This window comes from Callionymus lyra, chromosome 3, assembly GCF_982586985.1.
Source record: "Callionymus lyra chromosome 3, fCalLyr1.hap1.1, whole genome shotgun sequence".
Taxonomy (NCBI): Eukaryota; Metazoa; Chordata; class Actinopteri; order Syngnathiformes; family Callionymidae; genus Callionymus; species Callionymus lyra.
The window spans coordinates 12,050,683-12,194,861 of record NC_141820.1 but is presented as its reverse complement, the minus strand read 5'-3'; the positions used below and the strand labels follow the sequence as shown (position 1 = coordinate 12,194,861).

Here is a 144,179-nt window from a genome sequence, read left to right as displayed (position 1 = left end):
ATCCAACAATTTTAAACTTTAATCAAACCCTTTTCAACTGTTATCAACAATTTTCAACTTTAATCCAACAGTTCTCAACTTTATTCAAACAATTTTCAACTGTAATCAAACAATTTTAAACTTTAATCAAACCCTTTTCAACTGTTATCAACAATTTTCAACTTTAATCCAACAGTTCTCAACTTTATTCAAACAATTCTCAACTTTAATCAAACAATTTTCAACTGTTATCAACAGTTTTAAACTTTAATCCAACAATTTTCAACTATAATCAGACAATTTTCAACTATAATCAAACAATTTAATCTATAATCAAACAATTTAATCTATAATCAAACAATTTAATCTATAATCAAACAATTTTCAACTATAATCAAACAATTTTCAACTGTAATCAAACAATTTAATCTATAATCAAACAATTTTCAACTAAAATCAAACAATTTTCAACTATAATCAAACAATTTTCAACTAATCAAACAATTTTCAACTATAATCATACAATTTTCAACTATAATCAAACAATTTTCAACTTTAATCAAACAATTTTCAACTAATCAAACAATTTTCAACTATAATCAAACAATTTTCAACTATAATCAAACAATTTTCAACTAATCAAACAATTTTCAACTATAATCAAACAATTTTCAACTATAATCCAACAATTTTCAACTAAAATCAAACAATTTTCATCCATAATCAAACAATTTTCATCTATAATCAAACAATTTTCAACTAAAATCAAACAATTTTCAATTACAATCTTATCTAACACATGAAAATAACAAGTTCAAGTCAAACTCTTCTTCTAAAAGTTGTTGGATTGTATTACATTTTTATTTTTTTTAATGTAGCTCAAACAGTCTCTAACAACAAACTCACCACCATTAATTAGATTCAGCACCAACAACACTTTACCAAAAAACAAACATCACTTTTCAACTCCATCCTTGAACAGAAAGTTCCCAAACAATCAGAAGCGAGTTCGGCGAATATGTGACGCAGTGAAGTGACTCACGTCTAAAATTGCCTCCGATGAATGTGCTCTTGCTCGAGTGTAAATTAGCTGTTTGGTCTCACTTTCTCTCAGACACCTACAGTGTTGAGTGACGTGTGTGTGTGTGTGTGTGTGTGTGTGGGGGTGTGGGGGTGTGGGGGTGTGTGGGTGTGTGTGTGTGTGTGTGTGTGTGTGGGGGTGTGGGGGTGTGTGTGTGTGTGTGTGTGTGTGTGTGTGTGTGTGTGTGTGTGTGTGTGTGTGTGTGGGGGGGGGTGTGTGGGGGTGTGTGTGTGTGTGTGTGTGTGTGATTCAGTTGTGTGTTGACAGCCACAGATGTCTGAGGATCCAGCAGACGTCATGACGTGGTGAGGATGCATTTAAGACAAAGATCTGCCCACGAGTTTCTCATTCATCTTCAAATACTGACACAAACGGGATCCGGTCGTCTTCTGAGGTCTTCACGGTGTCGTTGTGTTGGTTCAGAATTTGTTTCTGGGTCAAGCTCGTGTTGACTTTTTTTTTCTCTTGTGTGTTTACTCACGAGTTTGACTGCAGGACTCGTGAGGGTTTTATGCTGAAGTCATTTGATCTTAAAGAGCAGGAAACACACACTTAAGATGACGGCATGTTATAGATGATCCTGTTCACATCCTGGTGTTATTGAAAAATCAATCATAAGAGAATCAAACGTTCACTCCTGACTCCAACTTTTAACGACTTTAAAAATAGCTCCGTTGAGCGTCTCACCTGCGGTGGTTGTGAATCTTGCCGCTGAAAGTCGACGTCTGTACCTGATGATTCACCTGCAGTGAGATACGAATAACTCTCACGTTTGCGTCATCCAAGGGAAAGAAAGACATGCAGTTGCGCTATATAACCACTGAAGGTTCTATCTCAATTCAAACACCTCCTGATCCGATTTCAACAAAGCCCTTCCAGTAGTTATCAGACACAAATCTTCCTCTCTCTTTGCGCTTGATCTACTGACTCCTTTAAGAAACATCTTAAGACGATTCTATTTGTTCAGGCTTTTCCTTGATTTTCTGGAACTCCTGTGTTGTTCTCAGTATTATCTTGATCTTTAAAGTATATACTTTTTTGAGTATTGTTTTGATTGTTAAAGCGCTTTGTGACCCTGGTCTAGAAAAGCGCTGTATAAATAAATATTACTTACTTACTTACTTACTTACTTACAAATCTTTATTCTTGTAGACCCACTTCAAATTGGAATTAAATTATAGCCATCATAACAGAAAAATCAAAGAACTTCATTTACTGTATTTTTTGGAAACCATGAGGCAAAAAACGAGTTAGGTTCGCATTATACACCTAATTTATTAACTATGGTTTTACTTACCGATTGTTAAATGTCCCTCAAAACTCTGTCAAAATGTTAGTTAACTACAAAACTGAACATCGAGTCAACGTAGTATTACTCTGTGACTCTCGTAGTAATAATCAATGAGTCACCGTAGTATTTCTCTGCGAGTGAACGCAGTATTACTCTGCGATCATTGTAGTATTACTCCGGAAGTCAATATAGTATTACTCTGAATTTCTTATAGTATTACTCTGTGATTCTTGGAGTATTACACCGAGAGGCAACATGGTAATACTCTGCAATTCTTGTAGTATTACTCTGATTGTTGTAGTATTACTCTGCGACACAACATGGTATTACTCTGCGAGTCCAGATGGTATTACTCTGCGACACAACATGGTATTACTCTGCGAGTCCAGATGGTATTACTCTGCGAGTCCAGAGAGTATTACTCCGAGAGTCAACATGGTATTACTCCGTGAGTCAACCTAGTACAACTCCGAGAGTTATCATGATATTACTCTGTGAGTCAACATGGTATTACTCTGTGAGTCAACATAGTATTACTCCAAGAGTTAACATGTTATCCGTGTAACCGTTAACATGTGTAGATGTTGAAACCTATACAAGGAACAATTCAGAAATACAATAATTAAAGAGTCAAAAGCAACGTTCAAAAACATTTAATTAAATAAAAAAACTATTATTTGCTGCAGTTTGTTGTATTTTTTGAAACTAATGCTAGTTCTTGGCCACGAACAGTCAATTTTTTTTATATATATATTTAACAGAAAATCCCTTTTTTCCAGTAAACTGACATGATTGATGGATGGGAAGGTTGACAGGATGCTGTTTTGCTGAGGATCAGTAGTGACACTTGTGATCCTTCCCAGTCTTTTCCACTAGAGAAAATAAAAAAGGGCTCAAAAAACAAATTCCAGGAAGTTTGTTTTCTTAATGGCAAAACCTCTTAAAATGAAAACGATGAATATTTTCAGCAAAGTACATAAACAATTTCCTACCCTCCCTTTAATAAGCCAACTCTAGTTTAAAATATACTTATTTGCTCGATTAATTGGGTCATTTGGGTATTTGTTTACTCTTTTTTTACTTTTTTTTTCCAGTCTACTTGAGACTGGTGCAGATCCACCTCCAGGCTCCGAGCTCCCTTTTGCTTATTCAAATCCTATTCCGCGAGTTGATTCTCACTCTGAGACAATCCAAGCTAATTCCAGCTCAGTCCTACAGCCCGCGGGCGACATCGACATCCCAGAAAGAAACCTTTTATAAGATATTTCGTTTCCTCCGATGACGCATCCTCCTCGCGCAGCTGACGCCTGGTGTTGAAGCGATTCTATAACAAGTGGACAAACTCCATCAGTAACACGATGCGTGTCAGACTTCACAAAAATATCTCTTGCGCAGCATAAAACTCACCAGCGGAGGCACTTTTTTTCACTTTGAATTAGCAGCCCTGCAGTATCACACGGGAGGTGATGGTGAGAAAACTTGGAGACTCGGATGAGAGGAAGAGGTGGTGATGGAGGCGGGAGCAGGGGGTCTTGGATCTCCTGCCGAAGCTTCTGTTCTGCCCCAGATCTGTCTGCTATGTTTTCCTTTAGGGGGTTTGAGCTATTCAAGTGTAGTGTGAGTCCTGGCTGTCTGGCTGACAAGTTTTCTTGTATTTATCTCTGATGTTTCTTATGGTAGCATCTGAATCTTTTAAACGTTGATCCCGGTGTTTATCCCTCATTATCTTCACACGCTTCTTGGTTCCTGGAGACGCCGGTTTTTTGCTCTTTTTTTTGTCTGTTTGACCAAACTTTTTAAAGCAGCGGCAAATTGTATTATATTCTCGACATCTTTATGTTGTCTCGACCACTTTATAAATTGACGGCTAAAATCGCTTGAGAACTGAAAAGAAAAAGGAGACCCAAAGAATTGACTAAAAATACACCGCTCTACTTACCAGGACGAAAGATGACGAGCCTGGTTGCTGGGGTTTTCTCGAGGTGCTTTGTAGTCATGGCAGTACATCTGAATATTGTCATTGGTCCATATCTATCAGCTATCAGCAGATAGATAGGTAGATAGGTAGATAGGTAGATGGGTAGATAGGTAGATGGGTAGATAGATAGATAGATAGATAGATAGATAGATAGATAGATAGATAGATAGATAGATAGATAGATAGATAGATAGATAGATAGATAGATAGATAGATAGATAGATAGATAGATAGATAGATAGATAGATAGATAGATAGATAGATAGATAGATAGATAGATAGATAGATAGATAGATAGATAGATAGATAGATAGATAGATAGATGGATAGGTAGATAGATGGGTAGATACATAGGTAGATGGGTAGATACATAGGTAGATGGGTAGATACATAGGTAGATGGGTAGATACATAGGTAGATGGGTAGATACATAGGTAGATGGGTAGATACATAGGTAGATGGGTAGATACATAGGTAGATGGGTAGATACATAGGTAGATGGGTAGATAGATGGGTAGGTAGATGGGTAGGTAGATAGATAGGTAGATAGATATATAGATAGATAGATGGGTAGATGGGTAGGTATATAGGTAGGTAGATAGGTAGCTAGATGGGTATGTAGATAGGTAGATAGATAGGTAGATAGAAGATGGTGTTTGTAGACACTACTGCCTTCCTAAGCAATTCCTTATCTCCTGATACCTTCTCCCAGAGAAAGTGTATCAAAAACAATTGGACCTCAAATCGTGCCCTGAGGAACACCCCTAAACTAAATTAAATAGAACCAGGGTCCACCTACAAAGCAGGCCCGGATGCCTGATTACGGGCGGACCTTCATCTTGATCCTTAAGTCCAACTATGAGCTTTATAACTGCAGCAACATTATGATATACTATTGGAGCTGGAAATACCGCTAGTAAATGCACTGAGTGGACCCTGAACGTCTCCTTACCACGGTTCTCTTGAACCCCAAAAAGACTTAAGGAAGAGTCTCAACATTTCTTAATGTCGCTGTGAGACTGGGATTGGTATGACTACTGTGTAACACGGTGGCACTGGGAATAAAGTGTACTTACCAGACAGAAACAAGCATAAAATATTGGCTTATTTTATACAGATTTTGATTAGGGACAGATTTTGCATGTTTTCTGTTTTTCAAGCTTCGGCGCCGTTTCAAAAGAAACTGGTTTGGCAGCGATATCTGTTGAAACCTAAACGATATGCATCCCTGGCTGAGTCTTTCAACTGTGGAATTATCTGGGCATTAGTTCCAGGCCTTTGATGTCGCGCTCAAACCAGACTCTTAGCTCCTCAAAACATTATTCTTTGGAGAAGAAATTGTGCTCAGATTCAGTGGAGATTCTTAATCATTGTGGACAACATCATAGCAAAGCTATTGCTATTGTTCTCGCCGCTTTATATTATTCATCCTTCCGTTTTTGGCAATTTTCATGCCCCGCACAGTTCAAAATACATCAAAACGTGCGGCTTGATCAGACATGCACTGCTATTATTTTTCTCATTATAATATAATTTTGTTTTGCGATGTAAGTCGTGAAAAATGGTGATACATTTCCCGTAAGGAATGAATGGGACGAGGTCAAAAAAAAGTCGCAAATCTGCAACGTTTTTTTCAAACATCTCCTGCTCTGGCATACGTTCACGTAGAAGCACCATTCAAACTTTAAAATGTAGATAAAAGTCAAAGTAATCAACGTGGGATTTGACTCTTTTCGTAGCTTTCATAGTTTTTTAATCATTGGGCAAAGCGCACAGCCCACTCTCGCGATTTCAACGGACGGGAATTGTCTCGTATATCGTATGTATTGTAAGTATATTGTTGTCATTTACATCTAGATTATTTTATTTTTTTTCTCCACAGTAGTAGACGTCTGATTATAAGAATTTTCACATAGCTCCTTATAAAGGAAAAAAACACTTAGAGATGCTAGAATTAGATAAAAAATATCTCAAATTGTTATTAACACTATCAGCCCTCACAACAGTTCAAGTGTATCACATGTGTGGTCTGATGATTGTGGTTGAGTTATTATTGGATTTTTTGTCTCCATAAATGCTGTTTACTTGCGATTTATTTTTCAGTTCCATTGATGAGTTGTGACCTCGAAACATTCCTGAGCCAGAATAGGCTCTTGAACTTGAAAAAAAGAAAACACCTTTTGATGATCACTATCAGTAAATGTTTGATATTAATATCCCTCTGTCATTGACACGGATTCCAAACTCACTGCACTGGTGTCGAGTGTTGACCGGCTTGATCAGATTAGTGCGTCACAGAAGTGCAAACTCTCGGAGGTCAGTGGGTTTCAGTGTCAAGTTCGAGTCTCGCCCGGCAGCGGGGGGACAGCTGGTTTCAGGGTTTCACTCATCGTGTTCAAGGTCGACCAGGGAGGTCGCGGAATTTTTGGGGCGGGACCACGTGAGACCCCAACCCCTGTCAGAGCTACACCTGAAAGAGTTAAAATGTTTGGCGGCTTTAGGTGATTATCGGTTTTAATTCTCTACAGCTTTATAATCTCGACAACAATTCAACAGGATGTTTTTCCTGCACGTGCCTGTTCGACCACAGTCGGGGGAGTTTCTACTTAATCCGGCATCTTAAGGTGACCAGCATGTGTTTATTTCTTATGAGTCAAGAATATGACTCAAAGAACTTGAAAAATTTGGTTAAAACCCTTAAATTCCAATTATTATATTGTTCCAAAAATGACTAGTTGAAAGTCATGAGTCTGAACTTTGGAAAACAAAAGGAAAAAGTAGTTTGGGAAATGTTAAGAATTTAAAAGTAATAAACATTATCTATATCTTAAGTAGATACTGAAAATGATTGAGTAAATTATTTGAGTACTTTGTTTCTACTCACCACCGTGAGTCATTCTTTCATCACCAATAAGAGAGCAATATCAGGTCACATCCTTGCCGTTAAACTGTGTGTTTGTGTCTAAACAAGAAGGATCTGTCTCGCCTGCAGTTTATACAAATCTCTCCAGCAATAATTCAGACCTGCTCTAGTAGAAGAACTCACATTTCCCCGATCCTTAAAACTCCTCATTGGCTGCCAGTTTCTTTCAGGATCGAATTTGAAATGATGGTTCTTACTTTCAGATCTATTCATGGTCAGGCTCCTCCTTAACATCAGTGATCTGATACAGCCTTACACCCCAGCTCGGGCTCTGAGGTCTGTGGATCAGAATCTACTGATGGTTCCTAAACACACTTCCGGACCAGAGAGAAATCCGTAGTGGCTGTTGCTCTTAAGCTTTGGAATGATCTTCCTCTGTATTTGATGATCTACCGAATCCTTCAAGAAACATTTGAATACCTTTTATTTTTACAAGCTTTTTCCTAATCTTCTGTGTTTGTTTCTATGTTTTTTTGGCCTTTTAGAGTTTTTAGATGTTTAGGTATTTTTAATTGTGTATTGCTTTTGATTGTTCAAGCACTTTGTGACCCTGGTCTAGAAAGGCTCTTTACAAATAACTATTACTAACAGACTTACTTACATTATAGAAGGAAACAAAAAATGAGACCATGATACGACCAATGGGGTTCATGGAAGCAGTAGAAGAGGGTGTAAAGTATGTGACTGGTGACGTCCCAATGAACCAAAATAACTGCAATCTCAAAAATACATCTCCCCTATTATGCAACTGCTTTTCCAAAAGTAAACTTCTGTCTTTGAATATCATTTGGGAAAATATGAGACAACAAAGATTGGTCGCGTTGCCAAAGTCTGACAACAGTTGCCAAGTCGCCCTGTGTCTGAGGCAGCCAGACGCTTCTCTTTGTCTGCGCATTCAAAGCCATTCCCAATTAGCCGCTTGGCAAACGTCGATCTGCGTCTGTCGGTGAAGAGGAGGAACATTTATCTTCTCGGGAGGTAGAAGGATGCATTAGAAGGGGTCCTCGTGAGCCCGGGCGGGAGCCGTGTTGTGGGTCCGCTTGTGTTTACCGGCTGACTGGATTCGCCCGAAGGTTCTGAAGGAAGCGGCGGCTTCACGGTGGAGCAGCTGGACGCTGAGAATCCCAGCTGTCTGTAGTGGGATCATTTGATCCGAGAACATCACTATCACTTTGAGCTCATAACAAGAACCGGAGAAGTGAAGAAGTCGTCGAATGTGCCGAGGTGACGGAATATCTCAATTAATTAATGTAGATCTCTCCTTAGGGGAGCGTAGCGCCTACTAGAGGGCGATAGTGTAAAGAACCATCCATTGGTCTTAGACCGAGCTGGGAATAAAATGGGGCCCTTTGAATGAATTTATGTGGCCTTCATGGGGTCAAGCTATGATCATGAACGTATTCCTCAATTTTATTTTGTATTTATTTTTATTATTCACTTCAACATACACATACCATAACAAAACATGATTTTTTGGGGGGGGGTTTGGACTTTTTTCTCTACTTTTATGGGTATTTATTTTTCCTAAAATTAATTCTGAAATGCATTTAAGAAATGTTTATTAACCCTTAAGTTATCTCTGGGTCAAGGTGACCTGAAGGCCCGAAAATAAATGTGTTTGACGTATCCCATGTGTTATCTCAGGGTCAAGAAGACCTAGAGGCCCAAAAAACAAATGTGTTTGTGGTATCCCATGTGTTATCTCAGGGTCAAGAAGACCTGGAGGCCCAAAAAACAAATGTGTTTGTGGTATCCCATGTGTTATCTCAGGGTCAAGAAGACCTGGAGGCCCGAAAACAAATGTGTTTGTGGTATCCCATGTGTTATCTCAGGGTCAAGAAGACCTGGAGGCCTGAAAACAAATGTGTTTGTGGTATCCCATGTGTTATGTCAGGGTCAAGAAGACCTAGAGGCCCAAAAAACAAATGTGTTTGTGGTATCCCATGTGTTATCTCAGGTTCAAGAAGACCTGGAGGCCTGAAAACAAATGTGTTTGTGGTATCCCATGTGTTATCTCAGGCTCAAGAAGACCTGGAGGCCTGAAAACAAATGTGTTTGTGGTATCCCATGTGTTTTCTCTGGGTCAAGGTGAAAGACCTTCTTGGCTTCCAAAAATGCATAGGGATTTCCACTAAAAAAAATTGTTTTCGGGCCTTTGGGTCACCTTGACCCAGAGCTAGCACATGGGGTATCACAAACATATTTGTTTTCCGGCCTTAGGTCACCTTGACCCAGAGCTAACACAAGGGTTAAATACAGTTTTATGGTATTTTATTATTTAAAAAAATGGTAGCTTAATTTTCTTATCTAAATTGTATATTTTTCTTACAGTGTCCGAAAGTCGCCGTTCCACGTGAAGGTTTGCGGTCACGGTGTTCAGCTCAACATGCGAGGGAAACCCAGGAAAGTCACCGTGGAGACCAAGCCTGGTCTAACCGGTGCCGACTTCAAAAAGACTAAAGAGGGTTTTGTGATGCTGATCCCTGCCAGCTGAAGAAAGCTCTTTATCCATCCAGCGTTTACCCAAAGATGGTGTCAGCATTTGATACATATGACTCATTACAGATTGTACATGGATTTTGGCAAAAATGATATTTTTGTTTACTATATATACATATTAAATTCTAAATCAGAACGTATTGAATTGAACTTTTATTATACACGTATAAAACACATTTAAATTAATAAATGAAACATGTATTTAAGGTAAGAGATGACTGTTGTGTGTTGTTCTGTCCTCAGTTGTGTTGTGTAATTGGTTTTGTGACTCATTTTCTGCAACACACCTGTTGTAATCCATTCTCCTAGTCATCGAACAGACTAGGCTCCCCGTAAGTCTGTATGTTCCTCCCAGTTTCTCATGACTGCTGGCCTGAAAACTGCCTGGAAAATATTTTAGAGATCACAAGAACATTCGAGAGATATACTTGATCCCCCATTTTTTTTTTTACCTAAAAAAAAACAACCCACCCATTTATTTCATTGTAAATTTGTGTTCCTGATAAAATCAATTTGTGCACTTGTTGTTGTTATTGATGTTTTTCGCTTCATTTATAATAATAATAATAATAATAATAATGTGTAAACAGTATATGTAGCCAGTGACAGGCATACAGTATTTACAAAATGCTTTACATAATAGTATTTAAATAATTATTTTAAAATGGAAAACATCCCAAAAATAATATGAGGAAGAAGCAAAGATTGATTCTCTGAAGTATTAAAATAACAAGTAAAATGTATAGTTAAATGGATCGATGGATAGATGGGTGGATGGATGGAAGGATGGAAAAATTCAAGGATAGATGGATGAATATATGGATGGATGGATTGAAGGATAGATGGATGGATGGATGGATGGATGGATGGATGGATGAAAATATAACTGGTTAGATGATGGAAAGATGGTTGAATGCATAGTTGGATGTATAGATGGATGAGTGGATAGTTGGATGTATAGATGGATGGATGGAAAGATGGATGAATGGATAGTTGGATGTCTAGATGGATGGATGGAAAGATGGCTAGATGGGTGGAAAGATGGCTAGATGGATGGAAAGATGGATGGATTGAAGGATGGATGGATAGAGGGATGGATAGAGGGATGGAAAGATTGATGGATGGATGGATGGATGGATGGATGGATGGATGGATGGATGGATGGATAGATAGGTGGAAAGATAGATAGGTGGAAAGATAGATAGGTGGAAAGATGAATGAATTGATGGATAGATGGATGGATCATCGTCATTTATGTTTCTTATATTATTTATATTGCGGTTAAACTGGTTTTAATTGTCTCTGTGTTGTTTGTTGTTGGTTTATATGTATATAAACTGGTGGTTTTTGCTGAAGGTCACAGGTTCGAATCCAGTTTAAGGTTTCGGGTCCAGTTTTGTGTTTCCTTTTTTTGACCACGGTCTAGAAACATGTGTATTGATCGTCGATTGTCCAGATGTACCTTACGATGGTCCTGTCCTTGTTGCTATTAAGGCGTCAATAAGTGAATAACTGGCAGGATGAAGGTCTCTCAATAATACCTTTTTTAATTTGTATTTTGTTGTTTCTTCTTCACATTTTTTACCTTTTCATCCACTGAGAAGACTCGTCTGGTTGAACAACTGAACCACACCATCATCCACATATTGTCTTTGTTTATTTCCCGTAACTTAGACTGAGAATTACCTCGTTCTCTCCAATCTCTCTGAAGGAACCGAGCAAATCAAAAGTCGCCTCCAGCCCATGATGTCGCTATAATCTCCCACGTGCGACCTCCCCCTTCCCTCGGGCTGATAACGGAGCGATGCAGGAAAACCCTATGGTGCTGACCCGACCGCCGGTGGCTGGTCTGAGAGGATTTGGAGGGAAAAAAAAAAACACGTCTCTGGGAAGCATATTATATTCCCACTGCTAAATCCTCTCCAACACATCACCAAATCCTTACAGCGGGTCGTTAATCTCTAAAGAGGAACAGAGCAGGTGCCGCTCGGACTGTAATGGAATTGCATTTGGTTTTAAGTAAATGAATCCCGTTTACATTCCTGACCAATGGAATTTAAAAGCAGACATAATGGAGGATTCTGGATTCAACAGACAGATGTGATGCTCTTTATTTTATAGTATACAACTCATAATGTGGCCACAGTGTTAGGATGTGTGGGGGTCTCTTGTTCATGAGGTAGCTCTGGTGTTTGATCCTAGACAAAAAGAAAGACGGGTCTTGTGATCCTCGCCACTCCAGACCTCGTCATAAGTCAAGAAAAAAAGGGGACGTTGAAGTCAAGCATGTTCTAGTTGGATCCGCTTCAGATAAGAGTTTCTTAAGTTTTGGCCTTGAATGAGAACGTGATTAGTGAGTGAACCATCTGTTTCCCTTGGGCAGGAACTTGCCAGGAGGCTTCAGGGATCAGAGCCCTGAGTTTTTGGATCCACTAGGCTAAGTGTGGCTGCTGTTTATTTGTAGCAGGAAAATATTATTGTTGTTGTTTTTTTTTTTTTATTGAATAATTTAGCCAAAATTCAAATTTGATTTTCTACTCACCCTCATGTCGACTAAGGATTGGGATTATTTTCAGAGTAATCTGTTCCTTTTTAGAGTTATAGACAAATGTGTTTGTTCATTTTAATGTAGCGACTGGAGCTCAGTTTTCTTCATTTTCGTCCAAAAAAACATTAAAAACATCCAAATACCTCCATACTGCTCGTTTGTTACATTCATCTTGTATTGAAGCCTTGACATCAGGAATTGTTCCAAAAAAAATTAAAAATTCTATATTTTAAGCTTGTTTGAGCAGATGTTGCCAGGCTAGCTGCTAGGCTAGCTTCCTCTTCGTCCAAAAAGACTCCAAAAAGTCCCTCTTGTATTGAAGCCTCGAAAAGAGAAATAGTTCAAAATAAAATTACACAAGTCTATATTTTAAACTGGTTTGTAACTGTTCCCTTTTAAAACAAATTTCAAGTGTCAGTGTTGATGCTGATAGACTGGGATCTTCTGCTTAAAACAATCTTAAAATATAGATTTATTTCATGTTTTTCTTTAGGTTTTCTAATGTTGAGGCTTCAATACGATAGATACTTTACAGACGAGCAGTATGGATGGATGGGTGGATGGATATGGAGGAACAGATTACTCTGAAAATAATCTCAACCCTTAGTGGACATGAGGGCGAGTAGAACATGAGTGAAGTTTGAATTAGGCGTGAACTATCACTTTACGATTAATTTAACTGTTATTTTATGAATAAACAAAAATAAAAATCCTTGCAACTGCATGGTTAGTATATTGTTGTGCTGGCAACCCTCGAATTCCGTGGTGGAACACCTCAACGTTTGACCAATCACAGCTGAGTGGGCGTGGTTATAGCAAACAAGACTTGACAAAAACAGTGTTTTCAGTGGGCGGGGCTTAAGATCATTTTCTAATGTCAATATTTCAATGACAAGAGAGTTTTATAAAAACAGACACATACTGGTGATACATTAGAGGTCCAAGATATATTCAAGACTTAAATCAAGACATTAGTTTACCTTTAAGAGTTTGTGAAATTGAAAATCGCGCTTAAAAAAATCCAGGACCATCATTCAAGGGAGGATGGAGGGAAATTCCATGTCAATTCAAAACTGTCTACAGTGGAGAACTCTTAACCTCAACCACGGACATCGTTGGAAAGTGAAGGGATTCTTTGAGGACCTCCTAAATCCGACCAACACGTATCCTCAAAGATGTATTTGTTGTTGATCGGTTGAGAATCCCACAACGTGTTGAATCCCAGAGGGCAGATAAAAACCATTGAATAGACGTTTAGGTCTTTTCAGGGAAGGATCCTATTGACTTGTGACACGGGGAGGAAAGTTGAGTTGATTTGTGTCGCTGAAACACTCCGGAGTCGAGCTGGACCAGCAGTCGACCATCTGTAGATCTCCTCCTCCCATCATTGCCTGGTGACCTCCACGATGTGTCCACCATCAATGACCCCCCCCTCTCTTCGACCGCGACCATATGCTTCCTCCAGTGTGTCGGATACAGTTTTTAACACACCTGAAAAAACCTGGCAGGAGGTTGTTTTTTTTCTACCCCCTGAGCTCTTGAACACCTGCATGTTTCTTGTCAACTGTCGGTAACAGTGGGAACGTTTTAAAAAATCTATTTACTCTTGAAAGGAAAAAAGAGAAAGCGAAACAATTTTTGCAGGTAACACAGAAAAAAAAAAGAATCGTTTTAATTTATAAGGCGCCTTTCAAAACACAAGGATACAGATTATAAAACAAAGGTAAAAAAAAAAAACAACAACAGGAAAAGAGAGGTTTTAAAAGTTAAGAGAAAAAGTTGGAAATTACAAAACAAAACGGTAAATGAGTCAGTTTAATCCTTTAAGTAATACATAATAAAAGATGAATAAATACCAGACCAGTACCAGTACATGAGGCCACACTGAACAGAAAAATAAATATATATAAATATATAGAATAATGTATATAATGTCGGTTCTATTTACTATCAATGTTTTAAGGACGTTTAATTTTGATAAAAGATGGTATTTTTTCTACGATTCTTGACACGTCAAGACACTCATTTCAGTCCAGTTTCCTCAACAAATAAACCTTCAAACCAGGGCCGGGTCTAAGCATGGGCAAGAGGGGGCCTGGCCCCCTCAAATAAATGTTGTGCCCCCTCAAACTTACATGTAAGTAAGTAACAGCACAATGCCCCCTCAAGATTTGTGGCTGCCCCCTCATACATGCCTGTCTAGACCTGGCCCTGCTTCAAACTATCATTTTTCACCGATTTTTCATAATTTGAAGGTCATTCTATAATGCTGGCGTTAAACTCGGTTCAAAGAAGGGTCTGTTGTCTCAACAGCAAGTCGATGTTTGAATAGATCAGAACGGTTTAGGCAGCAAATGCTAAACGTGGGCTCTGTAAAGCCTTCGTGCAATCTAAGTGGAATGATACTGAAAAGCGGTGAAGCCTCTCGACAGTTGGCAAAAGAACCATCTGCCCGTGTGCAACTGCTTCGAGCCATTTTTACGTTCACCATTAAATCATCTTCCTTCGACACAAAGCAGCGGGAGAGCGTGATGAAGACACAATCCAACACAAAATATCTGCTTTACACTTTTTTTTTTTATTAAATAAACAACATCATCATGAAAAACAAGACTTCAAGTTTCAACAACATGGGTTTGTTTTTGTGCTTCACACTTCACAAAAAAAACAAAAAGCAGTTCACATTTTTTTCATTTGATATTTTAAAGTGTAGACGTACACTGATAACATCCAGTTAGATAAAAAATAGTACATTTGTTACAGTTCCCGACTGGCGACAGAACAGCGAGTGTTCATGTTTTTTTTCGTTATTGTGTGGTTCTTTGTGTGTTCGTGAGAAACACCAGCATACAGTATATATATATATACACAAGCTTTGCCGGAGTGAAACACTTCCTGTGGTTGAGGGTATTTTGTGTTGGTCATTTTAGATCCTTTTCCTCATGATAAATACTTAATAGTGTTTCACAATAAAAATATTCAATTTTTGATTTATTTGCCAAATAATGAAAGTTTTAATTAAAGTAAAACAAAATAGTCAGATGGGCCTCCTTAGGCCCTTTTCTCTTTTTTTTTAGCAGCAAAAATATCTCAACACAACTCACAGAGTTGCATCTAACTTAACACACTGGTAACACACTTTAAGTTATCTTATCTCAACAAAATGTCATAGGTTTGAAACCGTATAGTGAAGCTTGAGAGTTGTCCACGCTTGCAAAAGCAGAAGTGAGTCCACAAACATCATCAGTCCTCGAGAAATATATATATATATTTTTAAACTTAGACCAACAGAGAGAACCATACTTTCAGAAACGCTTAAACTGCGTAACTGGTAAAAGTCCAAGTGTTTAACTAATGCTTTTAACTACTGGGCAACGACAATACAACTCTGGCATTAATCCAGAAGAATTTAGATGACTGAGGATTTGACCGGTTAAAGAAAATTGAAGCAGCAAATTTATTTGAGGTATAATTTGTTGCCAAATCCTTTTGTCAACTTAACAGTCTTTTGCTGCTTAAACATGAACCTATTGAAACCCTTTATATTGTCTAGTGTGTAGTTGTTATCATAATTTATCCTGTCCTTGGTATCCTCTTCTTATCCTGGTTCAGTAAAGAAAGAAACAATAAAGATTGTATCAGTTTTTGAAGCAACATGAAACTTGAGATCTTATTGTACGTCATGAAAATTCCGATAGAAGGTTTATCTTTTGTTAAGTAGCTGCTTTACAAGTCTTTCGCTGACATTCCTCCAATTGATTTTAACCAAAAAAAATGTGTCCTATTTCTACAAGATAATAGCGAGTATTCAATGTTGGTATTAGGTCAAAGTTTGGTACTGGAAGGCAATAAACGTATAATGATAGAGGGTCACAGGAGGTTTTTTTCAAGTCATACGTAAAATATATTTTGTTTAGAACAGGTGGAGGAATTCAAGAGTCCATTTGCAAAATTGCAAAATCTAAGGACCCAAATAGATTTGTGCTACAAAACCCTCGTACTGACAATGGCCGTGGGGTGTGGCTTGTCAAATTTAATGAAACAGTCATAGTACAACAGCTGAGTGTGCGTAGAAATGGGGACGGAAAGGGGGGATGGGAGGGGATAGTGTGAGTCAAGACACAAGTGTCCTTGTCAGAGCTCTCTTTGGCCGAGCCGGGGCAGGGAAGCTGCACTGACCTCAACAATGAGCAGCTAAATGGCCGCTGGTCAGGGCTGAAGAAAAGAGTGACTGTGAATCTCCTCTCTGGTTTGTTGGCTCATGTGAGATCCCTCAGGCCGAGAGGAGGGACAGGCGTGACTCAAGAGATGCCTTTAAAAGGGTCTATACTATAGAAACCAAAACCGTTTCAAAACACCTCTTCTGGTTGTTCACGGTAAACTCTCTGCTTTATTATTATTTTGTATTGGATATTGAAGATATTGGATACTTTGTCGAGACAATTGTGGGTTTGGATGTGATGTTTAACTTTTTAAAAATGCTTCCGTGCACGTGCACATCAACAATGCCTCGTTCATGAGCAATTAAAGAGTCGGACGTAAGGGAAATAACTGAGTCTACAATCCAGCACACGGCCTGGATTAGCCACCAATCTCTGCCGAATGGACAAGAAGGGGCAGTGGTGGACGGCGAGGGAGGGGCTGCAGTAATCTGGTAATCTCATTAATAGCGCGGCTGTGTGCGCCTTGTCAACAAGACGGCGGGGAACAAAAGGACGGGTCGAACAGCTGATGAACCTGGACGCGTGCAAGACTATTCAAGTGAAATCTGAACAGAGACGTGGAAACAGTTCTCTGGACGGTTTAGACAAAAGGGCCAACTGTCCCTGTTGACCCTGAAATAACTTTGTTTCACTCATTACAAACGGCAGGCTTTTGCACTTCTCAGCTGTGCCCATCAGTCTGAAGCCTTGTAAGGGGGTTTAGCGTGTCTCTTGTACCGTCCAAACATTGACCCTTAAGGTAGATCAAACCCGTTCAGCCGTTTTGTTATGGTGAATCCCAAAATAGGTCGATTAATCTAAAATAGAACAGGGGGATGTTCGCAGGCTTCGCTTGTAGTAGAGATCCAGATGGGCAGCTGGGACAACAGCAGTCAGGGGGGCTTGATAAGACAGGTGAGCCCAATGTCGAACCCAAACAAAAAGTGCAGAGTTGTTGTTAGCTCACTTAAAATGGCAACAAATGCGCAGGGTACTGTTGGAAGGTTTGAACAAGAGAGCTGGACTTCATTTGAGCTTCTTAAATTCTTATTCTGGGTAGGATCTGTCACATAGGCTTACTGTTTTAGATGTACAAAGATGTGGGATTAAGAGAAATACCTTTCATCAGATTCTGAGTGTAGAAACAACAAGTCAGCCTCCCTTGTTTAAACCTTCCACCAGAAGAAACGTACACAAACTTAGCTAACAGTTGTTAAACAGTCCTCAAACATATAGAAAAGGCACGAGTGCTCAGAAGTCACCGGTCCAGCACTCGACCATAGTCATGAGGACTACAGACTCCTTCGCTCTTGAGTTCAGCAAATACTTGTGTGAAATAGTGCGGGTCCGCGTTGATCCGCAACATCTTCGCACTCGTGGCGTTGATGATGGCGAGGCAGCGGTCCCAAAAGGCGTCCTTACCCGCTTCGACCAGGAAAGGCTTCAGCGGGTACGAGATCTCGTTGCCCATGTAAGAGTAGGACAGGTAGAGGCATGTCAGCAGAATGGCTTGAAGTTCATGCTCCGAGGCAACAAGGTCACCGTCCACAACGTCGCGGCACAGCATGTAGACGAAGACGACGTTCGCCGGCGTGACGAAGGCTTGGTCTTGCCAACCCTGCAGCAGCAACGAGCGGTCCACGGCCCGGAGCCAGAGCACCGGATCGGCCGGGGACAGATGCTTCAGACGGTAACAGCGACAACACAAGAATTCGCCCAAGCATCGGAGGAGTTCACTAGTCGATGCTTGCACGATGACCCGCTTCGGGGATGTCGGTAGGGTCCCCTGCTGTATTTTTTTCACAGAAGAAAGTTGCTTCGTGTAGCCATATCCAAGACCCTGATTCAACCCAAGGCCATAGCCATGACCCAGACCTGCTGGGCAATCATAACTAGACAGGTTGGCACACGATAAAGACTTTTTCACATTTTCACGGTTAAGGTGCAACACAGGGTCTTTGTGATATATGTGATTATTGTTTAGAGGGTCAGCCAGAAGCACTGGGCCTGGAGGGCCTTTCTTGGATTGGCCCTTTTTCTTAGTAGAGGCCACGATCTTCTTCCATGTGAGTGCGGGAAGGAAGATGGACTGTCCCCTCTTCAGGCCACGGTCCTTCTGGGTGTTCAGAGAACGACTGCTGTAGCTCGGGTAGTGGCTTAGCGATCCTGGCCTAGGGTCGTAGTAGCCTGACTTTCTAGAGTCAGGCGATAGAGACAAAACCGTCCCCATGTCAGCTTCTCAAAGTTGACCTGAAGATTGGATGGTCAAGCTGTAGATTATTGTCAGGGAACCAGACAGCAGACTCAAAACCTGAAACAAAGACAAAAAAAAAGTGGTTAGATATCACATCCCAGCAGTGTCATGTTTACTGTTAGACTGTTAGAAAGTGATGTGTTGATGAGGCTTCATGAAACAGCTGATGAGGCCTCATGATACAGGGTCTTCATTTTGAAGGGCCACTGTTTGGCACTCAAAATAATGCTAGGTTCCATTGGATCAGTAGATCAAAGTCAAAGATTATATATTGGAGAGTGTCACCTAGTGGTCTTTCTAAATGAAGTCCCTGTATCATGATACCTCATCAGCTGTTTCATGAAGCCTCATAAACACATCAGTACTGTTATGGATGTTGGAATACATAATTTAATAAAATAATAGCTGAAATAGCTCTTAACTTATTTAGCATTATTAGGTTCAAAAAAAAAAAGAAAAAAGGGAGATTTCCACCAAAGTGATAAAAAACAATTCCATTAGTAATCAATTGTATCAAGTCACAACAAAAAAGGGTGTTGTGTGACCAGAAAACCACATTTCTTTATAATTAGAACACATTGATAGTATTCACGTGTTGTTTAAACTGTAACCGTGTCGTCAAGCAGTATATTATTGAATGAAAAATAACAAGGTATGTTGTCACTACGATGAAAAATAACAATATATGTTGTCACTACAGTCTTGTCTTAAGATGGAAAATTCGATTTCAACTCAGTTTTACTCTTATTGGAAGTCTCTGTGTAACTCTTGACATCCATGATCTCTGTTCCTTATCTAAGCGTCAGGCCTGCATCTTCATAGGTCACCATATCAACATGATTAGTAAACCACTTTGATTTTTAGCAAATCATCCGGTGGGCCACATAAAATAACCCGGCTGACCGGATTTGGCCCCCAGGGCCATCAAAATGTCTTTGACTGAAGAGCGTTGGCTCCTGGCGAGTCATGCTTTCTGAGCTACTGCGAAAAACCAGTGAGGTCACTCCTCTGCTCGTGCAACATAGCTACTGGTCTTTTATGACCTCATATCGTGCTACGATCTCCCCGGCAGCATAAATAAAACTGTGACTGTGTCACGCGACAACTCAACATACACACTGTAGTATGAGATGTTGTGACAAAATAACATTGTTAAGATAATCATTAAATACACTTTATAGGTATCATGTGTCTGTTAGTGAGGGTGGTTAAAGTATCACTTTAGTTGATATCTATATCAAAGATATTATAGTCAGAAAAGGTACGTTACGATTATAAACACTGGTTTTAATATGGAATTCTTTAAAAAACAATAAGTGCAATTGCCATTTCCATATTTATCAGTTAATACGTTTTAAGATCAACAAGAAAGAAACTGGTTAAATAGATTTAAATACATTTTATGATAAAGGAAAGTGTTTGCCCATCACAAAAACAAATGTTTTATCACCTTCTCTTGATTATTATGGGAAAACTTATGTATATTTATATTATTTATTTGTGTATTTTGTGCGCAAATCAAGGGGATTCCTAAATCTATATCCAGAAAAAAACAACTGTTTAAACATGATTTACTGTCTGCATAAACATGTCTAAAATACACACCTGCGTTTGGAGACGAGCGTCCAAAGAATTCTAAGAACTGGACTTTTCCACGGAGAACCAGGCGAAGAAGGATCTGTGGTCGCAGGTCGGATGAGAGGTTCATCCTCAGCTGACGCTGGAAGTCATCACTCCATCCAAACGTTACTCAAAAAGTGCCATCAGTCTTCTCCATCTCCTCCTTGAGGCGGGTGTTCGATCCGTGCGTAAAAACACGCGCCAGCTTCCTCCAGACTGGAGCTCCAGATTCGGACTGCGGGAGGATTTCTTTTCCCCCCGGGGTGAGACGCTCTCTCAAGGCCGACCAGTGAGCGCTGAGCTCGGCGGGAGGAGCTCCGCCTCCTGCCGGTGAAGACTCCGCCTCCCCCGGGCGCACATTCACACATCAAACCAGATGAAGACCTTCATCCATCATCATTACGCTCGCGCACTAATAAAGTTTTCACACCATCGATCAACGAGGAGATGAATCAGGAGCTTCAAAGTCAGGGTTTTTAATAGAAAATACTGGAGAAGGAAATTCTGTCTACTCCACTTTATTTCAGGCATGAGAATTTGTGCTTGACATCCTTTATTTTCTTTGTGTTTTGATCACTGTTTTAGTCTCAAGAACGTTTATTCATCATGCATTTTATGCTGAATAATGACATTAAAGAACATCTTGAATCAACAATTCAACATTTGACAGTGATATCACAATCATAGGTTGTTCAAGAAAGCAGAGGAATTATAACATTTTAACAAAAGTGGACAAATCACTAGTCGGAGTCGACTTTAGAGTCACAACATCTTAAGACGTTTCTATTTGTTCAGGCTTTTCCTTGAATTTCTCGAACTCCTGTGTTGTTCTCGGTGTTGTCTTTGATCTTTGAAGTATGTACTGTTTTGAGTATTGTTTTGATTGTTTAAGCGCTTTGTGACCCTGGTCTCGAAAAGCGCTATATAAATAAATATTACTTACTTACTTACTTACTTACAAGTAACTCGTAGGAGACGACTCTCGAGTCACAACTCACTATTCCAGGTCAAGTCTCGATTCACAAATAACTTGTCTGAGTCAACTCTCTAGTCACAAATGACTCATTCGGGGCAAGATTCGAATTACAAATCACCAGTTCGAGGCAAGTCTTGTGTCACAGATCACGATTCTGAGTCAAGTTTAGAGTTACAAGTCTGAGTCAAGTCTCGAGTCACAGATCACGATTCTGAGTCAAGTTTAGTTACTAGTCTGAGTCAAGTCTCGAGTCACAGATCACGATTCTGAGTCAAGTTTAGAGTTACTACTCTGAGTCTCGAGTCTCAAATTAAAGTCAATTCTCATATCAACTCACAAGTCACAAAAATCGAGTCCCAGTCAATACTAAAGTCACAAATAACTAGTCCGAGTCAAGTCTCAAGTAACAAATCCAGGACCTGAGTTGACTCTAAAGCCCCAAATCACAAAGACGATTCAGATCCCGAGTCACAAATCACTAGTTTGAGTCGATTCTTAAGTCACAAATCACAAGTCCGAGTCGATTTAGACTCACACATCAGTAGTCCTAGTCGACACTTGAGTCACAAATAACTAGTCTAGAGTTTTCTCTTGAGCCGCAAATCACAATTTTCTAGTTGAGTCATTATTAATAAGTCCCAGTTGACTCGAGTCACAAATAACGAGTCTCAGTCATGAGTCAAATAAGTGTAAAGTTTTACTGTAATAAAAACGTTGTCATTTTAATTCTCTCTCTTGTGTGTAAGGTGGTGGTTTTTAAGCACAATCAAAATAGAAACTAATACACATCAAATAGTCTAGGTATTTGCCAAGGGTTTGATTCATCTGCTGTCTTTACGGAGAAAAACAGTGTCTTTGTAATAACCAGGACGTAAAAGTTTTGTAGAAATGGGAGAAGCATAAAATGTTATTATACTTTTTATTTATTTAAATATATATAAATTGCCTTTATGACTTGTAGTATTAAAGGTTGAATTTCAATAATTAAATTAATAGACTTTTGAAACATTTCAAACAAAGCAGAAAATGATGGACTGGAATTAAACTCCTACATTTAGTAATATTGTTATGATTATTATTTTATTGAACAGGATGTTGTGTTTCTTTTTCACCACCTTCTGATGTACTGTGAACTCATTTAGAACCTGCCAGAGAACATCCACAGGAGTATCTTCCCGTAGACCGTCTGGTGGACTCACTGTGATCTCCACGAACAAAGCGACAGGATCTTGTTCCTCAGATGTTTCCTCTCCTCACCTCGTGATGAATATTGACACAGAGGTGTCTCCATCGAACAGATTAAAGCAGAACAGCATTAAAAATCGTTGCTCACGTGGATGACGTCCAGGTTCGTTATGCAACTTCATAAGTCTGACCAGTATTGTGGGTCATGGAGCTGCTGAGCGGTCCACTGGAACAGAGGATCACATTAATCCCACGGAAGGATGAGAGTAATGAAAACAATAAACAAATTAGTGTCCCGACAACTCCATTATGATTAAAGTTAAAACTACACGGGTTGGTTTAGTAGTTACACGTCATAGCAATAGCAGGTGATGTGTTGATGAGGCTTCATGAAGCAGATGATGATGTATCATGATACAGTCAGAGGTTCGGGGTAAAAGTTTAAAAAGAAAAGAAGTGGTAGTACTAGAGAATATGCAATTTGAATTTCTGTTTTAACACTGCTTTTACTGTGAGCCTAGCTTTGATGTAAGTGATGTGACAAAAACCTTCCTTAACAAGAAAGTGTTGTTTACTGGCAAGAATCAATATATCGTGATACTGTAATAACAAGGATGTATTTGTAGTATTGTCGAGTACTTGACTCTGGTGTTGCAGAATTTACAGACCACATGACGTAACTGATTTAATTGGTTTTCAAACCAAAATATGTCCAAACATCAGCTTTAAAAGTGGACTGTATCCTCTCATCCTCAGTCATCGCCATCATTTAAATTTAACGACTGCTACCATGTAGCGAAATATGTTGAAACATCAGCTAAAAAACGAGTGACCGTATCCTCTCGCCCTCAGTCATCACCGGATTTGATTGTTACTTTAGCAAACTGTCTTACTATAGAAAAAGATTAAAGATTAGAATTTATGATAACTGTTGTAGTTAATAGTACTAATAATGTAGTATAATAATAATCAGATATTTTATTGCCAGTGTTGTTTGTAAATGCAACACAAGATTGTTTTTTTTGTGGCAACATTACAAATTAAAAAAATTAAAGAATATGAATGAAATAACATGAGATTAATAAAATACAATACATTTAAATAAAATAAGAGACATCACCATACAATGGCCAGTATATAAATAGTTAATACAAAGATATTACATTTAAATAATTATTAATGATCTGAATAATCCGATAATAATAATATGTCAAGAGTTTTGGGAGCAAATTGCGGTTGAAGTGTAAATGAAGAAAGTAAAAAAAAAAAGCTGTAAAACTACAGGTAAAATTACTGTTTAGAAGTTGAGATAGTGGTATCAAAAGTAGTACTTGTTCCAATGTTCATGCTAGTGGGTGCAACAGAAATGGTAATACAATTTCTTTATAATATTAGATCTACTTTTAGAAGTAATATTTCTGGTAGTATTAGTATTAAACGTTTCACATTTGTAGCAGGTGCAGGTGCAGGATCAGCAGTTGTATTAATAAAATAAAGTAATAATAATATAAAAATATATATAGTACACTGTGGCTTTGACATGGAACTTGGTATCATTTTCTTTCCGAAAAAAACATTATATGAGTGTATTCAAAATGGATTTTCGATAATTGTATAAATTATAGTATTTATATGACCTTTCATAAGTAGAAGTAATACCTAGATATGTGTTGATGAGGTATCATGATAAAGTGTCTTCATTTTGGCCACTAGATGTCGCTCTATGCTTTATAATCTTTGGCTCTGATCTACTTATTCAATGAAGCCTGCAATTATTTCAAACTGAGACTAAATAAAGACACTGTATCATGACACCTCATCATCTGTTTCATGAAGCCTCATCAACACATCACGGCCAGAGTCCATAGTACCTGATAAATAGTGTTAGCAGCTAGCAGTACGAGTAGTTGTCTGAGTAGTAGAAGTAGCATCAATATCAGTGGTAGTAGTAGAAATGTTACAGCAGTTAAAAAAATCAGCAGTCATGTTGCCAAGAAGGCAGACCATGTTTAGATTGAACTTGTTGACGTGTGTCTGCGTGGGTGGTTTTATTTTGGGAGGCAGAGACTTGCTGATTAACCTCTTGGTAGAGCGACGGGAATCTGGGATTAGTTGACCCAGTGTCCAGAGTCTCTTTCTACTCTTCGGGGAAGAAGAGTAAGTCCATTCACCAGGTCAAGATTAGGTTTTAAATATAGCTTTGTACTATTAATACTTCTCATCAGTTATTCTGTTATTTTGTTTATTCGACTGCAGTTATTTTTGCTTTGTGATGATTAATGACTTTTATGTTCTCATATGAGCTGAATATTTGTAGTCATATTCGCTCTAATGTCTAATTATTGTTGCAGAAAAAGAGCTATAATAAAACAAAAAAAAAGACCTGTCAATTGTAATAATAGGGCGATGTCGGCATGTGATTAGACAGGTCTTGACAAATCCTCAGTCGCCGAACAGCCAGACACAATCCTCCACTGGCACAATCCCATCTTTGTTTATCTGCTGCCGGGGCCAGCTGTATCAGGGAGATCGCCTTCTTTCACTCCCGCTCTCGCTGGTACTGCTCGACTGAATCAGTGGTATAATAAATATCAGTTCATTTTTCCATTACTCAAACAAACTTGTTATGAGGACAATGTCATGGCCGATACCACTAGTAACTTTTATATTATATATTCATAAAATCACATTTGATGGATTAATATCTTCGTTCACTTCAAGCAAAAAAGGTCCAGGCGTCCCTCACCTTAGCAAAAATAAGTATATTCAAGTGTACCACAAGTATACTCATTTTATACTAAAATGAAATTACATTCTTGAAGTTTAGCATAAAGAAGTATATTCAAGTGTGCTGTGAGTTTACTTATTTTATACTAAAATTAAATTATATTCTTGAAGTATACCTTTGACATCCTTAGACAAAAAGAAGTATGTTCAAGTGTACTGTGAGTATACTTATTTTATACTAAAATGAAATTATATTCTTGAAGTTTAGCATAAAGAAGTATATTCAAGTGTACTGTGAGTGTACTTATGTTATACTTGATTAAGTTATATTCTTGAAGTTTACCCTTGACATCCTTTAGCAAAAAGAAGTATATTCAAGTGTACTGTGAGTATACTTATGTTATACTAAAATTAAGTTATATTCTTGAAGTTTACCCTTGACATCCTTTAGCAAAAAGAAGTATATTCAAGTGTACTGTGAGTATACTTATGTTATACTAAAATGAAGTTATATTCTTGAAGTTTACTTTTGACATCTGTTAGTAGGTGAACAAACACTTTTAAATATTAAATCTTGTGTGATTATGATGGAATAACAATTGTGCAATTTAATTCTTAGTTATTTTTTAACTCTTACTTCCGTTTGTATCAAAATACACACAGGGTAGTATCACTGGTGTGTATCATGTCCTCACAACAACTTCTCTCTATTCCTTTGCTGTTCTCTTTCGACAGCTGCAGGATTTTCCTGCACAGCTGACCTGGATCGCCATGAAAGAGGTGTTGTTGTTCAGCGGTTTCACACAAACACTAGACAGCACAGACCTTGTTGTCATCTCACTTTCCCCCTGTGTGGCTATTTTCGTGTCTCAAAGCGGAAAACCAAATGTAGCAAGAATGCCTCAGTTATTGTGATGGAATGAGACGGACAGGAATACTTCATTGGAATTACCTATTTAATTTTATTTTTATATAAACTTAAATCTGCTATAATAATATATTTATTATTACCAAGGTAATTTATTATTACCTGATATTAGTAGATATAGTTATCTTATTTAATTAATTAATTAATTTTACACAAATAACAACGATATTAATATAATATTATTTCGCTCATTGTAGAAAACTTGTCAATTGAATGTGTGTCAATAAAGTTTTGAATGCTACCTTCTAGGTAGCAGTGTGTTTGTTTTTTAAATAATGATTTTTTTATTCATTAAGTTCAAACTCTTTTATTTTAAAACCATAATCGAGACGGATTTAACGTAATATTTTTACACATTAAGGCATTAAGTTATTTCCAATTAGGTGCGCGTTTGGGTCGATGACGTCACTTCAGGTGCGACAATGAAGGTGGAAGTTGACAAGAGAATGGCGTTTGTTTTGGTAAGTTATGCATAATGTAAAGATTTTAAGTCGTCTGTCATGTGTTTCTTCCCTAAGAAGGACGTATTTATTGTCGAGAAGTTGTTGACAAAGTATTCTGGTGTGTTTTTAAAGCTTCCATTCGTCACAGATATATTTGTCATGTTCACATTACACGCTTATTTTTGTCTGTTGTTTGTGTAGTATTTGTTTAAAAAAATGTGACTGTACTTGCGGAAACTCCTGAGTGGTTTATAATTAATACTTCCATTTCTGAAACGAACTCTATATTGTTATGAGGACAATGTCATGTCTGATACCACTAGTAACGTTTATATTATATATTCATAAAATCACATTTGATGGATTAATATATTCGTTCACTTTAAGCAAAAAGGTCCAGACGTCCCTCCCCTTAGATAAGTATATTCAAGTGTACCACAAGTGTACTTATTTGATACATAAATGAAGTTATATTCTTGAAGTTTACCTTTGACATCCTTAGGCCAAAAGAAGTATATTCAAGTGTACTGTGAGTATACTTATTTTTTTAATAAAAGGAAGTTGTATTCTTGAAGTTTGCCTTTTACGTCCTTTAGCAAAAATAAGTGTTTTTAAGTGTACTGTAAGTATACTTATTTTATACCAAAATGAAGTTATATCCTTGAAGTTTACCTTTGACATCCTTTAGCAAAAAGAAGTATTAATTAAGATTATTAATTGATAGATAATATACAATACATTAGAATAAAATAAGAGACATTACCAATAAATGGCATATAAAAATACAGTGAATAATCAATAAAAAAAATACTTTCGATTTATTTAAAAAACAGCTTAATGTCCAAAAATCCTGCGATTGGAGTCAGAAATACTGTAAATAAAAGTTCTAGTACTAGTTAATTCATAAGCTCGACACAGAAATATGACCCACAATAAATCGTATTAACACACAAAAGGCAAAATAAAAATGAAATCAACCACCAGGGCAGCCATCAGCTGTGTAAGTGCATCTTATCATTTGATTTTGTGCAGTTTTTTCTACACCCTGTTGACTCTTGGGGATGGAAATCAAAGCCAGCGCGAGAGAAATCAGGTCAAGGATAAAAATGTCGAGGGGGAGAAAGAAAAGTTTTGGTTCATCAGAAAACCAGGGCGGAGGATAAATAGGTGGGCATGAAAAGAGGACACAGTGAAGAGAATAATGGAGGATGAATAAAGAGGGCACGGACCGGCTGACACAGACAACAACTGGGTGGCAGACAGATTCACCTGATAACACATCTGTCTGTCTGACTCTAATCTGCCTCCAGAGCTCATGACGAAGCACTTGCGACACAGTGGAGTCAAATCCTGTTTTTCTGTCCACTAAGCTTGACTCTGGAGCTTTTTTTTATGATACATTAGAAATAAAATGTTTCTGACAAAAAGCTATTGGAAAATATTCAAATATAGTCTTAATCAAAAGTTACTTTTTGTGGTAAAATAATGTAGCATTTTTCTTTTTCTAAATGGAAATCCAGACATTCATTCTTTTAAAAACAGGTTTGTCATAGTAGATGGAGTTTTAATGTGGCGCTTCGTTTACTAACTGTGACTCCCCTCTAGTGGCCAAATAGGTTACTGCTAGAACAGTTTGGATTTTCTCTTGAGTCTTTTATAGTAAGTAAGTAATTTATATTTATAGAGCGCTTTTCCAGACCAGGGTCACAAAGCGCTTAATCAGTCAAAACAATACTCAATAAAATATATACTTAAAAGGTCACGATAACACCGAGAACAACACAGGAGTTCCAGAAAATCAAGGAAAAGCCTGCAAGAATAAAAATGTCTTAGCACTGGTTTAATCGTTTATTTTACTGCCCATTAAGTGACAACAGTAACGATCATATATTGAACTAAGAATGTTTAACTTTGCTGATGATGTGTTACTATAACCTGTTAATCCGACTGTTGGTGGATTAATAAATAGAGCAGGAGAAAAGCCAATAGCTTTACCTTCTCCTTTTAGATCATTTAAAGCAGATGAAAAGAGAATTGGTAAGATATATTGTTTATTTTCTTCTTATGGACTAAGAATAAAGGTTCATCATGGTTGTAAGTAAGTAAGATTTTAGATAGTCGTCTGAGAAGTTGTCATTATTTTTACAGTTGCAAATCGTGTGTTGAATTCTATTCTCTGTGTGCATCATCATCCTGATATTTGAATAATAAGTGTAGACGCTCGGTCATGCTTACAACACAATGACATGATGGGTGCAGTAAATTGATTGACGGCTCTGCTATTAAATCATCCTTCAAGTCATGAGTTATATAACCATTATATTGCTTTTTTATACACACTTAATCAACATAACGTTATTGTCACCCAGTAACGAATATGACAGTTTTAGAGGCTGCTATGATCCCTGTCACTTAGTATTCATCTCGAATAGATTGAAATAGAGAAGCCATTTTTCTCAGTACGTAGTGAACTGTTAGGTATAAAAAATTATCCCAAAAATGTTTAAATGGTAAATCCATCTTGCATTATTAAGCCATCAAGACTTTTCATTTTAACTTTTAAGTCAACTTCTTTAAAGTTGTATTGAAACAATAACCCATGATGAATATTGTTTCCATCAGTATTTACTCAGCTGTTCTAGTTTTTGTAGGTCAGATTTATAATTGTCTCGACTACATGGAAATGTTGTCACATCGACCTAACTTGCTTCATCGAGTTATCAATTAAATGAAGCTCTGATAGATAAACAATACCTGCTCCTGCACCTTAAATTAAAACACTTAATTAGGCCTCTGTTTATTTACAAAGAAGGTTGGCATCTTACAACATCTATTAAATGACTGACTTTGTCTACTTTGCTGGATTGAAGGCAGGGAACGTCATTATTTCTTGAGCTCCCCACATTATAATTTTCTGTTACCGGACCTCCCTGAAAAATGGGAAACTTCCGGGTAATAAAGGACGTATCGTCAACCCAATTTTAATAAAGTTTTGCAAGTTACAATGAAGCAAACATGTGTCTTTATTCAGCAGATATTGCACTGATGATTCATGTATGGAGTAAATAAATCAAGTTAAGTTGTAAAACATTAAATCAACTTTGGCAACTCTAAATATTCGGTTCTGTCAACTAAAATAATATAGTACAATCAATTTTAAAGTAATATTTCTGAGATGAAAGAAAGACAAATCCACTTGAGTTAACATGTGTTATTTTAAGGCAGCCGTTTAGCTTGACTGACAAGTTGACGGACTTAAAATGTTTTACAGTGTAACTGAATAACCTAGCATGGATTAAAAAAATAAAAAATAAAAAGTAAATAACCCAAAATCTCTAAAGATAGTGGAAGGAGAGAAGCTAATACATCCAGGCAGATTTGGGGTCTTTCGGTTATTTCCTCATCTATTCTCTTTATATTTGCACTTTGTTATCCCTTTTCATTTTTTTAAATGTATTTAAAATTTGTTCTTGCTTTTATGAAACTTCCGTTGCCTTCCATCATCTGCTGTGAACTGGAAATCTGATTTCCCGAAGGAGATCTCCAGAGGGATTAATAAAGTCAATCTAATCTAAAATTGTCAAAAGGATCTGACATTCTGGGAATAATTGTTTTAAAAAATGAATTTAACACGGTATAAGTTTAATGACAATTTGACCTATTTCAATTTCAAATAGTGGTTTCTCTCCCCATTTTCCCACCAGGTCGACCTCTTAATGCAACGAAATGTTCTGTCACTAGATGGCGTTACAGGCGCACAATTGTATTGGGTTTTGATTTTGATTTTTTTTTTTTAAACAGACTTGGCAGCTGCTTCATTGCCGTCACTAGCTTGTTCTTCAACGCTACATGTCCTTGTTATTCATACCTGTTCGATGACTTCGTCTTTGAATATCATTAACAGGAATGACTGGAATGTTAACGACTAGTACACTGGAATCCCACAGGCGGCACCTGAAAGTATATTTAATTACTCTTGCCTGACAAATAAGTCCATGAATGGAACAAGTAGATGATGAAGAGTGTGAACCTGGTAATGAAAGTTTAAAGTCCTGCATTTAATGGTTTAATCAAAGGGCATCTTAGATTACATTTTTCTTTCAAAAAACATTTGAAATGTATTGGGTTGGCTTTGAAAATATCAGATTGTTTTAAGGGTATATTAGTTGATGCAAAATTGCATGTGTTCATTTTGTTTTAAATGTAGTTTTGTATGTATATGAGTGAGGAAATGTGTTCAGTGTTTCAAAATCAAAACATAGGAAGTCTTTAACCCTGGATTGTCACGTCTCGCCTCCTTCGCCCCGACTTCCTGTGTCGCCGTTAAGCCGTCAGTGTCGGGGATGCTCGGGGGTCAAACCTGTTAACCCCGTCCATTGAAGGGAACATCAACTTTTTTCAATGATCTGCTGCCCCCCCCACCCCTCCATCTCCAGGCCAGCGTCCAGGCACGCACCGACTCACACTCACAAAAACCTCGCACACATGCACACACCTTAGGTGGATTATGGCTTTCAGCACAGAGCAAACATCTAAGCTGACAGAGCTTGTGTATGCTCACCCCCCCATTAACCTGACACGACTCGCAACCGATAAATCTGGACCGACGCGGATGGTGTCGTCACATTAATGTTCTGAAAGTAAACGCGACAGTTTTTATTGAGTCTTAAAGCCAGTTTGCCTCTTGCAATTAAAGTAAAAATGACAGTTTCAACCTCTTTGGGGACGGTTTACCAAAGGTATAAACTAAAAATACTAAAATATGTTCAAAGTCGTTTGTCTAGTCTCGGAAACGGACAAAAAAAGCTTGCGTAGTTAAAGGGATAAAAGGCCATGTGTGTCTATGTTGGAACTTTTGGCGCAATTAATATATATAGTCTGGGGAGGTAATATGCAATTTACTGTTTTCCAGAATGGAGAAATGCAAGTTGATATACCACAGTCATTCAAACTTTTAAATTAGTAAACAGCGTAACAAATTCTGATGGGTCTCATTTCCTTCTTTTCTTCAAAATGCAACTTTGTTTATTGTATTTTATTGTTGTTAATAATTGAACAATTATTTGTATTAGTATTTTATTAGTATAATTGTATTTGTACAATTATAACAATTGTAGAATGTTGTTTATATTTGTATCTTCTTCATTCTACACCATATGTTCGACAATTTAGTTCATCAAATAAGCATTTCTTGAGGCGCAGAATTCATGGGTACCTCACGGCCCATACCTTAGGAACTCCTGGGGTTCTCTAGGGGTACTTAAAATTCAGGTTGTATGAAGGGAGACCCGGGGAACATCATAGAACTCAAGGACGGTTGGTTTTTGACAATTTTGAGCACACGAAATGCACAGAACAAACTACAGGACATGGTGAACATATGCTGTAGATTGAAAGGTTTCAAAACTCTCATGTTTTGATATCCTGTTAAAAACATAATAGTCTCACTATAACAAAAGTTCCATCCAATTCCTAAAGGAAATCATTTTTCGGGACACATTTTTGGCAGCAGGAGTCATGACTTCAATTCTTTAACTTGTGTATGTTTTTATCTTCTGCAGTTTTCATGACTCTTCAAAATTCCCCTCTCAGCTCAGAGGATCTGGCAGGTATGTTAATTTCTTCTCACCCTGCTGTGAACTACACAGCTGATGTGGTGTCGTGCACAGTGTGTGTTCTGCATTGTGTTGAATCTCTAAACACAGAGTGTATAATTAAAACACTTACAGTTTCATTTTGTACGAAGACGGGATAAGATTAAGTCTTTACTAAGATGGTTCTAAGTGAATCAAACAAAAGTTGTGGCCGCACCTCAGCATAAATATGCAGTATTATGTGGTATATTCTAGGGATCGTGATGACTCTTGAAACTGTACTTACCATTAGTTTGACTGTTATGCTAACCTTACCTTTGCTAGTGGGTTGTTTTACTGCGCACTGTACTGGTGACATGTTATACTGAACTCTAAGTTAGGCAAGAATACTATACGCATCATGATACAGTGGCAAGCATATAATATATCGTGATATATTTTGCAATATTTCAGATACAAGGGTATACTTGTAGTATTGCTGAGTACTTGACTGTGGTGTTGCGAAATTTACAGACCATTTGACTCTTGATGAAGTCGTAACTGCTTTCATTTGTTTTGAAACCAACATACAGTATGTCCAAACATCGGCTTTAAAAGCTGCTGCATCCTCTCATCCTCAGTCATAGCTCGGATCTTGAGAGATTCAGTTGTTCCTTTAGCTGCGGAGGACATAATGGCCGCTGCCATCAAACACCTTGAATATTTATATGGCAATTTTAAATGAAAAAACCCTCAAAATAATTGTTATAACTAGTTCTTAAAGCTGAAATGTATCCTTGCAACTCATGGTTTTTGGCTTTACGGACAATTTCCGTGTTGTTGAATCACAACCTCTGGTGTTAACCTCCGACCTGAGCGGCTCGCCAGGCTTAAGAAGAGCTTTGCCATGTGTAAGGTCCTCACTGAGGAGGCCGGGGTCTCTAAATGTGTAAGTTGGTTAAGATCTTTGCGTTGGTGGTAAAGTGAATGGATTAGCTGCAGCTAGATCCATAGATCAGGGTTTACCTGTTGTCTCGAGTTTTACTAAAGTCTCACTCAATCATCAGAAACAACTGCTGCTGTCACTCATGAAATAGATCAGGAATACTCAACGTGGAAAAAACTCATTCACTACTTGGACCACGGAAGATTGATCTTGAAATGTTTTTTTTACAGTTGACGTTATCAGTGTAGCTTCGAGGTTAGTCATGTTTCGTCGCAGGTGTCGTCTTTTCCGCCGCCTCGCCGCCGTGACCAAACATGGGAAGAAAAAGTGATGATGGTGGCGTTTTTTTTTTTACTCTCGCCTGGAAAACATCACCGTCGTCACAGAGGAATGTGGAGGTGAGGGACCACAAACAGTGCAGTATCGTACCGGGTTATCATCAAAGCCTGCCCCCTGTGCACCGCATGTGACATGACTCAGTGCTTTATAAAAAAAAAAGAAAAAAGAAAAGGGCAGACATCTTGCATTCCTGAGCCCATTCCACTACGTACAATAACTTCCTGGAATTCTTCGACCGTCGACAGCGGAGCCAGGGTACATCCTGTTGTCAGCGCAGTACTTCCTGCTCATGCGTCGCAGTCAACCTTCCGCGGTGTTGCCAAGGTTGCTGGGAAAAAAACACGGATGGCCGCTGGCACACGAGCGTGTAACGCCAGGGCCGTCAATGAGTAACGGGAATTGGAATGATAATCGTGGCGAAGGTTCGGCGAAGAACTGACTGATTTTAAATCGTCTGTCACCATCTAAGGGTGCAGATCCAGGTTGTCAAGATTTATTTTTTTTAACAATCCTAGTATATAATTATCTTTTGCGAGCTTCTCTGTCATTAACTCCCTGATATAGACTTCAATATCGTAGTTAGAATAACTTAACCAGATTCAAGTTGAATCAGGTTAATTTAATTATTGTAAATGAATAATCATAAAACCCAATTACTTAAAGAAAAAAAACGGTTGTTTTCCTTTAAGTTGATTGTTCAGTATATGTTACTTTTGGTTTTGTCGTTTAAAAAATATACCGTCCAATTGTAAAAATCCGGTGAAATCTTGATAATATGCTACTTTAAAAGAAAAGCATGATTGATTACATCAAGATATTGATGCATAAAGCTTACATGTTATTTTTATTTAGGTAACATCATCAAAAGCAGATGATATACCTCAAAACTTTGCAGGAGCCAAGGTCTAAACCACACAATTCAAACTGTATTTAAAAAAAAAAGTTTTTTCAGTTTTTAAATTGTGTCTGTAAAGCGTGACCTTAGCACCCAGCAACACAAAATCAACACTGAAGAAAATGTATGCCTTACATGGACATTTTTTTGAAGGGAGTATTTATCTTGCATATCTTTAATAAATGCAACCAAACTCAACTGTAAAAAAACAAGCGGACAACGTAGTTATTTTTCTTTTTCTGCACTTGAATGTTTCAGCTTTCATTCGCTTCTCCTTTGACTTCTAGAACTTTATCTGCAAGTCTAGAATGTCTAGACATCGCTTTTGTAGTACGAAAAGGACAGTTATCTGAATGGATTTTTCACAAAAAAGGGAAGAGTGCTTCTCCATTTTGTTGAAACCTTGGTGTCAGAAGTAGGATGGTAACTTTAAAAAGAAATTGGAAGTAATCAGACGCAAAGTTATCCTTTTCTCTCCTGATGTTAATGTATCAACCATAAAACGGGTTAAACCGGTTTCTCGGATTGAAGACACTCTCACCAACAAAGTTCTTATCACCCGTGTGGTTAAACATTAAGTAACAAAGTTGAGGTCTTGGAACAGCAGCTGAAACTTTCTGCTCCTGCAAATTTCATTTTGGTTTGATTACGAACATCTGGACATTGCATCTGCAAATTTCCAGGTTGCCTTCGATTTGTGTTGAATCTCTTCTACATAAATGGCGTATTTTCCATCACTTCCCATTTTCTGTCATTCTATTTCAGTTTCAACTTGCTTTTATTATGCAGGAAAAAACATTTTACATTTTTTGAAAAAATGTGTCCATTTCATTTTTTTTTTCTTTTTTTTTTAAGCACTGACTCCAGACATCGGACTTTAAGAATCAACACAACTGTGTCGTCCGTTGAGGGAGTGTATAGCCAGTTACAATTATATGTAACAACATTATAAGTTAACATGTCGCATTGTTCCCCAAAAACCTGTTTGTTTGTTATGTAAAAAACAAATGTAGGTGAACACTCCTGTTTCATAACCGCATGTGTTGTTGCCAGCTTGTTGTTTACTCACTAGCTTCCATCGAGGAATTTCGCTGCCAAACTTTCATCCATTGTCAGATGGAGCGAGACAGAAAATAAGCAGGCTCTCCCTTGTATACATCAACCCCGGGAGGGAGGCATTCAATTCTGCTTCCTGCTCTGCCGTGTCCCCTCTAGAGTCCTGGACCTGGGACTTAACTGGAAGCCTTTTAAAAAAAATCGATGTTTGGCAGCCGAAAATATGTCCGCTATTTTAATGATGTGGCAACTACAATGATGGCTTTTTAACACTTCCTTCCTACGTGCGTTGATATTGGAGCCGCGATGTATTTTTCTCTCTCGTTCCCGTAATGTCCTTAAAACAAAACACAAGTCGACTGGGGAACACCTGGCATTTTTAGCATAATTGAGGGATTATTCACAATAATTTAGTCCGCCTTTATATATATATATATATATATATATACATATATTACGGTTCTAACTTAATCGTGCTGGTTGTGGTAAAAACAAAGTTAAAGTTTACATAACGCATATAATATTTCATTCTCCACAATCTGATTCATTACCCCATCGGTATCCATCCTTCATTCAGCCAATTGAAGTCTGCAAACAGAAAATTCGTCCAACTTCTGCAAACTGGGACATGGCAACTTGTGTGATGTTTAATGAGCGCTCATGGGAAATGTGGTTTCCCGTCAGGCTAAACACTACCACTTTAGTCCACCGGCGTCGCTCGACTTCAAATCGCCTAGAATCGCTTTAAAGTCAAGAGAGAGCTAGAAAAAGTAGGGCGATAATATTGAGTAAAAAATACTTTATTTCAGTTTCTAGTTTTTGAATAAAAAAAAAAGTCCAAAATAACACATTCTTGGGCACCGACAGTAAAAGCATCCTTTCTGCAAGTTGGCTCGGTTGTATAAAGAACTATTTTGAAGCGGATCAGCTCCAGTTCAAGAGTGAATACTTCAGATGCCATGTCCATATCCAGCTGAGCTGACCCAGATCTTCATTATGCCTAAATACTCCTTCAACACCATCGGAACCAACACCCACATAAGCAAAAAGGACTAGAGATGGATGCATTATAAAGGTTAAGATTTCATTTCGATGCGTTTCAAACGCTCGGGATTCTCGTGCGATGACGCCGAGCGGACACTTAAAGAAGAGAGATGGCAGAACGCCGGTGGTGGTCCATGACATCATGCAGCAGGAAGGTGATACCACCGCGTCTCCAGCGAGGCTTGACGCTCCTGCTGGCGCCGGTAAACAAAGCGTCCGACACGAATTCTTCCTCCATTAGCAGAGGAATGTTGTTTAGTTTCAACTAATCATTTATAACGGCAATGACCAGACATGGCAAGAATTGTCCAAAAATATTTCCTTGTGTTCACATTGTTTCCCCTGAGTCATTGTTATCTTTTTTTTTTTTTTACATAACTGGCACTCGTCATATTGACTGGCTACAGCTGAAGGATACGGGCATTCTTGACTGTGATGTTTTCAGTTTCCCCTATCTTGTCATGCATTAGTTTCGATATGGGCGTATATATATATTGTTTTGCATTTTTTAAGCTCTTGTGTTGCCTAATCCCCCCTATACAACCGAGCGCAAACACAGAATCAACACGCCTGTGACGTAGTGTCTATTCTGGTTGAGTAGTTGTTTGGACATTCTCCGTTGATGAGTTTGACCCAGGGATGTAGGTTACAGTAAAAATCACCAGCTTATCTTAAGTAAATATTATTGTGACATTAACCGTTTTAGTTCAGGAAACGATGTGATATTTACTGTATCTTTAGTGAACCATGGAATTTATCTGAGTTTGAAATCTCTGATTTCGAAATGACACACACAAGGTTTCTTTCCCGGTCCAATGTCAGTCTTAAAAGTAGCAGCAACCTTTTTTTTTTTTTTTTTTTTTACATCTTGGTGACTGTGTTTTTAATAACACAATCCATATTTCATGTACAGTACAGACAAAATATTTGGACACACCTAAAAGGCTCATTCAAAGTTTTAGCAATTCCCCGGTCTGGCTGACTTTTGTTCTTTATAGTAATGAAGGTCACTGGTTTCTCCTAATTTAGATGATTGTTTCTTGTCACAATATGAATTCTAACAGTCGTCGAATAAGGCTGTCGGTTGTGTTTCAACCTGACTTCTCCACAACACAACCGATGGCCCCAACTCCATTAAAAATTCCAAAAATTCCAAAAGTGAACCCAGACAAGAGACACCTGTAAAGTGAAAACCATGTCGGGTCACTTGAATTTGTGAATTTAAAAAGCTAAAAGTCTTCAAAAGGACACTACTTAAAAGAGTTTAAGTTATACATTATTTTGAATTAGTTTGTTGAGTACATAATTCAACATATATTCATTCATAGTTTTGATGCCTTCAGTGATAATCTACGATCTAAATAAAAATAAAGAAAACGCATTCAATCCTTTGACATCAGAATCTACTGATTGATCGTGAGATGAAGTGTACGATGTTTAAACTCCAGTCGTCAAAACAAAGTTGACACTTGAATTTAAAAGGCTTTTCATTTTTTAATATTGAATTTAAAAGGCTTAAAACTTTTAATATTGATTTTAAAAAGGCTTTGGATTTTCAATATTGAACTTAAAAGGCTTCACATTCTTTAATATTGAATTTAAAAGGCTTTGAATATTTTAATATTGAATTTAAAAGGCTTCGGGTTTTTTAATATTGAATTTAAAAGGCTTTGAAATTTTTAATGTTGAATTTAAAAGGCTTCAAATTTCCTAATATTGAATTTGAAAGGCTTTGAATTTTTATTTATATTGAATTTAAAAGGCTTCGAATTTTCTTAATATTGAATTTGAAAGGCTTTGATTTTGGTTTTATATCGAATTTAAAATCATCCTTTCAATATTTGAAATACTAAATTCAACTATTCAATGTTCTGATGCCTTTTACTCTCCGGATGCTACCTGGGAAAAGAACGGGGACGAACCTAGAAGGTGTTCATTCAGATATCTTTGGTAACTACAATTAGTACTAGTACTAATTTTGGTATATTTTCTGGCTTTCAACACATGCATTTTAACTTAGGTTCTTCTCCTTAATATTGCATTGTAATTTTAACCTATTCTGTATACAGTCTTGTACCCATTAGATAGATACATAGACAAACCTTATTAAACCCTCTAGGGATCTCCTTCGGATTACAGAATCATCTACGGAAAATATTCAATAATTGTCTCGTCTGCATAGTTTTGTGTGTCGCTGTCTGTGCGGGTGACACGTTGACAGCTCGTTCACTGAGCCGTGAAATGATTTGAACTTCTGTTCCAAAGTCACGGACGCCGGCGTGTTGTAACAGACACCATTAGCCACTGACTGAAGTCGGCACTACTCCTGGACTCGTTCTAAACTGCCGAGATCCTCCGTGAATCTCCGCCCCCCCCCCCCGCCGTCCCGAGCCCCCTAGTCAAGCTTCAGTCAAATATGTCGTGATCTTCTAACTGCTACATGGAATGCTGCTCAATGTCAGCGGCTGTCAGTACCACTTACCGCCGGTCGCTCTCCGACGCCGCGAACACGTTAAACACTGTGATGTCATGGCGTGAGAGTCGGGGGGGAAAAAAAGGGAAAACGCCGGCACGCAATGTTATTAATATCTGATACGCTTGTATAGGATGTAACGTGAGCCGTGTCTGGAGTTGAAATAGGAACAGGCTTGGAGGACCACATTGATCCAATCAGAAAACCCCAGAGGTACGTTAAGCAGCGGATGTGTGTAGAGATCACCTCTGATTAACGGCCATTTAAATGGAGGAAGAAAAAAAAATGGTTTTGTAGGAAATACAGCCATCGGTCCTTTGAACATTAAAACGCCTCATGGTCACGGCGTTCACACGGAAATTTCCCATATTGACTCTGGCGAGGCAGGTAGATTTGTTTTGTGTTGTAATTACCTGTTTTGCACGACTGTTATTTTTGATTTGCCTCCCACTTTGGGGAGGTATTTGAGCCTATTGTGCTGCACAGAAGCACCAGGAAGCTCTCACCGCTGTATTATGTTCAAAACAAACACACAATTTAATAATATGTGTGCAGGCTCACAACAGTGATACACTGAGGCTCCCTGTAGAAGAGATGCTTTGTGCAACTTTTTGGAAGGGGACTGATCTTCGTTACTCTTCGAGCGCAGACCTCTGCCAAGCAGCTCATTTCTACCCCAGTGTCATTAAAGGCCAAGTAGGCGCAGGTGGACAGCAGGTGGCAGTATTTATCCGGGCATTTCTCCGAACATCCCACTAAGGAAAAGGTAGAACTTAAGAGTGTGCCAGACACTCTGTCCGAACACCACCAAGGTTAAATCATAGGTCCTTTGTTCCACGATCAACATTTCCTTAAGAAGTGATTCACATATAATTTTGTTAATAAATAACCTCCTTGGCAGAGGTAATATCCATATTTGTTCAGGCTTTTCCTTGATTTTCTGGAACTCCTGTTGTGTTATCAGTTTTATCTTGACCTTTAAAGTATATACTTTATTGAATATTGTTTTGATTGTTTAAGCGCTTTGTGACCCTGGTCTAGAAAAGCGCTATACAAACAAAAATTACTTACTTACTTACTTACTTACAAGACACAATAGATACAAATGCATTAGTTGACCACTTGGAAAAATAGGATGTTTTTTCAAAGGGTTGAAAACTGTATCACACATAGGGCCAAAGGAGAGAACAAAATGTACATTAATTAAAGATTCAATAAATAACCCTACTTTCAAAAACGCATGATTCTAAACAAAAGCAAGATTTTTTATTTCACACAAGACGCTTTTTGTTCACCTTTTTTTTTGTTGTCAAAAATGCATACCGTATATACTCCTCGTTTACCACCAACTCTGACTCGAAACACATTTTTTATTTACACAAAATTTAATCTGCTGTCATGAATGAACACAACATCATCAAATTAGCTTGAAGAAGTTTCTGGATACTGAAAAGTTAAGCTCTGCTAGTTAAGTTGATATCTTAGCTCCCTTATTGCTCCAAGAAAAATGTATTTGATGGTATCTTTACTACATTCTTAAGAGTTGTTTTTAAAGGCTTATTCCAAGTAGTAGTATCTGATGCCAGGTGGTTTGGACATGGTTTGGTTAAGTCGTAGTTGATGGTACCTCATAAATGATTAGCCACATTACACAAGTATTTATTATATTGAGGACAAGATTTATCACTCGGATCAGCAAACATCAAAAGGCTTGAGCAGAACCAGAACGAGATCAAGAGATGAGTCCCGTTTATTTTATATATTTGATAGATGGAATCCAGGACAGAATTGTGAGTTTAATTTGTCGCTTGGAAAATGTTTTACACAGCAGAACAAACAGGCCACAAGTTCATTGTCAAAGTGGTAGTTGCAGGTACTAGTACTTCAATTATCGATGGTATCCTCACAAGATAAAGGTTTATTTAAAGTATTAGTATCTGATGCCATGTGGTTTGGACATGTTGGGAAGTGGTTACGTTGTAGCTGAAAGTACCTTGTAAAAGAAGAGGAAGACAACAAAGTAGGTTCATGAAATTGAATAAAAATACATTTGGTATAGAGACCATGTACTTGATCAATTGTTATTAAACACATTGAAACACCCAGAGAAACTACAAAACAAAGTTCAAGTTCAAAAGTGCTAGAGGAGAAATGTCTCAGTTATCATTGTTACCCCCTGAGTGGGGGTAAACATTATGTCACTATGATCTAAAATGAGTTTGTTGGTACACAGAAATGTTAATCATGCTGACAGTTCAACTAATTATTTAATATTTTCAAAAGGTTTCATTATAACTTAATTACAAGATTGTAGTAAATCGTTATGGGATGCCAGAGTCCTATCAGTTCATCATATCCCCTGCGGTCCTGTTCCAGGATTCCTTTGCCAAATTACTGTCACATTATTGTTAAATCACGATGAAAACTGTTCCTTTCTGAGAAAAAACAACATTGGTGCCCTTTAATTATTTATATTTTATTTGTTTCTTTATGCATACCTCTGGTGATGCATACGTGATGTTGCCCAATTCTGTAATAAAACAACTTGTATTGTGATAACAGGTTTATGTGTTTAAGGGAATGTTTATCAACCATGAAGCTTTTAAACCACCTTCCTTTTTATAGCTGCGCAAATACATGAATGCTGTCAACATAACTCAGAATTATTGCCGAGACAAATTGACTGAGCCGACCTTGTACCAACTTTAGCGTAGACATAGGAATTCATTTTTAATCAGATTGCTGTTATTAGTTTGTCAAATACTAATTTGGCAAAGTCTCAATCCAGTACAAATAGTGCTAAAGACTTTAAGTACCTTTTTTTTTTAAATAATTTGCCACATTAGAATTATGTATTGTAACTAGGATCACTCAGACGTGTTAAAGACTTTTACCAGACAAGATCAGCAAAAGGTTTTGAGCAAAACCAGAACAAGATCAAGAGACATGAGGCTTGTTTATTTGATATATTTTAATATCTGATTGATGCAATCCAGGTCAGAACTGTCAGTTTTGTAAAGTTAATTTGTCTCTTGCAAAATGTTTTACCCAGAGGTCAGAAAAAACTGGACTTAAGTTAATTGCCAAATGTAATACAATAACTTGCATTAGTAGTAGTTGCAGGTACTAGTACTACAATTACAGAAAACTATTTTTGTTGTCCACTGAGGTCACAGTCAGAAGGAAAAGGAAAGGAGAATATTAAAATAAAGAGATGTTCTTCGTGAATCAGATACTCATTGCGTACAAAAATCCATCTCTAAGTCAATTATAAAAGAGCCTCGAAGTTACACTTTGATCTGAGAAACATTTTAAGTTAATTTTCCCCCAGTGCAGATACGGATCCAGTCAAGAAAGATAATTGTTTTTGCCGGAACCTTCCAGATAATTCACTGTGATTTATTTGAGATTTCAATCAAACACCTTTGTGTACTCAAGTGACACTTGGACATTTTTTTGGACGGATCCGTCTTCCAATGAAGTTGTTGTTTCCTTCACTGGCTTGTGTCGAAAGCGTGACTAGAATGAATCAAAGTTTGAAAGATCAGTGACTTGGCTACACACCATTAGAGAGGGAGTGTTTTGTTGTGAGAAGCTTTCGCCCATAGCAACATATTTTTTTTGTGCAACCTCAATAAGAAATTCAGTAGCAGTCGGATCAGAGTCCATGAAACCACAAATGCCAATCAAAAACAAAGTTTACCTTTCAGTTGTCATTTCCTGTTTTTGCTGTCCTGACTTTAGTTTGTGATGAGTTCAAGTTCAAGAAACCACATAAGTCCTCTCACGGGGGCTTTGTTTTCTCTTTTCAATTTTGTGTCCAGTCCAGCAGACTTAAAGAAAATGTTTGAAGACCTGTTAATTTGGCCGTCATCCTGTTATTTCACACGTTTTTTCTGTTTAATTTGGGAACTCCTCCTGAGGAGTGGTGAGAATGTACTCTTGTTGCCGTGCCAAAGACCTCGGGGCATCCGTAATTCACAAAGGTTAAATGCTTAGACATGTGAATGGCTGCCTTAGCGGGGATTAAAACAGGACTTTTGTGGGATTTCACTTAAAGTACTTGTCGCACTCTTTTGTTATTATGTCATGTCACGAAATGTTATTAGAATGTGGCCGTCAGTTATCAGCATCATTGTTTCATGTATTGTACAAGTTGGTGCAAAGAAATTGTTTAATATCTTCACGTCCAAATTTGATCTAAAGACCTAATGAGGTGAACGTGAAAATGTTAGCTGCCAGACAACAACACCACTGGGTGTAGCTGAGAATGGGTTCTTTTAATTACACCTAATGAGACATCAGACACTGCTGACGTGTGACACTGACACGTATGATCTGTCAAAACAATATCACGTGTTGAGAACTGATAGTCCCAAAATCGTTGCCTTTAATGTATTTTCAATTCCATCAGCACAAGAAGCGTGTATTGGCAAAGATCTGGTGATTCGTACCGTATCACGCTGCAGGGGTGATTGATACGATATATTTCGACAAGTATTGTGATACTGTAGTAACGAGTGTATATTTATAGTATTGTCGAGTACTTGACTCTGGTGTTGCAGAATTTACAGACCACATGACTCTTGATGTAACTGCTTTCATTTGTTATGAAACCAAAATATGTCCAAGCATTATATCAGGAAATACTTAAGGTGACCAACAAGCAGAAGACAATAAGCAGCAGACAGGAGAAAAGTTACAAAATAGCAATTTAATAAAAGACAAGAACACCAGAATGGTGGGCAACAATCCTGTCCAGAGTCCTTTCTCTCAAATAACAGTCCAACGAAAACACAGGGGGTAGATTCCGATAGGGCAGCAAGATGCGCAATCCACTGATCAAACACTCACCAAAAACGGAGTAACAAAAAGCGCTGACTAGAAAAACGCCAGGAACAACACTGTTATGAAATCAATGTCATGGAACAGCAAGCAGGTAGAAGTGAGTGGAGTCAAAAATGTACCAGGTAGGACTGGAAACGAGCTGACAACTGCTGGCAGGAGATCAGCCCCTTAAATCTTTCAGGGCTGATTGATTGATCACCAGCAGCCGTGTGACTCTGCCAACCGCTGTTGGGAACTGTGCCCGTCAACTGCCAAAGAAAAGTAAACTGGCGAAGCAAGAACTATCGTGACATAATAAAACGAAACAGAAGTGGATCGTGACACATAAGCTATAAAAGCTGCTGGAGTCAACTGTATCCTCTGAATGGAGACATACCCGAAGAGGAAGACGAAAGGGAGTTGTGGGCATACTCCACCCAGGGTAGCTGCAGGCTCCAGGCTCAAGGTCTTGGTTTTCCCTCTCTGACTGGCCATTATATTGAGGATGGTATCCGGACTCGATCTGACACAACGTCCGTAGGTATGCCATGAAGACGGAAAACCTGGCCCACCATGATGTCAGCAGTTTCTAAGGTGGACGGAAGTTTGGCAAGAGGAATAAAGTGAGCCATCTTTGAGAAGCGGTCGACGATAGTCAAGGTGGTTGTCTTGCCGTTGGATGGGGGAAGACCAGTGATAAAGTCAATAGAGATATGGGACCTAGGTCGACTCGGAATAGGGAGAGGTTGAAGGAGACCAGCTGGAAGACGGTGAGACGACTTGTTTCTGGAGCAGACGGTGCTTGCAGCGACAAACTCCTTAACGTCTTGAGTACTACCTGGCCACCAGAAGCGCTGCCTGACTGCGCTTGATTGTCCAATCGCTTCCGGGCTTTTAACATGCCACCTTAGACAATTAAAATGCCATTAAAATGTCAACAATTAGTTGTAGGGACACAAAGTATCACGTCACAGGCATTAATTGATACATCCTCTTGCTGGATTTAAAAAATATATATTTCTGCATGTTTTGAGATTTGTGCTGAAATGCCAAACGTTTTCTACCACAGAGTTAGAAATCTTGACTTTGCAGTTGTTTTGCTTTTAAAATCCAACAACCCTTCTGCTTTTACATACTTTAAACTCCAAGGTTTTCTTCTTTAATGTGATAAACAATTTGTTGTTGAACGTACAATTACACCTCACTAAGGCTTTAATGATGAAACTGTGACATCACAAACTAGAATGTAGAGTTGATTCGCTTTTGAACCACTTGGATAACCATGACCTGGATGAATGAAAACCTTCGTAAACACACAAACTAGAATAGGGCCATATTTTACAGTATTCTTTACCGCCACTTTGATGCTATTTTCTCATGCCACACCTTGAGCAGGCTTGCAAGTGCCTTTATCTCTTGTATCTCTTTTCGTTATTATTAATTTAAGTGCGTAATGATTACCAGGACCTGAGCTGCATGTTGCTGCAAAACACTTTGTTGTTTATGACGAGCATTTTCGATAATAATCACTTAGAGTGGGATCTGCATACCAATCTGCATTGTGTAGCAAACAAAACATTAAATATGTTCATTACAAATTGCACATTTTCCATAGGTTGTTTTCTTATGATAAAGGATGATAAATAGTTTTGTTTTTTAAATAGTATCAAAATATCTTTACATTGATGGGCCAACAAACGGTACATTTTAGATTTGGGGGAATTGAGTTGTTTTTTTTTCAATCTTTTTTTCAGATACAGATTAAGTGTTATAAGGATGACAACAAAAGTTTACCAGAGATCTTTTAATTCTTCTGATTGACACGTACAATTCTGGGTTTGCGGTCCAGAAAGTGTGAAGATAATGTGCTAGATTTGTATCTTCAACCTACAGTATTAACCACCATCTAAGAATGCTTCCTTATTTTGCATTAAGCTCCTTGTTCTTATTTTGTATTGATTTATTTGTATGAAAAATTGCTGTATTTTCTGTTGCTATTGGAAAAAAACAATTTCCCGAAGAAGACCTCCTGAGGGATCAATAAAGTTTTACCTTACCTTACCTTACCTTACCTTACCTTACTATTCTAAACCACAAACTGTGTTAAACATCAAAGCCCATTTACTATACATGCGAATATACCTGTATATTATTCCTCATTTTTAAAGATGAATCGAAACTTTCCATTCACTTGTGGGTCCTCCTGTTTTTCAATGCACTTCTTTTAGGATTATGGCACTTGTCTTGTGAGGAAAGTTCTGTCCCTGTCTAATGGGATCCAATAGTGTTTTGAAAAAAGCTGATATTAGCATAATATTGGCCCCTGAAGTATGCCTTTTGTAAAATAATTATCTTTTTTTCATTAAGGTAACTGTGATAGTTTAAATTATTATCTACATCAATATTCTGTAGATACAGCTTCTCAGATCAAAAGATATGGCTTTTTTAAACGCAGCATACAATCAAATATAATAATCTACAATATACCCTATTTCCAAAGGATTAGTTCACCCCAAATTCAAATTTTAATCATGTTCTACTCACCCTAATGTAAACTAAGGGTTTAGATTTTTTCCAGAGTAATCCGTCTCTTTTGAAATTACAGGCAGAAATGGATATCCATTTCGTGCTCACTTTTCATCGTGGAAAAAGAAACACCGAAAAACATCCAAATACCCCCATACTGCCCGTCCGACGAGAGAAATTGTTCCGAAAAAGATTTAACAGGTTCATGTTTTAAGCTTGTTTTTAGCAGAAGCTAAAATGCTAACATGTTACACAGACAGGATACACTTGGGTAAATATCGTGCAAGCTCCCAGTGGCTACTGCCTACGCTAGGAGCTCTACTGTCTACATTATGGGTGAACTATCACTTTAAAGTCTGAAAAAATACAGTACTCTAGTTTAAACTAGTATAAAGACCTACAAAAAGAGCGGAAGCTGTTCCGCTACTCACCTCCAGGGAAGCTGTGGACGAGACGAGACCCACTGCAGTATCTTCAGCTCTACAAAAGCAAAGGCTCAACACCTGGATGCAAACATTCAATCATTCTTTGATTTATTGTCAATGAATTCCAAACCTCAATGCATTCATATCACCTAAGGTTCGCCACAGCTGCAGACAAAGAGATGGAAATGATTCCACCTCTCGGAGTGATAAATAGCTTGTGAGATACGGAGGCGTATTAGTGAAAGAGATCTTCGGAGGGCAACATTCCAGGAGTTTATTTTCAGTTTCCATTGCATCATTGATATTTAGAGCAGAAAGAAAGGATGACAATTAGAAGGAAGAGAACTTTCTCATAATGTCGATGACAACACTGTAGTTGTGTTGTAAATATTTATGGGTTGTGTCTTGTGAGGATCCAAGCAAAGAACATGGTTACGCGTCGTTAAATATCATCCAGTTATTAATTCCTGGAACATTTTATGAGGCCGCTCTCACAGCCTCGGGTTCTCATTCAGCGCGGCTCTTATCTTCGGCGCTACAGAAGCAAATCTGTGTTCCTGTTATTGCCGCCGAGCCCTCTGCAGGCAGAAACTTGCACCCGCTCCGGCTGCAGACCTTTCCAGCGTCTGACCGCTCGGATTGTATCGACCTCTGTGGAAGAAAAAAAAAAGAGGATTGTTTGTTATTACAATGCCCGTCCACGCTGGCTGGAGTGTGTGTTGTTTTGACTCTCGGAACAATCAGCCGCCGCAATAAAAAAAAAAAAAGCCTCTCGGAGACAAAGCCAGACGTTAACTTACGCCCCGAAGCAAAGGGGCGTCTAGAGGCATTATTTTGGCAGATTTATCTTTGATAAATGGACTATTTTTATGACTTTGAAGCCGCTGAAATGTGGGAAATCAACGTGGAAATACTTTTCTGGGAGATTTTGATCGTTGGTGCTATTTAAGAACCAATTGTTCCAGAAGTTTCTAAAATCAGAACCACGGTTGTTGATGACTGATGTTACTGCTAAAAGTACTGCTTTAATGGCAAGGGCTGTTTCTTTAATGTCCATTTTTATTCTTCTTTGTTGTGGTTAATTTAGAAGTGACCTTGTTTTGGTTGCATAACTTGCTGCTGCATAATACTGGCCAAGTTACATCTTTTAGAACACGTGTCAAACGGGGGCGAAATCGGCCCAGCGAGCCCTTTTATGCGGCCCGCCAGATAGTAAGTAAGTAAGTAATATTTGTAGAGCGCTTTTCTAGACCAGGGTCACAAAGCGCTTAAACAATCAAAACAATACCCTATAAAATATATGCTTAAAAGGTCAAGACACCACTGAGACAAACACAGTGTCAGAGAATCAAGGAAAAGTAAAAAGCACAAATAAAGGTTTCTTAAGATGTTTCTTGAAGGAGTCCGTAGATCATCAAACACAGAGGGAGAGGAAGATCGTTCCAAAGCTTAGGAGCAACAGCCTGGAAGGATTTCTCGCCTCTGGTCCTGAACCATTTGCGAGGAACCAACAGTAGATTCTGATCCACAGACCTCAGAGCCCCAACTGGGGTGTAAGTTTGGATCAGATCACTGATGTAAGGAGGAGCCTGACCATGAATAGCTCTGAAAGTATAACCAGATATTAAGGATAATATAACCATAAAGGACCCAGAACAGAACCTTGAGGGTCTCCGATTCAGACCTCATTTGATTGGCAGATAGGTTGCTCAAAGTAGATAATATTGATTTTGTGACCAATTAAGATGTTTAAATAATAATAATAATAATCTCTATTTATATAGCGCCTTTCTAGACCAGGGTCAAAAAGCGCTTTGACAGCCATTCACACATACTGATGGGAGTAGGCTGCACACACACGCCAAGTCTGCCATCAGGAGCAATCAGGGTAAAGTGTCTACGATACCATTCAATATGACATATTTAGCCCATGATATGATTTGATACAATATATTCAGCTCATGGTGCGACAATATATTTGCCTCGTGATACAATTCGATGCGATATATTAGGCTCAAGATATGATAGTATATGTTCAACCTACGATACGATACGTTCAGCTCGCGATACAATGCGATAGATTGGGCTCATGATACGATATATTTCGGTACACTTACATCATTTTTCAATTGGTTTTAGGGGGGACGGAATTTGAGTGACTTCTTGTGATTGATCCACTCTTTTTTGAGCTAAAGGCCTAAAATATGTCCAAACATAAGCTTTAAAAGCGGTTGGAGTCAGCTGTATACTAGCCTCTCATCCTCAGTCATTCCTGGGCATTCGGGGGATTTTATTGTACCTTTAGCCGTGTTTAATGACTGCTGCCATCTAGTGTCCAGATGTTTAATTGCAACACCAAAATGAATGAAAAACAAAATTATTCTGTTCTTAACTTTATTAAAATATAAGCCATAAAATAACTATGTATCTTTCGCAGTACAGATTGGAATCCTACTAGTACAGATTGGAATTCCAATCTTAAGAGATTGGAATTGGGACTTGAACTGGGATCTTAATATTGGAATTCCAATCTGTCCTAGGAGGATTCCAGATTCTACTCGTGAATTTTCATCTCTACAAGGAGAGACTGGAATCCTACTACTGTATTGGGATCTGAATTTTGGAATTCCAATCTGTCCTAGAACAAATGGGAATTCTACCAGCACAACCTCCAATTCTTATAGGAGAAATTCAAATTACATCAAAATGTTTAGGAAAACAGACAGAATCATTGAATTCCAACTGTACTAGTACAGATTGGAACTTACATTGTTCAAATATTTTGTCTCCTTGTATAATTGAGTTTGACACCTCATTTGTAGACGCACCGCAACTACAGATGTAGATCAAATGTACAAAGAGTAGAATCCTCTCCTACAATTATGGGTCGCTGTCGTCCTCTCCTTCAGGCAACGATCCTGGTATCATATTATTACCCAGGTGTCACTTTTATTCACCTCTCAGAATGACTGACTTAATATTACAGTTGAAGAAAATTATTGTATTTTCAATTTATGTGGAGGCGACCCTTGAGCAAGACACGTCTTAAATGCATTTACTTGCTAGTGTGTTGTTATGGATCCACTTGATGAGCCATGGCCCTCAGGCTACATCCGGCCTGTGATTTAATTATATATGGCCCACACCATAATGACAGAAGATCTTTCTTTAATTTCCTACCTGTAAAAACCGCCCGCAACAAGTGGCACCTGGACAACAAAGTGCATCGGAGTGCTGTCTCCTCCTTTGTCTCTTTAAAAAGGTGATTAAAAATCAATATTTTCCTTTGAAACGATGCAAAATGAAACATGATCTACAAAGTATACAGGTATTTTAGGGGGATCCTGTTATATTGCGAGCTCAGTGAAGCAACTTCGCAGAAAAGATTCATCCAACAATTCAGTCCAGAAATGTTTTGCCTCCTGGTTAGTGCCCTTTCACCGACCCTAGCTGGGTGTGTCTTTAATAGAGGACGACATGTGGCGCCGTTGTCATTGACAATGTTGGTGACAAACGCCTGTGTTATGTTGCTTCGTGTACAATTATCCACATTTACTTGTCAAAGAAGAAATAATAAGTAGTTTTTAGACAAGCCCTTTTTCCAAGACATAACATTTCATAGGACACACACTAACACTTTTATATACTGTGAATAATCATCTTTTTTTCAAAAATTTAAAAAAGAAAATGGGAGTGTAACTCAGAAAGTGAAATTATAAAATGTATCTTTTTGATTCAACAATATTTGATGTACCTATTGTGGGGCTTGGGACCAGGTTTCTATTAATATATATATATATATATATATATATATAAGATAATATACTCCTTTATTTGTCCCACAATGGGGAAATTTGTCTTATCACAGCAACAAGTGCACACAATAAAAATACACTGCACATATTGGAAAAATGGATTTAACAAAACAATAAAAACAATGACAATTATATAAAAAAATTATTAAAAAAAGAAACAACGGTGCAAAAAAATCTCTCCTTCCTGTAGCGCAGATGAATGAGCCCGTCCAATGCACGTTATTATGAACGTATTATCTCTATCTCTTCCTCTCTACTAGACATCAACACCAGTTCCTTCTTTGTGATCATGTTATTAGATCTGGAAAGGAGTTTAAAATAACAACTCATTAGATCATTGTTATATAATTTCACGTAGCTTTATTTTCTCACCTCTCAGACTTCCATGTCCGTGGAAGGTTTGGGAAAAACAGGAAGTCTCCGTTGTTTATGGAACAGGTGGAGGACCGATAAGACGTTTTTAGCTGAGAATTCAAGATTCAAGGAACGTTCCACGAGCAGAGTTAACCGAGTTTATACCCATGTCTGTTATGTGTGTTTTTGGGGGGAGCTAGTGGAATGATGTGTGTGGCGGAAAGAAAGGTGTCTCCTCTTTCAAACTTTGAAAACCATCCCCTTGTTTTGGCTCGTGGGCGACACAAGTGTTTGGAATTTTGAGGAGTTGAATTCCTTTTGTTTTGTTAGTGATTGTTGCTCAGGTCGCAGCACGCACACACGTAAACATTTCCATGCATACAAACATACACCCCAGTATGGAGGGGAATGCACGGCATGACAAGATAAGCAGAGGCATGAAAAGCGTGACCCCCCCCCCCCCCCGTGACTGTTGTGAGCAGCTAACGCTGAATAGACACAATACTTGCAGAGTCGGCTCAGTGACCTTGGTTGTATATCATGTTCTAAATGGGTCAAAGAGTCGCTCATTTTGGCTAGCAAGCTAATAGCATCACGGCTTGTAAAGACACACTGCGGTTCCGATAATGATTCTTGTCGAGTCGAATGAATAAATAGATTTTGATTTACTACTGTTTGTTTTTTTAAAACCTTAAATTATTTCTCGATGATGAATGTTTTTGTTTTTTTGTTGTAAAATAATGGACGTTCTTGTGTTGTCTGACATGAAGTGAACCTCCCTAACTGATGCTTTCCTGTAGCTGTCGTCCTTTCATTCGAGCCTTCATGATAAACTGGCCGCGAAGATGCCTGTCTAAATATCAAACGCTTCCTAATATTGTGTAAAACAATCGGGCAACACTGAGGTTAAAGTTAAATGGAGTTGAAAACAAAGCGTTGGGCTGGAATTACATCTTAATTCATCTGCTGCCAGGTCAAGTGGCATCAGTTTCACCACCAGTTCAAGGCCAGTGTAAATGAAAGTCTGTGTCGAGGAATTATGCTAACCTCTCTTGTTCTTCTTGTCTTAACAAGAAGGATCTGTCTCGCCTGCAGTTAATACAAAACTCTGCAGCGAAAAATTGTAATCCGCTCTAGTAGAAGAACTCACATTTCTCCGATCCTTAAAACTCTTCTTTCAGGATCAACTTTAAAATTATGGTTCTTAATTTCAGATCTATTCATGGTCAGGCTCCTCCTTCCGTCAGTGATCTGATCCAGCCTTACACCCCAGCTCGGGCTCTGAGGTCTGTGGATCAGAATCTACTGATGGTTCATCGCACACGGTTCAGGACCAGAGGAGAGAAATCCTTCCAGGCTGTTGATCCTAAGCTTTGGAACGATCTTCCTCTCTCTTTGCTCTTGATGATCTACTGACTCCTTCAAGAAACATCTTAAAACATTTTTATTTGTTCAGGCTTTTCCTTGATTTTCTGGAACTCCTATTGTGTTATCAGTTTTATCTTGATCTTTAAAATATATACTTTATTGAATATTGTTTTGATTGTTTAAGTGACCCTGGTCTGGAAAAGCGCTATATAAATAAAAATTACTTACTTACTTACTCTCAGTACCTTACTAAGGATTTAACGACAAACACTTCACACTTGATATATCAATGTTTGCGCTCTACTTGTGTTGATTTACCAATTTGTTGGATGTACATGTAAGTTTCTTCCCTATAAATAAAGTTTGCCACATATAAAGACTATGTGGAAAAAAGATAGATAGATAGATAGATCCTCAGGAACTACAGTCTACTCTGGACTTTCTTATACACATGGTCTGTGTTGCAGGACCAGTTTACTGTCCAGCCACACACTGAGGTACTTATATTTGTCGAATAATGAGTTATTACCCCCCTCAAGGTCGTTAAACTATGAAGTATGTGTACTATAGGTTGATGAGGCTTCATGAAACAGTTGATGAGGTATCATGATACACTGTCTTCATTTTGAAAGACCACTAGATGGCACTCTCAGTTTCAAAATGATGCCTAATCTAAATCCGTTTTATGAAGCCTCATCCACACATTATCAATGTAAGGTGATGGTGTCTATACTTTTTAAACGAGTGTAACCTAGAATTCTATTCACTTTCGATATCAAAGAGGGAAAAAAATGTATTATATTATTATATTCACTTTACTTATATTACACATTTAACACACAAGTGTTCATAATGAATGAGCATTTTCTTTAGATCATTTTACTTCAGAAGCACAAATTAATCTTTTATTTAAATACATATATAATTCATTAAAGCTATGATCGAGGAATGGTTTCATCCAATGCCTTGCTCAGGGGTAATTTAATCTATGAATATATTCTCTGAAATTATCATGTTTTGTTTAAATAACCCATTAGTATCAATCATTGAAAGAGTATTAATATATTCCTTTACACATGCAACCTTTTTACTTTGAATTGAAAAACCATTTCAAGAGTTACCCTCATGTGTTTACCGGGTCAGACATTTGCATTGTAACGGTAATACGAGAAGGAAAAAGCCACTTTTTCCCCTTTTCCTGTGAACAACGTTTCTCTCATTACCTGGCATGTTATTGTTTACACATACATGTTGTCACTCAATGCCAATGGCATTGACCCCTGACCCCCGCACAAGTACTTGCAGGTGGGGCCACTCTGGTGTCACCGACACTCTTAAGCTCAGACCTCCTGCAGCCACACACAGATTTACAAATGGAAAAAAAAAAAACTATAAACAAAAAAAAAGGATCCAAGAGCTTTTACATGTGATCATCATTCATCTCAGTTTTCAAACACAATCAGCATCAGTAGCATGAAAGTAAAGTTGTGTCAGCAAATATTGAATAGTTGAGATTAGGGTGTCGAACTTTTTATGCTTCTGTAGAAGGAGTAACAAAAAATGCTTTGTATTTTGGTGCCAACTTTCGGTAACCACGCGTGATCATAACTTGTAATGTGTGTATTTTTTTTGTAGAAAACTGATATTTGAAAAGGCAATGTTATTACTTCATTAAGTGTTTTTTTGCACTGGGAAATATTTGTAATTTATTTTAAGATTTTAAGATATTTACCAAGTGTAATATAATTTCCTATCTGTTAGAATTGATTTTATGAAATTGCTACAGACAAAAATAAACTCCAGAAACCAGTATCAAAGTGAACGTAGCAGTATCGTTACCCTTTTTGATCGATACCCAGCCATAGTTGAATTTACAAATTACATTTTAATAGTTAAATTGTATTACCAGTTGCTTTTTTCATCATTTCATTTTGAATTAAAGGTTAAAAAAATAAATACATATATTTTTAGCCTTATTTATCTTCCCCTTTTTTTTATTCACTATTCCTTTTGTTACTTTTTACACATACCTTTGTGGTCCCCTTGGATTCAATTACGGAGTCAAGGTCTCAAGCAGGACATATTCCACACTATAAGGTGTGTTTTATTTGCTTAGTTTGGTAGTCTTTATCCCCCGTAACACATACTTCAGTGTCGTTATTTGTTTTTTTAAGTTGTACTTGTATTTTTAAGTATTACTAGACCTTTAACAGTTTTTTTTTTAATTTTTATTAGACAATTTGCAGTTGTCTGGAAAGTGCCACACAGGTTTAGAACCTACATTAATTTTTCATGAACTGCGGTATTAAAACGAACCTCTAAAAAAACAAAAGTAAAATTTGTTTGATTAAATCGCAATATTACACTTTTTCCAAGTGAGCAGTGAGATAAAACCAATAACTGACTCAACAAGAGCCTTTATCTTGTTTTCTAAACAACTCCAAATCGTCCATGACGTTGCAGTTACACTGTTCTGACTCTGGTTGGAGCCAGAAACAATATTTTCAATCTGACGTAATAAGTGGTTTCTACAGCATAAATAACATGAAGGTGTTTCAATGAAATAAAAGAAGAATATTTTATGGCCTAGAAAAAGGTCTGTGATCCACTTTAACAGTTTGGCTCCTTACCCTGGAGTTGAGAACCAGATAGTGAAGTAGATTCATATCAATATCTGAAACGTCTCCCAGTTCTTTCTTTGTTTGCTCACCTGTCTCACTCTCACAAGGATACATTCACCACCCACATCAACGCACAGGACATCCCAGCAGACGCTCGCCCGGACCTCGGTTCAACATGTTCATAAATTCTAGGCCGATGTTGTTTAGATTGCTGGAATAAACTGTGGGTTTTAGATGCTTCTGATTCCAGAGTCTGTGGTTTCCTCTCACAGGTAGCGACAAAAAAATCCTGGCTGGCGACATTCATGGTTATGACATTAAATGTTTCCTTCTCTGAGGCGAAGTCGTTCCTGATTTACTGGATGGTTCACAACAAGCAGATAAATGTTACGCATATATCTTCTGAAATAACTTCCTGATGAGGATGTAACAAACACTTATCTCGCCGTGTTTAGTCTCGAATGGGTTGAATTTCTATCTCTGGTCGATTCTTGTTTTGATGATGGTCTCAGCTGTTCCTCCTCACACTCCTGTAGGTCTGATACGAAGACCATCTGTGGGGCCATCGTGACTTAAATCTGCTCCAGGTGTCAAGCCTGTTTCATTAGTTCAACCGGGAAGAAGAAAAAAAAACTCCATTCCCTCCTTGAGTGGAATGTTGTGAACAGTGGAGGAAGAGAGACACTCTAAGGAATTTATTTTTCCAAAATCCTTAACAGGTGCCTCGCGGACATACTTACTGTACGTGTAATCTTCCCCGAGGTGGGCTGTGGCGGCCCCCCGATGTCACGCAACGCTCACTCATATGGGATTTTCGGGTCCACTTTAGTCTCCTGGTGCGTGCGGGAGCCTTAAACCTGAGTGAGGGATCGAGCCATGTCTCGCGTCCCGGATGCCACCTGGGAAGTTTCAAACTGATTTTTTTTTTTCCCAAGCTGAAGGACAAAATGTTCCCCATGCCTGAGACTAGTTGTGCAAGTGAGCTCATCCTCATTCGTTAAGATTAGAATTGACAATTATCTGGCCGTCGGTCGGAATCCCCGGAATTCCCAAAGAGTAAATTGTTCACGTTTTCACCTTTTGTAGCTTTCGCTGGACGTGTCAAACAAAAGGTGTTTATGGTATTAAAGCCTCCATCCATCAAGTCGAGGGAACCGCCGGTTGTTTATACGGTGAAGCTTAGCTTCTATTTAGACATGAGAAATAAGGATTACATTTCAGGACTTCACATTTATTTCAGTGATCCAACCATTACAAATACATTCAAGATTCCAGAAATCCACTGTAGCACTTCCCCTAATATTACTTAATATTAATAAAGTATGTACTTTTTTGAGTATTGTTTTGATTGTTTAAGCGCTATATAAATAAATATTACTTACTTACTATTACATTCACCAATAAAATGTTGTACGTGAATACTAATTCAATTTGAAATATTTTTAACGGTTTCATAATTTATGTTTTGACAAAATCATTAGTCTCTTTTTCACGCATATTTGTCAAGGAAAGACAATTGAAGACCCATTGACGTGTCCTTGGGCCACTTTTAGTAAGTAAGTAAGTAAGTCATTTCTATTTGTATAGCGTTTTTCCAGACCAGGGTCACATAGCGCTTAAACAATCAAAACAATAATCAATAAAGTATATACTTTAAAGGTCAAGATAAAACTGATAACACAACAGGAGTTACAGAAAATCAAGGAAAAGCCTGAACAAATACAAACGTCTACTTTATAATTAAAAACGTTTAGGTCACCATCCATTAGTTAAAAGTGGTTAAAGCCATAAATTGACTTGAATAACTGGTGAGACGAGTTGCTTGCGAAGTTATCCATCTTCAGCTACTGATCATTTAGTTCAAGCCTAAGATGCTCCAGTGTCGTTGATGAAGCCCTTCCATTTCCTGTCACCCCCCCTTCCTAAGATCCCCCCCATTCATTTTACCCCCTTGCACGGTTGCACCTCGAGTAAGTCTCGTGGATTACCCCAGTACGAGTCTGTCTGTCCACGCTGCCGGCCTGTGGCGGGGAGGTAATGGACTAGTTAAGAGTGTTGTGATGCGGCGATCTGTCAGGCGGGCGAGCCTTGGGGGTGTATATGGATTAGAGCGACGGAGACATGAATGGGCTGTTTCCTCGCGTCTAAGCCGCCCTGGGTGACCCGACTGTCATCAGAGACACATAAAGTTGATCGCACGTGTCTCTGTTTCTGTTTGCGCAAGCGCCTCTGCCGGCTTTAATCAGCCCACCGGGGGCCTGAACCTTCTGACCTCTGAGTCCGGGGCTTTGATCCGCGGTCCTGTTGCCAGGGATTTCCAAAGGGCCGGGTGCCGAGGCATTAGGAAGACCGTCGGGCTCGCTCAACAAACAGGTGGCGACAGTCTGCCAGAATACTTCATGCTTAGCCAGGCTTTCCCTAAAGATCGGGAGGAAGAAGCGCCGGTGGCACCAGCGCCGGGGCCAAGATGAGGAATGCGGATAAGAGTTTGTTAGTGTCGGCCTGTTATGGAAACTGTAAGAAATAACAAACGTATGAGTCAGGATTGATCCAGCAGCAGGTAAATGTGAATATTTCAACATCAGACTTGAGTAGATTTTCTCACATTGCCCAAAATTATTTTGTTTAGTAGATGCTTTTCGCACAAAAGTGTCTTGTAAATAGCAGTTTTTAATACATAAGTAAGTAAGTAATTTATATTTATCGAGCGCTTTTCTAGACCAGGGTCACAAATCACTTAAACTATAAAAAATAAAAAAACTCAGATTTCTCTCCTCTGGTCCTGAACCGTGTGTGAGGAACCGTAAGTAGATTCTGATCCACAGACCTCAGAGCCCGAGCTGGGGTGTAAGGCTGGATCAGGTCAGTGAGCTTGACCATGAATAGATCTGAAAGTAAGAACCAGAATTTTAAAATAGATCCTGACAGAAACCGTAAGCCAGTGAAGAGTTTTAACGGTCGGAGAAATGTGAGTTCTTCTACTAGAGCGGCTCAGAATTCTCCCTGCAGAGTTTTTTTAATTAACTGCTGGCGAAATAGTTGTTAAATTGTGTTTATGCATTCAATCATGTTTGTTTTAAAAAAAACATTCTAAGAACACACATAGGTGGGTTTTCTTACAAAACTCATGCCAAACTGGGTCCTGAAAACAGATCCAATAAAGAGGGATCAAGGATCTTAAAAAAGAAAACACGACATCACCTGAGTAGTACTTCCTGTTTAGGAATGTTTGGTAAATATTAATTTAGTTTTTCAGCATTCTGAAAATATTTTGGTCCCCTATTGTGATATAGTTTGACACCATTGTTATAGATGTGGATTTGCTTAATCCATGGTTTTGGAATATATGGTGAAAAAAAAGAAGAAAATCCAAACACCTTTACTTTATTATTTGTCGCAGACAATGACACTTGGAAATTGAAAATCACTGATCAATTTCAAAGTGTTTTCCCAAAAACAGGCTAAATCGCCCGAAAATATGTTCCTTTAAGCGGCTACATGTGGACAAGAAGTGCTTGTCGGCCAAACTTAATTTGTGTTTACCAACAGACTCTAGCTATCACAAGAAATATAAGTGCTTTTGTAGCCTTGTTTATTTCTTCCTTATGTTTGCCCTCTTTTACTCTCCCTTAAAAACACAAAAGCTACTTCTAAAAAAAACAAAAGAAAAAACATCCCCTTGCTTTTCATCAAATTCAGGTTTTAAGAAGTTTCCACATAATCATTTACATTCAATACATTCAATACATTCACGTTATCTCTGTTGCAGTTAAAGCTGGAATATTGAAAATTCTAAAACACCAAGTCATTTTTTGTGGACGCCGGACGGTTGGTTCTGAATCAGAGTAGATGAATGTTCATGTTGACGTGGTGACATATTGAGATGCAATATGAATAAAACTAGATATTTTTGAAGGAGCTAAATGAGATCAAACAAAGAAAATTAAGATAAATAAATAAAGATGAATCCGTGCAGGCTTTAGTTTTGAGTTAGCAACACAAAAGTGAGATGCCGGATCTGATTTAGCACTCAGGGCATTGATACATTAAAATATTTCAACTTGTTTGTGGTTCACCGCCTCTGTGCCCGTCACAAAAAAACACGTAGAGAAAGTGTAGACGTGCCTAATCTGGACATCGCAGCAGCATCATAGTGGTGGATTGTCAGTGGAAGATCGTATCCCGGCACTGAAATATGTGCCCTCAGAGGACCCTTGTGCTGTTGCTCACGTTGGATGAATTACAGAACCACAGGTGACGGGGAATGACAGTGGATGTGTTCAATCTTTAATACAGCTTTCCAATGAGTCAGCGGGCTTGTACTGGTACGTGTAGATGGAAGAAGATCCAGATAGTCAACAAAGTCCCTCCTTTAGGAAACGCCTTCTTCTTTTTTTTTCATTTTACAATCCATCAGGCATAACTAGTTCCTTCTTCTATAATTAGCTGGATATCTGATCTTGTAGAAGGAATTCCTACTTAGAATCGAGCGATACTCTTGGATCATCTGCACTGGGACGAAATAAAGGAGCTAGTTCGGCCCCTGATGTCTTTCTCCGTGAATCAACTAAATATTTCCGTCACTCTCTCCATTATTGTTGCATCCTGGTTCACTTCAAACAGTAGTTTGTATGAAAACAACAGAAAATGTGAAATTTTTTTGGAGTCTCCCCCAAGAGTGGAGGCCGACCTCGGCGGTACAGTTTAACTTGTGGCCTCGCAAAGAAAGCAAAACGTGCTGTTTGCTGCCAACAGGGATTTTCTTCTGATGTTTCTGTGCACACGTGACTTCGATAGCATTCTACTGTCAGCCAAGTCGGCCTGTAGACTCGGCTCTGATGGATTCATTACCTGGAAAAGGAATTCAGTGAATGTTGAACCAGGCTTGAGGATCATACCCTTGAATATTCTCATGATGACGCTAGATGCTTAAATTAAGGCTCCCAACAAAGGTTTAAACACTTTTTAAAGTTAGATGTACGGGACACCTTAAGGCCACAACCTATTTGGCCCATTCACCCATAAATAGCTCACTCTAAGCGACGGAAAGTTGAGACGGATCAGAAGATTTGACGATAAATTGACTGAATTATATTTCTTTTTCTCGTCACAATGTTAATGCCTTAACAAGGAGTATAACGTGAGGAGAAACTTACCCGTTGCTATTTCAGTAAATAAGTTCTGAATGATTTAGAACATCGTGTATCTGTGTTTAATCTCTTTGCCTGGCACTAAGTCCAAGATAAAGAACATGGATCAAAGACAAATAACAAAGATAGTTGAATAGCCCTGCAGTAGGTGTTAGTAGAAGGTGCAAATCCTTTCTTGATACTGACCCAACCCGTCATAATTTATCATATAATCGTGTTGGATTGTTGACTTACTTTAATTTTCAAATCATCACGGTAGAAAAATCGGTAAATGAAAAGTAGTCCCCAAGGTTGATGTTGATTTTATTTTCCCAGACCGACCTTGGGATAAAAACAGAAACAATTTAATGGCATGACCATAAAAGAAAAAAAACAGATTTTTAGTGGACTGGCTTCCCTGTAAGGGCTCGCGATGTTTAAAGGGAGTACCTTCGGTCTTTGTAGCATGTTAGCCTTTAATCTTCTGCTACAAACAAGCTTAAAATATAGACTACTTTTTTTTTTTAAGTTGTTCCGGAACAATTCTACATGTTATGGCTTCAATACAAGATGGACGTTACAGACGAGCAGTATGGATGTATTTGTATATTTTTAAGTGTCTTTTCGGCAAAGATAAAATGAAGACAACTGAGCTCCAGTCGTAACGTTAAAATGAACAAACATATTTGCCTGTAACTCTCAAAAGGAACTGATTAATCTTAAAATAATCCCAATCCTTTATCAAAATGAGTAGAATATGAGTACATTTTGGCCGAACTAACACTTGCAGTCCATGAAAAGTCCGTCGCACCATTGTGCTGAATAAGCAGGAGCTATGGGATGGATTTTTTGGAAGAAGATGGTCCTCTGTAGAGTTTAATATCTTCACCAATTTAGTTTGTTTTTTGATTAGCAATTAAGCCCATGATGTTGTGAACACTTCTTAGAGAAAAACAAATGAGCTGCTTGCGTAACTATTTTTGTTTTACATCCACTTTTTTTCCATTCCATCATTGATCTGTTGTCTGTGTGGTATATTTCCGGAGACAGATTAAGAAGTGTTGCAGACTTTTCTTTCACAAATCAGTCTATCCCTCGTCCTGTTTGCGACCGGCTAACTTCTGGTTCACCATCACGAAAGGGAAATCGACAAGGTTCCTTCAGGATGCTTGCAGTGCGACGGTCAGACCGGGCGATACGACGTGTTTTACTAAGCCGATAAAACAGTTTGTCCAGGCCACTCGCTGGACACTAGATCTCAACAACAGTGACCCGCAGCGACGGACAGGATACGTTCGGCTAAATAAATATTACCGGCGAGTTGATAAATGTGTCAGAAAGCCATTATCACTTCCTGTCCCCCCTTGACACACACAACTATGTTCCTCTTTGTAATCTAGGAATGCCAGACATGTGTTTTTACATTCTTAGCGTTGATGTATCTCACCTTTTCTTTAATGAGACTCTCAACACTGGCTGACAGCACAGACGCTGATGAAAGTTAGGGGATATGTTTTCCTTCTTTAAAGTGTGCTATCAAATAAAAATGTTTTACATTTTGTTATTAGTTTTCAGCTTTTAATATATTCCATAATTTTTAACGAATATATGTTGGGTAGAAAACAAAAACAATATGATATCTTGAAAACAAAAGGTGTAACATAAGAAATACTCATTGATGTATTTACTAATATAATCTCTTATAGTAAACCTACCTTTTCTTATTTCTTATCTACAAGTTTTATTCAGTTATGACTGCATTTATTTTTTGCATTATTTCAGCAAACCATTTTATTGGTTCATAAAACATTAGGTTCTTAACTGACAACTAGTTTTCATAAGTCGGATTAACGTATCACGTTTCAGTGGCAACGATTTGATGTATTGGGATGTAATGCAATACTTTGTGAACAATGATATATTTGTAGTATTCTCTGAGCACTTGACTCTAGAGTTGCATAATTTATTAACAACACTTGCTTTCATTTTGAAACCAAAATATGTACAAACATCAGCTTTAAAAGATGCTGGAGTTCTGCTGTATCCTCTTGTCCTCAGTACTGGCTGCTAAGGACGTAATGAATGCTTGACCTTGAAGAAAATATGGTAACACAAACTATGATTTGTAAGCCAAAAAGATTTTGTTTCAGTGCTGTCGGATATCAATAGAGTATCGTGTAAAAGAACATCATAATATATCTTTATATTGAAATAAAACACCTCTAGTTGCTAAAGGGGCCTCAAAGAATTGATGAAAGGGGAAAATGTATGAATTCAGCTAAATAAAAAACATGGCGACAATTGTCCAGATGCTTAACAAATAATACATATTGGAAAGTGAATAAAAGTAAAGGAGGGAAATCTTAAAGTTGATGTTTCGTTATAGATTTGCTGTATTTTGCAAAGGGGTGGTATGGTGAAGTTGGGGAACCGCTTATGTGACAACTAAAATCATTGATACAAAAATGGCCAAATCAACCATAAACACAAACAAGTAACTAACTTGATTTCAGTCATTATCACCACTCGAAAAAAAAAAAAAAAAGTGTTTAGCACAACTACTTAAGTAATGACCGATACAAATACTACTGTACGATAAACACAACCGACCTAAACAAACGTCACTATCACAAGCATCATGACAGTCATAACTCACACAGCTAAGTAAGGATAAAATGTTTAGATCTTGATTGTCTCAGTGGAATTACTAAAAAAGCTACGATGATAAGAGAACCATGGTCAACAATAACTAACGGAGAAAACATCCCACATTCAGATTTCACAGTTGGAAACAATTAAAATCATTGAAATAACAAAACGAGGAACTAGAATAAGGTTGAAACAAACGCACGATAAAGGGAAGCGAAAACAAGATAAAAAACTAGACATCTTTTTACTGGCAGTGTTTGGTCGTGTTGAATACAGTACCATCCAATACACAGAACCCTTCATGTGAACTTGATAACCGCAAGGCTTAGTGCCGGAATCATACGAGAGAATAAATGTTATGGAACAGACTGCTCAGCCTCGTGTTGTATCATCTTCAGAAGCTCCACTGTTTGTCAACACTTCATTGTGTTGCTGCACCTAAATAAGCAAAGTGGTCGTTTGCTTTGTTTTCAGACCAAAACAAGAACTGATAATATCCCTTTTTTTATTTATTTCCTCCACAATCGTTTCTGTGTCAAAGTCTTAGATAGATTTGGGGTCACAGCTGCCGATGGTGGCGGACCATCTGTCGCTGCAGGTGGTTCGACAGGTGACAGCTGACCGAGGACTGGCTCCACCCCTTATCTAAGTCAACGTTATCCCTCCTTAAAATGTGGTTTATAAGGTGGCCATGAAGACAAACTTCTCTGTAGCTTTTCACATCATGGGTTGCCACAACCAGCCAATATTTTCCTTGCTGTGCCACATATATTTATAGTGATATTTCTCCCAAAATTCACATTTTCTACTCAACCTCATACTCAAGGGTTGGGATTTTTAGGAGCTATTTAAACCAATTTTGTTGCAGCAACTAGTGCTCAAAATTGCCAAAAAGACACAGTTAAAAACATCCAAATATTGCTCGTAACGTCCATATTGTATTGAATCCTCGACAAGACAAATTGTTCTAAAAGGACTCCAACAAGACACAGTATTTTAAGCCTGTATGTAGCAGAAGCTTAAAGGCTAACATGCTACACAAACAGGAAGTATTCCTTGTAAATATCGCAAGCACTTTCAGTCTACTATCTACACTACTCTCTACTGGAAGCGCTTGCTATATTACCTCAGTACTTCCTTCCTGGATGGGGATTTTCAGCACTATTCGCTTCATTTTGTCTACAACCCTAAAAAGGAACAGATTACTTTGGATAATAATCCAAACCCTTGGTCGACATGAGGGTGAGTAGAAAATGAGTGACAATTTTTGCTGAACTTACCCTTTATTTTCATTTTTTTCTTCAAACTTGTTGCGCCTCATTGTAGTTTTGTGACACGTCAAGTGTTTTTCTGCCAAAAGCTAAAAGTTTTGAACCTTTTCGCCGACCAACTACTTTAGGGTTTTCCTTCTCCACCACCAGATGTAATTCAAAGCCTATTAATAATAATAATAATAATAATAATGATTAAAGTACGGTAATATTAACTATTACTTTGCATCGTCTTCAGTTCTTTTCTGAATATACATTTATGGGAGTTTGATGTTAACATCAGCATTTTTAACTTAAATATTACATCTAACTTGAACAATTCAGTTGTAGAGTACTCTAGAAACATATCAAGGAATTTATAAATGTACACGCCATCACATCCACACATCATTCTTACACACAACCTGCTAATAAAGTTATCACCACAATAAAAAAAAAAAAACTTTATCCTTCAAGAAACAAAACATGTATTTTCATGTTACAGCTTCAACAAAAATGAAAACAATGTATACAATTATACATATACAATTAAAGTACTAGAGCTAGTGCTAGTAATGCTAGCTAGCTAATAATCTAATTTTGATTATTTTCCTAAATATTGCGATTAAATATGAAAAAAAAAAAATTAAATTACATGCATTTTTTTCTCTAATACAATTGATTCATTATTTTGAGCCAACTCTTCGGTGGACCATATAAAATGACATGGATTTTTGGCTCCCAGCTTAGAGTTTAACAGCTTTAAGTCAAGGTTTTTTTACTCTATAATTATTTTCAATTGTTTTACAAAAGTAACAGTAAGAATACATTTACTTCTTGGCTTTCTTGTAAAGTTATGCAACCGCTTATAATGATATTAAAACATTTATAGTAAACGCAATCATTTGTTTGGAACTTTCCTTTCTGTTCTGCTTAATCTCTGTTGTTTGGGTTTTTTCCCCTGTTGACAGTCTGACTTTTGTTTGGGAAGGACTCTTTCAACAAGCTGCAGGTGCTTACAATCATGTTTGGTTTCTGGAAGATAGCGTTGTAGCAGAGAAGGAAAGTGAGGAGGAGGAGGAGTGAGGATATTTTCACGGTGGCGGGGCAGTGCGACATGATCGGAACAGAAGCTTTCTTTTCTTTTCGTTGCTGCACATGGTTGATTCAACGATAGCAGCTCAATTTTGAGCCTCAGCTGTCCTCAAATCTTGTTGACTGATGCGGTGATACTTGTAGCAGCTGTAAATCTGCACGTGCACAGTCCTTGGTAACAGAAGGTTTGGTACATTTCAATCATATCTGTTTAAACTTTAAAAAGTAAATATCCTAGATCAAGAATAGGCCAAAGTATCGATAGTGTAAAACTGTATAAACAACTTGCATAGGGAACTATGTGAGGGTAGTGCAGGATATGTACGAGGACAGTGCTGCATGTGTTGCTGGAGCGATTGAAAGGGAAAGTAGGATCAGCTTCTTTTATTGCTTTGGTGATGGACAGGGTGGGGAGGTGTCTCCGTGGACCATGATGTTGGAATAAAGAATGGGATGATGCAGTTTTCATCCAGATTAATGGACTGATTGAGGCGAAGAAGAAAGTGCGGGCAGGGTGGAACCCTGTTGACTGTGTAACATGAAAACATATCCACCAATTGAACTCCAGGAGCGACATTTTAATTTATTGTTTTTGTTTTCTTATTGATTTAATATCTGCATCTTGTGAAAAATGACACTCATTCATTTGTTATATTCTTTTATTTGTTATATTATTCCTACTCAATGTCCACACAATAAAAAACATTCTATATCATAAAGTAAAGAAGAATAAAATGGTTTAAAAAACAAGCACTAAGACGGCATATACCTCTGCCAAGGAGCCAATTTATACTAAAATTAATCAAAATCAAATGTAGCTTCACTGGGAACTGAAACTATTTCTAACCACTAGACCACTAGTGCCTTTAGCTCTGATAGGGTCCATAGATAAGTCACTCAACATCAAATCTGGCAACCCTAAAACAATATCAAATCGGCAACCTGTGGATATTTTGTCACCCCAGCGTCATGACAGTAGATTTCCTTTTTTTTTTCTTCGGAGAGCCACTGAGTGAGCCAGTGATGAACGTTTAAAACAGACCTTGTGGGGCCCTTGGGGGCCTTTGACCTCATGAGGGCCCCATAAACAACAGTCATAGATCACGTAGGAACTAACTACTTTATTTTGGGATTTATTTCTATTTCTCAGTACCAGTGTAAATATGATTATAGAGTTTTTTTTCTCTTTTTACATGTATCAAAAATATTAAAGTGAATATAATGAATCACCAAGAAAAAAGGCTTTTAGATCAGGTTTTTAAAAAGTATTAAAATTTGTATTTAAAATGTTTAACTTTATTTGTTTAATTATTTATTATTTTCACTCTATTTTTGCTTAATGGTCCATTAAGCAACTGTTTAAAATGTGGCCCCTAAAGGAAAACGAATGTCCCACGGGCTGGTTTAGAACCTATGAATGGAGTGATCAGTATCTAACCTCCTAAAAAAATGTATTTAAATAGGTTCAGGCATGAAGGGAAGTGATCATATAACATCCTTGGCAGGGTCAACTACGGTGTCCTTTGAATTCTGTTTAAGGAAAAAAAGCCTTTCTATTAAATGAACGATTTTCATGTACAAGTGTGTTAATTATAAAAAAAATAAAGTTCTGTAAATTAAGTTAACTATTGTACAATTGAAATGAATATTAATAAACTCATTTGTCCAAACAAACCTTCCTCTCCTGCCACTTCTATCTTCTAGTTATTTCCTCCACTGGTGCTGAGGGTGCAGGATTTTTTTTGAAGGGTCATGTGGGACATCTGTACAAACTGACAGATGCTTCGGGAATAGGAAAGAAAGTACGTCGAAAAAATGCCTGGAATGTCTTTGAGAGAAAGACTTTCATAACCTTTAAAGCCACCTCCAGAGGGATCCATGAAGGTTATCTGTGATCTTTGCTGTTTATCTCGGGGTGGACGTGAACCCTCTCGACCTCCCAGATAATTCATTTCAGAAGATTGATGTTCAAGTTCTTTCGGTGTTTTTCATGTAAAGTGAAAAACACCTCACACACACACACACACACACACACACACACACACACACACACACACACACACACACACACACACACACACACACACACACACACACGTGGTGTTCCACAAAAGTTAATCACTTTCTCGAACACGTTGTTGTCGTCCTCTCCTCTTACCGCGATCCCTCGTTCTGCAACCTCCGTTGCCCAGATATCTCTTCAGGTTTCACAACATAATTGCCAAAATGAGTTTCCACATCAAAGGAGCTCACGTGTTCACGGGTTCGCCACCTCGCTCGTGCACACACTCGCTCGAACGTCTCTCCTGTTACATCCTGTGTGTTTGGAACCGTGTTCTTCGGCTCTTCCCGTCTCGTGATGTCGGCCGCCCTCTGGACGGGTTTACCTTTCCCAACTTGTCCCGAACTGCACTGGTTAGAATAGAAACAAAATACACCTGGAATTTGAACCTGGATGTGCGGTGTTGTTGTCCCGACTGTGCTGAGGCTTCAAAGGTAGAAGGTCCTGTATCTCAGTGGTTCCCAACCATGGTACCAGTACCACAGGCATTTGATCTCGGGTCATACAAAAATAAATTATAAATATTTTTTTACCGTTTTAATGATTATTACTGTCTGAAAGGTTTTTCCAAAGTCATATATGCTAAAAAATAAGTAGGATAAATGTATATACTACTAAACAAGAAACCTAACTAGGCCTCCTGCTGATTCAACGTTATTCAATTTGGGGTGTGATTGGCTAGAATCTGGTAATATGATACGTATCACAATACAGAATCATTGATACTCGTGCAGGCTTTTCTTTCATTTTCTGAGACTCCTGTGTTTGTCTCGGTGTTGTCTTGACCTTTTAAGTATATATTTTATGGAGTAATGTTTTGATTGTTTAAGCACTTTGTGACCCTGGTCTGGAAAAGCACTCTACACATATATATTACTTACTTACTTACTTACTATGTTTTGTCTTGACGTAAATACAAGTATATATTTGTATTATTGTAAGTAGGTTAGTAATTAAGTAAGTCATTTTTATTTGTAAAGCTTCTTAACTCTTCTCATTCAAAAATCAGCTTCAAAAGCTTCTGGAGTCGACTGTATCCTCTCATCCTTAGTCCTTACCGAAATCTTGCAGGATTTCATTGTTCCCTTAGCTGCGAAGGATGTAATGCAACGCAATGTAACACAAAAATGAACAAACGTTGAGTGAATCTCTGTTGATTGCCAATAGAATTTTTTTTTTTAATTTTATTTTAAAAAGACACATTTTTGAAATATAAACCACAAAAAAAACAAAAAACGATACAGTATTGTGATATATCGCTGTATTAATCTTTTTTAAAACCCCTTGTTATGATGAGATGTATTTCAATGCTCTCAACTTTTGGATGTTGTAGGTTGTGCCAATTATTTGGGGTTTATCTGTTGGTCGGTCCGTTAAAAAAAAAAGTTGTCATTAAACCAGTTCAGCAAAAAAAAAAAGGTTGGGGACCCAATGCTGTATCTGAACCCAGCACCCCTAAAACATACGATGAATCAATCACCGATCTTTACCTGAAGTGGTGAGATTCCTGGACTGGGAACCAAATATAATTCTTGATTCATAAAAGATGTTGGATTGAAGAACCCTTGACTCACTAAAATAGATGTTAAACATGGACATTTGAGTAGTATGTGACCAATAGAAAATTCATTTTATTTTGAAAAGGAACCGGACGCTCTCCCCCTTGCACTGCGCTGAGCTGAATTTATAAATGTATTCATTTAGACAGTTTTAATTCGCCTTTAAAAACTGCTGAATTTGCTGCGTCTGTTTTATGTTTATTACATGCAAGTTTCAAACAGAAAATTAATTGTTTCCTTAAAATTTTGCATTAAATCACTATCACACGTTTGCCTGAGAATGTGCGGATATTAACCTTTTTTGTGCATGAAAACTGACTTATTTCAAACTCCACGACACAATCAATTTAAATAATTTCCATTCAATTTAAATGAGTAACTGTTTGGCCACAATAAAGCGGAACATTTTTTAACCTTTAATCAGACAGAAACCGCGAGCAGAACCAGACTCGTTGTTAACAAAGCAGTTGGTAGAGAGTAAAATCCAATAAAAAACATTTTCCATGTTATTGAGACATCTCGGCGAATGAGCTGCTGCATTTGTCTTCTGTTGTTGACATCAGGAAAGAATGCAACAGTCCAGGTCCCAACACGAACAATGATCTTGGCTCAGATGTGCAGTGAGACTGAGACTCACCTGACACACAATGAAGGCGAGGAAGACGTCTCTCTGAAACAATCACTGGCACCGACCAGGAGATTCTCTGGCAGACGATTCTTTCTCTCCCTCGTCTGACTGAAGATAAAGATTGTTATGAGATGTTCAAGGTCTGTGTAGTTATACTCAGTTGGATTTATATGTAGGAAACTATGAAGACTAAAATCTAATTGAGAAAATGTCCGTTTGTATCCTGTGTTAATCTCAGTCTAGGCAAGACTGAGCTACTGTTTCTTCGAGGAACATCATCCATACGTTAAACTCAAATTGAACTGGTTACCTCTGAAAATATAATGAGTTCTCTCGTAAACACATTTTACTCGAATCTCCATATAAAACACCAATATCATGCCTTTATGTAATAATATCAGTGCCATAATATTAAATTTTGAATTCATGTTTTTTAAAATAAAACGTTTTTTTCAAAACATTTTTTTGATACTATAAAATGAATGAAATGTTATTCTTCTATACCATTTTTAATATAAAGGTTATGATTAAAGAAATACTGAATTTATTTTGGAAATATTGGAATGGGTGAATCAGATTTCAATGTGTTAAAAATAAAAATAAAAAAATTTTGAAAATATTTGTAGCATTTCAGATTGTCTGCGCTTAGATACAACCTTCTTATGCTGCTCTATTTTAGGGGATTAAGTCCCTCTGACTGTTTAGTTTTTATTCCTGATGTACACGACTGGTACAAGACAAGACTCTTGCGAACATCTACCCAGGAACCTGTATCAAAGTGGTTTAGAAACCTGTATCAAAGTGGTTCAGGAACCTGTAACAAAGTGGTTCAGGAACCTGTAACAAAGTGGTTCAGGAACCTGTATCAAAGTGTTTTAGGAACCTGTATCAAAGTGGTTTAGGAACTTGTATCAAAGTGGTTCAGGAACCTGTATCAAAGTGGTTCAGGAACCTGTAACAAAGTGGTTCAGGAATATGTATCAAAGTGGTTTAGGAACCTGAATCTAAATGGTTCAGGAACCTGTATCAATGTGGTTCAGGAACCTCTATCAAAGTGGTTCAGGAACCTGTACATAAGTGGTTCAGGAACCTGTACATAAGTGGTTCGGGAACCTGTACATAAGTGGTTCAGGAACCTGTATCAAAGTGGTTCAGGAACCTGTATCAAAGTGGTTTAGAAACCTGTATCAAAGTGGTTTAGGAACCTGTATCGAAGTCATTCAGGAACCTGTACATAAGTGGTTCAGGAACCTGTACATAAGTGGTTCAGGAACCTGTAATAAAGTGGTTCAGGAACCTGTACATAAGTGGTTCAGGAACCTGTATCAAAGTGGTTCAGGAACCTGTATCAAAGTGGTTCAGGAACCTGTATCAAAGTGGTTCAGGAACCTGTACATAAGTGGTTTGGGAACCTGTACATAAGTAGTTCGGGAACCTGTACATAAGTGGTTCAGGAACCTGTATCAAAGTTGTTTGGGAACCTGTACATAAGTAGTTCAGGAACCTGTACATAAGTAGTTGGGGAACCTGTACATAAGTGGTTCAGGAACCTGTATCAAAGTTGTTTGGGAACCTGTACATAAGTAGTTCAGGAACCTGTACATAAGTGGTTCAGGAACCTGTATCAAAATTGTTTGGGAACCTGTACATAAGTAGTTCAGGAACCTGTACATAAGTAGTTCAGGAACCTGTACATAAGTAGTTCAGGAACCTGTACATAAGTGGTTCAGGAACCTGTATCAAAGTGGTTCAGGAACCTGAATCAAAGTGGTCCGGGAAACTGTACATAAGTGGTTATGGAACCTGTATCAAAGTGGTTCAGATAACCTGAATCAAAAAGGTTCAGGAACGTGTATCAAAGTGAAGGTATCAGGTTTTGGTACCGGTAACGTAACACCATGATTGATATCCAGCCCTAGATACACATCTGGGATGAGAGACATGAAAATATCATTGCAGGTCAATAAGTTTCCTCATTGGTATCTGTACATAAGAAAGATTTTTGTTGAAGAATAGTTTTTTTGGGCAACGGGACAAACATCGGTACTTAGAGTCTCCTGAAAGCCTCATGTTCACCTTTTGTTTGGCATTGTGTCAAAAATACACAACAGTTAATCACATCCATCACAAGACGCTTTGATATACACTTAGCATCAATGAGCTAGCGGTGGTTGGTTTACAATGAAGGCCCCGGTCGTGTTGCTGTTTGCTAGTTTTTTGTCCCAGTGTTTGTTTACATTGCTAGGCAGGTGGAGTCCGACTTTCTCTCCTGAAACACCCGATCTCTTGTGAAGGTTGTAAAGCACGAGGGAGTGAAATGCGGCTCTTATTATGTTTCATACACTTGGAGGTTGTACGCCAGCTGACTCTGGGCAAGGCATTAATTCGGAAAGAATGACTGTCACTCAGGCCTTCTTAGCACGGTAAACAAGGGGAGTGCATGTGTTTTCTGCACCACCCAGAGTTTCTTGTTGTAACCGGAGTTCACTTGATCTATTGAGTATTTAATTTAAAGGCAGATAAACGCGTAGATCACGTGACCTCCTTGACAGAGGAGATAAAGTCTTGTTCTTGTAAAGATGGAGGGAGAGATTAACACGCCGTTCCTACGGCGATGATTCATGGGATGAAAGTATTTGTCCGATGATGGATCGAAGGGATCGGATGGATGGATGCGTCGTGACGCAAAGAACAAGATCAAGTTGTTTTCAGTCTTGTTATTTTCATCATTTTTATAAGATTTTCCAATTATACACTTTACATCATACAGTTTTGTATAGATCAAGCAAGTTAAATCCTATCATTTTTAAGTGTAATATCAACATTTTTATCAGTAATATAACAATTTTCAACTGTAATTAAACCATTTTCAACTATAATCAAAAATTTTCAACTATAATCAAACAATTTTCAACTAAAATCAAAAAATGTTCAACTAAAATCAAAACATTTTCAACTATAATCAAACAATTTTCAACTATAATCAAACAATTTTCAACTATAATAAAAACAATTTTAAGCTGTAATCAAACAATTTTCAAATAAAATCAAAACATTTTCAATTATAATCAAACAATTTTCAACTATAATCAAACAATTTTCAACTAAAATCAAAACATTTTCAACTATAATCAAACAATTTTCAACTATAATCAAACAATTTTCAACTAAAATCAAACAATTTTCAACTAAAATCAAAACATTTTCAACTATAATCAAACAATTTTCAACTATAATCAAACAATTTTTAACTCTATTCCAACCAATTTTAACTCTAATTGAACAATTTTCAACTATAATCAAATAATTGTAACGGTTTAGACATTTTTGCCGATAAAACAACATTTTTTTTTAATATCGCAAAGGACCAGAGAAAATAAGATTTCTTATTATCTTATTATTTCTGTCTCTTATTTATACCTTTCTGCTTCATGTATCTACTAACTTTCAGTAGAACAAGTTTCTTTCAGTAGGTTCCAGATATACGTGTGTCTGGTCATAAACACATCAACATATGTATATTTTAAACTAGTATTGCACAGAAATACTTGACATACATGCATACGTTTTGACATGCATACGTGCCCTCGTGCACACTCGAAAACACACACACACACACATTGTTTGAAATGTAAAAGCAGTGACGCAAACGAAGCCGTTTACACAACATCAAAGCTGTCGGCCGGTTATTTCCAAGTATTACTTCAAACTGGTTTATGCTATATTTAGCATTTCACTCTCCAAAGTAACCATTAGTTACACCGTCGCTCCGAGGAGTAGAGTTCAATGTCGCAGTCAAAGCTGTGGCTCCTGGGGGCGCTAAAGTTATTAATTCCACATTAAGAATGTTAATATTTTTTATAGTTTAAAGTAAAAACCTCAGTGTTTAGATGAAGAAATAGTGACCGGTCGTCTCAGGTGGTTCAGGATTTTCCTGCAGTTGGATGATCTTCAAAAAAAAAAGAATTCGCAAGACATCTCGGATCATAAATATCTCTTCCTCGTGATATTAACCTCTGGGTCGAACTATTTGTCTTGAACATGTGTCCATCGGCACAGATCGCCAAGTGAATCGATCTTAAGACACAAATATTCTAATATTTATTTTACCCATGCTTTTAGTTTTGTCAACATAATACACTAACCTTGTTTTTTTTTTACGCATTTCAAGATATCATTGATTTTCTTTAGGGTTCCCTGACTCACATGTAAAACACTAACATTTTGATTTGTGTACTAGGATTATAATTTGAAATAACACCAACAGTTGTCAACCCGTCAACCAGAGAATGTAAAATACGGACATTTTTAAAGAAATAAAATCAAACTTTTTTTGTCATAAAAGTACCACAAAGTACAGCGAATACATTCCATTGCTAATTCCAAAGAATTGAAAATGTGTTTCTTGTCCATCTGTAAAGAATTTTTCAGTTTTGTGTTAAACTGATTGAATATATATGTATTTATATTTTGAATAATACACACAGAAATCTTGGCGGTTTGACATGCAGACACTATGAAGAGATTCCTTTTCCACAAAAACGTTTTTGCTATTATAATATTGCAATATTTTCGACTCAACAATCTTGTGTTTCCCTTCTAGTGATAGATGATGCAGTTTTATTTAATCGTTCTTATTTTCAGTCTATTTTATTTAAATACCGATATTACTGAACGCACTGTAAATTCTATTTGATGAAGATGAGAATTAGCTTTTTAATGTATTTTTAAACCAAATACAATAATGTCTCATTTTGATTAAATACAATTATAACTGTACAGCTTTGTAAAAGAAACGGTTTCATAAAGTACCTCTTTTACAAAGTATCCTGTTTCATTTCACTCGTATGATAATAGTTTATTGAAAAAGTATTTTGTCGTTTTTTTTCCTCCTTCCACCCTTTGACCCGGGGTGAGACTATGGTTGGCCGTCATGGAAAAAACTTGACACTTGACTGATTCCTCGTGTAGACTTTATAGACGAAATTTACATTTATAAAGCAACTAAAGTGTTGATTTAAGTGTGTCTTAAATAGATCTACAACCTCTATTGTATCGTCAGTTTGTTTATGTTTGTACAAAACTCTCTTTTCATTGAAATATTGACATTAGAAAATGTGTTTAAGCCCCGCCCACTGAAAACACTTTTCTGGAGATGAAATCTTGTTTACCATAACCACACCCACTCTGCTGTGATTGGTCAAACAATGAGGTTTGTCAGCACACGTCATCAATCCCGGGTGTCTCCACCTCCAAGGGACTCGTTGTATGAACAAAGCGGGGCGTGATTACAGCTGGCTGGAGGAGGAGTGAAGCCATTATTACGCCATAATGCTCTCCGCTCTCGTAACCTCTCGTTCGCCCAGATTTCAGAGGGTAATAAAGTAATAAGTTCAAAACATGGTCATGATGAGAGACTTACTGCATCTTGGAGAGGAAGACGTCAACATTTGCGACATGAGAGTGAGTCAGGAGAGTTGGGTTTGCATATTAGTTGACCTTTAAGGAGGTTCTCAAGGTTGTCGTGCGACGGCTCGGCTCGGCTGGGAGTGTTGGTTTCAAACCCGGAGGCCGACGTCAGAAGCCGAAGCTGGCGGCTCCGCCCGATCTTTCCGTGCACACAACCTCATTGTTTGGGCTTTTGAAGTGCAGAATTCCAGTCGAGTCGCAGGGATTCCTCTCTGTGTAATGGCCCATTATGAGTCCTTTTCAATAGATGATGAGTTCGTGCCAGAAGCTAATATGTCTGGGCAGTCTTGGAATAGGGAGGCCGGTAAAGTGCTCCGTCCAGTCTGTGCTGGTGATGCAAGAACTGGTTGAAGCAGATCAGCTGGGTGAGTTAGATGAGCGAATTCCGTGTAAAAAGTTTGGTATGCAGCCCAAATTAGTGGAAACTAGAGTGTGACTCTATCATTGACTCTTCACCAGTCACTACAGATTCAAGGTTTGGCTTAAGAACGGCTGGCACGAGGTGCCTTTTTAGCAATTTTAGCAACAACAGTTTTTTGGTAGACATAGACATAGTCAAGCATCTCTGAATGAGATATTAATAAATGTTCCATAATGGGCGTTTGTATTGGCAAGCATCTGGCGATACAATACATATCAAAGGACTCACCGCAATACTGTAGTAACAATGATATATGTGTAGTATCGTCCAGTACTTGACTCTGGTGTTGCAGAATTTACAGACCACATGACTCTTGACGAAGTCGTTACTGCTTTGATTTGTTTTGAAACCAAAATATGTCCAAACATCAGCTTTAAAAAAAGCTGCTGGAGTCGACTGTATCCTCTCGCCCTCAGTCATCGTCAGGGTTTTTTGCGGAATTTTATAGTTCCTTTCACTGTGGTGAACGTAATGACTACTATCTACTAGCAGGAAGTTTAATTTCAACACATACATAAACAGTATTATGAATACTGTATAAAACATCAAATATTTGATATGAATAAAATATGATTTAGAAGCAACTAAATAATTATTAACAAAATATAAATCGATACTTTGTTGTGTTGAATATCACTTCAGTATCTTGTTTTTCTTACGTTATTCAGTGTGTCTTCCTCTTCCGACAGTTCATACTTTGAATACTTGCTCACATCTTAAATACACAGAATTTTCTAATAAATAAAATAAAATACTGTTGAACTTGTTTTGTTTTTTTGGTGCCACCGGTACCTCCCTCATATAAAGCACTACACCGTTCCCACCTCGCTTTCAGTTCGCAACACAAATATAAATCAAGTCTCCGCTGAGTTACGTCGATCTCATTGAACTCCAGCACGAAGTTGTTTTCAAGAATCTCAAGAATACCAGGTTCGGTTCCAGCCGTCGATATAATTCATCCAGGCTACAGGGAAACAACAGCGCCGACATGTTTGCCGAGCGGGGCCGGATAGATAAGACGTTTCCAGCCGATTGACTGCGAGTTGTTGCGCTCTGCCACCTCGGCTGACTGGCAGGTTGATTGATGGGTGCAGGTTTTATAGAGTGTTTGAACTGAGCCCAAGAGCAACTTGTCTGACATGGTTGCATGTAAAGTAGGGCAGGACGGCTTCAGCTGTAAATGGTTGAGTGTCGTTTTGACCTCTGGACCAGAAGTAACAGCCGTTTCTTTCTCCTTCACGACTTCTACCACCTACTTCTTATCGCATACACATTAATAAAGCTACATACGAACAATTTTGATCATACGGCGATGGGAGTAGGCCGCAACGCAGCGCGCCATTGCACCATCAGGTGCTTGCTTAGAGCGCAATGATAAAGAAATCTAACAGCTAGGATTTGAACCTGCAACTTCTTAGGCCACGGACATCTAATCGTCTGAGCTTTGTACTTCTTCTTCTTCTCTGATTCTTTTTTTTTAATGTATTAACCTTTCTTTAACTTCTATTTGATAATACTTTTAATGGGGAAATAATTTCAAAGAAAACGATGCAATATAAACCCCGGTTACCAAACGTAACCATAGTTCTACGAATGAATGCGAGACCCTCCAGCAGGGCTTCGCATCATGAAGTAGAACTATCGTTGGAAGAAGTTGTCAAATTAGGCTTGTGTATTTATGTGGCGCTCATGAGGTCAGATTAAAACTATTTCATTTATTTTAGAATATTTTTCATTTTATAAATAGGCTAATGATGATAATGATTATTTTAAGCCATAAAAATATTTATTTGATGATTTTCTTTTCTCTTCTCTTTCATTTTTTAGTCCTTTTTGGGAGTAATTATTTTGGAATTGGTGTTTATATCATAGTTTTATATCAGATTTTTTTTTTAAACAAGAAATATCTCATTTTGGTTTATATTAGGATGTCATGGCATATCCAAATTCCATCTTTTGCATACGATATTTATGGGGGGGTCAGGAATTACTGCTAAAAGTTTTACTTTTGAGAAAACAAATGATATAAAAGTAACATTATAATTATTGGACTAACATAACATTTAAAGATTAAACTATTCAGATAAATAATTCCTGCAGGTTATTTAAAGTCCTCGATTATAGTTTGTAGTTTGGAATTTAAGGATAATAAACGATAAATCTGGATTCAACATTTTGAATGATTAATTAAGCAGATTACACAACCAAACCCTGGCAGGAGCCAAGATCTCAAGCGAAAGGTGAAATTCATTATTCAAGATTAGCATTTGAACGGAATGAGTCAAAGATTTGAATTCAATTAACTTTGTGTTTTTGTTTATATTCGGCATAAAATCGTGGATGTTGTTACTTGAACACCTGTAGAAGAGTTTCTTAAAGTCACTGGACCATCTTTGAAGCAAACATATGCATCTAACTGGATCAAACCAGTTCGCTTCTCCTTTTTTTTTTTTCCCATCACCCCTCGACTGTTTCCAGCGCCGGGCGAGACGAGAGCGTGCGAGCGAGCAGGCGTGCGTTACGAGAACAACCTGCAGGCGTTTTCTTACTAATGCACGGTTTAACATAATTGACCGTGTTTTTAAACTTTACGAGCCTCACTATCTCAAAATCAAATCTTACAACCAAAGAAAAGGATCAGCATCTCCGGTGGAATATTTAGTATATATTTATTACATTTCTGCCAAAAAAAACTCGGCACATTTGAGACGAATCATTTCACAGAAATGACAAAAAAAAAGTGTTGAGCACCAACATGGTTCAATCTGAAGAAATAAATAATGAAGATTAAATAGCGAGTCCTGAGCTGCCGGTCCGCATGTGGACCACGTGTGCAGAGGATTTCAGTCGAACCCCGTCAGTGCAGACGGTGAAGCAGGTTCAGCCGCCCTTTCGTCGAGAGGTCGTTGACGGCTCCCACGAGTGAAATGTTATCAGAGTCCAGATCCAAGTCCTGAAGGGGAGCGACGTCCTTGAAGCTTGTCCCGGGTGTGATCGTCTTCTCCCCCCGACCTTGTTGTCCGGGGGTCTCTCTCTCCCTGTCGAGTCGAGCGAGTTTCCGCAGAACCGCGTCGAAAACTCTTGGGACTCCACGACTTTGTGATTGATGATTCTCAGAGGTGTCGTCCGGGGCGTCTTTAGGGGGCTCTTCTCTCGCCCGCCCGGGCCCTGGACCTGAGGCGCTGCCTCCACTTCCCGGAGATCAGACGGATCTTCAGGGCGTCTCTGAGCGTCTGCGGCGACAACCACGTCTTCACTCTGCAGAGGGAAAAAAAGTACACAACTGGTGAACTTTCGCCCTTTTGACTTAAACATGTTGCTACACACTTTACATTTTAATCAGGAATAACATTAAGTCAAGTATCAATAAATCAATAGATCAATAAAGTTTTACCTAACCTAACCTAAGTAGAAGTGTGGAAAATATTAATACACGTAAATATCCCGATGTTTTTAAGGATACTGTATCGATTAAAAGTATCAATATTCTTAAATAGAAACATATATTATAGTTAAAGTACTGTAGTTGTTTTTATGGTTAACATTTCAATTTCAAAGTGAGTATCAAATACATTTACAATTAACATGCAGTTATTCACGACATTTGTTCATTTTTGTGTTGCAATTAAACTTCCAGCGTTCTTTACTTCCTCCGCAACTTAATTAAAAATCCCTCCATATCCCAAAGGTAACTGAGGACAAGAGGATACAGTGGACTACAGCAGCTTTTAAAGCTCATGTTTGGACTTATTTTGGTTTTAAAGCAGTTACGACTTTGTCAAATGTCATGTGGTCTGTAAATTCTGCAACACCAGAGTCAAGTACTCGACAAATACTACATGTTCCAACAGTATCGCGTATCGTCGCCCCTATATCGTGATAGTTAGATTCTTGCCAATAAACAGGCGTTCCTATTAATCATATCTGTATGTTTCTACTGAAAAAAACTGTTTGTTAGCACTAACTGAACTGAGATGTATTTTTCCGGTGTCATCATATCATCCATGATCCTTCCAAAAACACGACGGGAGCCATAATTACTCGGCTCAGGATGCAGATCAAGAAGTTTTACTGGCGTCGTTACGGAGCTCGAACGATTCCCTCACATGTGGTTTTATCTCTGAACCTCTCGCAAATTAACACAATTATCCAGATTCTTTACCTTCTCGTTCCCCTCGTGCCGGCTGCCAGCTGGTGTTTGCACGCAGAATCCAAGCAGCCCTTGCGGTGAACCGACTGGATCTCCTCGTCTGGAGCTGCGTCCAACCTGTGATCCACAAAGATTTTGCTTATTAAGAAGGATTTCTTTTTAAAAAAGGGCGACATGTGGCGTCTTGTTTTGAGGTCGGAGCGGCACTATGTTTGCTATCAACCATTGTTTTCGTAAATTACCTGGGACGGTCATCCAGGTGGCAGAAGTCGGTGCACGAGCGGTCGTCTTTGTTGTGGCACCGGCAGCGAGCGCTCGGAGAATCCTGAGTCGCACGCTTGGTCCTCGGAGCGTTTCCCAGACCGTAGGACACGACCCGCCTGAAGAGATTTCAGTGGTTAAAATCAAACTTAAAGGAAGGACAACATGTTGCTGAAGCTCGACTCACTCAGGTGTGTTGACCCAGATGATGTCCAGGTGGCAAAAGTAAACGCACTCCGTGTCCAAGAAGTTGGTGCAGGAGCAGCGTTTGGTCCGCACGTGGTGCTCCGAGCCGGACCTGGTCGGGGTCTCCACGGTGGGCGCAGACAGCACTGGAATGAATAGAAGAATAAACATGAGTTGAAATAACAAGACTCCAGAGTAATAAAAAAAAAACCTCCAGGTGTGAATATTTACCTGTGCGGAAGATTCCAGTGAGAGCGAGAGAAACCAGAGAAATGAAAAAGTATAAATCCATCTTTTATATTTTGAGGATAATAGTCCACGAGTATGATCCAGTGATTCAGGAGCAGACCTGGAGCTTCTGTTAGTGTGAGAGCACATGTGAGACACTTTATAGCAGCAAGTGCTTCTCCTCCTCCTCCTCCTCTTTCTCTTCCTCCTCCTCCTCCTCCCTCTCGTCTAAACACACCGTGTGCTTTGACTCTGTATTCTAGGCTGATAAGAAGTGGCTGCGGCTGGAGTACCGCTGTTAGACGGCAGATGGTGGCAGAGTGCGCTCTTCTTACGTTTTTTTCCATGGAATTTCTACAAATAATTCAATGTCTGAGTCATTTGCTGCAGAGAATGAAAACGTTGAATCTCAAACACTGCGTGAAGCTTCTATTTGATTTTTAAAAGTACTTTTCTAAACTGTATTTCCTTCACATTTTTTTAAAACATAATTTCCTGTAAATATAGACTAAAAATCTTTATTGTATTATGTGATTTTGTTTATTTTAAATATTTAATATTAATTTACCATATTTACGTGATTTACTATCATTATGAAATATTCAATATAATATAAATATTTTATTATTGTTAGTTTTCTCTGGTATTGTAAAGCGACCATGAAATCACCTTTAAATCAAATGTATTTTATTTTATTATTATTAATTAAACTATCCCTTTTTAATTCTGACCCATGTTAAATAGAGGGACAATTGGATACATAAAAATCACACCTTTCAAAAAAAAAAAAAAAAATTTATGTATATATGTATATATATATGTCCTATCCTCAATCCTATATTTGACATACAAGTTAATTTAATTAAATCTTCGACTCATTCCGTTCAAATGCTAATCTTCAATAATGAATTTAACCTCTAAGTTTACAACTCATGGTCAAAATAAAACCAGCAAATAAATAATTAAATTGTGTAGGAACTTGAGATCTTGGCTCCTGCCAGGGTTTGGTTGATTAAATCTGCTTAAGTATAAACGCTTAGTATCACATCAATAATGTATAAATTTATTATTAAATGAATGAACGTTTTGTTAAGAAATTACTTCTTTTAATGAATGTTTATTCATTATTCATTATATAATTGGTAATTCTAAGCCGAACCTACAATCTAAAGACATTTATCTTGTAGTGGGTAAAAGAGACCACAAAGTATAATTTGTTTAATGTAGAAAACAAAATCCCTTCTTATAAATTAACTGTTTTATGGTTCATATTAAACACATGTTCATTCTTAAAGGGCGCATCACTAGTGATGATGGTTTGATCGAGTCATAATCATTCATTTTTCGACATATATCAGCGGTTTAGGGCCATAAAGTCAAATTAATCGATGCATTTGTCGCTTGAGTTAAAGTATGGTGGAGTTGCTGTTCTCTTCCTCCAGGGGTCGCTGTCGACCTTTATATTGTCTGGTCGTGGGTCCAGTAGTCAGTCAAGGTGGATCTTCTCACGGGCTTCTGCTGCAGTAGAACCACTTTAGTAAAGCTAGTTGTGTCAATAAATGTATTCAATTTAAGAATAGTTATTAACAAGGAACATCTAATGTGTATTTTTAAGTGTCATTATAAGGAGGTGATAACTGCAGTTCTTCAACATCACGAGTGGGGGCAGTAGAGTGACACAATTGAACATCAGTAACAGTATTATATGCTGTAGTTATACTTGAATTACTGTGTTTTCCGTGCAAAATGTTACTTGTTATTTAGCAACAGGGTATGAAAATATTTTAGGATAACAATAGTGTTATTTCCTTCTTAAAGTTGATTCTCCTCGTGTTTTTTAAAACACTTGCTTTATTCTTTTTTGCATCGTTGGTCTATTTAGCGTCAGCATCGTTTATGTGTTAGCAAGTTGTTGCTACTTATAGCTTGTCAACAGTACCGTAAATAAAACCCCACGGACTGGTTAAATGTTGAGGTTATTTTTGTTACCGTTCTACATATAATAAAGTGTTTTAAAAATTGAATAGGACAACATGCAAAAATCACATTTATGTCCATAAAGATCTCGCCATAACACTGGATTAGCAGGAGCAACAGGTTTATCTGCAACTCATTTCCTATACTTTATTCAGTTAAATTCTAATATAATCCTTTGTTTTTATAAATAATAATAACATAAAACTACTCTCAGACAGTAATAATCAATACAAATACTCTTTACATTTCTTCTCTTGCTGTGGGGACCGGTTTTAAATCAGTACCGGTCCCAAAACCACTGCCTTAAATCAATTTTTAATACGATGTGAGACGACACACACGATTGTTATGCTTGTAAACAGATTTTTACTGATACATTTAATAATATTGATACAGCAAAGTGAAGCTACCGTAATGCACAGACGTATGAACTCAGCGATCATAGTGGGCACTAGATGAATCATAATAAATAGTTGAACACAACATCTGTACACAAAAAAAAAGAAAAAAAAACATTGCCCCATATTCCATAGAAATGTACATATACCAGCACGACAAAGATGATTCCATAAATTTTACGAATGACCTCTATAATAAAATCTTCCACTGGTTGCCTCTAGTTTTTGGGGAATAAACACAAGCGAATACAGAGTCGTAAGGAAGTATTTACAGTTTTCGTAACCAGATATTCCATAAAGGCACAATTGTCTATACAACATGTACAAAAGAATGTTTGTGAGCTGACACAAACGTAAAAATAAAATGATTGGTCATCATTAGAATTTTTTTTTTTTTTTTTTTTAGAATTGCACGTACAAGAATGAATGTCAGCATCTGTGCTTTGAAAGGGGGTTTTCGCCAAGAAGCGACCCCCCCCTCTGAGAAGTGTTTTCAGTCGTACAAAGTGACAGATATTACAAAAAAATAAACAAAGAGCTTTTTTCCACAAGGGGGGTGAGGGGTGGGGGGGTGGTGTTCAGGTGGCGATCACCAGTCTGTCCTCGTCGTCACTGGACGCCTCATTAAAGTCATCGTTCATCTTCTGCCAGCTGACCCCCGCGGGTGGCCTCTTCGCTGGGGGGTCACCTTTTCCTTCGGCCGGCGAGTCTTTTCCACTCTCGGCGCGAGGACGCGTCGGGGTTCGCGTCCGGGATATTTCCCGCTTATGCCTTTCCACCGTTTCCCTCGGCTCCGCGTCGCTGCTCCCTTCGGGGCTCGACCTCCTGCCGGCCGTTAATTCCGGGGGGCTACTGATGACCGACAGGACGGGAGGCGAAGCAGCCGCGCGGCTCAACGAAGAAGCCATGTCCGTTTGCGGAGGAGGTTGTGCTCCAAAAGTGTCCGGGCTTCCTTGCCTCTCGGAGGCAACAGGGAGGGGACTGAGCGTGGACAAGGGGCTCAGCGACGGTATAAGTGCGGGGAGGGCGATGTTGAGGATCTGTAAACCCGGGACGTGGGCGCCGTTGCCGCCTTGGCTGGTGGGGTTCGCGGCTAAAACCTGAAGGCCCAGGGTAGCACCGAGGGTGAGCCCTTGCTGGGGTAAAAGCTGGGTGGATCCCACGCCGGGGTTGGTCAGACCCATGAGGTTGAGCGTCTCGAGTCCCATCGACTGCATCGTCGAGCCTTGCAATCCGGCCATCTGACTGAGAGGGAAGCACGGCAGGACGTTGCTCACGGGCTCCTGGAGCACCAGAGGGTGAGTCTGCAAGCCTTCCGGGTGGGGGGGCGTGATGGACGGCGGGAGCGGGGACGCGTTTCTGTGGATGACGCCTACCGCCGGAATGGTAAGCTGCACAGGACCGGCTTGGATCGGCACGAACGTCGAATACGCCGCGAGTCCGGCGGGCACCAGTTGGATCCCGCCCACGGGGACCATGCTGAAGGAGTTGTGGATGGGGTGCTGGGAGTGCCGGGGAAGGTGGCTGAACAAGTGAGTGTGGCTCTCCGGTATTCGGGAAATATTATGGGATGGAAACTGGATGGCACTTTGAGAGAGAAAGGAAGAGGTCTGAGTGCCGCGGTCGACTGGCATTCCCGAATCACTGGCTGGAACGGTAGGTGGTGCGGAGGAGGAGGAGGAGCCCTGAGAAAAAAAGCAAGAGGGAATGTTAAACCATCAGTCATTGTCTACAAAGAATCCTCTAAGATAAATTGATCAATTAAAATATTTGACTGAATTCAAGACACTAAAACAAGACCAACACTATTCACCTTTGTTTCTCTGCACTCGCAGGAGCATTGAAGTGTCTCACATGCAGTATTTTTGTAGATAGGAAACATGTGAAGCAGGCTGGGACGAGCAGAGTGACACACAATGAGAATACACGGGTCTCACCTGGCCAAGCTTGAAGCCTTTGCCTGGCACTGGGGGACTGGGGGGGATGTCAAAGTCGGGGTAGTCGATGGACATCTGCCTGCAGGGCGACACCGGGCTCATCATCTGCACCGATTCCGTGTCCGAGGTGTAGGAGTCGCATGTGCCGAGGACAGGTGGAGGTGAGCTCGGATGGGAGGCCGAGCTATAGAAGGATTTTGAGATGGACATCTGCCTGCTCAGGGACACCGGGCTCATCATTTGGACGGATTCAGAGTCGGACGTGTGACACTCGGGAGGCCGAGACTGAGTGAGAGCCAGAGAGACTGAGCTGATGGACATTTGGGCCAGCAGGGCACTCGGGGGGACTTCGGTGTCTTTGGAGGGGATGTGCTGTGGGCTGGCAGAGACCGAGGGGTTCGTGGACAAGCCGGATTCCGCTTGGCTGTCTTCCTCCTCTTCTTCGTTGTCGTCGTTATCCTCGTCGTCCTGGCCGTCCGAGTCGTCCCCGTCTGAATCCTGGCGATCGGCGCTGCCTAAGTGACTGCGGTCGCCTGTCGAATGGATGGAAGGTTAGCGGTCGTCACGTTACCAACATCTGATCGAACCACGGAATCTGTTTCATCGTGGCTGGAACACCTCACCATGATTGGGTTCAAGAGTAAGTAAGTAAGTAAGTAATATTTATTTATATAGCGCTTTTCGAGACCAATTCAGTGTATTTCGAGTGGCATTATAGTCACCGGTGTCTACACTACTATAGTCCTGAGAAACTGTTATTCACTGATACCAAAATATATTTTAACCTTGTCTCCGGGGGCATCATGTACTAAGGGGTCGTACGATGAAAAAAACGCGTGGACATACTTTTCCACGTCAAAGTCCATATGTATCAATAAGGAAAAGAGTGGTAAAAAGGTCGGACCTTATGACACGTTTGTAGTTGGCGTACTTCCTCATTTACCGCTCAGATTCATGTCATGACATCAATAGTTTTGTACTGAATATTTTAATCCGCTATTCAGAAAAAATGTAAAGGAATTATGAGCTTGTTTTTATAATACAATTAACAAAATGATCAGCGTCTGATGCTTCAAGTTCTCTACGAGAGTCACAGACGTTCTTGCGAAATCTAGTCAGATTGATTAAAGTGAAATGAAAGCAGCTAAAGTCATGTGATACGTGATCAGAGCAATCTCCTTGAAAATCACTTATATAAACACACCGTCACCTGATTTCTTATTTGTAATTTGTAAAAGAAAAACTTTTATTTTATAAATGTAACAAGAATTTGCGCATGTTGCGAAGCTGTGCCACACATTCATATGAAGTTCAGATGATCAGACCATCTTCATTGTCATCATCAATACTCAGCACTTTAAGTTACTGATTTACAGTTTTATTCTTGTTAAACTCCATTTTAATATGTTAATAAAGTATTCGCATTAATAATTGTGTATATAAAAGATAAACATTTACACAAAGTGGTTTTGTATTTGTGTGTCCGCTCAGATTCATACATCTGAATATTTTTGAACGTGCATCATTTTCTGGATTTGAGTGTACGACCGTATTTAAGTAAGTAAGTAAGAATGTCATTTATATTTGTAGAGCGCTTTTCCAGACCAGGGTCAGAAGATCCACAAACTTCTTTGCACACGAGGCCCCGGGTCTCTCTAGTATATATCTCTATAGTAACAATGCAACTATTGTTGGGCCTATTGTGTTGAAAAACAAGTCTAAAGAAATATTAACAGCGAAAAATCTTAGAAACTTCTACCATTGTAGCGAGCGGCAAACAATGGTTGTTACAACAGTCAACATGTGCTCCAGGGCATCTGGAAAAGACGCTCACAAAAACAAGTTTGGAACAAACATCTAAACTCCTTCCTTGTGGGCGACCGCACATCTGTGACTCAGTCACTCTTCTCGTCATGTTCACACTGCTGCTGTTGTGCGTAAACACCATTTATCTTGATTTATTGCCAGAGTACAATACCACCTACAGGCCTAGCATATCCACTTACAGTGGTTTTCGTCTATGTCCCGATGACACAAGGGGCCAAATTCTTTTAGCGGTTTCTTAATAATCGTGGGATTTTAATATAGTCTTTTTATTCATTGAAGCTGAATTAACTTAATTATTTATTGTGTCCACTAAACATATTTTAGGTTTAGTTGTATTGTTGACCTCCCGGAATCTCTATTCCTCATCTTATCTTCATAGGCACAACAATAATCGTTGTTGATTTTGAGTCAACCACACTTTAGCAGGATGGATTTGGCCAAACATGTGGTCTAAATCAGGGGTCCCCGATCTTTTTTTTGGACTGGTTTAATTCAGGGATTATATTCACGGACCGACCGAAGTATAAACACTTGTTCCCACTAGTTTACAGGTTAAGTTTTCGAGTAAACTTGACTGAAATGATGCTTCAAGATTCACAGGCTAATGTTACTTCAGAGAAAATACTATCTTTTTAAAGCAAAACACCTTTCAGACCATTTTTTATCCATCTTTACAGTGTACTTTCTTCATAAAACTATGAAAACGATTGAATCAACTAGCCTCTCTCACTGCAAAGTATCGTTCTACTCAAGGCTCCTGGCCATTTGTGAGGACATCTGGTATAATAAGACAATTATTACGATCGTTTACAAGTTTGATTTCTTTTTATTGTAAGATAAAGACTAAGAAGGACTAGACGCTCACTGGTTCTAAATCGACCGGAGGGGGAAAACACTTGCACCCCGACTGTGTAAACACGATGTTTTCTCTGAACGTTCTCACCACTGGAACATTAGTGAACATCATTGTGAAGTCGTTTCACACATTGTGGAAAAACCTCCCAGGCATAGTCCACCGCGGCGGCGTTGTTTTCCCCCCGGAGATTCATCCCCGACACGAGCAAAAGAGGGAAAACAAATGTGGTCCTGGAGACTAGCAATGTGCTTGTCAGCTGCCTCGTTCTGGTTGTTTTTGTTTTTTCTAATTTTAGATGCAGCAATTTCCTCTTTCTTAACGCTGTGCAAACCACCCACGTGCACGCCGAGTTAACACAGGAAGAAGCTGCATTTAGAATTTTCTAATTACACTGTCACAGAGCCATTGATTAACAAAAACAACAGAGACCGTCTTGGCATCTCGTACCATCGACACCTGTTGTGTGTTTTTTGACTGTACCTGAGTCTTCCGCGTCCTGGTCTTCAATGGGTCCTGCTGGCACACCCATCTCCAAACACTTCTTGCTGTGAGCCTTTGACTTCATATGCTTGGTCAGATTTCCTACAGGAGAGGTGGGTGGAGTTTTTACAACACACGCAGAGATTTTTACGTAACAAAAAAAATTGTCTCTGGTGCTCGCTGCTTGTAAAGGCAGAGCAACTGATAAAGACATTTTTAAATGAACGTGGGTTGCAGTGACACCAAGAGCTGTTCTGCAGTGACGCGTGGGAAGTCAAGTTTGATAAAGACTGGTGAATCATGATATCTTGGTGCAAACGGACGCTATATTCTAGTTGGAAAACATAGAGACACATTTTGCCTTTTATTTTTTTCAGATGCCGTTCAAACGCCGCCTTAAATTTAAACAATAGCATTCTCTGGTCTGCAATGGCCAGTACCAAGCAGGAATTATAAAGTAGATTAAGAACCAAACAAGATCTCGGACAGTTGGTACTACCACATAGACGCTCTAGCTTTGGCTTAATAAAAGTAAGGCATAAAATGTGATCAGATGAACTAAGAATTGATAATGGCAAAGATAAGGAGTTCTATGTCCAGGACTTTTAGCAACTGGCGACCAAAGAGCTACTGAATTCCAGATTCCCAAGTATTACCCATCAGCCGTAGAACAATAATACAGTTCATTCATTTCATTGACGTGACTGCAACACCACCAACATTTAAACACCACCTCCCCCATTATCACGTATGAGAAAATATATGATCTCAAACTTTAAACCTTTGTCATAGCTGTAATTTGCGAATTCAAAAACAAGACAAAAGACTCACCTTTCGTCTTGAAGGAGAAGTTGCAGTGGACACAGTGGTACGGGCGAACATCCGAATGGGTGCGAATATGTTTGCGCAGCATGCTCGGCTTCTTGCAGCGAATCTCGCACTCCTCGCAGATGTATTTGCCACGACCTCGACCTCGTACGTAGACGTATTCTTCATTGGATTTGTATCTGGTTAGAGGAAAGGAACAACAGTTAATTAAATTATACACTGCAATTACTTAGTTTTAATTGGCGTCAAGAGCAATAGTTCATTCGTACCCTCCGTCAAATATCTTGACTCGTCTTGGTTCTTGCTTGGAGGAACTGCTGTCCTTCTCAGACTCGTTGCTGGTCTGGGTTTCTGGTGCTACTTTATTCCTTCTTTCAGCTGATACAGGCCTTTTGGTCACTGGAACCTACAGATATTCAATCAATGAATAAATCTAATAATAACAATAACACAAAAAACAAGAGCTGCATGAATAAAAAAAACATGATTACCCTTGGAACGATGTCTTTCAGTTTGCTCGAGTATGACAAGATGTCCGATTTCCCAGTCGTCCTTATGGCGGAGGTGTATTGTATTTTTTTGGAGGTCTGTTTTGAGTCGAATAGAGACATGACGACCTTGGTGGGCAAGCCAAGTGGGTTTGGGTTGTTTGGGCTGACGGCCCAGGAAGTGTACGCAGAGGTCTTCAGATCCGTCTGAGGTACGTGGATAGATTTTCTTTTCATCAAAAAGCACCAGGTGTAAGTGGTGGTGGTCTTCAGGCTGGGAAATGACAGCCGGTGACTGTCTTTGGTGTTGACCACAGAAACCGACGTGGTCAGTTTTACTTGACCGCTCTGGAAAGTCGAGGGTCTGATAGGAGATTTACTCGGAGTCCATCTTTGCTGGTCGGATTTTTCTTGAGGCTTGAGATGAGTTGTTGGATGAACGTTGCTTTGGTTGCTGCATGAATTCAAGGGGATTACGATGCTCGTGTTTTTCTCTACCAATGTACAATCAGGTGACATGGGCTTGACATCATCGGTCGCTTCCGTGTCCTTTTCTTGGTCACTTTTAACCTGGGGCAGTGGGGGGGCGTCAGATTCGATGGGGCTGTCTACTGGCTCCGTAGTGCAAACCTGTCTAACAAGCATTAGTTTCCTCTGGCGCGTCACCTCCGCCATCTTTGAGTTCAGATAACTGACTGACCTGCCATCTGTTAGACAGGCTACCCCGTGTTCGTCCTTGGCACGTTTTTGGTGTTTTTCCATGTAAATGTCCAAGCTGTTGGCCGGTGACAACATTCGTTTGCTCGAGGCAGTGGGCTCCTGCTGAGGACAAAGGTTTACAGATGCCATTTTCGGTGTGCAAGTGGTAGACTCAAGACCAGAGGCTCCATCGGCACAATTGTTTTGACTGTTAAGTGTGTGATTATCATCTTCTCCGCCCTGAGAGGGAGAGAGACTGTTTTTGTAGGAGATCACAGGTGCTGACTGCAGTTGTTCATGAGTTATCAATATTTGTGGCAATGTTTTAACACTGGTTTGCAACTGATCAAATTGATCTCTTTGCAGTTCACTTGGGAAAACAACTTTTGTCTCTGGATGTGCATTATATACATTCTTGTGCATGTCTGAAGACTTTGAAACGCTCAAAACAGGATTGGCAATAGGGATTGTTAAGATTGGCATGGTAAGCTGAGTTCCATGAGTACTTGAAAAGGAGAATGTTTGGCTCGCTCTCACAGCAGGGCACTGAAGCTGATATTTGGGCACTAACGATTTACTTTCTTGTGTTTCCATCTGCTTGTTTTGCATACTTTCCCGACACACAAGGATCTGGTTTACTGGTTGTACCTTCTGGCTTATTTGAACTCTTGAGGTCTGATGCCAAGGATGTGGAAGTCCCTGAACTTGAGGCTGTTGATTTGAGCTTCCCAAATGAATGCTTTGCACCATTTTCTCATTCTTTTGCAATGGTAGTTCCCCAGACTGTAGGACAAAAGGTTGTGTTGGAGCCCGCCTGTTGGCAATATGAATTTGTTGGGGTCTGTGCTGATAAAAAGAACTAATATTTGTGAGTGATGCCTTATCCAGGGGTATGACTGTTTTCGGAATAGACTGTTGACTCTCCGGACCGATCTTTAGAGACATTTGTCTAACTAATGGTCCTCGTCTCCGTTCAATTAAGGGAACTTGAGAAATTTGACCACTTTTTGTATGTGGCGCAGGTGATGGAGATCTTCTGGGCGATACATTTCCACAGTCAAAGGACTTGCTACGGTAGTCGCATGAGATTTCCACAGATGGTGGAGTACAAGTGATCTGTTCAGATGCAGCACGCCTCATCATTCCTGGCACGCCCAGGGTGTTGAAAGCTCCTGGCTGCCCCTGTGGCTCTGCAGCTTTGCTAACACTCTCCACTCTTAAAGGACTTTCTGATCGGGATGTCTCGTCTCTGTCGAAAGAAGCTGAAATACTTGAGCATCGTGAGAGACTGCTGTCTCGACTGAGACTACGCGAAAGACTAGACTCAAAGCTGGAGTCCCCGGAGGAGTGGTCCATTTGTGCCAGACGGATTCTTTTCTTTTTAGGTGGAAGTTTTTCCGTAGGTAACTTAGACAAACTCTCACTTCTTTGAGGCCAGTTAAACTGATCCACCGGTTTTTCTGTTGACTCAGATGTCTGCGTTTCATGTTCTCTGTCTGAGTCTTCTGTGACCAATATCTCAGGAACCTGGATGTTGTTTTGACGCACTAGACGAGACTGGTGAACAGGAGTTGTATGCTCACCAGCTGTTACTGCTGGGTTTTCCTGACTGCTTTGTTCCATTCTGTCCCTTCCATAGTTGGTCATTTTTAGATTTGATGTTTTTTCCGGGTAAGCATCAGTAACCGTGTTCTCTCCTTTAGGCTTGTTCACAAGCTCACTTTCCTTTAGCTCAACGGAAGAAGCTCTTTCAATAGATTCTGTCTCAAATGAACTTGGACGACTTAGAGAATTAGTGTGTCTAATGACTGAAGTACCACTGCCTTGTCTTTGCATCTCACCCTTAGGCGAATTGCTGATTTGACTCTCTCGTATTGGTGACAGTCTGGAGTCTGTACCACTTGAACCGCGCGATAAAAGCTGCATTTGAGATTGTTTTAAGGGGCTGTTCTTCTGCTGGTCGACTATGACGGCATGCTGAGGAATATTCTGACTCGTCAGAGATGTTTGTAATTGGCATGAATCAAAACTGACTGAACACGGTGGTTTAGTTTCCGTCGGGGATTGATCATCCTCGTCTCCGACACTTTTCATTTTCCTCCTTTTTCTGATTGATGTTTGTTGATCTACTGCTCCTGATCTAGCAATCAGGGGTTGCTGTACAGTAACCTGAAAGACGTCGTGATCTGTTTCTTTTACAACATTGGGCTTGTTTTTTGGACCATGAAGTTCTGAGCAATAAAATTTTTTGTGCGTTTCGAAATTCTCCAACTTCCTGTACCTGTTTCTACACGTTTCACATTCGTACATAGTACCTTTGTTCTGCTGTGGCTTTCTCTGCCTGTCCTGTCCAAATTCGAAAGAATGGCTCCGCTGAATCATTTCAGTGGAATTACTGTAAACATGATAAGCATCTTCCATGGAACGTACGGAAGAAAGAACATGTCCCTCTCCCGTGGAATAGTCCTCCACAACAGCAGATTGTCTGACCAAAGTGCGTGAATGTATGGCTGGATTAGGGGTGGAGGGAGCCGAAGAAAAGACATCATCATTTAATGAACTGATTTTTTCATCGAATGAATGACAGATTCTCAAAGGATGTGGGAGTTGAGCAATGTTGAGCGGAAGAGTAGAGTTTCCCGGGGTAGTTGGCATGGAGTTACTTCTTGTGATTGGCAAACAATCCATCGGGGGATATTGAGATGGAACAGATAAAAGGAAGACTGGCTTTGATTTATCTGTTGGAGTAAATGGAGACTTTGGGATGTCTGAGCTGGAACTGGACCTCCTTCCCATGGGCTTCAGATCAAATTGAAAAGAGTCTTTAAATATGTAAGATTTTGGTGAATCAATGCTGCACCTCCTGGAAAGAGAAGTCCTTCTTGGCTTTACACTATCCAGCTGCTTGTTGTCCACTACTGCTTCATTATCAGAGATTAGCTTTGAAATTCGTTCTTCCAGAGACAGCGTTTTTGCTTCTAGTGGTGGCCGCATCTGGCCCTCTGTAGACTGTATCTTCCTCTCAGATGTTACATGCATCACGGTAGCGATAACGGGAGAGACGTTGACAAGTCCATTCTTTATAATATCCGTTTCCACTGGTGGCGTTATCTTTACGAACGGACTTGGCGGACTCATGGCCTGGTCCGCACTTTCCGAGCGGGAGAAGTATCCCGAATCTGTACTTCCCAAGCTGCGTGGACTTAACAAACACTTGGCTTGTTGCTGTTGTGAAAAATCTGTTGCTTGCTGCCTCTGAAGCTGACCATGCCCGCCCAACATAGGAGATTTGCACTGCTGGTCTTCATCTTCACTCACTGTTTCAAGTGCAGGATTTGTACCATCTACTTCCTTCAGAGATGACAGGACGGTTATGTTTGATCTTAAATTGGCAGCCTGAAACTCTCGTTGTCTTTGTGCAGCTGTCTGCTCAGGTGCCGACCCCGTCACTCGTGGGCTGTCTGCTCTGAGGGGCGACACGTTAACTGGATAGAAGACAACTTTTGGAAGTGCAGCTGTCGCTTTTGGTTCTTGAGCACGCTGAATAAGTACTGGTTTGATTGAGTCCACTGCAACTGAAGAGTCTCCTTCTGGTAATGCGGAAGCACACTGTAAGCTCTTTTCAGACAGAGCTGCGACACTTCCCTGTGAAGATTCAGGATCGTGGTCTGCAGTGCTACCTTCCTCGTCGCTGTCCCCGCTATCTTCTGCTTCGGAATGTATTCCGAGTGCTTTATCCGATTCTTGCGAAAGCGATCCTCCTCCTGACTCAGAGCGTGCAATCAGACCCAGTTTTATAGCGTGGGCATGCGATTTCTTGTGCTTGTACAAGTTGCTTTTGGTTTTGAAAGAGAAACCACAGGTCACGCAAGGGTACGGCCTTTCACCCGTGTGAGACCTGATGTGTTTGAGCAGCACACTTGGCTTTGCACACGCTCGCTGGCAGTACTCACAAACATATTTTCCTTGCTTCTTCGGCTTTTGGTCCTTCGAGACCTGGTCAACCCCGATGTTCATCACAGTCGTCACCTGGAGCTGGTTGCTCCCAGGCGTAACCGGAACCTGAATGGTGCTGGGAACGCTGGCTGAGATGGACTGGCATGTTTGGACCACAGGGGGTTGGCTTTGTGGTAAAATCTTGGAGCTTGAAGGAATGGGTGTGTGAGTTATCGTGGCTGGTCCAGCATTAATGCTCATGTGCAATCTTGGCTGCTCTGGATTTGAGACGACCGGCATATAACGTTGAGCAGGAGACATGGCAGGAGACTGCAAGGGGGCACTCTGAAGAGGTGCCTGTACATTGGATTGAAGCTGTGGTGCAATGCCGATGAAGTTGCCTTGTTTATCAATGTAGTACGTCTGCATGTGTGGAGACTGCAGACCCATATTCAGCGCTGACATGTTCGTGATTCCTCCACTAGGGTGAGCGGCGAATGTGTAAGATTTACCAGTGGTTGTGACCTGCTTTTTCTTCTCGGAGAGAATACTCAAATCAGACTCCATGGCCCTCAGTAAGACATCAAGGGGAGCACTTTTTTGAGAAAGATCCTCTTCACGACCTTGCTTGTTACTGGTGGTCTCTTGAGGAACGTTTGCCCAAGTTAAAGCACTCTTGTAAACATCTTCAGCATCACGTAAAGCTGGATTTGAGGAAGCATCCTCTAGCTGCACTTGATCACTATCAGTGGAAGAGACACCCCCTTCAGGTGTTTGAGTGACTGGTTGGACACATGGTGGATCTACCTTTACGCTGGATGAGGGTGAGGGGCTTTGCGAAGGACTGCTGGAAGAGCAAGAAGGGATGATTTCTTTAGCTGTTACATGGTGAGTAACTTCTGGGTTTTTCTGCTTCAAAGGTTTCTTCACTGGAGATTTGGGGATTTTCTTCAGCTGGTTCTCCCCGACAACCTTCTTCCTCTTCAGGCCTTTAACGCTGTCCACATTTCTTTTGCTGTCAGTGATCCCTATGGATGGAGACACAGCAATGAGTGACAGATAAAGCAAGTTTTTTTTTACATAACAGACACCATAGTCTGTTTACCAACGATCTGTCTTTCTGACCCTGTGAGGAAACATTGCATAAGTTCACCAATGCCTCGTCACTGATTCCTGGCCTGTGAAGGTATTTCCCTGGATGAGGTCAGAGTCCCTGAGGGCCACCAGTATAATTAGATTAAGGAACGCCTTGCCTTTACATAACTTAATCTTTTCCTCCACAAACATGCAAGCTACCAGAGCTGCACAGAACAATCACGGTATTGAGGGCCCGTTCTGCAAATAGAACTCAACATGTGTAAGATGTTGTTGTACAAAAATATGACCTTAAATAGAACTTATGTAGATCTCTAAAGGATCTTAAGCCTTTTACTGTTACAATCATAACTACTAGCACTCTCACTGCATCGCCAGCGCTGCATGCAATACTTTGATTATTGGAAAAATATCTCTTCTTCAAGACCTCCCTTAGAAGCTTTCTGACCATACTTAAAAAAATCAATAAAGACTTTTGTCTAAAAACTGTTGATAAAAACAAGGACTTGACTGACTAGGACTGTCATGCATCTTAGCCTTGTTCTCTATTCAAAACAAGTTGAAGTGGTCTTGAAAAAAACCCGACATTTTTCTTCAGTAAGACCATTCTTGTGCACTGACCTCATGTTCTCTAAGAGGAGGACTTGGATATTCTTACTTATGTCCTCACAGTCTCCTCTCAATCTGATTAACAGCGGCTGATTCAATTAAAGCTTGCGTGGCCTGCAAATAAACACGGCTTCCTTTTTGAGGGTTGATGTTGTCATGGTAAGTCCAGTTAACTCGTCAGCATGGTGCGGACACAATGTTACCAATTAGGGTTTCACCAAACAACTGTTGTGAGCGTGACAGTGTGTGTTTTTTTAGTATGTTTGCTGTCAAAGTCTGTTAAAAAGAAAAAAAAAGGGCGATAAGTTCTTACCTTTCAGTGCAGTTTTTGGGTCTTTGAGCTCTTTCTGTGCTTCTTCGATTTTATCTGCGGCACAAAAAAACAGAAAGCCTTTTCAATATGAGAGACACCACGGTGAGGGCTTTTACAGAATGAACCTCATGATACTGGGGATGCTGCCCACACGGCTGCAGCAGCACGAAAAGTCTTTTTCAAAATGAAAACCAGACTTTCCTCCACTGCCCAGAGAGCGCACGATTCCACTGTGGAAACTACTGTCATCGTCAAGCAGGCAATGGCAGTGTCATGAAATCACCCCCGAGTGCACACACCTTTTTCGTAGTGTACGATGTGTCAAGTTTGCAGCCGGTACTATCGACTTCCTTCACCTACAGAAAGATCACATGAAGTGTCTGAATGCGACGTCTGAGATAGAGGCTTTCTTGAGTTATCTGCAAATTCATCTGGGGTGGTGATGTGATTCCACGGTGAAAGAGTGCCTGGAGAAAATGATTTCAATTCTGGCTGGCACACATGCTATTGAGGCAAGAGTTATGCAACGATGAGAACACGCAGAGGACGACTAACCACCGAAGGTTCATCCAGGAGGTCAATGGATTAGGCTTTTGTGCGTTACTGTAGTCACACCCTTCGCCATCTCCTTCTGCTCTGCATATCCCAGGCACACATTACATAACACCCCCCCCCCCCTACCCTTCACTCCCAATGTGCAATATCTGCCATGAAGCAAAACAAAGGTGTTCTGCATAAACACAGCAACAGACACACTTTTTTTTTTATATCCGTGTCCTTGAAATAAAACATGATAAAGACACTGAGCATCCGCTGGGATGTTCCGGAAGCAATGCTATCCCCCCCAACCGCCGCCGCCCCATGTGTAACAAGAAGATATCAGTTTTCCAACGATGGAATTGCTGCGAAATGTCTCCGGATTGTTGAGATCCTGAAGCATCCCTCGTTTATTGTTGCCATAGCGAACGGCTCGCAGCTGCCCGAAAGGAAGAACAACTGTTATTGTAAAGCAATTAGGGATAATAAATGCTTATTTTTGTGGTCAGAGGCTTGTGTGGTAGATTCCTGTGGGCAAAACGTCTCATTGTTTGCACAGCTTGATGGCTATATGTCTTGTATTATACCTCTGAGGATAAGACATTACTGCCCAAGAACGATCACATTAGCGGTCGTGTATGTTCGAGTCCAAACGGTTATGGATCAGATTGTCCTCCTTACGTAACGGGACCGCAAACAAGACCCCTTACGCTGAATGACATCGGTGAAGTGGAGCTCTGAAGCGTGGAAAGAAATCAGGAAACCTAAGCCCGGATGACTGGAAACAGACCCGGCAGCCTTCCCCCTCATCCCTCACCCTTAATAAGGACAAAATATTCCGTTAACTCTGCCAAAGTTATTAAGACAACAGGGAATAATTATAAGGTTGTTCAAAGTTCCCTCATTATGGCTGTTGGGGCCGAAGGGATTTTTCACGCTGGCTGTGTGTTTCCCTGACAAGCATTGAAACATTTAACCACGTGTGCAGAAATCTTGTGGTCCCAAGACGACAATAAAAGCCACTCATGCATGTTTTGGTAGAACAATAGAAGATATGAAAAAAAAAAAAAGTTTGGAAATTTGATGGTTGTTCAAAAGACTACCAGGCATCTCAGTGAGAATAGAGTAGTTTGGAATGTAGTTCACTTGACAGGACACTTAACATTTCGGCATCTGGGAGAATTCCAAAGCTTTATTCCAGATAAGAACTATACGCAAACAAAAATAGTCAAAAGCTTGTGAAACATGGGTCTCAAATGACAGAATATATCCAGAGCATGATCTCTTGTTAACAAAAACGTTGTCTAGCTCTCATTGTATGAGGTGTTGAAGAGTCTACTGGTTTAATAAATAAGTGCTGGTATCAATGTATTCCTCCGTAAATGGGATCAATTCCTGCTAAATGCTGCATTATTTTCTAATAGTTTCTTACCCATCTAGAGCTATAAAAGGTATGTGGTTCCTGGGGGTGAAACAAATATCCATTTTAAAAGCACAGAGACACTACATACCTCCACCTAGGAGCCCTTCTATCGTGGCTTCTCAATAACACAATCAAATATTTAACTGCCATGATTCCAGAACTGTGCTGGCTAGTTATAAAAAGTACATTTCTGATCAATCTAATGCTGTGAATATGTCTTGACTACTAGATCACCAGTGAGGTTAGCTTAGCAGTATATACCCTCATTTATTGATTGATAATATGTTGTCACAACAGCCATATAAAAGTTAAAAAAAGGGTTATTTAGGTAGTTTTTGTGTTTCCTTATATTTATTTATTAGAGTATTAGCTGTAAGCGAACAGGTGAATCAAGATTCCTATAACATATTTTGTACATACTTAATTGTGTTGTGCAATATTGGATCATGCGATTATAAACGTACATCAACATAAATTGTACATATAAAGAATTATCAATACATATATAAATTAATATGTCTTGCATTTGTAGTAGGAAGATTTGTTTCGTTTTGCCCTGATCTACATCTTGATAATTTGTTCTTCTCATATAATTATTTTTCTCTCGAAATGTATTTAACACAGAGACTAGCTTTATTTTCTTAGATCTTCCTCTTTTGTGTGTCATTGCTAGAAGTTCGAAAAGCTCATAAAAACGGTAGCAACACTCTTCATTCTGATGTTTTTAAAGGTACACAAATGAAACTGATCGTTCAGTTGAAAGATAGGTGGATGTCTGTCCCACGTCATCGTGTGGCCTCATGGGTAAAACCTGCCCCTCCAGGGACCGTGGTATTTCAAACACAGAGATTCTGTCATTTTCTGCAAACAGACATTCTTCCCTGCAGGGCATCCAAAGATATTAGCTCGCTTCTGGAGCAGCGCTTGTTTTTAGGAAAACAGCATCTGCGAGGTGTCGTCAGTATGCACAACACTGCATCAGCTCCGAAAACAAAGACAGTACGAAGCAGGAGACGCTTTTCGTCGATGAAACACAAGGAGAGGCTTGACTTAAGAACAATTTAAGGCGGGGGGGTTCGTTCTTTAGAAAAGCAACAGTGCTGAGACTCCGAGAGAGGATGAGCTCGCGCAGGCGATGTGATGACGAGATGCTAGTCGGCAGCTGCCCTCTTCCTCTCGGTGGGTAAAAGATGATCTTATGTAACCGCGGCTCCACCAGCCTGCTCTACACACCCGCTGTGTGCAAACATACACACAGTCGACACACCCGCCCAAGAAAGACACAATCACGCAGCCGCGACTGCACAAAGAAAAAAAACAACAAAATAAACGCCGTTTTAAAATTGAGTCACCGCTGCTGATTTGTGACTTTGGTTTTTCATCGTCTTGTTTAGTTTCCAAAGAGTGTTCAACCTCAGGAGGAAGTGAACCGATGCTATCTTGACTGAACTTCCTGTGGTCAAGAGGACGGAGCGGCTTTTTTTGACGACTCAGCAGCTGACCGCGCAATAATTAGCCGTATATGTGTAACTGTCAGCATCTGACACACTCTTTATCCGCGGACACGAACACACAGCACACTGAGAAAACAACGAAGCCTCGGGGGGGGGAAGGGAGGCAGAAGGGGGACGCCGGTCTGAAAGTGCAGGAAGTGCAGACGTGATCAGAAAGGAGGAATCCCTGTCCTGGTCTGACCGGCCGTCCCGTTTAGATGCCGGGTAACTTCACCGGACCATACGAAAGAAGTTCTCTTGTGTTCTTCAGTTTTATGGACAGAAGCATCTGAGCTACACTGAGTCTCTGGTGAATGACAGAGGTCTCAGTTGCTATCTAGTCATTAGAGTCGGAGAAAACCGGAGTCCCCAGAGTAAACCAAACCCTTGCAAACCCATGACAGGAATTTTATCTTTCAGCTTTGGTTGCCACGGTCTAAAGTCAGAGGGGGGTTTCCCTGTGGAGTCCTGAGACTTTAGGAGAAAACATCCGTCCGCTAGTTCTGGCATGTCGGACACTGCACTCGTGTAAGAGGACCTGCTGGTTGAGGTGTTTCCCCTGAAGAGTCTGGACCATCTTTCTGAACCTTGATACTTATTTTTTCATTCCAGCCATCGCCTCTGGCACTTCCTCCACCAGACGTTTGTAACAATAACACACCGACTGTAATTAAACTTAGCTCAAAACAGAACTTTTTAAACTGTCTTATTCACTTTAACTCATTTCTTTTTATTTCATAACACCTTTTCTACTTGTTTCTTTAAAAAAAGAAAAAGGTCTGTATGGTGTCCTTGTGTGTTCTGAAAGGCGCCTTTGTAACTGAAATGTATTATCATTTTTATCACATTTAGGTACACAACGCACACATTACACACAGGAATGGCAGCAAAAGACTTCTACAGCAGCAACCACATGCAAAAACTTTGTATCCAATCCAGATTTTTATGGCATCTACTTTTGACTCACACGAAAAATTATAATACCAAATTGTTATTGCATTCAAAATTTTAGCAAAAACAACTTTTTGTTGAATTATTTATACGCATTAGGTGCGTATCCAAAAACCTGCACACCAGACAGAGACTCTAGACTCACAAAATACCTTGAGAACAAGAGCATATTAGTTTTACATGTACACAACCATAGAAATGGTTGCCATGTGGACTCTTTTCAAGGCCACTCGGACCTGACTTTAAAAAAAAGCCCATTAGTAGTTAATGTACAAAAATTAAGTGTCATTTTAGGTAAAGTAATGTCAGTAAAGGTTATTTGTAAAGATCTTTCTAGACCAGCGTCAAAAAAGCACTTTAACCATAGAAAATAATACACAGTTAAAATATATACTTTAAAAGGCCAAAACAATATAAGACAAACACAGGAGTCCAAGAAAATCAGAGAAAAGCACAAATAAAAATGTCTGAAGATGTTTCTTGAAGGAGTCAGTAGATCATCAAACACAGAGGGAGAGGAAGATCGTTCCAAAGCTTAGGAAGGATTTCTCTCCTCTGGTCCAGAACCCTCTGCGAGGAACCATCAGTAGATTTTGATCCACAGACCTCAGAGCCCGAGCTGGGGTGTAAGGCTGGATCAGATCACTGATGGTAGGAGGAGCTTGACCATGAAAGTAAGAACCAGAATTTTTAAATGTATCCTGAAACTAAGGTAAGGTAATGTAAAACTAGCAGCCAATGCAGAGTTTTAAGGATCATGGAAATGTGAGTTCTTCTACTAGAGCGGGTCACAATTCTCACTGCATCAAGTCATAAATAACTGCATTAATGCACTGATTAGAAGTAAAAACTAGAATATTGAAGAATCAAGTTTAAAAACATGGCGGCACTTTAGCTCATCGGGTTCGTGACTGTGTTACAAACACTAAATCCGTTACACAACTCTTAGGGACGAACTGCAGCTGGTTACAGTACATGTATTATTATTATTATTTTCGCGCCGGCGCATCAACACACTTATCGAGCCTCGTTCTGCCCCTAAACACGTCGCCGTGAACGCCGTCGATAGTTCTGAAATATTGATGGTTCTCTCCCAGCGCGGCCAGAGACGGCGGCTCGTCGCAGCATCTGCTCGCTTCTGTACCCCCGCAGGAAACCGTAGGTGGAAGAAGCAGCAGACTGGAGGCCGCAGATCATTGGGACTTGCGTGGGCACGCTGCTGAAAAATTGATTTAACCAGAAACCTTCTCGCTGGAGAGTGAGGTGCATGTGTGCGCGTGGACTTTGAATTAAACTCAACAGAAAAATAAAAAAAAATGTAACCTTTAGGTTTATTTTAACCGGCTAAATAAACCAGGAACATGCAAGACTCGTGAGGTCACGGCTTTTTTTTCTCTGCTGTTCCAACTTCTGTGGCTTATTTCTGTAGCTGCCGGTCCAGAGGCGGGTCTGGCACCGTCGTCCCTCAGCTGCCTCGTTGAACTCTGTCATTTACTGAACTGAACAAACACTGCTGACCGGCCAAATTTAGTTCCGATGACACTTTTGTTTCTCGACGCGAGCATTAAGGAAAGCACTAGATTTTAAAAAAATTGTAAAGGTTTTTTTTTATTAGTTATCTAATTCCAAATGAATCCTTTTTTCTTTTTCCTGTAGAATGCATCATTTATTTATTTATTTTTATGATGACAACAACAACTACAATTCAAGTTTGAATTCCAGTGGTTTTTTTAGCTTCTTTGCAACATTAATTTTGGATAAATGTATCAGCTGAATGTAGTTTTTTTTATTGCTTACGAAGGTAGCATCAGTACATTTTCTTCATTTTATTTCTTGTATTGTAATGTTTGCTGCGAGAGGTGTGGAGACGCAAAACTGAATTTCAGTGTAAAACACTGTCAGAATATAATCTTTTAATTTAATTAAATAATTGTTCAATTATTTTTTTATCCACTTTCAACTAGAAACCATTTAAATTCTTCATTACTTGATCTGTTTTTATCAATTACACATTTCAATTCATACTTTTTATGTACAAACAGTAGAATTCATGGTCCATTTGTATTTATTTTTATGATTCTGACTCAACAACAACAAGTACTATCGAGTCACTGGTTCGAATTCCAGTCACTAGCTCTGGTACAACATTAATTTTGGATAAAATGGTTAGCTAAATGTATTATTTTTTTTTTTAATAACACAACCCATAATGATAGCATCAGTTTAATTTGTGTATGTTGATTAAATTATATATTTTTTATACATGTATAGCTCGAAAACCTGAGATAGACCGCAAACCCTCATTAATCTGTGACAGAAAATGAATACATTTATTTTTCGTACTGTATAGTTTGCTGCGAGCGGTGTAAACACGCTAAGCTAAGTTTCATTTTCCAAGGAAAATGTCGTAACTTGACAATCAAGAGATTCTATTCTATTTTCTCAGCACTTTCATCAAAACAAAACGTTAACCGTCCGTCTTAAAAGGTACATCATGCCGCAGGAATTCCCCTCGCTGCGCTTTCATGATGTCAGGAAATAGTTCTGACCGTTCGCACTCGTGGCAACCGTTTTTACGAGACTATTAAAATGCCCGTTTGTGTTTGCTAAACTAGTTTCACAAGTCTGAAGGACACAATGTTCATTTCTAAGTCTGGACTTGACACTCGGTGACTACATGTGCAGATAAAAAAAAAAAAAAAGTCTGAACCAGCGCTCACATAGCTGTGTGTCAAAACAAACAATTCCCAGCCAATGGGCTGCGTTACGGGGCGTTGCCAGTGGTTTCCGCACAATAATGTGACGAGGAGGGGAATTCCTGTAAGGCCCAGAAAGAGGGTGGAGGAGGAGAGGAGGGAGGGAGGAGGGAGAGCAGAGCGAGCGAAGGGTGACGTCACTTAAACCGGCTTTGGCACCTCCAGGGGATCCTGTTCTTGGCCTTCCTCCTTCTTTCTCTCGGAGGAAGAGGAGGAGGGATCTCATGATGATTGCCAAACGCTGGTTGCCCAACAGATTACTCACCAACTGAGAACTCTGAGGCGTTTACCCGACGCTCTGATCACTTCTTGTCGTCCAGAATAATGTCTTATGGCTCAGCTCAGGTGATGTATGTCAGGAGATGGAGAGAATATTGAATGTTTTTTAAGGTTAAAAGGAAATAATATGCATTTCGGTTACGTTGGTTTATTTATTTGCGCTTTAAAGGGAACTATTATGTCCTTAAAATAAAGTAATGAAGCTTTAAAAACACCCGCCTGGATAAATGAACCCAGCACAGCGCCACCTTTATACCACTCACTGAACCATCAACAAGATCACTGATGTTTTCTCATACTGACTCTACTGTTTCCTAATGCAAATGTAACGTTCAGATAGTCTCCAGATTTGAGCGAATGATTAGAAGGTGACACTTCCTCCCACAAAAATGCATCTTTATACCCTTAAAAGTTACCTTTCTGAACCTTCATACTTCTTTTTTATTCCAGCTATCGCCGCCACCTTTTACAACTCTACCGTGTACTAATACAAATATAACGTTCCAAAAGTACAGATAGTCTCAAGATGTAAGCAAATACTTGAAAGGTAACAATTCCTCCCACAAAAATGCATCTTTATACCCTCAAAAGTTACCTTTCCGAACCTTCATACTTCATTTTCATTCCAGCTATCGCCGCCACCCTTTCAACTCTACCGTTTACTAATACAAATATAACGTTCCAAAAGTACAGATAGTCTCCAGATTTAAGGGAATGATTAAAAGGTAACATTTCCTCCCACAAAAATGCATCTTTATACCCTCAAAAGTTACCTTTCCGAACCTTCATACTTCTTTTTTATTCCAGCTATCACAGCCACCTTTTTCAACTGTACTGTATACTAATGCAAATGTAACGTTCAGATAGTCTCCAGATTTAAGCAAATTATTAAAAGGTAACATTTCCTGCCACAAAAATGCATCTTTATACCCTCAAAAGGCACCTTTCTGAACCTTGATACTTCTTTTTCATTCCAGCTATCCATTTTCAACTGACTTTTTCACTTTCACTTTCACTTTTTATATATATATATATATATATATATATATATATATATATATATATATATATATATATATATATATATATAGTTTCCATGTTTTGTAGTTCCCTTTAAATAACTTAATAACTTTGTATTTCATAACTCCTGTCACAATCACCTCCCACCATCATACTCTTATCTCAACAAACTGTCTATAACCAGAAGTACGAGAGCGATGATATCTTTTCATTCTCGGAACTTTAATCGACCATAACAATCTGGTTTACTACCGTTGGAAGTCTCTTAAAATAATTCTTTAAAAAAAATCCATAATCTTTGTTATTGATCTTAAACACTGACGTCTCCACTGCTCACTGTATCAACATTAATCTATTATTATATTTGAACCAACTTTGCTTGAGTTTGTCACCTGATGGAAAGACTTTTTGCTGCATTTAAACTGTGGAAAATAAGTCAAATGTTTTGGGGTTTTTTTGGGCACATTTTCAGAGCAGAAATTTTCTCACACCAAAAATAGAAACCAATAATTGGTCAAAACTTTTTGTGTAACCCCCTAAGAAAAGCACATTTTGAACACAAATAGAAACAAAAGAGGACCAAAGTAAAAGGAGAGATGATCTCACATGTTGCTGAAGTCGTAGAGAAGAGATTTATGCTTCATTTATTACTTTTAATCCATCAATATTTATCTTATGTCTGTTCATTTTTGTTTAACTCTAACAAAAGCAGATTCTATTACAAACTGTTATTGTAATTCTCTGTATAATGGTGACATATTTTAGCTATTTTTTTAAATTTCTATTAAAAACTGGCATCTTAATAGGTTTAATACAGTTGACCTTATATTTCTGTTTTATTAGGGAGGCTGCCAAATTTTATATTTTTACATATTTTAAAAAGCAACTTCATAATTACAAACCTTTTCTTTTTTCCGTTGGGTTACGAGGTTACAAAATAAAAAGAGTGTAAAGATCTGTGACAAGATGTAAAATATTAAAAAATAAACTTTATACATTTGGTACATTGACTGGAATGATGCTAGTTTAGCTAAATGCTAATCTTTTAATAAACATTTGAAGGAAATATGAATGAAAACAGCCTTTTTTATAACGTGAAAAGACTTTAAATGTTTGCAAACGAGTGTGGAAATAGTACTTCTGACTCTCCTGAAGCTGGGATTCAAAGAAACGATCCCTCCTCGCGAGGCGAGACAACAGTCCTCCTCTGTGAGCAAACAGTCGGTGGCCAAAGAAAAATATTTTTCTGATGATGGAAGAATTTCTATTTTTAGTTTGTCGGCCGGTGGAATGTTTAATGAGCGAACGTAAACCATTAGGATGTAAACGTTTCGCCCCGGAGTGAGTTCGGAACGACAGAAAGTCAGATTACTAGACGCTGATAGGGTCGAGGGTGAAGGGTTCAACTCCGGGGCGTCGTTCACAGACTTGAGATATATCTGCCGCAGGATGTAAACATCCGCGTCGAGGGAAACACAAAAACATTTTGTGCGCGAGTCTGAAGCGACACAAACAGGAAGATAGATTTTTTTTATTTTGTGGAATTGTGAGGTTTCCCTGCAGAGGTCCAGCGCAAAGATAAATATTGACTGTGACCAGGAAAAATAGAGCAAAGTCACGTTGGAAATCCTGAACCGTGAACCATTTTGAACTTCCTCGTCGCAACAATGTCGACACAAACATGACGACAATCGGTGTTGAAACGAGAGGCGAGTCACCATTGTTGTTGCATGTTGAGATTTTTTGGTATTTATTTTGATTAAAAGATGCTGTTAATACGTGACACCGTTTCCAACACAAACAATCCATCAAACCACCACAAGTTCATCTCATAACTCTCGGTCAAACTGATGCTAATCTTTCCACACGGAGTCGGAACATAATGAAATAGACTCGCGGCGGCAAAAAAGTCGGAGCTGATTAGGACTCGACTTCTCCGGCAACGACTCACACGGCGCAACAATCTCCTTCTTTTATGTACAAAGGAATTGATTTGCACAGTCTGAGCCAGTCGTTTTTTTTTCGACGAACAACTTCAAAGTCAGTCATGAGAACTTTGATTGCGAGGCTTTGATTTTCGTCAACCTCTCGCTTTTGCTTCTGGATTCGGACGAGACACGTGAGCTCGGATGTTGACGTGTAAATGGAAACATACCATCATCTTCGAGTGATATTTACCTGAAAACTACACAACCAGAGCTATAGTTTTGTGTAATGGCTATATGATAAGCAGGGACTCGAGGACGGACCCCTGTGGTGCCCCATCTCACCTGAGAAGCACCGATAGAAAGTAACAGAATCATAAAGTAATGTGTATAAAATTAAATTAGGTTTATAGACAAGAAAAATTCCTTATGATTCCAATGCAACATATCTTTTTAGGTCACACAAAGTTATATAACATCTGACTTTTTATGATACCAACCCTTGAAAAGTGTTTTTTTTGGTACTTCACATGACACGTATCACTAAATCACTTTTTTTTTGTTTTTACTTCGATGTTTGCTTTATTGACTCTACATGGTCCCGGAAAACAATGTTTTGTAAAAGTCCAGCTGATTGGACCAGCCCTTTATTTTGAAAATTAACCTTTTTTTTAGCATTTTTTTTACTCCTAAGCTCCGCCCATTGAGTCAGAGCACAAAAAGATTGAATTGCTGTCGATTAAAACGCTTTAATTTTCGGAAGATCGCCGAATGAAACTAACAAAATGTTGTGTTTTCGACGACTCAACTGTGCGATTCATCAAGTCGGGTCATGACACAAAAATGTACTTAATCCATAGTTGTGTAATATTTGCTCATGTGGTTATGCAAGGTACATATTGAGAACTCTGACTGTTAATAAGTAAATATAAGTTTTTACAGTTGCAAAAACACACCAAATTCCAGGTTCGGATTGAACCGGATTAAGACGAAAAACGAATCCAAACACAGCGTCGTCATCCGAGCTCAGTTCCCGGATTTCTTCCCCAACTGTCGCAAAACATGTTTCATGCACTCGACAGATGTTGATCTTCTCGTCTAATCTGAGCGCCGCTCGGCGTCGGCGAGGACGACGACGGGGACGATCACAAGCGTAGAGCCTTCTAGGAAAAAGAAGCAACTCTTAATTAGATCTGCGGCTTATGAAGCCGCGACAGCCAGAGTCGGCGAACGGAACAAAAGGCAATGAGGCGACGCAGGAAATAAGGATCTATCCCTGGTGAGGTCATTAATCACGCAACAAAACAGCAGTCAGATCCTGCTCCGGCTCAAGCTTTTTTTTCTCTCTCTCTCTCTCTCATCGCCACCGTCGCCCTCGACTCCTTCAGCACCTCCTGCTGCTCGCCCTCCAGAGGTTGGGGGGCCGGGGGGGGGGATTAAACCCATTATGGTTTAATATGGACAATTGCCATTTATATCTTCTTCTAATGATGCATTAAACAGTGAAAGTAGTAAATTGTGTAAATTACGGATATGATACATAATGTCATATCTCCTTTATTACATATTCTCTTTATTTGTGACCTAAAAAAACAACAAAAAAAGCACTGAATCATCGCATACCTACACCGAGGAGTTTCAAGACTTTTTATAGTACTGTAGCTTAAATAAACAAATGCAATTAAAACATCTATCATGGTATAAAAAGCCATGTTTCACGAATCCAACCATAAGTCCTGACCACGACACCACAAGGTAGTTCAATCGGTGGCATTTCTTGGCTTTTCAACAATTGTTCCAGCAAAAACCCTAAATACTGTACGTTGTCAAATAAAAGAATAACAGCTTCGAGTTCCCAAAGTCTACTGTAATTTGAAAGTTATCTGTTGCATCTACAGTTTTTACAAGTTGAAATAATAAAACCTCATTAAAATTGTCTTTGTTTAATTATATTTTCTTATATACTTTCCATTTGAAAACAGGATTATTTCGTTTTTTTAATTATTTACCTGTGAATTTTTTTCTTGTAAATCCATTAAATATTCCTCTATTTCTTTTCAATCCCTGAAATATTGTAAAGTGTTTTGAGTATGGAATATCTCACTGAATATCAATTTCAGTATCCGATCATATGTCAAAAACGGCAGCAACTGTATTGCGTTTCCTATACGTTTTGCTAAAAGGAGGCTTCATGAAACAGCTGATGACACCAGTGTGGTAACCTGGGCTCTTAAAAATGACGAAATGACGGAAAACTTCCAGTCATTTAACTCACTTTGTCTCAGCAGCGACTCAGAAGGAAAGGTTAGCGGGGACCAACGTAATATAGGAAATTTTAGACTAGACCGCAAAACTTTTTTTCGTACAGTACTATATTAGTATAAAAACGAATATTAAAAATAAAGTTTGCTGATGAATGTACAAGTTATAACAGTCAGGTTTCATTGAATTAGTAGATCATATCCAAAGTTTAAAAAGCAGAGAGTGCCATCTAGTGGTCTTTCCCAATGAAAACACTGTATCATGATACCTCACCAACTGTTTCATGAAGCCTCATCACTAGAAAACACTAAGAGTAACTAGTTAAGTCACTGTGAGCACAATACTCTAGTGTCAGGAGGTGGTCATAATGTAATGGCTGGGGCAGATACAATCTATGAAAAAGAGTATTCAAAAGAGTAAAACAAGATGGAGCCAGCGATAAATGTTTGGCTGGTACACTTTTTTACATCTCAAAATAAGATGATTGTAGAGTATTTGTCCGAGTAACAGCGAGCGATGCCATCATCTCGGCTCAGAAACCTGTGGCAGCCTCCGTTCACTCCCACTGGGCTTCTCTGCAGCTGCTCCGAGAGACGACCATCTGCTGCCGAGGCTCATGTAACACACACACACACACACACACACACACACACACACACACACACACTCTCCAGACCTGTCCAACATACAGATGTCCGGTCGAGGCCGCGACCATCATCCTCCTCCTCCTCCTCCTCCTCCTCCTCCACACGCTCGTCCTCCCGAAGCCTCCGCCATCACCACCAGTCGGCAGGAGGTGACGTGTTACGCAAGAGCTCAGGGGAGCAAACACATGGTGCTTCCTCGCCCTGTTCTCTTTCTTCCCCTCTTGTCGTCTCCTCCTTTCCTTGTCGCTGCCTCCCTCCATCATCATCATCATCATCATCATCGTGTTCCGTCTGAGCCGCACGTTCTCTCGCAGTCAAAACAAAAGCTGAACTTCAGACGCGTCGTCACGTCGAAATATGGAAATATTCTGTACTTCCCGAGAGGAAGTCGACGAGGATGAGACGCATTAGCTGTGAATGCTACACATAAATACGAGGAGCTGAAGGTTGAATACACTCTTGAATATTTATACACTATTGTATCACCATATACTGTATATTTATCACAAAACTGTGTAGATATTCAGCAGCAATGCATATGCTTTCAAATCATATTGTATTTTTTGGTTTGTTTTTTTATGGTTTATTTAAATGTATTTATTTTTAAAAATCGGTGTGAAATTGAATTTAAAAAGTATGTTCTTTATTTACAACTAATAAAATAACTGGCTTTTTTTATTTATTTATTTACAATTAACATGCAAATATTTAAGGGGTTTGTTCATTTTTATGCACTAATTGAACTTCAGGCTGCTAGAAGGAAGCAGTCATTATTTCTTTCGCATGCTAAAGGAAAAAATTAAATTCTGCAACTGAGGACGAGAGGATACAGTGGACTCCAGCAACTTTAAAAGCTCATGTTTGGATATATTTTGGTTTCAAAACAAATGAATGAAGTCTAAACTTTGTCAAGAGTTATGTTGTCTGGAAATTCTTCAACACCAGAGTACTGGACAATACTACAAATACATCCTTGTTACTACAATATCACTATATATTGTATCGTTGATTACAGATTCTTGCCAGAATATTGCGTCTTCTGTTCTGATATTTTTAAGTCACATAGTTAAAAAGTAAAATACCTGTTAAAGGGCAAAAGGAACACATTTTAAAGTGACAAACCTTTAAAACTGCCTTTCAAAAAACATGAAGTAATACGGACGAAATTGAAACAAAATATTAACAATAAAACATGAATTATTAAATGTTTTTCCACCTTCAGAGCACATCAGTTTTCATCAGCACTGGAAACGTCAAACCCTTGGAGCCTCTGAATTCAATTGAAAGCATCCAAATGCTGTTGGAACATCAATGTTGGGCGTGAGAGGCACGATTAACCACAAGTGCTGCTGCTGCAGACCCAAATGCAACAGAGATCGTTGGGCTAAATTCACTGAAGTGCACTCGAGCGGCGACGGAGTTAGCAAAGTTAATGAAGCTCGGAGCGAAGATGAACTGATAACAACTGGAGTTCTGAAAACCTTTCGAACAGCTCAGAGGTCAGCCATGTCCGGGTCAGAGTCTCCCGTTAAATACACAAACTTAATTGAACTTTTTGAATGTAACACAAGTTATTTTAGACAAGATTCCACGAGTCAAACAATTTCTTTGTTTAACTGTACATCCCTTCCATAGTTCATGTCTGAAATGTACCTCAAGTTGTATTCTGGTGATACAATACAGGGGACAACAATACGATATATTGTGATACTGTAGTAACAAGGATATATTTGTAGTATTGTCGAGTACTTGACTCTGGTGTTGCAGAATTTACAGACCACATGACTCCTGACGAAGTCGTAACTGCTTTCATTTGTTTTGAACTTAAAATATGTCCAAACATCAGCTTTTAAAACGAGCTGGAGTCGACTGTATCCTCTCGTCCTCAGTCATACCCAGAATTTACAGACCACATGACTCCTGACAAAGTCGTAACTGCAGTCATTTGTTTTGAAACCAAAATATTTCCAAACATCAGCTTTAAAAACTGCTGGATAGGTTGTATCCTCTTGTCCTCAGTCATACCCAGAATTTACAGCCCACATGACTCTTGACGAAGATGATGAACTGCTTTCATTTGTTTTGAACTTAAAATAAGTCCAAACGTCAACTTTTAAAAGGGAGCTAGAGTCGACTGTATCCTCCCGTCCCCAGTCGTCCCTTTAACCATGGAGGATGTAACGACTGCTGCCATCTATCGGCTGGTAGTTTAATTGCAACACAAAAAGGAACAGGTGTAAATAGTTGCTTGATAATTGTACATTTTATAAATTAATTATCTTATTTTAAACATACTTTATTGAACTGTAAACCGTTAAGTAAATATTATGGTTAAAAAATTCAAGTCAAAATAAATAAATAAATAGAATCAATACAATGCTGTTGAATCACAGCATCATGAAAAATATATATTGCTGTATGTATATTTTCTAAGACTCCTAATTGATATACAGTACACAAAGCTTGCGATCCCTAGTGTGTGTTACAGGAGCAGCCGAGGTTCCCGACAATAGAAAGCAGTAGTCGAGGGCTTTAAAAAAAAAAAAAAAAAGCAACATGTAGTCACGACTGACTTCATGGCGTCTATTCTCTCACCAGCATCACGGCGGGGGAGACGCTCTCAGATGATGAGCTCACCGTGTGGAAGAAGAAGCCACCAGTGTCTAAGTTCAGCTCTATCTCTGGACCGTGGTGTTGCGTAACACAGGCTACACAACAACGACTCACCCTCGTCCTCGTGGAGGGAGGAGGGAGGAAGAGGAGGAAGAGGAGGAGGAGGAGGAGGAACACACCAGCCACTGACCTGGAGCCAGGTCAGTGTCTGGAGGACCCTTTAACCCCTTGACCCGCAATGATTAATCCTCGAAAGGAGAGCGAGGGAAAAAAACAAGCGATGAGCTCCGGGGCTGGTTTTTCTCAGCTGGTTGAGAATATGATCCATTAAGTTTTTAAACGCACACATCATTAATTTCCTTCAGAGGGATCAAAATGTGTTTTTAACTAATAATGCATTTTAAATAACGCCGGGAGACTTTCAAAACATTCATTCACTCTCGGATGATATCGATACTCTTGTCTAGTTTATAGTCCAATGAAAGACCATATAATTTAAGATTAACTAGTATTTACAACTTCCAGGCCAGCAGTCATTACCTTCTCCACGGCTAAAACAAAAACAAACAATAAACTGACTGAGGACAAGAGGATACAGACGACTCCAGCAGCTTTCAAAGCTGACATATTTCGGTTTCATAACAAATGAAAGCAGTTACGACTTCGTCAAGAGTCATGTGGTCTGTAAATACTGCAACACCAGAGTCAAGTACTGGAAAATACTACAAATATATCCGTGTTCCTACAGTATCACAATATATTGTATCATTGACCCTGTATCGTGATATGTATTGTATCGACGGATTCTTGCCGATAAACACTTCAAGTTTTTTAGTTACAATTTAAATATTCACAGCATTGGTTCATTTTTGTGTTGCAATTATACTTCCGGCCACTAGATAGCAGCAGTCATTACGTCCTCCGCAGTTAAAGTAACGATAAATACCCCCGACGACTGAGAACAAGAGGATACAGTCGACTCCAGCAGATTTCAAAGCTGACGTTTGGACATATTTTGGTTTCAAAACAAATTAATGTAAATACTCAACACCACAGTCAGGTACTCGGACAATACTACACATATATCCTTGTGTCTACAATATATTGTATCATTGACCCTGTATCGTGATATGTATTGTAGCGACGGATTCTTGCCGATAAACACTTCAAGTTTTTTAGTTACAATTTAAATATTCACAGCATTGGTTCATTTTTGTGTTGCAATTATACTTCCGGCCACTAGATAGCAGCAGTCATTACGTCCTCCGCAGTAAAAGTAACAATAAATACCCCCGACGACTGACAAAAAAGAGGATACAGTCGACTCCAGCAGCTTTCAAAGCTGATGTTTGGACATATTTTGGTTTCAAAACAAATTAATGTAAATACTCAACACCACAGTCAGGTACTCGGACAATACTACACATATATCCTTGTACTGTAGGAAGTTGTTATTTTTAGGAAGTTAAGAAAGAAAGATGAAAACCATTGCTTTACTCTCGCCAGCTTCAACTTCTTCTCCCAGAAAAAGTATATCAGCCGAACCACAGTTAAAGTATTCTTTAGGTAAAACTAAAATAACTTGAGTATACGCAGTTTCACTTATTGATGTGTCACTTGTAGTGTAAAGTCTTAGGTATTGTGTGCGTCTCCGGTGTTTTTGCAGCATCCAGCCTGAGCTGCTGTGGACCGTTTAAAAAACACAACAACTTTAAACTCAAACAAAAATAATTGAAGGACGACAACACGACAAACTAACTTAACCGTCGCCACAGACGGTTTAGCATTAGCCTCCGATTACTTTCCTTCAATTCACCACTTTTTTTATTAGCACTGACCACTGCAGCCTGTCGTTACAACAACACTAGTGGAATAAGTACCACAAACACAACACGATAATCAACCAATGTTTTTCATCCAGTCACGTTCAATTCTAAGCTACTATTTCTCAATACAATTCAACACTATGATGTTACATTGACTCTTGTTATTATGTTATACAACAGTATCTTCCAGACAAATAATGTATCAATTAAACTGAGGGAAAAGAGAACAAAACAAACTGTCAAGAACTCCAAAGTCAAATATTAAAGCCAAAACAGTACTTGTTTACAGGAGTGTCTAGCCGCTGTCTCGCTGAAGGCAGATAGTCGTGCAGAAAACTCTTAAAGAGACAGTCGAAGTAGGAATTCGCCTGAAAAAAAAAAAAAGTTGAGCCCGAGAACGAAACTCAATCAGAGACGCTTCAGTCTCTCTTCGAGGCAACAGCGCCGGAGCTCGACTCGTTCGACGCTCGGGAGTGAAGAGGAAAGATGAGAAGCAGAACCAGCCTCGGTCGGCGAAACCGAACCGCCGAGACGAAAAAGAATGAACCAAAAAAAAAAACACTTTCGACAATACCTGTCAGGAAGGAAGTGCAGCCACTTGCTCAGGGCGAGCGACTAGTTCCCTCGTCGGATGTTCTTCACAGGGAAACACCTGACATTCCCGGACTCTTAACCAATGACGGCTGACATTCCTCTCTCTCTTTCTCTCCTCCCCAATTCCCCCCCCCACGTTCCTTCGCTTGTTAGAAGAAGAAGAAAAAAAATGCCACTGGTGAGATGGAAAGCTGATCGTCTGGCCGCGGTCTGCCCTCAGACACACCAACACAGCTGTGCTTTCACTTCTGCCTGCTTTCTCTCTGTCAGTGCAGCCACCACGCTTTCCTCCTCCCTGCTCGCCTTCCTGTTCCTCCTCTCCTCCCTCCTTCTTTTTTTTTTTTTTTGATAATCCTTTCTGTAAATGAGGGAAAACCCTGCACAGACTTCCCCCGAGCTGAGCTGCAACGCTCTCTCTCTCTCTCTCTCTCTCTCGCTCAAACAAAGCTGGATTGGAAGCACAATCGACATCAGATTAGCAGCTTCACCTACTTGTTGCGTCGAAAAACCTCTCACGCCCCCGAGCCAGGGCTATAAATAAACGTGTTTATATATGACGCCCGGGCGTCCGTTCCCCGTGCATTGATCCCGGTCGGTGCAGGGCGAGGTGGCGACCGCCGGGGACGAGGCGCGATGAGCTCGGCCGGACTAATGAGGGCGCTAATGGGAGAGGAAACTATATCTGTGGAGTCAGACGAGAGGAAGTGAGACTCGCTGCCAAACAGATGACGGCGTGTTTGCTTAAAGGAGCTCAGGAAGTATATATATATATATAAATGTATATATATATATATACTGTATATGTATCAGCATCTTCAGAATATTAAATACATCATTCTAAATGTTACAACTTGTTATTGAAATGTTTTTTTTAAGCATTTAATAATCAAATCCATTCATTTTTAAATTGAAACAAAGTCAAATATCTTTTATTTTATTTTATTTTATTATCTCTTTTACTATTTCTTTTTTTCCATGCACTTTATTTTCATTGTCCTGCTGCTGCTGTTGTAAAAGTGTGTTTCCCCTCTGAATAAACGTTTTCTATTCTATTCTATTTTAATAAATGAATACATAATAAAATACACATAGAGTTTGATATTTTCTAATTCCAATAATTAAAAACGACCTTTTCTAAAGTCAATCATTTTTAATTTCGTAGTGTTTTCTTTAAAGTATATACTTTTTTGTGTATTGTTTTGATTGTTAAAGCGCTTTGTGACCCTGGTCTGGAAAAGCGCTCTATAAATAAATATTACTTACTTACTTAAATTCAATATAAAAATGTTGGCATAGTAGGGCCACTAGAAAGTTCCGTTGCTTTGGTCATGAATTGACACTTGCTTGTACTTGTACAAGTACTTGCTTGTACTTGTACAAGTACTTGGTCACATGCTCGTCTTTTGTGTCGCATGATTGGATGAAATTATGAAACCAACACTTTTGTATGGAGTTTACAAGGTTACACTTAAAAAAAGAAAAATTGAATTAAGAAAATGTATTTTCTTATTATTGGATTATAATGTCAAACATGGTGTAAAATAAAAAATAATTCATTTAAAAAAAAATTCAATTGTTTTAAATTTAATCCACAAAAAACAAAAACGGATTTAAACCTTTAAAAAATACAAATTAGCAAATTAATTTATGCAATAAAAACAAATTTACACTTTATAGGATTTATCATTATAGAAATACATGTTTTTTTTAATTATTCAATTTTTAAAAAAACTAAAATTTCATTTTTTTAAATGTCAAAATGTAAAGTATGTTAATATTTTCCGATGGACCTGATGTACTTCCTAGTTCCTAGTATTTGTGCTTTAAAGGTAGAGATTTAATTTGAAATAAATGTAATGTATGAAGTTGTGAGCTACAAACTACAGTTATATATATATATGTCTGGTTACACAATAGTCCTGGCCAGATGTGTGACGACAACACGACAAAGGGCAGGACTATTGCGTGGTAAATGTCAGTACAGTGAGAGTAGAAAACACAGTACTGTGAGAGTAGAAACACAGTACGGTGAGAGTAGAAAACACAGTACGGTGAGAGTAGAAAACACAGTACGGTGAGAGTAGAAAACACAGTACAGTGAGAGTAGAAAACACAGTACGGTGAGAGTAGAAAACACAGTACGGTGAGAGTAGAAAACACAGTACAGTGAGAGTAGAAAACACAGTACTGTGAGAGTAGAAAACACAGCACAGTGAGAGTAGAAAACACAGTACGGTGAGAGTAGAAAACACAGTACGGTGAGAGTAGAAAACACAGTACGGTGAGAGTAGAAAACACAGTACGGTGAGAGTAGAAAAAATAGTACAGTGAGAGTAGAAAACACAGTACTGTGAGAGTAGAAAACACAGTACGGTGAGAGTAGAAAACACAGTACGGTGAGAGTAGAAAACACAGTACGGTGAGAGTAGAAAACACAGTACTGTGAGAGTAGAAAACACAGTACGGTGAGAGTAGAAAACACAGTACGGTGAGAGTAGAAAACACACAGCAAACATTCTGTTTCCAATGAACGATAAATACTCGATAAATCAAATCAGCCTCACATGGTTTCAGAGACCTGGTAGAACCTGCCTTGAACGTTGTCGTTTTTTTAAGATGAAGTCAGGCAAGTTTAGGTACACGGTCGAGCTCTTCTTCAGGTGCTACGCTCTAGAATTAGGACAGCACATTCTTAAGCCAATTAAATTGATATAATTCAATAGTTTGTTCAAAAAAATCGGTGTATCATGGACAAGAGATCCAGAAACTAGTGATATTTCAAAAGTCCTGTAGCCAAGTAGAAGTCTAGTGTTGACAACGTGGATCTTAAGAGTTTTTTCCAAAACATGAACCAAGTCCCAAGTTTTCAGCTCGTCAAAAATTTAAAGATAAATAAGAGGCTTATTCTGACAAACACAAAGGTTATCCGAGGTTTAAAAATTAAACACTCTTTAATTACAAGAAACATAAACATCCTATTTCAACAGATTCCCTCCAGTCTACTTTTTTCCTGATTGTCAAAATTAATTATTAGGAGGTTTATGAAAATATTAATACACTTAAATATTGCAATATTTTTTAATTCATGATACTGTAATCGATATTCAACAGCATTGTATTATTTTGATTAACAATAATCGTCGTCTTCTTTATCCTGTGTCGACTATTCTATGTTCCTACAGTTAAATTATTACAAATTAATCCAATACATCCTTGTAAAGTATCGCAATATTCTTGCTAATACACGACCATAGCCATTATCCCTTACAGTATCTCGGTCTTTCGAACAACACCGTAAGTTCAAAGTGTAGTACCACGCATCGGGGAAAATAGCAAAACAACTCAAATGCACAAATAAGAGAAAACTGGAAAATGTAGTTTAGTGACACATATTTATATATACTACTAGATACTGTAAATATGTGATATCACATATTTACAGTATCTGTTGTGTATTTGCTTGGTCTGTTTACGTCGCTACACATGGGGATATTGTGTCGACCGAGGAGTGAGTGAAGATGTGTGTTTGTACCAGGGCTGTGTGGACGCAGGTGTCGCTATCAAGGCTAGAAGAGTCCAGGGTTGTTGTCGAGGGGGTCGAGGGGGGGTCGGGGGAGCTCGTCCTTGGCTGAGGCGGTCCCGGTGGGATCCAGCTCCAGGAAGATTGAAAGCCCCGTCGTTCCCACTGATGCCGTGCGTGAGTCATCAGCCAGGAGGTCGACAAGGTCGGGTCAATATCGTAAAAGACACGCATAAGTTCCGAACGCACCTAATGAGCGCCGGGGTCGAGAGAAGAGAATCTGTTGCTGATTCTCGGCAGCGAACGATCGGATGAAGGCTCGACTGCAGGGACGTGTTGATGGCGTCAGATTACAGAGGAAAATTGACTTTCTGAGCCTCGGAAACAGGAATTGAAAAGAAGTTTGCGACGGGAAGTAGAAAAGTACATGAGAAACTGATGTTTATTATAAAAAACAACATTTAACTTCATATGATGGAAGTTTTTCTATTAAAGTATCTACTATTTGTGTGACGCGGACTTTAAACCATGCGTAATATCTCAGGGTCAAGGTGACCCGATGGCCCGAGAACAAATGTGTTTGTGGTATCCCTTGTGTTGTCTCTGGGTCAAGGTGACTCTAACGCCTGAAATCAAATGGGTTTGTGGTATCCATTGTGTTGTCTCTGGGTCAGGTGACCAGCAGAATGAAAACAAATGTGTTTGTGGTATCCCTTGTGTTATCTCTGGGTCAAGGTGACCCCATGGCCTGAAATCAAATGTGTTTGTGGTATCCCTTGTGTTGTCTCTGGGTCAAGATGACTCTATAACGCCTGAAATCAAATGTGTTTGTGGTATCCATTGTGTTGTCTCTGGGTCAAGGTGACTCTAACGCCTGAAATCAAATGTGTTTGTGGTATCCATTGTGTTGTCTCTGGGTCAGGTGACCAGCAGAATGAAAACAAATGTGTTTGTGGTATCCCTTGTGTTATCTCTGGGTCAAGGTGACCCAATGGCCTGAAATCAAATGTGTTTGTGGTATCCCTTGAGTTGTCTCCGGGTCAAAGTGAACGACCTCTCTGGCTTCCAGAAATACATATGCAGCGGTGGAAGTAGCTGACGTTGACCTACAGAGATAACGCAAGGGATACCTCATACACATTAATTTTCGAGCTCCCCGGTCAAAATGACCCTGAGATAACACAAGGGTTAATACTGGCCCCCTGGGTTTTTTCTTAGTGGTGCCTAGAGTCTCAGAAGGTCAAGTGTTTGTCTTGTTTCCTAAGAAGTTGCCGGTTGAATAGTCAGTAAGTAAATAAGTCCCAGTCATTGTGTCCCTGAGCAAGGCACTTAGTCGAGTGCTACTGGTGGTTGAGCCGGCAACGCCCATCAATGTATGATTCTTTATTGTGTGTGTAATCCTATTTAATTCCTTCATTCTGTGCTGTCACCACAACAAGATCCCTATGTTGTGTCAACAACGCTGGCAATAGAAGTTTCTGGTTCAGAACATCTTAAGTTTTGGAGGAAAAAGTTGCTTTGGAGAAAAGTGTTGGTAAATGCATTGATGTAAAATTGTAAATGCAGTGAATACCTTCCACTCTTGTCAGACTCAGAATTTCGTGGCGATGTCGAGCAGATGTTAGTCTCAAAATGTTGCTTATTTAAAACTATGTTTGTATCTTATTGGAAAGTCTTAAGTTTGTACATTTTGGGTGAAAAGGCTTCCTTCAGTTCACTCAGGTTTCCTCCCACAGTCCACAAGCTTAAAGCCATTTATTGATGGATCTAAAATATGTGCGTGTCCGTTAGTGACCTTGAATAAAAATATAATATGACATGGCCAGAACTATATTGAAAGTACATGGTAGTGATGTGTTGACGAGGCTTCATGAAACAGCCATCATGATACAGTGTCTTCATTTCCAAAGACCACTAGATGTCACTCTCAGTTTGAAAACGTTGCCAGGTTTCATTGAATTAGTAGATCAGAGTCAAAGATTATAAAGCAGAGAGCGATATCTAGTGGTCGTTCAAAATGAAGACACTGTATCATGATACTTCATCATCTGTTTCATGAAGCCTCTTGATGCATCATGATACAGTGTCTTCATTTAACTAGATGTCACTCACTAATTCAATGAAACCTGGCATCAAACTGAGAGTGACATCTAGTGGTCTTTCAAAATAAAGAAACTGTATCATGATACCTCATCAGCTGTTTCATGAAGCTTCATCATCAGTAGGCGCAGATTGGACCGGCCTACCACAAGTCAGATAAACCTCAAGAATCCAAAAGTACGTCCATTGATTTTGACTGAAATATTTGCTTGGATCAAATTAAACTTATTAAATGTGTGGGTTTATGAGGTAATGTTATGTATTAAAAAGGGTAATAACAGGGAATATATTTAGAAGAATTCACTTGACACGCTTTACCTTCATCACTCATTTCCTGCCTGAACGATCAACAGAGGCCCCGGCTTTTCCCAGAAACCCTCTGGTTGGATTTGCATTAGTCTTTACTTTCGAGGAACTTCTGGTGCGGGGCGGGCGGAAGATTTGTCGTTAATGTCGGCTTATTTTAGCAAATACATAAACGGTAACGCATTTGTCGACATGTTTTTGATATTTTTGCAAACGATGGAGTGCAGCGTGAAAACAGGAAGAACAGGAGGAAACAAAAGAGGAGTGAAGTGCGGGGCGGCCGCCTGCTGGCGGAGCTGCACCCCGTTACGTAACCCGGGTCATCTCTTCCCTCCGCCGCCGTTGCCATGGGGAGGGATGAAGGGGGGTGGGAGGGTGGGGGGGTTTCTCAGCAGCCAGACCAGGAGAGAGGAATTTTAAGTCCCCACCATCTTCCCCCTCCGACGGCAACACTCCCGCAGGAACTAAGCTGATTTGTAAATCCTGCTGCTTCTATTTATAGAACCGGGAACAAGAGAAGAATGGAGTTGGGGAAAAAAAACAAAAAAAAAACGAGGGGATGTCGCCGGTTCATATGTTTTTTTTTTACGATAAAACAACATCCTGGCTTCCCGAAGGGATCCAAAAAACGTGTCTGTGTGTGTCTGTGTGTGTGTGTGTGTGTGTATGTGTGTGTGTGTGTGTGTGTGTGTGTGTGTGTGTGTGTGTGTGTGTGTGTGTGTGTGTGTGTGTGGGAACCCGCAGGGTGTCGATGCGTGACTCATGCTGTAGTTCAGGTGTGCCCTAGTTCAATGGAACGCAGCCGCAGATTCATCAGTCGTTTCCATACACGCAGCATGAGTCAGTCGTGAGTGTTATTGTTTCACGTTGTTGTCATTTCCCAGCCAGCCGGGGCGATGCATGTACGAGCTGTACAGAATGCATCCGACGTTCTCTCGTTAGGTAACGTTCGGTAAAATACTGGAGCGGGTTGATTAAAATAATGCGATGAGTCTTTGTTAAAGTCGTCGATATTATATGTTATAAGCAGTCAATGATAATATGATGATAAAATCTGATTTAAAGATTGACACGTGTAACCTTTTGCCAAGAAAATGTATAAAGATCATGGAATGTTTCTTCAGGCAAAATGCTGAGAAACTAATATATACTGTATATACACACACACACACAACTTCACAATACCACACACACATACATCGGATACTGGAGCTGTACTTGTAAACGTTATTAAGATATTTCAATTTTCATCATTATTGACTTCCCCCCCCAAAAAAAACAAAAAACTGATGATCTCCTAAGTAGTTCTCAACAGGTGGGTCAGGACGGACAAGTTTATTTTTTGTAAGTGTAAGAAAATATTGGTTCACTTTAACATCAACATCTTTTTTTTTCTCTACACAATAACGTAAGAATATTCATCAGTATTAGGGATGTGTATTGGCAAGAATCTGGCGTGTAGATAAATATTACGATACACGGGTACGGTAACGATACCATATATTGTGGTACTGTAAGTAAGTAAGTAAGTAATGGTTATTTCTAAAGAAGTAACAAGGATATATTATGTTTGCAGTATTTACAGACCACATGACTCTTGACTATGTCGTAACTTCTTTCATTTGTTTTTGAAACCAAAATATGTCCAAACACCTGCTTTAAAAGCTGCTGGAGTCACTGTATCCTCTCGTCCTCAGTCATCACTGGGATCTTGCAGCTGACGACCAATTGACTGCTGACATCAATCGGCCGAAAGTTTAATTGCATCACAAAAAACTAACATGGCATGAATATATGTAATTGGTAAATAAAACGCTTAAATAAACTTTATTGAACTGTAAAGCATTAAAGAACTATGGAAAGACATAAAATATGATTTTCAAGCCAGAGAAATGAAACAGTTATCTCAAATATCAAAATACAGTATTGTCGAAAAGAGTACCGCGATATTATCCATATAGATATTTTCTAACACGCCTGAACTTCAATTTATTTATTTTTATTATTAACAATTGACATATTCACTTATTTTATTCTGTATTTCTTCTCTTGTGAAATAAAGGATAAGATAATTATTTAAAAGAAACCTCAAGAAATCCTACAGTATCGCAATATATCGCATCATTGCCTCTGCATCGTGATATGTAACTTATCTTTAAATTCTAGTTTACAGTGAGGCGTAGATGTGCATGAAACTGGTTTGCTTCATATTTAACGGATAGACTTTTACACTGTAAAACAAGGAAAGTCAGTCAAACATTCACTTATTTAGACGGAAGTGCAGACGAGGAGACGGCGGATCTTAAAGCCAGACCAGTTGAAAAACCTCCTCCCTAAACAATCCCTCGACCGGTGAGTGATAAACAGATTTGCTCTTCTCACCCCCGAACATCTGTCCACCACAGCAGCAGAACGACCTCCTCCCTCCCTCCCCTTGTCAAGGTCGCCTGAAGGTAAAAACCGTGGAACTCAGAATGATTCTTTTTTTTTTCCCACCGACTCACCGCAGACAGGAGCGTTTAATGCCCCTGATGTGTGCGGAATTTAAATAGTGACATTGAATTAATGACGCTGTGATCTATGATGTCGTGGCAGCAAAACCTGCCTCTATTAATACTAATAGCTGAACGAGCGTGTGATGAACATACAGCAGGGAAGAGAGACCCTCCGATGGCCTCATGAATCTATGCATGAGCCTCGCGTGGATGAACATGACAAAGACAACAAGAGCGATACAGTCTGAATGAACTTCCTTTTTTGTTTGTCCACCTCACAGCCAAGTGGACTCCAAACACAATCACAGCAGAAAAGCATGTTTATCTTTATAACAGTAAGTTAATGGAAAGTATGGTCGGATATTTTCATTGTCTGAGGCTCATTTAATCCTAATTATCTTTCTCATCCTTCGCCGGGATTTTTAATCTTAGTTGAACACTAATAATAATTGTTATTATGTCGCCTCCTTATGTTATGCTGAACCCTGGCATCGTCATAGGTCACTTATGTATAATAAGTGTCAATAATCAGTCATTTTCTACTCACCCTCCTGTCGACTAAGGGTCCAGAGTGATCAGTTATAGCCAAAAATGTTTGTTAATTTTAATATAGCAATTGGTGCCGAGTCGTCTTTGTCCTAAAAGACAAATTTAAAACATCCAAATACTTGCGTAGTGCTCGCCTTTAACGTCCATCTTGTATTGAAGCCTCAACAATAGAAATTGCAGAGAGAAATTCTATATTTTAAGTATATTTTTTAGTAAAGGATTCCAAGTTATCAGTGAATATTTTTTGTGATAGAAAATCGTTTGAATGAGAAAAATTTAAGCAGGAGCTTAGAGACTGGTAGCTTCTGCTAAATCAAGCTTAAAATATAGATTTTCTATTTTTGGAACATTTTCTCATGTCGAGACTTTAATTCAAGCAGTATGGAAGTATTTGGATGTTTATAAGTGTCTTTTTGGACAAAGATTAAAGACAAGTCAACTGAGCTTCAGTCACTACATCAAAATGAATAAACATTTTTGTCTATAACTCTAAAAAAGAACAGTTTATTTAGAAAATAATCCCAACCGTTGGTCGACCTGAGGGTGAGTAGAAAATGAGTGAAAACTATCACTTTAACCTTGAACATGAATCTATTTTTTCAAACCATAAATCAGGCCAAATTAAATGACTTGTTACCAACAAGATTGTCAAAAAAAAAAATTCTAATTGTATTTAGTACTCGTCTTGTGGCCCCTTTTTATTATGTTTTGCTTATTCAGTTAGTAGCTGTGAAGTCAATTGCTCCACACAGAGCTAACAAGTCGACAACTAAAACTTTTTTTTAACTAGTACTGGGCAGAAGAGAGCTCGCTTCAAAGACGGGGAAAGGTTGTTTTCTTTCTTTCCCCCAGAATCATTCTCGTTCCGTGCACACTCCAAAAGAAGGTTCTAGCAGTGGGACACGGGGACCAGCACCTGCAGACGAAAACCTCGCGCCGCTCAGTTTCCCTGGCAACCCTCTTGCATCGGAGCTTTTTTTTTCGCTTGCGCTACCCATTAAGCAATGCCAGCGTACGCACATGCAGCTGCACAGAAACAGAAAAGCCCCGCCAACACATCCGCTTTTTCTTTTTTTTTTTTTTCACAGAGCTCCACCAACTTAACTCGCCTCACATTTCCATTATGTTCATACAAAGACCCCTGGGATGGAGCCCCCCTCCCTCCGCACCCCCCATCCCTTCTCCCGCAGTGGCAGGTTGTGTTGCGGCATTTTCTTCCGTGTAAACAAAAAAAAAAAAAACCTCCCACCCCCTCAGTGTGTCACGTACCCAACCACCGTCACATCCCGTTCCAGCGTCAACACGGGCCCACCACCCACCACCGCAGGAAGAATTTCTTCCACTATTTTAAGTCTCTGTGTTGACGCGAGCAAATCCTGTCAGACCCCAACCTCATTTTTTTTTTACCCTCATCATAATCCAGGTCCCGATGTTCACCTTTCAGAGTTGCCAACATCAATGCGGCTCAACCAAGTTTCCACCAAGAGACACTGCAGGCTGCAAAAGCTCACCTGCGGAGGCAATGAGTGTGTGTGTGTGTAGGTGTGTGTGTGTGTGTGTGTGTTTGGACGAAGGTATGAGAGCAGCAATTACCAGAAGGTCAGCCTTCGTTAGCTCTAATTTAACTCAAGCCGCCTTGATTCCTTCACCAACGCTTCGAGACTAAATGTTTTTAAAGCCAAACAAGTTGGCCGCGTTTTTTGGACCCGACACGCAAACAGATGTGGAGGCTGGAGTGTTTGAGGACGGTTGAGAAACCGTTAAAAAAAAAGTTCATAAAATAAAAAAGTTGCTGCTGATGTATCCATGAAGTCAAGGAGCCAAACTTTAACTATGTTTGATCAAAGGCAGGACATGGGCAACCGTTTATTTTTATTTGGAGAGTTAAAATATTATCAAAGTTAGCATCTTAGCAATAGCATGTTGGAGCAGGGGCCCCTCAGTCTGTCCCGGCTACGTTTGGGAATGGAAGAAAGACGTCAGGGATTCCAATGCACGGCACTTAAGTGCATTACGATTGTCAAGAATTGACGATGGGCGGTGGTGGCGGCAAAAATGTCAAGCGGTAAACCTTGTGTATATTATTCCGAGCAAAACCTGCCCCTCAAAATGCAGGAAATAACATTTCAAAATGTCTAGATTTCATAATTTTCAAGAACCCAGACCCCCCTACGTCTATGATAACGTCACAAACATCTCGCCCCCCCCCGGCGATACGAAATTTCGTGCCGCTGCCTTCGATGGGTATATAGTGGTTCACCTTCTGCGGTCTCGCTTTGTCACAGATACATTGTTTTTTTGCATACAGTTCTGTGTGAAATAATAGGTCTGTGATACTAAATACTACTGTACAAGACAGCCGATTGTTTTGACTCGTGACCGGGGTCAGTAAACATCCGTGTTCTGCGTCTGTACTGTCGAAAGTATATCATGAAACAGGAAAATAATTTTCAACGTTACAGACGAGGGTGGGGAGGCAGCGCGGACAGAGGAGCTGTAAAATACTGTAGTGATCCAGAATGACGAGGCTATAGCGTTAATAACCGTCTGCTACAGTCGACGCCAAAACACGGACACGCTGTTCTCGTCTCGCGCCGTCCTAAACCAAAACAACTCCTTCTCTCTTGTACATTCAACCCGTAAACTAACACCCACTTCCACCCAACTGAGGCCAATCAAGGGTCGGCCCCGGGTCACCTTCTCTGACCCGAGTACAAGCCTGATTGTGAAACTAAACATAACTCTACAGTTACAGCATTTCACTTGGTGATTATTTATACAGAATTTAATGTTTGTTCAAATGATGCAGGTTTTTGAGAATGAATACATTTTGTGGGGGGTTCCAATTTTTTTACAAGGGTGTTCAGAACATGACCCTAATCAATAAATGCAGGGCCACTGCTTTCAGGGGTGGGTACAGATAATTGGAACACTTAAGGGTTCATGGATATGATAAAGGGGGCCTGAAGAAAATGGAATTACCTGTTGGTTCAGTAGTAAAGTTATTATTAACTGGAGCTCAAAGAGGGCCAGTCAGGGTCCTTCAAAGGGCCTTTAATGGCCCCTGAACTGCAGGATATTCAAATGTATACTTGTGTTTTGTCATCGAGCTTTTATCAATTCACATTTCCAAAACTGTTTCTCAGCAAAACGTAATAACAACACTATAGATCAATAAAAGATTAACTGTTTCTTAACCCTTGTTGTCTCTGGGTCAAGGTGACCTGAAGGCTTAAAAACAAGTGTGTTTGTGGTATCCCTTGTGTTGTCTCAGGGTCAAGGTGACCCGAAGGCTTAAAAACAAACGTGTTTGTGGTATGCCGTGTGTTGTCTCAGGGTCAAGGTGACCCGAAGGCTTAAAAACAAACGTGTTTGTGGTATGCCGTGTGTTGTCTCCGGGTCAAGGTGACCCGAAGGCTTAAAAACAAACGTGTTTGTGGTATGCCGTGTGTTATCTCCGGGTCAAGGTGACCCAAAGGCTTAAAAACAAACGTGTTTGGTGTATCCCTTGTGTTCTCTCCGGGTCAAGGTGAACCGAAGGCTTAAAAGCAAACGTGTTTGGGGTATCCATTTGTTGTCTCCGGGCCAAGGTGACCCTAAGGCTTGAAAAACAAACTTGTTTGTGGTATCCCTTGTGTCGTCTCTGGGTCAAGGTGACCCGAAGGCTTAAAAACAAGCATGTTATCCCTTGTGTTGTCTCAGGGTCAAGGTGACCTGAAGGCTTAAAAACAAACGTGTTTGGGGTATCCCTTGTGTTGTCTCCGGGTCAAGGTGACCCAAAGGCTTAAAAACAAACGTGTTTGTGGTATCCCTTGTGTCGTCTCTGGGTCAAGGTGAACGACCTCCAGATGCAGTGGTGGAGGTCATCCACCTTGACCCCTTAGACAACACAAGGGTTAAGGTCTGCTTCTGTCATCTAAAGGTTAAGGGTCACATTCATAAAGACGAACATTTGCAATAAAAACTTTAATTAGTGGGATATTTGGGGAGCTGACTGGACGTTAAGCTGGAATTCTGAGCAGTGAGTTGAGCAGCTGCTCCCTTTGACTCATCATTTCTTCGACGATCCGCTCGTAAAGAAGAACCCTCGGCGAGGTGACAGCCTCCGTCGGGTTGCCATCGCGCCGGAGCAGACATCCCTCAACGAGTTTCGTCTTGTCTGTTGTAGTTACTGTTGCTAAAAACCCTGGGTCGATTCCCGCCTCTGGGAGAGAAGTTCCCTTTGTGTAAATCTCGCTGCTTTCACACACACACACACACTGTAATTTGAAGGAACCTTTGCGGAAACACTGGTTTGGCCGCTTGAGCATGACACAACAAGTAAAAATCCATTCAGCCCGGCCAGGAAGTTTAACCCCTTCTTTGCTCCGCTTCCAAACCAAACCGCTGCCCTGCCTGAACAAATACTGGAACTTTATATACGAAGTATAAATAATCCCACTGAAGGTAAATGGGTTAGTGACCTAGTTTCATTTCAAACGGATCAAAAAGGTAGGTCAGAATACTTTTTTTTTGGAGAACTTTCCTAGGAAAATTGGAAGAGTCGAGCGCAGGACTTTCCTACAACATCATGGTGTCATAAGTTAAACATTTAAACAAAAACATCAAGAGTCCTCATGAAGAACTGTGGGAGATTTTATCGATTCTTTTTCGCAGCCTGTCGGATTTATCTCGTAACCGTGTCGTTCAATGTCGCTTCTGACCTGGAATATTTAACCACAGTTAGCGTCGAGGCGAAGCTTCGGAGTCGATTATTAACAGGAGCCTGTCCTGGTTTTGTTACGAATGACTGAGACGAGTGGAGAAAAAACATCTTGAGCTGATCTTTGTCAATTTTACGATGGAAATCTGAGCGGGATCCAAGCCGGGGCCCTCATAAATACAACGTTTGCACCTGCTAATCGTCCAATAAATGTGCTGCCCGAGCAAAAAAATCTCAGCACGGCAAAAGGAAATGGAATAAGGAAATTGACGGCGGAGGATGTTGGCAGGACTGGGGGGAGTCTGTCTAGGAGTCCCTGCTTTACGGGGTAAACACTTCCCACCTTGTTAAACATGAGCGTCTTTACACGGCAGTCGCTCGTTATTTATCACCCGGCATGTTCTCCAACGCAGGCCTGCTCAGTTTCACATCCCGAGCTGGAAGTGGCTGCGGAAGTCATGGTGAGAAATGGCAGACCTCCTCCAAGCAGCTCAGTTCCACCCACGTGATGGGATTTTAACCTTTATTACTCGTAATTGTCGTACGAATCTCAATCTTGACATGCATCGAATCCAAGATGCAGTAAGTCCCTCATCATGACCATGTTTTGAACGTATTACTTTATAAAGTTCTCCCCCGTCTGAAATCTGGGCGAACAAGAGGTTACGAGAGTCCATTATGACGTAATAATGGCTTCACTCCTCCACCAACCAGCTATAATAGGGCCCGCTTTGTTTATACAACGAGTCCCTAGTAGGAGGAGACTTCCCTGGGACCGATGATGTGGGGTGACAAACCTTGAGATTTGAGACACAACAGACACATACTGAAGATACAATAGAGTCCAAGATCTATTTAAGACACACTTAAATCAACACATTAGTTCTCTTTAAAATGAGAAGATTAAGAAAGATTATTGATGTTTTCAACTATATTATAGAAACTTTAATTTACAGTAGAACTCATGTCGAAGGAAATAAACTTTTTTGGGGAAAGGATAACAATCAAGATAATTATCATAAATTATCATAAAATGAAAAGACAAAATAAAGTAATGTAAATATACGTTTTGTTCTGCTTTTAACTGACAATGGTAAAATATTTTGGTTCCTTGTGTGACTGAGTTGGACAGCGAGTGACACGTCTCACTGTCTAATCCAGGATTTCATGTGAATTTGTTGATGAATCATTTCTAGTTCTGACCTCTTGCTGACCAATCTTGACCTCTGCGTCAGATGTATTTGTTCTTGGTCAATATCTGGGCTGACAGACTGTTGACAGGAATGATGCGGATCTGTCCTCAAACTACATGTCGGGCAAAAAAAGGTTTTGTTCTTCATGTCAATTGACATTCAAACTCACAAAATAATAAAAAAATAAAAAATCCACATTCTGGTGCAAAACCAGAGCTGCTGAGAAGAACAATTGTCTGAGAAAAGTAAACAGTCCAGAAAGGACAAGAGTTCCCAACTTCCTGCTTCGTTGACCACAAGTGCGTCACAACATTTCTTCCTGACACACTGAATAGAGCATGAAACTGCACCAAAACACACACACACACATATCTTCAATTATAATTTCGCTCAACTGCAAGTGAGTGAAAACCCAGAAGAGTAAATATTTGTTTGCATCTTCTCCGCTGGGACTTCCTTTTTCATCCTAAAGGTGTTCAACTAGAACCAACATGGATTCTGTCCTCGTAAATAGCTAAAAGTAAACAAATGTTTGCTCAATGTGGCCTTTAATCCAGACAGATTTCTGATGCTTAATCCTTAATGGGGGGTGACATGGGGGGGCTGGAGCCGATCCCAGGTTCTTCGGGCAAGAGGCGGGGGGACACCCTGGACAGAACGCCAGTCTTTCAAAGGACACACAAAGACAGACAACTATTCACTCACACACTTTAAGGACAATATCCCCAAGTTTCCAACCAACCTCTGTATGTTTTTGGACTGTGGGAGGAAAACGGAGTTCCCAGAGTTAACCCCCACAACATGGGGAGAACCCCGGTTTTTGTTAATATTTCTAAGCAAACATAATATTCCATCCAATGAAATCGAACAAGTGTTCCCCCTTCATAGTGAAACAAACCTCCTTCTGTGTCACGACTTGTTTGACCATTGGAGTCTCGGCCAATGATGCGTGGTCATGTGACGCTCAGAGGAACTATGGGGTTTCTGTGTCTTCCCAGGAAAAGGGAGATTCTCTATGGAGCATGTGATCACACGGCCCACAATTTAACATTTCTTCTTTTCTTTTTTTTTTGATGACAGACACGAGGGATCTGGGTCAAAAGGCAACAGAGAGGGAGGGAAAAAAAAAAAAAGTTATCCAGAGGTTAAGGAGGCGGTTGCGGCATGTGTTCGGATTCCCATGAGGATAAGGAGGCACGCCGGGGTCGGATCGTGACGTGTTTTTAATTCAACGTAGAAGTCGAGAACGAGATGGATCCGAAAACGTCGTGTTCTGGATATAAAGACTGGTCTGGAATTTGTCCTTCTAATGGTTTTCCTTCATCTTATACAATCATCACACAGCCAGGAAAATACTAGTTTCTAAAAAAAAAACGACCAAATATCTTCAAACCTGGTCAACAATGAGCTGTAAAATAATAAAACCTAAACATGTTCTTCAGTGTGGAGCGACTTCTGCTGCCGGAGAAGCTGCAGCTTCACACCACACATGTGACGCTGCAAAGAAGCGCACGTGTGAAGCGCAAACGTCTGCTGACACCAGAATCTGTCACTTCTCAACATAACAGAAGAATCCACGGATGAGGAAAACGTGTAATGCTGGCAAATGTCGGGGAAAGACGCAGGATTTCCCATATGCTCGAGATGAACGTCTGACTTTTGAAGCGTTTGTTAATATTTGATTAATAGTTTTTTATTCAAATATACGAGTAGCTTAGTTTGATAACCTCTGGTTATGTTTTTAACGGCATTATGATGCCTTCGAGAAACATAACTTTCTCGACTCGTTTTTGTTTTTAATGTTGATAATGTGATAATAAATTCAAATATTAGTTATTTACTGGTGTCGAAATGCGTTGGTAGTACCGAGTATTGAAACATGCTACATCTTTCAGGGCCACACGCGTGATCAAAGGTTAATATTAATAATAAAAGGTGGATTTTCCTGATAATTTTCCTTAATAATATTAACCAAGGCTGCAAATTTAAACTCAAGATTTGTACTATGTGTAATGTTATTTTCTCTGTTAGAATTTATCTTAAAATATATTTTTTAAAAGCATCGTTCAGGTAACGTTATTGAATTGAAGGTATCGATATCTGTATTTGCGATTGATACCCAGACCTTGTGTCTATGCTTGCCGAAGACATTTCAAATGCTAGAAAAGGTATTCAATTAAATAAATACAGAACAATTGTATTGGAAATTAGCTGCTTTTTTTCTAGTTGTATAGCTGGGCTGGAAACAAATCCACTTTTTGCACACAACACTGCAGACTAGTGATGTGTTGATGAGGCTTCATGAAACAGATGATGAGGTATCATGATACAGTGTCTTCATTTTGAACGACCACTAGATGTCACTCTCTGCTTTATAATCTTTGGCTCTGCTCTACAAGTTAGTATATTTTAAACTGAGAGTGACATCTAGTGGTCTTTCAAAATGAAGACACTGTATCATGATACCTCATCAACTGTTTCATGAAGCCTCATCAACCCAACATTGCTGCAGACCTTAAGCATGTGGATACAAACTGAACAAGGCCACTTCTCCAAGTGAACTTGTTTAAAGTGCACTTTAAGACAGTGTACGTACTTGCCAAGTGCGCAAATTTTCAACAGGTAGTACTGTCTCAAATCAAAGACTGCTACTACACACTCGACAGCTTCTTCTACTATTTTTTAACACGTTGAAACACTATCACCAACACTTGACAGCACTTTTCACCAATTGAAACAAGTTATCAAGTCGTTTTTTTATTGTGTGATTACTGTTGTTGTGTTGTTTTGTGGTAAATTGAGTGTTTTCTCGAGACATTTACGTCGGTATCTGCTCTGAAGACGCGTCGTCAGTGACGTAGCTTTTTTTTTAGCGTCATCTACGTCACTAAAATGGCGGCTGTTAAGGGTGGAAAGTGTCCATCGATCCACACTCAATTTTCTGGTCGTTTGAGTGCGCCAATTGAGTGCTCATTGCGCACTACATTTTCGCACACTGCCCTTCGGGACGCACTTGTGGACACAAAATATTCAGTATAAGTGCAGCCCATTTTGGGACATTTTGAGATAGGAGCTTCATTGATGCTACTTAGCTTAGCCACGTAGCATCAAAGACACCGAACAGTGAACTCTGATTTTCCCGCCACAAGCATGTGAAACAACCAATCATCGATTTACTTCGGAAACAAAAGCCGCCAGAGAGATCCCTTCGTGTTGAAATCTCACCTTTTAGATTCTTCGGATTATTCTGCTTGGTGCGCGGCATCTTTTTCAGTTCACAGGAGCATCTTGGGAGAAGAGGGGTCTAACGGTGGTCCTTGAGACGAGCCGAGTCCTGAGCAGTAGTGGGGGCTCATCTAAGGAGAACAAACAAAAAAGAACATGGGAGTCAGAATCAGTGGAACTGTGGAGGCCTTGTTTTGTAGTTCGGCAGCTGCCCTGCTCGTCCAGGACAGAGCGGCTGATTGAATTCAGCCCGAAGAACGCTTTCCAGAACCTTTGAGCTTGTGCGGGGAATACCAGGAGCAGATATAGGGAGCAGGTCTATGAAAAAAAACCCGGAGAGGGTCGACATGTTGTCGCTTTAAGGAGGCGTCTGATGGACGTGTCAGAGGTGATCTACAACACCAGCACTTGTCAACCGTCTCTCTCCGGATGATGAACGAGCGACACAACAAGTTCCTCCCGTGAGCTCGGGCGACGAGCGCTCCGGGCGACGCCGAGGTAATGTCGCAGTACGAGTCGCAGAGCAGACATCAAAACAACTGATGTGTTGATATTCAGGGCTCATTGCATACACTCTCTGACGCACAACTTGCGCGGCAATTAAACATTTGCGTCACCGTGCGGTCTTTACACCTAACAGTCTTCAGTTCATGGGGAGAGTTGGTTTTAATCCTTAGAACCGAAGTTATGTGACTATGTATTTTATCAAATACTAAAGAAAGAAATAAGTATCAAATTAGAAGTAGTCCATAGAGTCATGTGTTTTTTAAGAGACTAGACAAGCTTGATGGATGGATGGATGGATGGATGGATGGATGGATGGATGGACGGACGGACGGACGGACACATAGATAAATAGATATATAGATATATAGATATATAGATACATGGATAAATAGATACATAGATAAATAGATACATAGATAGATACATAGATAGATACATAAATATATACATAGATAGATACATAGATAAATAGATAGATAAATAGATAGATACATAGATAAATAGATACATAGATACATAGATAAATAGATAGATACATAGATACATAGATAGATACATAGATAAATAAATACATAGATAAATAGATACATAGTTAGATACATAGATAAATAGATACATAGATAAATAGATACATAGATACATAGATACATAGATAGATACATAGATAAATAAATACATAGATAAATAGATACATAGTTAGATACATAGATAAATAGATACATAGATAAATAGATACATAGATAAATAGATACATAGATACATAGATAGATACATAGATAAATAAATACATAGATAAATAGATACATAGTTAGATACATAGATAAATAGATACATAGATACATAGATAAATAGATACATAGATACATAGATACATAGATAGATAAATACATACATAGATACATATATACATACATACATAGATACATAGATTGTCTTTGTTATTTGTCTTTGATATATGTTCTTAATCTTTAGACTTAGATTGTATCATCTTGTTCCTTCTCTTTATTTCTCTTTGTTCTTATTTTATTTTTATTTATTTTTATGAATAATTGCTGTATTGCTGTGGCTAATTGGAAAAATACAATTTCAATAAAGTTCTACCTACCTAGAGTAGTGCAAGATGACACAAGAATTAACGTAGATTAATGTTGTTGTTTTTTTATGGTGACCTATAAAGATGTCAGCATTTAAGTTAAGATAAGCAACATCGATAAACAGGTGCAATACAAAATATTGAGGAATAAAACTGAGGATGAAGGAATGGAATTTGAAGGGAGAATGAGAAGATCATTTTTTGAGCCTCATTTTCCCTGAAATATGTTCGGCCGCACGACCAAAAATACGACGAAATGTTGGCGCCAAGATTCGCCTGCTGTATGTTGATAAAGAACGATGAACTCCAAACACCTCCGGACCTTCAGACGGGTACTGACCAAAGGGTTTTAAATTAAAGGGTTTGAGAATAAATCCATAGGTTGTGACAACATTGTGATTTTTTTGTCAATAAAAAAATGACATTGATTTGATCCTGGAAACTTAAAATCTCAATCTGCTTAAAAAAAAAAGCCAATAAAATGGGAAACAAGTTTTCTTCCGACACGGGTCCATAGTGCCGAGGACCATCGTCTAAAGCCCTCTAACAATCGGACCAGAATGTACACACAGGGTCGTCAGATGAATCACCTGACATTTAGAGTCCAGCCTGAACGCACCATTGTCACTAATCCATCCCTCAAGACGTCAGTAAAGATCAGCAGGGCTTTAGTCTATCGGTAAAAGGATCTGGAGAAAATTAACTCCGGGCCAAGACACCAGGGGTCAATGTGTGCGTCTAGATTTAACACATTTCTAACCAAATATTGTGGTTGTGAACCATGATCTGGATTTGTTGTTGCCTTAAACTGAAATGAGACACAAGTTTTCCGTCCTGCACACAAATAACTAAATAGATCGAGGTCGGATTGATCGTTGGAGTCGATACAGTGAAAGCCTTGGCATTTATAGTAAAAAAAACAAACACATCTGTTTAAATGATTTAAACGATCGCACAGGTTCTGACAGGAATACACACTCGAGCACAACAGATGCACCAACGTGGTTTTCTGGTGTTCAGTTTATTTGGTGCATCACCCCAAGCAACGTCAGTGGGAGCGGAGAGCGAGGATTTACTAGGAATTGAACCAACAACTTCTTTTCCATAGTCATTTTGGGCCAGACGAAAAAAATAAATTACATAATGAACAAAAAAAAACTACTTTGTTGACACATGGGAACATTTGGGGGAACTTTTTTTTTGCCACAGTTTGCTCGATTGTTATGAGGTCGTCGGTCACTGAACTGATATTTTAAAGATCTGGGCGTTTAAAGAGGAGTTTTTGTTAGTGACCACATCTCAACATTTACGTGAACAAGTAGTCACAGACCAGTGCTGTGGTAGCGCTCGGTACCGAACTTCGGTTCTTTCGTGGCACTGAACAAAACACTTCGGAGGTAACGTGTAAGGGCTGAACGATTCATCGCATTTGCAACATAATCGCGATTTTTATATAATACATGAAGTTTGTATGATTTATTATTGACTCGTGAATATAAATGTTTACGTCAAACTTTAAGCAGGTTTTTACAATCGTTTTTAGTATTTGCAGTGATTATTTTATGTTATATTTTATGTTAATCACAATATTTCGCTAAATAATCGCATTTATTCTTTAAGAATCTTAAGACGTTTCTATCTGTTCAGGCTTTTCCTTGATTTTCTGGAACTCCTGTTGTGTTATCAGTGTTATCTTGATCTTTAAAGTATATACTTTATTGAATATTGTTTTGATTGTTTAAGTGCTTTGTGACCCTGGTCTGGAAAAGCGCTATACAAATAAAAAATTACTTATTTATATTTTTTTCAATAATTGTTCACCTAGTACCTTGTATCAAACTAAGTTTCGTGTTTTGGAGCCAACGTTGAGTAACCAGAGGTTCAAATTTTTTATTGCTCTTTACTTTTTTGTACCAAATTAGTAAAGTCATTAAAATATATCCTTTTTTTTTTTTTTAAAGGAACTTCGCAGCTATATACATTTTTTCCAGATCTTTCCTTATGTAATATAATTCAATTGTAGTTAGAATAGATCTCATAAAATTGGTATCAAAAGTAAAAATTCTATCAAAGTGAAAGTATCATCATCAGCACAGGTATTAGACATTTTCGATTGACACCCAGTCCAAGGTTATGACCTTCAATGGCACTTTGCTGATGTTAGGGCTGGGAGTCGAACTTCGGTTCTTTTGTCGCACGAATATGCTTTGCTAGTGCCTAGTATTTGAAAGATGCTTCATCTTTTGGTGACAAGGCTCAATAAAAACTTGATAATGTGAGGATTTTTCTGAAGACGAAAGTGAAAGTTTAGCAGAAAATACGTCAGATTCATTTGTCACTTTTTGGCAAAGGGTTATTTTACACTGGAAAATTGTGTTTGTTTTTTTTTGTGTTACAAAATAGCTTGGAGTGAATATTAACCAAGGCTGCAACTCAAAATCTGTACTTTGTTTAATGTCTTTTAATTTTATATAAGATCAATGGATAAACTTTATTGATTCCCTCTGGAGAGAACAAGAACAAAGTGCAATAAAAATAAAGAACAAGATGACACAATCTAACCAAAGAAAAATAACAAAGACAAAGGAAACAAAGATGAACGCCTTCTGCCCCTTAACTCAGAATTAAACAATCTAATAGCACGAGGAATTAATGAGTCCCTGACTCTATTAGTGTTGCATCATGGGAGTAGCATTCATGCTGCTTCTCTGTTCACTGATGACAGGGTTCAGAGGATGACGACAGTAGTTTGTCCAGTGATCTCATTTATTGATTTTATGATCCCGTATTATGGTATGGAAGTGATATCCAGCCCCTGCATCTCTTCTATGACAGATGGATAAATTATAAATCCTGTGCTGTGTCTTAAATCGCATACTTCTCTTAGTATACTAGAAGTAAGTATGCATCAGGATAGTGTACGTACTAACTAGTACGCAAATTCTCCACAGATAGTATGTCTCAAATCAAACTCTGCTGCTACGCACTAACCCGAAAATGACGCGACAGCTTCTTCTTCTACTACCATTTAACGATAAACAACCAGCTGTAGGAACACTATCATCGCCACCTGCTGGCAGAACGTTTTGCAAGTTTGGAAGAAGAAATAAAGAAAACTTATGAGAATCAAAATATTGGCGAGATATTTACGCCGGTATCGGCACCGAAGACGTGTCATCCTACTACTGCTGCTGAAAATGCACCTGTAAGTATATTCATATATATATATATATATATATATATATATACAGTATATATATATATATTATATATATATATATGACGAAACTTCTGTTTACAACGTCACTAAGATGGCAGCCGTTCAGGGTAGATAGTGTCCATCGAACCATACTCAGTTTTGTGGGTGTTTTAGTACGACAATTTAGTGCACTAAATTTCGCATACTAAGAACTGAGACGCACTCACGCACTAAAACTACTAACTTCGAGTACGCAAGTACGCAAATTGAGACACAGCAACAGGAGATGAAGCTACCACCAGATCAAGCTAACACTGCACCATCGTTGGAAACTATTAAAAGCTGCAAACTTTCATGTCTTAAAAAAAAAGTCTCATGCGATTGTCTAGAATCGTGGTCGACGTCGCAGCTCGACATGCATTCGATCAACAGCTTTAAAAAAAAATTAAAAATACATTGGAAAGACAGTGGATGAAGATGACGACGACGGTCAGGAGAGAAACAACAACAACAATCTTGTGTGATTGATCAAATAAATCCGTGGAGCTCTGAGCTAAAATAAATAAATAAAAATAAAGCCACATCTATTGTGCAAACATGTTTTCCTGGACGCCTGCCTGCCCCCCTTACATCATCCCTGTGATGCCCCAGTCAAGCATCAACATCACTGCAGTAGAAAATACTGCCTTTGTTTTCCCTCACATCACCGTTATTACATAACACTTACTACAAGTGGATTTTTTCTCTCCCTCTCTCTCTCTCTCTCCTTCCTCTGCTACATGTGGCGCCACAACAATGACATCACCTTTAGAATTGAAGATAAACATCCATGATCAGCTCACCTGGGTCGCCTCAGATGTGGGGTGAAGGGGGGAAGAAAAAAGGAAAAAAAAAATAGGGGGGTTCGAGACTGAGAGAGCAAACACACCCTCTCATAAGGAAGAGTTGCAGGTGACTGATGAATGAATGGTTTTTCGCACCTGAGGAGCCGGTGTTACGTAAAAAAAAAACGTGGCGGGAGATGGTGGCGGGAGATGGTGGCGGGTCCCTGAACGCAACACCGGTGATGATGATGATGACGAGATATTAAAAACAAACAAAGCGTGGTGGTGGCATGTTTGCGCCCCTGTTGCTAACACGTGAACGCCCTGCGAAGAAAGGGAGGAGTCAGGGAAAACCCCTCGCTGTCTCTTCAGAATGGAACGCAGCCTTTTTTTTTTTTTTGCGCGAGCCCGAGAATGAACCCCCCCCCCCAACCCTCCGTGCCCCGGGTTTCAAAGGGGTGTCCCTCAAAAACACACCAACGAGAAAACAAACCTGCATACACACGGGGCAACACCACATTCGAGTGGGGAAGTTGTCACGAGAAAACACGAGTGGGACGCGGAGGATCCTCGACAGGAAAACACCCGAGAAATTTACTCACGTTATTGGTTTTATCCGCGCGTCTTTGGGGGAAGAAAAAGAAAAAAACGCAGCCGGGCTTCTTCGGGCTCTCCGTGTTTCCACCGCTTCTCCTTCTCCCTCACTTTCTATTGCAGGAAACCGACAGGCCCACTGACGTCACCGGGGGTCCCGTCTCCGCCCCCCGGCTGTGAAGAGTCCTCGGCGGGCGGAGGGGGGTGTCGACGGCCGCAGCGCCGAGTCCTTCTCTCTCCCGAAACACCCTTTTTTCTTTATTATAAACCTATCTTTTTCATCACAATCTAAACATAAACACCCTTTTTTTCACCTTAATTATTTTTTAAATGATTTACCAAGTCCTGATCCGGGCGCATGTCCACGGCCGCTGCTCGTGCGTCCCCCTCGGAGGGGCCCCCCTCCAGCGTCCCTGCCGCACATAGTTCAGGACTGACGGTGTTCCCGGAGGTTCCTTGTTGTCGGGTCACGTTGTGCCCCTCCGCCACCACCACCAGCGACCGGGCTTTCCCATGCTCAGAACCCAGCCGCGAGGACACAATAGCGGGTCTTTTTTTTTCTTGCGCCAGTAACCCAAAGGCCCCTCGGCGCTGACTAGTAAAAATATGGGTCGGAGGAAGAATTGATTCTGATGCTTTTTTTTTTTGTGACATAATATAATTGACTTTTTTTTTTAAAAATCACTTTAGTGTTGACATGCAACACGTTTATATAATGCTGTAGTTTAAATTCCTAAATCATTTGATACCAATGGTAAAGTGCCGGTAAATTTATTGTCATTATTGCATTAAAATACAACAAAATTGAAGAATAAATCGAAGGTTATCGACAGTCAAACAGAGACTCCAAATAAATAATTTAATTAATATAATTTCATTGTAGAACAAAAAGATAATTTTCTATTGCGACTTTATTCTCCTTTTTGAAGGGCAACTGTTGATTTAAGTGTCTCTTAAATAGATATTTGACTCTATTGTATCATCAATATGTGTCTGTTTCTACAAAAACTATTGACTATATTAGAAAATGTGCTTAAGCCCCGCCCACTTTAAACACCTTGTTTTTTTCTGGAGAAGAAATCTTGTTTACCGTAACCACAACCACTTGATCCCAGAAGTTTCCACCTCCAAGGGACTTGTTGTATAAACAAAGCGGGGCGTGATTAACAGCTGGCTGGAAGGAAGAGTGAAGCTTTTATTACGTCAATAATGGACTCCGCTCTCGTAACCTCTCGTTCGCCCAGATTTCAGACGAGGGAGAACTTTGTAAAGTAATAAGTTCAAAACATGGTCATGATAGGGGGATTAAAATATGTGAGTCAGGAGAGTTTAGTTTTCATATTAGTTTCCCTTTAAATATATATATATATATATATTTTTAAATAGTTTGATTGAGTTTGACGCCTGTGAATTTTTCCGTTGCACATCCTGGGAAACGTTTGGGAAAACCAAAGACAGAGGTAGACAAACCAGTTTTTACAGATCATACATGGCATCAAAAAGTCAAATACAACCCAGCAAACCAAATGTTGAATGTATTTAAAAGTCCCAACTCTGATGTAAATTAAGTCTCTGATTTATTTCATATTTTTAGCTTAAACATCTTAATGGTCCGGTCAAAAATATATATGTTATTCTTCACAAAAGGCTGTTTTTTGTTGTTTTTTTAACCCAGAACATTTTTTCTGTTATTGTAACATTTTCCTCTTTTGGAAATTTCCAGATCACCAGTTGACATTTAAAAAAAAATGTCTGGAAAACAGGCGACACTTGACACAGTTAGTTTCCTGACATGCACAGGAGGTGATCTAATGTTTTGATGCACTTTAAAGTGCTGTTAATACAAACCTTTAGGTTGGCTCTGGATCAAGGTTCGATCGAGGCTTATTTTTAGATCCGGGAAAAAGCCCTGGTATTCCCACGGACGGACTAGGAGGAGGTTTTTAAATGAGGGACGTCTGGGTGTCTTTGCTCCGAGAACTGCCTCCATAACACGACCTTTAGAGAAACCACGGAAGATTCATCCTTCGTCATTTTCTCTTTCACTTCGTTCCCAGATCAGACCCTGGGGTCGTTGAAACCGGGGTCTTGGGGGAACACCCGGAACATGATGTCACGTCTGACGGCATTAAACGTGACACATATTAGTGAGTCGTTAAAAAGATATTAACAGTAGCAAATCAAAGACAGAAGTATTTCCTGTAAAAAGACAAAGTTTAGTTACTTATTTTGTCTCTTTTTACCACAAATCACACGGTAAATAAAATACATTCAAGATTCAAGAGCAGCTTTATTCACCAGTACATACAGAGACACAAGTTTCTGTGGTTGTAGACGTCTTCAGAGTTTTTTGTAACAAAAACTTAGAAGAGGGAATAGATAAACATAAACAATATATACAAAAATATACAAAAAAAAATAGTGAGGGAGAAGATGTAAAAAATAAACACAGTGACAGGAAATTTTCTTTAGCAACCACTGAACAACAACATCGACACTAGTGATGTGTCGATGAGGCTTCATGAAACAGCTCCTGATGTATCATGATACAGTGTCTTCATTTTGAAAGACCAGTAGATGTCACTCTCTGCCTTATCATCTTTGGCTCTGATCTAATAATTCAATGAAACCGGGCATCAAATTGAGAGTGACATCTACTGGTCTTTCAAAATAAAGACACTGTATCATGACACCTCATCAGTTGTTTCATGAAGCCTCATCGACACATCACTTGGCACCACAGCCTCATAAAAAAAATGGTAAATTCCAATCTTTGTTCTATTATGTTTTCTGTTTTGAAGATTGTCCTGAACGCAGCGCGACACTGCAGCTCGTTAGCTATTCAGACACCGATTAATCCTTTAAAAGACGCCGGGATCCAGACGTACATCTAGAAGACCACGAACAAAAATCACACATTGCTTCCTCTATTATAAACATTGTCTTAAGTACAACTTCCACATTCTTGGCAGACAGACTCGGCAACGCTGACAGGAAGCTTCACCTGACTTTAAAGAGTGAGAAATACAAGAAATAAACAATATACTTTGGGTTGTTTTTGTTTATAGGATGATAAATCATTAACATCTGAAAATACTGAAAACAAAGGAACCCACTGAGTTGCCTCGTTCTGGGTTTAAAGTTGTGTTTAAAGTGTGTTTACTTCATTTTAAGACCGTGAAAAAAAAAAGAAGTTTGTTCCGAGTAGCTCTGTCACTTCCAGTATTACACAAGCAGTTCCAGCAGAACGAGTTTGTTTACCCGTGGTGAGGACAACGGATACCTTAAGGATGTACCTTCTTGACAACAACACAATAATAACAATTTCAGGTTTCGAACCAAGAAGCTCTTAAAACGCTGGTCTGAAGTTACAGGTTTAAGGGTTTGATTTAGTGAAGACCTTTTTGTTTTTGTCCTCTTGTGACCCACAGGAAACACAGCCGATCATAAGCTACGAAATCAGGTCGTCTCTATGTCAACACGTTCTATTAATCCTTATTATTATTGTATCATTTTATTTACCCGTCAATATTCATGTGAACCTGTGACCCTCTATATACCCCCATATTGTGTTCTTTTTTAGCATTTGAAATATAGATAAAACTGTAACGTTAACATAATGGGACAGCAGGTGGCAGTAGCACTACAAAGCTCGCTTGTACAACACACTCACGGAAGAAGCAAAGAAGAAAATGTTGTTTCCTTGAAGAAAAAAACGCAAAAGTTTCAGCATTAAAACGTGGGGGAAAAATTGGCGGGAAAAATAATTATAGGATTATAGGACAAATAAATCAAAATACATGTATTTTGGCTGCTTGATGGATCTACTGACTCCTTTAAGAAACTTCTTAAGATGTTTTTATTTGTTCAGGCTTTTCCTTGATTTTCTGGAACTCCTGTTGTGTTATCAGTTTTATCTTGATCTTTAAAGTATATACTTTATTGAATATTGTTTTGATTGTTTAAGCGCTTTTACTTACTTATATTTCTTGCTTTGGTTTTTTTCAATTCCAAGACTGTAGTTTTCAACCAATATTTTTTATTTTAAATCGCAGTATAATTTTTTTCCAGTACAATATTTTCTTCACTGCCAATTGTAGACATGACGGCTCTATTCTAAGCCCATAGTGATCCATCTTTTTTTTGAAAGATGATTGCATTAAAGCAACAAAAAGTAAGTTTATATTTTATTGAGTATTGTTTTGATTGTTTAAGCGCTTTGTGACCCTGGTCTCGAAAAGCGCTCTATAAATATAAATGACTTAATTACCTATTGTGAGAAAATGCTAATGCTAACTTAGCATGCTAACCTATAGCTCATATGGTACGTATCAGATGTCGATCAATGAAAATGTTGCAGCAAAAATTCAGATACACTTTGTTGTATAAACCCTTTGAAGTATTGTGTAAGTAAACCATGTAATATATTGAGGAAGTAAACTTTAGTGGTGGAGCTTTATTTTTATTTTCAATTTAATGCGTGTCTGTGTGTAAACTTTCTACTGTTTAAAGTCATAAATATAAATATAAATCAGAAAATAAATAAACGGTGAGACACTGTGTTTCATGGACACATAATTGATCAGATGGTTTTTTTTATGACATTATTTGTGTGAGATTACTCACAAATAAAATAATATTTCTGGACTCGGTCCATCTCTTATCTTATCTTTTGGCCACCGTCAGTGTGAACTTATGACGCGCCTCATGAAGGAAAGGTTGTGTTATTTGACACCAGTGGAATAAAAATAACTCCGATAAAAATAAAAAAAACAGTTCGACAGGCAGTTCTGACAATGCTACTACAGTGAAGCCGCACAGCATGTGATGTCACACTGCAGTCGAGAGTTTCTAAATTTAACTTAAAGAAACAGTGCAGAGTTAACTTGAGGCAACTTTAAAATTATTATAAAATGGAGAATAAGAAACACTTTTAGCACATCGAGGAAGCACTTATTGACTTATTTTATTGTCAACCTGTGGTTCATGGACCGTAATAGGTTGTTATGTAAACAGACACTTGATGAAAATGTTATATATTCGACCAACGTTCACAGATTTGATGATGTAAGGATCGAACCGACGGACATTATCTTGTGACTCGGCAACGTGTCTTGCAAGAGAATTATGAACGACGATTAAGAACGACACAAAGTATTTGTAAATAACCGACAAAAATGAGTAAGCAGGGATTAAAAACATAAGAAATACTGAAGTAGAAGTAGAAGCTTGATCGAGCTACTGGCGATCTCGTTATGGAAGACGAGGTTAGTCGCAAAGGAATCAGAGGAACAGACGAAGAGGTCAGTTACCCGTCAATATCCATATGACCCTGTGACCCTCTATATACCCCCATATTGTGTTTTTTTTAACAAAATATTATTGGCCAACATTAATACAAGTTAATTCCTTTTTTAGCATTTGAAATATAGATAAAACTGTACCGTTAACATAATGGGACAGCAGGTGGCAGTAGCACTACAAAGCTCGCTTGTACAACACACTCTATTTTTTTTCAGCAAAATATTTTCTTCACTGAGGATGTTAGATGGATCTGTAGATAAACTTTATTGATCCCTCTGAACATGTCTGCAAAAAAAGGTTCTGTCCAAGAAAGAGTTTTTGGAAGGACCGGTTAGATTGTGACTGGAGCTTTTATTACCTTCCTTTATATCCAGGTAGATTAGTGTCTTTATTATTCAATATGAATATACTTTTAATAAGAAGTTTAATAAAAATGTCAATAAAAAGAACATTTAAATAATAAAAAGGTAAATCAAAAAAAAAGTTGCATTAATTTCAATTTAAGGAAAAATATGTTTTAATGTATATTAAAAAAAAGAGCAAAATGATGCATTTCAAAACTTGTTTTTTTTCAATTTAACCTGGTTTCTTTGTTTTAAGTAATCATTTTTGTGTCTTAATTTACCCCAAAGTTGCTTAAATAAAAAAAACGTTTTCAATAAAAAAAAAAAACTAAAAAAAAATCTTTCTGCTAAAATATTTTTAGAAATTGTAGTTTTTAAATGAAGGGAACAACTTTTGAATTTATGGATATTTTCATGTCTTTGTTTTTTCTTTGGATTAAAGCAAAAAGGGTTTTGAAATCCTTTTTTTAAT

General features: G+C 39.1%; 4 protein-coding genes across 5 annotated transcripts in view; 1 reads left to right on the top strand and 3 right to left on the bottom strand.

Annotated features, from left to right (window-relative positions):
* Positions 1-9,962, top strand: part of myo1g (myosin IG) — a 46,743-nt gene extending 36,781 nt beyond the window's left edge. Inside the window, exon 22 of the mRNA XM_087786459.1 lies at positions 9,584-9,962. Within this exon, the coding sequence (XP_087642585.1) occupies positions 9,584-9,746 (163 nt within the window). The 3' untranslated portion in view covers positions 9,747-9,962. The remainder of the gene's footprint in view (positions 1-9,583) is intronic.
* Positions 9,963-14,953: 4,991 nt separating this feature from the next.
* Positions 14,954-20,602, bottom strand: LOC148083285 (cyclin-dependent kinase 5 activator 1). Its single transcript, XM_087786456.1, has 2 exons — positions 20,361-20,602; positions 14,954-18,812 (listed from the first exon to the last, which is right to left on the bottom strand). Exon 2 carries the CDS (start codon positions 18,729-18,731, stop codon positions 17,760-17,762), a length of 972 nt encoding a protein of 323 aa, XP_087642582.1. The 5' UTR covers positions 18,732-18,812; positions 20,361-20,602; the 3' UTR covers positions 14,954-17,759.
* Positions 20,603-77,810: 57,208 nt separating this feature from the next.
* Positions 77,811-80,114, bottom strand: edn1 (endothelin 1). The gene is made up of 5 exons (XM_087785699.1): positions 79,987-80,114; positions 79,757-79,901; positions 79,551-79,688; positions 79,321-79,425; positions 77,811-78,416 (listed from the first exon to the last, which is right to left on the bottom strand). The coding sequence occupies exons 1-5, from the start codon at positions 80,045-80,047 to the stop codon at positions 78,296-78,298; spliced, it is 570 nt and encodes a 189-aa protein (XP_087641825.1). The 5' UTR covers positions 80,048-80,114; the 3' UTR covers positions 77,811-78,295.
* A 2,189-nt stretch (positions 80,115-82,303) lies between these two features.
* hivep1 (HIVEP zinc finger 1) lies at positions 82,304-138,177 on the bottom strand. Of its 2 annotated transcripts, none has more exons than XM_087786457.1 (9): positions 138,068-138,177; positions 131,843-131,973; positions 95,427-95,480; positions 88,778-94,437; positions 88,556-88,692; positions 88,290-88,465; positions 87,459-87,560; positions 84,296-84,828; positions 82,304-84,043 (listed from the first exon to the last, which is right to left on the bottom strand). In XM_087786457.1, exons 2-9 carry the CDS (start codon positions 131,880-131,882, stop codon positions 82,937-82,939), a joined length of 7,809 nt encoding a protein of 2,602 aa, XP_087642583.1. In that variant the 5' UTR covers positions 131,883-131,973; positions 138,068-138,177; the 3' UTR covers positions 82,304-82,936. The 2 variants fall into 2 exon arrangements, with proteins under 2 accessions (XP_087642583.1, XP_087642584.1); XM_087786458.1 differs by having other exon boundaries at positions 83,926-84,043; positions 84,172-84,828; positions 138,068-138,176.
* Positions 138,178-144,179: the final 6,002 nt, after the last annotated feature.

Excerpts from the sequence above, each read along its gene's own strand:
- LOC148083285 (XM_087786456.1), bottom strand. The coding sequence starts at position 18,731 with ATGGGGACGGTTTTGTCTCTATCGCCTGACTCTAGAAAGTCAGGCTAC.
- edn1 (XM_087785699.1), bottom strand. The coding sequence starts at position 80,047 with ATGGATTTATACTTTTTCATTTCTCTGGTTTCTCTCGCTCTCACTGGA. Across the intron at positions 79,902-79,986 it reads CACTGGAATCTTCCGCACAG|TGCTGTCTGCGCCCACCGTG; the intron begins GTAAATATTCAC and ends TATTCATTCCAG. Across the intron at positions 79,689-79,756 it reads ATCTGGGTCAACACACCTGA|GCGGGTCGTGTCCTACGGTC; the intron begins GTGAGTCGAGCT and ends AAATCTCTTCAG.
- hivep1 (XM_087786457.1), bottom strand. The coding sequence starts at position 131,882 with ATGCCGCGCACCAAGCAGAATAATCCGAAGAATCTAAAAG. Across the intron at positions 95,481-131,842 it reads TAATCCGAAGAATCTAAAAG|ATAAAATCGAAGAAGCACAG; the intron begins GTGAGATTTCAA and ends TTTGTGCCGCAG. Across the intron at positions 87,561-88,289 it reads CTTCTCCTTCAAGACGAAAG|GAAATCTGACCAAGCATATG; the intron begins GTGAGTCTTTTG and ends CCTCTCCTGTAG.